Here is a 144,179-nt window from a genome sequence, read left to right as displayed (position 1 = left end):
CAAAAAGCCTCTTCAAGAGGCTGGTTTAACATATTCAGAGGGTTCAAAACCCTTACTTTATAGTTCTTTTCTTTTTTTTTTAAATTTTATTTTGTCCATATACATTGTGGCTGATTATTGCTCCCCATCACCAAAACCTCCCTCCCTCCCCCCTCCCCCCTCCCCCCCAACAATGTCCTTTCTGTTTGCTTGTCGTATCAACTTCAAGTAATTGTGGTTGTTATATCTTCTTCCCCCTCCCCCGGTTTTTTTGTGTGTGTGTGTGTGTGTGTGTGGGTGGGTGGGTGTGTGTGTGAATTTATATATTAATTTTTAGCTCCCACCAATAAGTGAGAACATGTGGTATTTCTCTTTCTGTGCCTGACTTGTTTCACTTAATATGATTCTCTCAAGGTCCATCCATGTTGTTGCAAATGGCAGTATTTCATTCGTTTTTATAGCTGAGTAGTATTCCATTGTGTAGATGTACCACATTTTCCATATCCACTCATCTGATGATGGACATTTGGGCTGGTTCCAACTCTTGGCTATTGTAAAGAGTGCTGCGATGAACATTGGGGAACAGGTATACCTTCGACTTGATGATTTCCATTCCTCTGGGTATATTCCCAACAGTGCGATAGCTGGGTCGTATGGTAGATCTATCTGCAATTGTTTGAGGAACCTCCATACCATTTTCCATAGAGGCTGCACCATTTTGCAGTCGCACCAACAATGTATGAGAGTTCATTTTAATCCGCAACCTCGCCAGCATTTATCGTTCAGGGTCTTTTGGATTTTAGCCATCCTAACTGGGGTTAGATGGTATCTCAGTGTGGTTTTGATTTGCGTTTCCTGGATGCTGAGTGATGTTGAGCATTTCTTCATATGTCTGTTGGCCATTTGTATATCTTCCTTAGAGAAATGCCTACTTAGCTCTTTTGCCCATTTTTTAATTAGGTTGCTTGTTTTCTTCTTGTAAAGTTGTTTGAGTTCCTTATATATTCTGGATATTAATCCTTTGTCAGATGTATATTTTGCAAATATTTTCTCCCACTCTGTTGGTTGTCTTTTAACTCTGTGAATTGTTTCTTTTGCTGTGCAGAAGCTTTTTAGTTTGATATAATCCCATTTGTTTATTTTTCCTTTGGTTGCCCGTGCTTTTGGGGTCGTATTCATGAAGTCTGTGTCCAGTCCTATTTCCTGAAGTGTTTCTCCTATGTTTTCTTTAAGAAGTTTTATTGTTTCAGGGTGTATATTTAAATCCTTAATCCATTTTGAGTTGATTTTAGTATACGGTGAGAGATATGGATCTAGTTTCATTCTCCTGCATATGGATATCCAGTTATCCCAGCACCATTTGCTGAAGAGACAGTCCCTTCCCCAGTGAATAGGCTTGGTGCCTTTGTCAAAGATCAGATGGCAGTAAGTGCGTGGGTTGATTTCGGGATTCTCTATTCTATTCCATTGGTCAGTGTGTCTGTTTTTATGCCACTACCATACTGTTTTGGTTATTATAGCTTTGTAGTATAACTTAAAGTCAGGTAGTGTTATGCCTCCAGCTTTATTTTTTTTGCTCAGCATTACTTTGGCTATGCGTGGTCTTTTATTGTTCCATATAAATGTCTGGATAGTTTTTTCCATTTCTGAGAAAAATGTCTTTGGAATTTTGATGGGGATTGCATTCAATTTGTTTATCACTTTGGGTAGTATGGACATTTTTACTCTGTTGATTCTTCCAATCCAAGAGCATGGGATACATTTCCATCTTCTTGTATCCTCTCTAATTTCTCTCAGCAGTGGTTTGTAGTTCTCATTATAGAGATTTTTCACCTCCTTGGTAGCATGGGATATCTTTCCATCTTCTTGTATCCTCTCTAATTTCTCTCAGCAGTGGTTTGTAGTTCTCATTATAGAGATTTTTCACCTCCTTGGTTAACTCAATTCCTAAGTATTTTATTTTTTTGGTGGCTATTGTAAATGGGCAGGCTTTCTTGATTTCTCCTTCTGCATGTTCACTATTGGAGAAAAGAAATGCTACTGATTTTTGTGTGTTGATTTTGTATCCTGCTACTGTGCTGAAATCATTTATCAATTCCAGCAGTTTTTTTGTAGAGGTTTTAGGCTGTTCGATATATAGGATCACGTCATCTGCAAACAGGGACAGTTTGACTTCATCTTTTCCAATCTGGATGCCCGTTATTTCCTTCTCTTCTCTGATTGCTCTGGCTAATACTTCCAACACTATGTTGAATAGGAGTGGTGAGAGTGGGCATCCTTGTCTAGTTCCTGTTCTTAAAGGAAAAGCTTTCAGCTTTTCCCCATTCAGGAGGATATTGGCTGTGGGTTTGGCATATATGGCTTTAATTATGTTGAGATACTTTCCCTCTATACCTAACTTATAGAGGGTCTTTGTCATGAATGAGTGCTGAACTTTATCAAATGCTTTTTCAGCATCTATAGAGATGATCATATGGTCCTTGTGTTTGAGTTTATTAATATGGTGTATCACATTTATTGATTTGCGTATGTTGAACCAACCTTGCATCCCTGGGATGAATCCCACTTGATCGTGGTGAATAATTTTACGTATGTGTTGCTGTATTCTGTTTGCTAGTATTTTAGTGAGGATTTTTGCATCTATATTCATCAAGGATATCGGCCTGTAGTTTTCTTTTTTGGTTATATCTTTACCTGGTTTTAGTATCAGGATGATGTTTGCTTCATAGAATGAGTTTGGGAGATTTGCATCCGTTTCAATCTTTTGGAATAGTTTATAAAGAATCGGTGTCAATTCCTCTTTGAATGTTTGGTAAAATTCTGCTGTGAATCCATCTGGTCCTGGGCTTTTCTTTGTTGGGAGCCTTCTGATAACAGCTTCAATCTCCTTTATTGTTATTGGTCTGTTCAAATTTTCTACGTCTTCATGGTTCAGTTTTGGGAGCTTGTGTGTGTCCAGAAATTTATCCATTTCCTCCACATTTTCAAATTTGTTGGCGTATAGTTGTTTCTAGTAGTCTCGAATGATTCCTTGTATTTCAGATGAATCAGTTGTAATATCGCCTTTTTCATTTCTTTTTTTTTTTTTCAATGTATTTATTTTATTTTATTTTTTTTTTTTTAAATTTTATTTTGTCGATATACATTGTAGCTGATTATTGCTCCCCATCACCAAAACCTCCCTCCCTTCTCCCTCCCCCCTCCCCCCCAACAATGTCCTTTCTGTTTGCTTGTTGTATCAACTTCAAATAATTGTGGTTGTTATATCTTCTTCCCCCCCCCCCCCGGTTTGTGTGTGTGTGTGTGTATGTGTGTGTGTGAATTTATATATTAATTTTTAGCTCCCACCAATAAGTGAGAACATGTGGTATATCTCTTTCTGTGCCTGACTTGTTTCACTTAATATAATTCTCTCATGGTCCATCCATGTTGTTGCAAATGGCAGTATTTCATTCGTTTTTATAGCTGAGTAGTATTCCATTGTGTAGATGTACCACATTTTCCGTATCCACTCATCTGATGATGGGCATTTGGGCTGGTTCCAACTCTTGGCTATTCTAAAGAGTGCTGCAATGAACATTGGGGAACAGGTATACCTTCGACTTGATGATTTCCATTCCTCTGGGTATATTCCCAACAGTGGGATGGCTGGGTCGTATGGTAGATCTATTTGCAATTGTTTAAGGAACCTCCATACCATTTTCCATAGAGGCTGCACCATTTTGCAGTCCCACCAACAATGTATGAGAGTTCCTTTTTCTCCGCAGCCTCGCCAGCATTTATCGTTCATAGTCTTTTGGATTTTAGCCATCCTAACTGGGGTTAGATGGTATCTCAATGTGGTTTTGATTTGCATTTCCCGGATGCTGAGTGATGTTGAGCATTTTTTCGTATGTCTGTTGGCCATTTGGATATCTTCCTTAGAGAAATGCCTACTTAGCTCTTTTGCCCATTTTTTAATTGGGTTGCTTGTTTTCTTCTTGTAAAGTTGTTTGAGTTCCTTATATATTCTGGATATTAATCCTTTGTCAGATGTATATTTTGCAAATATTTTCTCCCACTCTGTTGGTTGTCTTTTAACTCTTTTAATTGTTTCTTTTGCTGTGCAGAAGCTTTTTAGTTTGATATAATCCCATTTGTTTACTTTTCCTTTGGTTGCCCGTGCTTTTGGGGTCGTATTCATGAAGTCTGTGCCCAGTCCTATTTCCTGAAGTGTTTCTCCTATGTTTTCTTTAAGAAGTTTTATTGTCTCAGGGTGTATATTTAAATCCTTAATCCATTTTGAGTTGATTTTAGTATACGGTGAGAGATATGGATCTAGTTTCATTCTCCTGCATATCGATATCCAGTTATCCCAGCACCACTTGCTGAAGAGGCAGTCCCTTCCCCAGTGAATAGGCTTGGTGCCTTTGTCAAAGATCAGATGGCAGTAAGTGTGTGGGTTGATTTCTGGATTCTCTATTCTATTCCATTGGTCAGTGTGTCTGTTTTTATGCCAGTACCATACTGTTTTGGTTCTTATAGCTTTGTAGTATAGCTTAAAGTCAGGTAGTGTTATGCCTCCAGCTTTATTTTTTTTGCTGAGCATTGCTTTGGCTATTCGTGGTCTTTTATTGTTCCATATAAATGTCTGGATAGTTTTTTCCATTTCTGAGAAAAATGTCTTTGGAATTTTGATGGGGATTGCATTGAATTTGTATATCACTTTGGGTAGTATGGACATTTTCACTATGTTGATTCTTCCAATCCAAGAGCATGGAATATCTTTCCATCTTCTTGTATCCTCTCTAATTTCTCTCAGCAGTGGTTTGTAGTTCTCATTATAGAGATTTTTCACCTCCTTGGTTAACTCAATTCCTAAGTATTTTATTTTTTTGGTGGCTATTGTAAATGGGCAGGCTTTCTTGATTTCTCCTTCTGCATGTTCACTATTGAGGAAAAGAAATGCTACTGATTTTTGTGTGTTGATTTTGTATCCTGCTACTGTGCTGAAATCATTGATCAATTCCAAGAGTTTTTTTGTAGAGGTTTTAGGCTGTTCGATATATAGGATCATGTCATCTGCAAACAGGGACAGTTTGACTTCATCTTTTCCAATCTGGATGCCCTTTATTTCCTTCTCTTCTCTGATTGCTCTGGCTAGTACTTCCAACACTATGTTGAATAGGAGTGGTGAGAGTGGGCATCCTTGTCTAGTTCCTGTTCTTAAAGGAAAAGCTTTCAGCTTTTCCCCATTCAGGATGATATTGGCAGTGGGTTTGGCATATATGGCTTTAATTATGTTGAGATACTTTCCCTCTATACCTAACTTATAGAGGGTCTTTGTCATGAATGAGTGCTGAACTTTATCAAATGCTTTTTCAGCATCTATAGAGATGATCATATGGTCCTTGTGTTTGAGTTTATTAATATGGTGTATCACATTTATTGATTTGCGTATGTTGAACCAACCTTGCATCCCTGGGATGAATCCCACTTGATCGTGATGAATAATTTTTCGTATGTGTTGCTGTATTCTGTTTGCTAATATTTTAGTGAGGATTTTTGCATCTATATTCATCAAGGATATCGGCCTGTAGTTTTCTTTTTTGGTTATATCTTTACCTGGTTTTGGTATCAGGATGATGTTTGCTTCATAGAATGAGTTTGGGAGATTTGTGTCCGTTTCAATCTTTTGGAATAGTTTGTAAAGAATCGGTGTCAATTCCTCTCTGAATGTTTGGTAAAATTCTGCTGTGAATCCATCTGGTCCTGGGCTTTTCTTTGTTGGGAGCCTTCTGATAACAGCTTCAATCTCCTTTATTGTTATTGGTCTGTTCAAATTTTCTACGTCTTCACGGTTCAGTTTTGGGAGCTTGTGTGTGTCCAGAAATTTATCCATTTCCTCCAGATTTACAAATTTGTTGGCGTATAGTTGTTTCTAGTAGTCTCGAATGATTCCTTGTATTTCAGATGAATCAGTTGTAATATCGCCTTTTTCATTTCTAATTTTTGTTATTTGAGTCTTCTCTCTTCTTTTTTTTGTTAGCCATGCTAATGGTTTGTCAATTTTATTTATCTTTTCAAAAAACCAACTTTTTGATTCGTTGATCTTTTGAATTGTTTTTTGGTTTTCAATTTCATTCAGTTCTGCTCTGATCTTAATGATTTCTTTCCGTTTGCTAACTTTAGGTTTGGATTGTTCTTGTTTTTCTAGTTCTTTAAGGTGAAGTGTTAGGTTGTTCACTTGCCATCGTTCTATTCCTCTGAAGTGAGCATTTAATGCAATAAATTTTCCCCTCAATACTGCTTTTGCAGTATCCCACAGGTTTTGGTATGATGTATCATTGTTTTCATTAGTTTCAATAAACTTTTTGATTTCCTGCTTGATTTCTTCTTGGACCCATATGTCATTAAGTAGAATGCTGTTTAATTTCCATGTGTTTGTATAGTTTCCAGAGTTTTGTTTGTTATTAATTTCTAGTTTTAATCCATTGTGGTCTGAGAAGATACATGGGATAATTCCAATTTTTTTGAATTTATCGAGACTTGATTTGTGACCTAATATGTGATCTATCCTGGAGAATGATCCATGTGCTGATGAGAAGAATGAATATTCTGAGGTTGTTGGGTGGAATGTTCTGTAGATATCTGCCAATTCCAATTGGTCTAGAGTCTTGTTTAGATCTTGTGTTTCTCTACTGATTCTTTGCCTAGATGATCTGTCTAATATTGACAGTGGAGTGTTCAGGTCTCCTGCTATTATGGTATTAGTGTCTATTTCCTTCTTTAGGTCTAATAGAGTTTGTTTTATAAATCTGGCTGCTCCAACATTGGGTGCGTACATATTTATGATTGTTATGTCTTCTTGATGGATCAGTCCTTTTATCATTAAGTAGTGTCCCTCATTGTCTCTTTTTATGGTTTTTAGTTTAAAGTCTATTTTGTCAGATATAAGAATAGCCACTCCAGCTCGTTTTTCTTTTCTGTTTGCATGGTAAATCTTTTTCCATCCTTTCACTCTTAGTCTGTGTGAATCTTTATGGGTGAGGTGGGTCTCTTGTAGGCAGCATATAGTTGGGTCCTGCTTTTTGATCCAGTCAGCCAGTCTGTGTCTTTTAATTGGGGAATTTAAGCCTTTAACATTAAGAGTTGTTATTGAAAGGTGTTGATTTATTCCTAGCATTTTATTGGTTGTTTGGTTGTCTTAGCTGTCTTTTGTTCCTTGCTTTCTGATTTACTGTTTGGTTTCTGTGGTTGTTGGTTCCTTAGGTTGTAGATAGCCTTTTTGTTTGATTGTTTTCTCTTCATGAATGCCATTTTTATTATAGTAGTGGGTATTGATTTTTCTTGGGTTTTTATGGCAGTGGTAGTTATTTTTCAGGAACCAAACCCAGTACTCCCTTGAGGATTTCTTGTAAGGGTGGTCGTGTGGTAGTGAACTCCCGCAGTTTTTGTTTGTCTGAGAAATATACTATTTGCCCGTCATTTCGGAAGGATAGCCTTGCAGGGTAGAGTATTCTGGGCTGGCAATCTTTGTCTTTTAGTATTTTGAAAATATCATCCCATTCCTTTCTAGCTTTTAGGGTTTGTGATGAAAAGTCTGATGTTAACCTGATTGGGGCTCCCTTATAGGTGATTTGACGCTTCTCTCTTGCAGCTTTTAAGATTCTCTCTTTGTCTCTGAGTTTTGCCAGTTTGACTATGACATGTCTTGGAGAAGGCCTTTTTGGGTTGAATACGTTTGGAGATCGTTGAGCTTCCTGGATCTGAAGATCTGTGACTTTTCCTATACCTGGGAAGTTTTCTGCCACTATTTTTTTGAATATGTTTTCAATGGAATCTCCATTTTCCTCCCCTTCTGGAATACCCATGACTCGGATATTTGAGCGCTTAAGGTTATCTGATATCTCTCTCAGATTTTCTTCAATGTCCTTGATTCTTTTTTCTTTCTTTTTGTCTGCTTGTGTTATTTCAAACAGCCCACCTTCAAGTTCAGAGGTTCTCTCTTCAACTTCGACAAGCCTGCTGGTTAAACTCTCCGTTGTGATTTTTATTTCGCTGAATAACTTCTTCAGTTCAGCAAGTTCTGCTACATTTTTTTTCAGGACATTGATTTCTTTGTACATTTCCTCTTTCAGATCCTGTATACTTTTCCTCATTTCATCATGATGTCTAGCTGTGTTTTCTTGTATCTCATTCAGTTTCCTTAGAATTATCACTCAAAATTCCTTGTCAGGCATTTCAAGGGCTTCTTGTTCTATAGGATCTAGAGTTTGAGATTTATTAACTTTTGGTGGTGTACTTTCTTGATTTTTTGTATTTCTGGTATCTTTTTTTTGATGTTTATTCATTGTGGCAGGGGGTTTCACAGTCCACTGGTTTGAGACTAATGACTAACTAAGATGTTGCTGTGGTTGCCAATTTCGTATGGCTACCTCCGTGACTGCTCAGTTGTCCTCTAGTTCCTTGTGTGTATGGTTGCCTCGGGTCTTGGGCCTCTCCGGGGAGCCACCTTTCTGGTCAGCTTGTACTCTGCTGGGCCGGTGGATCATGTATCACAGGGTGTGTGATCTCTGTTGAGCTTTTACTTCCTGTGCAGGACTTCTCCCTGTTCCGTGTGCTCTGGCCCAGGCTGTTGGATCGTGCAGTGGCGACCCCTCAGGGTGTGTGGTTTCTGTCAAGTCTCCGCCTCCCTGGCCGCACCTCTCCCCACTCTGTGCACACTGGGCTGGGCTGGGGCGTGTCTTCTGCAACCCTCGTCTATCAGCTGGGCCTTCAAGACCCTGCTCAGCACCGCCTCGCCCAGGAAGTCTATCAGGTTTCTGCTAGGCACAGACGACCAGTCGCTCTGGGTGCCTTTGTAGCACTGTGTAGATCTTTCTCGGGACTTGTTCACTTTTGTATCCCCCCGGCGTGGACCGAGTCTAGCGCCCGCCTGCAGCCAGCTGTCCAGTAGGTTCAAGCGGACCTGGGAACCCTCCTACCACACTATTCCCAACTAGAATTTGGTTAGGCGTTTTTCCGAACTGGTAGCCGTAGAGATGGTATCTGCCTCCCAGTAACAGGAAGTTTACCAGAGGCCGGAGTCCAGGGTGTGGTGGAGTGACTGTCGGCCCTGCCCGTACTTCCTTGCCCTCCCGACACTGGCCGGGGACGCCCCACGCCACCAGCCCCGCCAGAGAACCGTGGAGGGAGTGGGAGGGGAGGCCAGCCCACAGGCCCCGGAAAGCCACGCGCGGGGGCAAGCAAGTGGGAAGGCTCAGTGAGGAGCCGAGCCGGGCCGGAGCTGCCAGCACCTGGGAAAATGGAGGCAGCCCCGGGGTGGTGAGTGACCCGGTGATGCAAGCGGAAGCCGGGTGGGCGTCAGCCCCCTGAGCAGGGCTGGGCCAGGGGACACTCACAGGGCTGTGCCAGGTCGGGTGCTCACTCTCTGCCTCTGGTTTGTCACCTTCCCCGTTCTCGGCCGCTGCCGCCTCGGGCTGTTCAGTCGGTCCCACGGCACGGCTCGGGCGTTCCCAGGAATCTTCTTTAATGCCGGCCTGAAACCTCGAATCCTGAATAGGGCAGCTGGCCGCCTTCAGCGCGGCCCCGGCCTCCGGGATCCTGTCTGCATCCACAGCAGCCCTGGCGCCATGTTCCCTGTTTAGAGACTCACTTTTGCAGCTAAGAAACAGTTCTTTTCCTGCTCCACACTTCAAAGCTGTTGCCTGTAAATGAGGCAGCCTCTCCTGCCGGGGGCAAAGTGGCGGTCAGCCCCCTTGACTGGCCAGCAGCAGTGGTCCTCCCTTAAGATATGGCGAGAGGAAGGTCCACATGTTTCCCGGCTGCCTGAGGCCCAGTGGCCGCCTTTTCCACCTCAGCTACTCTGCGCCAACTGCCGCAGCCACCACCATCTTCTAGTTCTTTTCTTAATAGACATCTGTGTCATCCTTCCTTGCCTGCTGCCTCTGGTAATACATACAATCACATCCTCCCTGGAGGCCACAATAGAACAAAAAACCCACAGCCAAAATGTTCTCACTATGACAGTACCAGCCTCTAAACCAAAAGCCAGGTAAAGGTGATACTATTTGACCAAGCCATCTAAGGCCTTGGTCATGTATCAAAGTGCAGAATGAGGCACTCACACTTACTCAGTGGTGTCCAGTCCGGCTGTGGCTGTTAGGCATCCACGCTGTGCCACGCTATGCTGTAACCAAGAACCCCACCCAGCTGCAGTGGCACCTTCAGTTTGTCTCACCTTGTAGTTACCACAGACTGCTGAAACAGAATTTTCCAGCATGGTTCTCACCCACTGTACTTTTCCACCCTGAGACAAAATCATAACCACGTAAGATCATAAGATCATTGCTCTTGCTCAGTTACAAAAACCCAGAAATGCTATGATATAAAAATAACTGCCCCACCTTGTTGGGTTGCTCAGCGTTTGCGACTTGAGTCTGCTGCGACAAATGGCGGCATTTCAATAAACTCTGTTTTCCTGTTTTAAGCCTCAGTGTTTCCTGCCTCTCCCTGTAAGTTCACAGTAACTCTCTGCAACAGTACCATTCTAAAAGTGTCTCCAGAGAGCTCTCTTACCTCTTCCACCATGTGAGGACACAGCAAAAATACAGCATCTATGAAGCAGGAAGTCCTCACCAGACACACCAAATCTACTGGCATCTTGATTTTGGACTTCCTAGCCTCCAGAATGGCGAGAAATAAATTTCTGTTGTTTACAAGCCACCCAGTCTATGGTATTCTGTTTTAGTAGCCTCAACAGACTAAGACAACAACCCAAATATAAGAGCTAAACTCATAAATTTCTTAGAGAAAACATGGGGGAAATCTTCATTACCTTGGGTTTGGCAATAGATTCTTAGATATGATATTGAAAACATGAGCAACAACAAAAATAGATAAATTGGACTTCATCCAAATTAAAAAATTCTGTGCATTAAAAGACATTATCAAGAAAGTGAAAATCAACCTACAGAATGAGAGAAAATATTTGCAAATCATATATCTGATAAGGGTCCAAAATGCAGAACATATAAAGAAGTCTTGCCACTCAACAATAAGAAGATAAACAATTAAATTTAAGAATGGGCAAAGGACTTGAATAGACATTTTTCAAAGAAGATATAGAAATGGCTAACAAGCACATGAAAAGATGATCAACATCATTTGTCATTCAGGAAATGCAAATCAAAACTGCAATGAGATACCACTTCACACCCACTAGGATAGCTATTATAATTTTTTTTTTAAAGGGAAAATAATTAGGTATCCTCATACATTGCTTATAGGAATGTAAAATGGTGTGGCTGCTGTGGAAAACAGTGTGACAATTTCTCAAAGAGTTAAACATAGAATTCCCATATGATCCACTAATTCTACTAGGAATATACCCCAAATAATTAAAAACAGGTACTCAAAGAAACACATGTACATGCATGTTCACAGCAGCACTATTAACAATACTTCAATAGTGGAAACAATCCAAACATCCATCAATGGGTGTATAAGTAAACAAATTGTAATATGTAAATATCAGCCATGAAAGCAATGAAGAACTGATACATGCTACAACACGGATGAACGTTGGAAACGTTATACTAAGTGAAAGAAGCCAGACACTAAAGTTCACATACTGTATGAATCATTTATATGAAATATCCAGTATAGGCAAATTCAGTAAGATAGAATACAGACTGGTGGTTGCTGAGGGCTGTGGGGAGGGGAGAATGGAAAGTAACTGCTTATTAAGTATGGGGTTCTCTTTTGGGTGGTAAAAATGTTTTGGAACTATATAGAGGTAGTGGTTGTACATCATTGTGAATTACTAAATGCCACAGGATTGTTCACTTTTACATGATTAATTTTACGTTATGTGAATTTCACCTCAGTTTAAAAAACTATTTGAAGATCTGAGAAAAAAATCTACATGTTCTTGAGAAAGTGTTGGTATACAGGGCATATAAAGAATATTTACAACTCAATAATATAAGAACAAGCCATTTTTTAAAAATTGGCCAGAGATTCGAATAAATACTTCACCAAAAAAGATATGGGAGTGGCCAATAAGCACATGAAAAAATACTTATCAGGAAAATGAAAATTAAAACCACGATAATACACCTTTTCATACCCACCATAATGACTAAAATTAAAAAGTCTACTCTTTCTCTTTCCACTCTTTTTTCTCTCTGTTTAATGTTTTAAACTCTATTTAATGTTTTATTTAAATGTTTTCTATGCTCCATCTTCCATTTACTAATCCTATACTGCTATTTCCAGTCTGTAGTTAAAGCCATCCAATGAGTTCTTAATTTTACTTATTTTGTGTTTTGATCTACATGCAATCTATATGCCAAGGAAAGAGGCCTCAGGAATAACCAACCCAAATGACACCTTGATCTCAGACTTCTAGCCTCCAGAATTGTGAGAACACAAATTTCTGTCTTTGAAGCTACCCAGTCTGTGGTACTTTGTTATGTCAGCACCAGCAAACTAATACACCATGTACATATACCTGAGGGAGAGACTAGTTGTGAATTTGTGAAAGACTACTTTCCCCTAGTAAGAACTTTTCCTTAAACACTATAAGACAATAGGAAATTTCAATCTGCCTTTCTGGCCCAGCTCCCAGCCTCACAGAAAACCCTGAAACTCAGGAATTTTCTCATGGGGAAAGCCAGCCTTGCATTTGGGCCCTTCATTTCTTACAGGTTACACTAGCCCTGTGTGACTGTCAAAAATTCTGCTGGCTTCTCTTTTTTCTAGTAGAATCTCTCTGCCTGGGTCAAACTCGCTGGAAAAGAAAACAAAGCCAATCATTAGCTCACTGAGGAAGGATCCTTACTGTTCTAGAATTTTGTTTCACCTATTCCTCCTTTTTCTACAACTATCTGATATTTTTCCAAATATAACTTTATAATTTATCCATTTTTTTTAGTTGTTGGAGCAAAAACACTGCACTACTGTAAATTAATATATACTACTTAGGAGTTATGGTCTTCATTAAACAAAATAATAGCAAACTGAATCCAACACAATATAAAAGGATACATCACAACCAAGTTGGGTTTATTTCAGGAATATATGATTGTTTTAACATACAAGAATCAATCAATGTAATTCACCACATTGACAGAAGAAAAGAGAAAAATCATGATTATCTTAATAGATGTAAAAAATGATAAAATTCTACCAATAGTTATGAAAAAAATGTTTAGCAAACTAGGAATAGAAGGAAGCCTCTTTAATTTGTTAAAGGTTATCTATTTTTAAAAAATACAGGCAACATTGTACTTAATGGTGAAATGCTGAAATTGTTTACTCTGCAATCAGGGATATACTAAAGTTCCTGGCCAATACAATAAGGCAAGAAAAATAAATGGAATTAAGGATAAAGGAAGTAATCAAATTGAATTCTTTGCATTTATAGTTGAGCATCAAATGATTAAAAATAAAATTTTAAAAAGTTTCCCTTTACAATAGTATCAAAACATATCAAATACCTAGAGCTAAATCTAAAGAAAGATGTATGATACCTCTACACAAAACCTAAAAATATTTTTAGAGAAATTAAAAATGACCTAAATAAATGGAGAAATGTACTACATTGATGTATTGGAAGACTGAAAATAGTAAAAATGTCATTTCTCCCTAAGTTTGTCATTAGAGTCAATGTAATCCCAATCAAAATTGCAATTAGTTAATTTTTGTGGAATTGACAAGTAGATTCTAAAATGTATATGTCAGGGTAAAGAATAGTCATTACACTCCTGAGAAACAGGAATGTGTGAGGACATTCTCTACTAGATATCGAGATATGTTATTCTACAGTAATTGAGACAGTGTGATACTGGTGAAAATACTGACAAATAGACCAATAGAGCTGAGTACAGAGTCCATATGTAGACATCTGATTTATGACAAAGGTGTTACTGTAAAGTTGGCACTTATGTGATGGATTAATTGAATTTTTTATGAAAAGGAAGGGGGGAAAGAGTTAGTTCCCATCTCACACCATAAATAAAAACCAATTCCTGGTGGATTGTAGCTCTAAATGAGAAAGGTAAGGACTGGAAAGACAGTCCAGAAACAGACTCAGAAAGGGGGTGAGAAGGAGATTTACTTTTCACTTTTGAACATTTTGAATTTTGCAACTGCAATGGAACTGTAAGTGACACTGAGACAAGGTGACTCAGAGTAATTCCTGGGTCTTTGAAGAGAGCTGGTTCCTTTCCTGAGATATAAACCCCGTCTAGGGAAAGACACTCAGAAATAATTTCAAATGAAGTTCCTTCCTTTGGAACCATGAGGACCATGAGGCCAAGAAGCTCCACTGAATAGTGATCCTCAGGCTTCTTGTCTTCAGTCATATCCTGATACAGTCCAATCCCAAATGGGGCACTTCCAGTTGCTTCTAACACCTCGAATATCTACTCCATTAAGGACATCTCTCTAATTTGCGGAGTAATTCATTTGTAGTCCTTCAATAGTGTGAACAATTCTGCTAAAAAATAATTCTATGCCAATTCCTCTCCCTCCTGATAAATCTATTGATTCTCCTTGAATCACCAACATATTTCTCAAAATCTCAAAGATGAGTACAAGTCCTAGGTATTAAAAACATTAACTATAGTAGGTTACCCCAAATGACATTGTTTATTACAATGACTGTCAGGAACTATGAACCTCTGAACTCGCCTAAATATTGAATTTCTCACTTAATAGAATTTTAGATTAACATCATGAAAATAGTTTGGTTTCATCAATCTGTATATAATTATAATATTCACTGACATGCAAATTTTACTTTCTAGCTGTACCTCCTTGCCTAACATACACTTCCAGCAGGTATCAATAGCTATTAAAATGCATCTTGTTTTATTCTTACATCATAAAAAGCACAATTAACAACGCTGTTCTTTGCACATAGAGCACCTTATAAGTTCAATGATAAAATCAATGATAAAATCAGTGAGACAGTGACTGGGGCCTGTTTCTGTAACCAATTCCTATTTCAAAGAAGGCTTCCAGCAATATTCCTCATAGCCCTCATGCTCACCCCTCTTGGAACGGTCCCCAGCCTCTTATTTGTGAATAAACCTGGAATCAAACTGCCACTTGTTTCCTTGATAATAGGAGGAGGAAGTAAGAATATAAAGTGTTAACATTAAATTCCATTCATTCCAAGGTTGTAGATTAAAATAATCAAAGTGAATGTAAGAGCTAACTGAAAACTCTTAGAAGAAAACATAGGAGTAAATGTAAATCTTCAGAAACTTAGATTGGGCAATGGTTTCTTAGATATAACACCAAAAGCACAAGCAACAAAAGAAAAAAATAAATCAAATTCCATCAAAAATAAAATCTTTTGTGCTTCAAAGGACACCATCAAGAAAACAGCACACAAAATGAGAGAAAATATTTGCAAATCACCTAAGGGACTTGTACCCGGAATATATATAGAACTTTTATAACTCAACAATCCTCTGTCGGTTGTTTTTTTCCCGTTATTTATATCACTTTCCTGTTTGACAATACAGATTGGTGTCAAAAATGGGATTGACACGAAGACCCCAGACCTTAATGGCTAGGTTGATTTCAGGGAAACATAAGTAAACTGCAGGAGAAAATATGATCCTGGAATACAGGGTAGCAACAGGGCCACCTTTGACACAGGGGACTGTAAATGGTTTGTAGACAAAAACGGAAAATTGTTTCAATGGATTATGATTCTGGGAAGTATGGCATACTAGAGTGAAAAGAAACTACAATGTGAAAATGGGCAGACTCACAATTTCCTTACTTCTATTAGCTCTAGCTAGGGTGACCATATCCCCTTTGCTCAGAAGAGGCTTGGTTTATGCCTGTTTTCCAGGCGTATTACTAATGTCTCCTTTCACTCTCAAGAATGTCTGAGTTTAGATAATAAATTATATAATCACTCCAGGTCTAGCCAAAGTGGCAGAGGCACTCAAGATTTTCCAGCAGAAATGGAAACAGGAAACACTGGATCAGAAGTCTAGCTGGTAGGGTAGACCAAGACAAACTCTAAGAATGAGACATTTGGGATATTATATTAGGTGTGGCAGCAGGCCCAAGGACACCTTCAAGTCCACATTAGACTGTCAGTCAGCATATCTTCAAGCAGATATTGTGTAACAGCAGAAGTTTTTGATGAGGTAAGGATTGGAGCAAGGAAACCCTTTAACTCTCATTGGCTTCGCTCTCTGTAGTAGAGTGGGAGGTAGATTACAGACAGGAAAATTGTTAGAATGTCTTTTAAACTGTGAGTAAGTCTTTTAACATGCTTTAACCAGTTATATTGCTCTGGCAGATAAAGCTTGAAAAGTTAGGCCTTTGGAGCTTGTGTTTTTCAAAGGAAAAAATGGTGTTCAGAATAGGTTTCAGAAATGATTGTCTACTTGAGCAGAAGCCATTCTAAGAAAAAATAAAAAACACTTACTTGAGCCATAAAACTTTTATTGCTAAAAGAATTGGTAAAGAATTTATTGGAGGCTAGTTAGCTCAGTTGGTTAGAGTATGGTACTGATAACAGAAAAGTCCAGGATTTGATCCATGTATCGGCCAGCTGCCAAAAAAAAAAAATATATTGGTATAGTTTTCTCTTAAAAATTTCATTTGAGAGATCAATTTACAGTAGCACACTACCTGGGTAGGTAGAGTATCCTGAATATGAATACTTTTACTGATTGTATCTTTATGAATTTAGTTAACTATTTACATTTCATCACTCCTATGGTGATCCAAGTCTTCAAAGTATATTGAAATAAAATGGGTTCAAGGCATTCACTGGCGTCATAGCAGGTATTAACTGGCTTTAGATATAATTCAGATATACTAATCTAAAGTATCTACTTCAGATATAATTTTTCTTAGTATATGAACTTTCTGGACTAAGATAAAACAGGGAGAGGCTGGCAACATGCCCAAAGCTTCTCCAAGGTTATAAGTCTTGGGAAGAAAATAGTTTGAGCCTGTTAAGATTCTTGCATTCTGGCCTTGGGTTGTGCAATTTTACCTGCCTCCTATCGAATGTGAAGAAGTGCTATGGAAGATAGAAATAGTGTTGGAAAAGGGGTGGAGATATAAAATGAAAACATGAACAGAAGTAAAATCTATTGTATTTGAAAAAAAAGTTATCAAAGTTAGTTAGCAAACTCTTAGAAGCTCAAGAACTAGGAACACAGGAAGGGAGTACAGAGCATGAAGCTGTATGCTGGGTGCTGATCAGCAGGTATGTGCACTGCTCAAACCTACCCAAGCTGGAAGAGGAAATTAGAAAGATGGAGAAGTCCAGGGAGATATGGTGAAACAGAAATTGTGCTGTCCAGATGCAGGTGTCAACTGGACATGAAAATATGAACACTTTGGTAATACCAACTCTAGAGAGTTCATCTGAAGCACTTAAATTACCTCAGGACTGCCTGCAATTTACAAGAACTAAGAATAGTCTGTTGATCCAGGTCCCACCAAGAAGCCCAGTCCTGGTTAGTTTTATGAGACACTGACAAAACAATGTGCTATACTTAAGAGATTTCACTGTTCAATTCCCCCATCCCCCATCCCCATTCATCTGCTTTCCCTAAAAAAACCGACTGTTTCTTCTATGAGGTAATCATGTAGGTCAGAACATAATGCAAAATTGAGGCAAATGTTTCAATCCATGCAAAAAATGTAGACGTTCACACTAAAACTTTTGTAACTAACTTGCTAAATTCTGTTTATATGAGAATAAAACCACTGGCAAAGGGACAAATATGTCTGAAAATTATTTGTAAAGGTAGAAAGTCATCTAAATGTAATAAACTTGGAACTATTAACATGCATCATAGTACAAATGTGATGGTAAATTTATAAATTCATTATTCTCAAAATGACACAATGTGGAAAAAGTGCAACTGCAGAAATTGTTCTTACTTTAAATATGGTTAGAAATCTAGAGGTCTCAGGTGGGTTTATCCCAAGAATTCATGGTTGGTTTAACTTCAAAAAATCAATGTAACTTATCATACTAACAGACTGAAACAGAGAAACTATACCGTCACCTTGATAGATGCAGAAAAAACATCTGACAAGCTCCAGCATCTATACTCAATGAGACCTAAGCAAACTGGAAATAGAAGGGAACTTCCTCAAAGTGATAAAGGGCATCTGTGAAAAAGCTACAACTACTATCATACTTAATGATGAAAGACCGTTCAGCCTCTGAACATCCCTATGCACTGGACATCCATATGCAAGAAAGAAACTTTGATCCATGTCTTGCACCATATAAAATATTAAAAATTGGATCATAAATCTAAATGTAAAACCTTAAACTATAAAGTTTCCAAGAGAGAACATAGGAGAAAGTCATTGTGATCTTGCATCGGACCAGAATATCTCAACCTTGGCACTAGTGCCATTTTGGGCTGGCTAATTAATTGTTGTGGGGGGCTATCCTGCTTCTTGTAGGATATTTTCCAGCATGGTTGGTCTCTACCTACTAGATATCAGTAGCATCACAGTTGTAACAACCAAAAGTATCCAAACATTGCCAAATGCCTCCTTAAGTGCAAAACACCTTCAGATGACATCTACTGCATTAGGCAAAAATATTTTAGATACAGTACCAAAAGTGTGATCCATAAAAATGATATATTGAACTTCATCAAAATTTAGAACTTTTTCTCTTCAAGACACTGTTAAGTGAATAAAAGACAAGTCACAGACTAGGAAGAAATATCTGCAAATCCAGATGAACTAAAGGATTTGTATCCAGAACATATAAAGAACTCTTATAACTCAGTAAAGAAAAAAACAAACCAAATTTTTTTAAGTGCAAAAGATTTTGCTATGTCACCAAAAATATATACACATGACAAATAAATACACAAAAATGTGCTAATCATTATTAGTCAATAGGGAAATAAAAATTAAAACTACATTGAGATACCACTACACACCTATTACAAAGTCTAAAATTAAAAGACTAACCATTCCAAGTGCTAGCAAGGATATAGAGAAACTGGAACTCTCATATATTGATGATGGGAATATAAAATGGTACAACTATTTTGGAAAAAGTTTGGAAGCTTCTTAAAAAGTTAAACATACACCTGGGCCGGCCCGTGGCTCACTCGGTAGAGTGCGGTGCTGATGGCGCCAAGGCCCCGGGTTCGGATCCCATATACGGATGGCCGGTTCGCTCAGTGGCTGAGCGTGGTGCTGACAACACCAAGTCAAGGGTTAAGATCCCCTTACTGGTCATCTTAAAAAAAAAAAAAAAAAAAAACATACACCTAACATAACCCAGCCATTCCCTCCTCAGTATTTACCCAACAGACATAGAGCACATGTCCATACAGAAAACTGTACACGAATGTTCACAGTAGCTTCACTTGTAGTAACCCAAACTGGAAACAATCCAAATGTCCACCAAATGGTGACTGTATAAACTAGTGTGGTTATATCCATACAATGCAGTACTACTCAGTAATAAAGAAATGAACTATCAATACAAATATATCCCAAAATAACTGTACTGAGTGAAAGTCAGAAAAAAAAGAGTACTTACTGTATGATTCTATTAATAGAAAATTTTAGAAAATGGTAACTAATCTAAAGTGACAGAAACAGATCAGAGGTTGCCTTGGAAAGAAGACGAGGAGCAGGAGGGAACAATTACAAAGGAGCACAAAGAAACATTTTGGGGTGATGGATATGTTCATTATCTTGATTGTTGTGATGGTTTCATGGGTGTATACATGGCAAAACTTATCATACTCTTTAAATATGTGCAGTTTATTGTATGTCAATTGTACCTCAATAATGTTAAGAAAATTTAAAGGTCTCTGATAATTCTAATAATTTGATTTGCTGACTTACTGGATTTATCACTTTTTCAAAGTTGGCTGTTTTAATTGTGAGAAAATACTTCGTATTTATCTGAAATTCTTTATGAAATACAATTTTGATGTTGCCTCTAATGACGAATGGCACTACTATCAGTAAAAATAGAGTTAAAGGAGAGAACCACACAAATCTCAAAGGCTTTTGCTGATCTGCATCCTCCCTTTCATTGCTATTGTCGATTTATCTCATGGGATTCTATCTGAGATTCTAGTGTCCTGTGAATGGTATTTTTTACTGTGCTTATACAAGATGCTGAGATTCCCCCCAACCCTCCACCTCTACTCTCAGAGATCAAGTGATAATAAGGAAAGGGATTGGACCTGCAGACTTGGGAACAAATTCTCAGACACCTGAATTGAAAATCAAAAAGAGCAAAATAAAAATAAAGGCTTCTAAAATTTTGAGCAGCTCCAAAACATGAATATATTATTTGGTATCATGACATATATAGTCCAGAACATTACAGTTAGTGGGAAAAAGAGAAAACTTATTTAATATGCTCTCATATTAGAAAAAATTCACCTGATTTAGAAATAACATGAACTCATAACCTTTAAAGAAAAATGCCATTTTCTGCTTTTATTACAATGACCTCTGTAACCTCTTCCCTAGTGCCGTTTTGTCTAACTCCAGGAGTCATGTGGAACAGTCTAACATGTGCTTTTAGAAGGTTTGGCCTCTAATGTTAGTCTCTATTAAAGGAATCAGAGTTCCTTGGAAAGCAATGTTCTCCATGTTTGAGAAAGAATAACTCAAGCTGAGTTTTGGGTTATCTCAACTATTATCACAAAGAATGTTTTCAAAAGTTCCAGTGAGGTAGGGTGTTAAAAAAGATAAAGCGGTTTACTTGAACAGAGGGTTACAAAGTGCAAGTAGAAACAATCTGAGTATCAACTAGAAATGATTACACACCCACCATAAATGCTAAGATAAAAAAGACAAACCACCACAAATGTTGGAGAAAATGTGGAGCAATTGGAAGTCTCATACATTGTTGCAGGCACAAAAAATGGTACAATCCTTTGGAAAAAAGGTCTGTCATTTTTTTATTAAGCTAAACATACACCTACCTGAGGAACCCAAAATCCCATCCCTAGATATTAACCCAAGAGAAATAAAAACATATGTTCAAAAAAATCTGAATAGAATGTTCACAGAAGCTTTATTCATAACAATAACAACAACAAAAACCAGAAACAGCCCAGGTGTCCATCAACAGAAAGATGAAAAACAAACTGTGACACATTCATACAAATGAATACTCAGCAATAAAAAGGAACAAACTACTGATACATTTAACAACATGAATAAATCTCAGAAACATGCTGAGTGAGAGCATTATGCTATGTATGATTTCACTTATAATGAAGTTTTGGAATAGGCAAATTTAATCTGTGATAAAAATCAGAATAGTAATTATACCTGAGGGCTGGGGTGGGATGGACTGGGAAGGGGCATTAGAAAACTCTCTGGGATGATGGCAATGTTATAAATTTTGAAAAGGGCTTAGGTTACACAGGAGTATACATTTGCAAAAACTCAGAAAATTTACACTTAAAATCTGTGCACTTCATTGCATGTAAATATAAAATCAAAACATTTAAAAACTAAATAAATATTAAACTCTAGCTAATGATATGCATGCCGAAGTATTAGGAGGTCTGCAATTTATGAAGTCTGCAATTTATTTGGGGTTTTTTTTTTTCAGCTTCTATTCTTTTAATTATTATTTTTTATTATGCATATATGTGGGGTACAACGTTGAATTTCAATAATTGTGTACAATGTGTGGTTGTTAGATCAGTGTAGTTTATTCATCATTACAATATGCAATCATTCTTTGTGTCTGTTGACCAATTCCTCATTAGCCCTCCTCCCTCTGCAATTTATTTTGAAATACATTGAAAAGCAAGCTGGATAGGTAAATAATAAAACAAGTAGAGTAAAATACAGAATCCATGTAGTCAGTATTTGGGTATTCACCATAAAGTTCTTTCTCTTTTACTGTATATTTGAAAATCTCCATAATAAAACGATGGGGAAAAGCCTTCAGTTGGTCTATCTTTCTATTATATATACTTTGCCTGAAATAAATTATTCTTTCTGTAAGACAGATTCTATAGCAACACAGAAACCAGAAATTAGCACCCGAATTTTTCCTGGGATTCTAAAAGGTAGATGATATTTGTAAACAAAGTGAGAAAGAGAAGAACATGTAAAAATTGTAGAAAAGGAAGCCAAGTTACATTGAGTAATCACTAATACTGGTGTTTATTATCACCACAAACAAAATGAGTGTATCATTCTTTTAATGACTTCTAACCACTGAATGAAGAACCTTTTCTGTCTTATCCAAACTTTGTCCAAAATTTGGATATTCAATCATCATTAAAAAAAACACTTGTTAAGCACTTTCCAATGTATCTGACATTATAATTGTCAGTAGGCTACATATGGGATAAAATAATATCCATTGCCTTTTGAGAGCTTTGTAAGAAATTTGGCTTAAGTTTGTGTCAAACAAATCTGGATGTGTTTCCCATCTCTGCACTTATTAGTTGTGGGACCTTGAGCAAATTAACTTCTGTAAGACTCACTTCCATCATCTGTAGAAAGGGGAAAGAGAATGGTACTTTGAACTTCATGTGCTTATTTTGAATATTAAATGAGACAACCCATTTTACACATATCACAATGACTGGTAGGTAGAAAGTACTCAAAAACATGTTATTTTTAAAAATAGAAGTGTGCATAAGACACAAAACATTCAATTGGTGGAAGAATGCAGAGTGCCTTAATTTGTTTAAATAGAACAATATCATCTCACTAGGTAGTTCAGATAGTAACTGTGATAGAATTTGGGGTTTTTTTCTCCCAGAGTTTTGAGAAATATTGTAGAACAATAATATCCAAGAACAATAAGCTTGCTGCACTGATACTGTGAGAACACAGAAATTTAGATCACGGAGTGAAATGCAGAAGTGCACTTCTTTTCAGTTTAATGTCTGTACTTGCTGAGAGAAGCTACTCTGCTTCACCCAGTCTTGCATTAAACACTCAGAAATGTTACCCATAATGTTTTGTACCTGTCACTAGCGCCTGTTAAGTAGATGGGCACATAGCTATAGTCTCTAAGCCAGTTAGGTGGAAAGGGGGGTTAAGTGGGGCAGGAGGATTTTAACCCCACTCCCCTCCACCCTCTGAGAATGGCAAAGTCCCACATCTGGCACGTGGTAGAATGAGCAGCTGCATGACAGTGTAGGGAGCTGGGAAGCACAAACATTTTTGGAAAGCATGCTGTATTGTCTCCTGCTATCAGTGGTATCTAAATTTCCCACATTCTTTACTATCTTCTGTATCTCTTGGCATCATTTTAAAATCATTCTTTTAACAACCATGTAACCAGCATTCCTGTATACTGTTAAAATTGGCTGAAACTAAGCTTATCCTTCTAGTTTTGGCATAGCTCTCCTTTTTGTTCCACTGCCCACAACTCTTTACTAACTTTCACATTAGGTGTATTTACTCCCTGGCCTATATGGCATTTGGACATTGGTCTAGTTAGATTTTGGCAGTGGTGACACATTAGGAGTTTCTTAGTGGTCAGTTCTTATCTAGACTAGAAATATTCCACCTCCTACCCCCACCAAAAAAGCAGACAGGAATCTCATATATTTCTCAAATGCCTTTCTGAGTAGATAAGTTCTTTTCTATCATTTCATCAAAAGAAGGCAATGACTTGAAGGAGAAACTCAATAACCACCTTTTAAAAAAAATCTCTGACAGGACTGAAGTCTAAAGACATCCTATTCTGAAATACTCTTGGAAATGGGCGAGTAAACATTCTGCTTTTACACAGCACTGTATCTGGTTTGAAACTCACACAACATTGGTTTCTTTCTTTTCTTTGGCATTTTCACTCTCCTCTTACCAGACTTGTTCTTTCAAGGTGTAAATTTATTGGGAGGGACTATCTAGATAAAGCTAGTGTGTAATTGAAAGTTTGAGGCAATATCTAACACATTGTAATCATAATCATATCTCTAAAATGCTCTGAAAGCTTCAGATATTATATTAAATAGTACTGTTAAATATATGTAAAATGAGAATGGATATTTCAATTAGTAGATATAAAAGTATTACATTTTAATATATGAACATAATTTTATCATCTTGCTTATGAGGTAATCACTTCTACTTTCCCAGATGGTTATTATACACAGGACAGATTTAGAAAGATGTGTTTTTAGCCCACATATAAATATTTTCCCGTATTCTAAAATATTATTAATCTTATTTTTTCTAGTACAAAAGAGAGTTTTAGGTTTGCTCCCTCTATTTCTTTTAAATTTACACATCCTGCCACTTGACTTTTGGAGTAGCTAACCTCTCTCTTCCCAGTCCTGTTGATCAAAATAAACTTGATATTTATTTGCAAACTTTCAGGGCGGAACTGGAAACATCATTCTTAACATAGGATCAAGTCAAAACTGAAAGAAAAATGAAAAGATTTTAACATAAATCATCCAAACTTAAATTCCATATTTTAACCTCAAATTTGAATCAGCAATGATTTTTACTGCTATTTCTTTTTTTTTTTACTTGTTATTCTTTTGAGACTGAAACAGAGAAATGTGCTGAACGTGTGGATTGCAATCAACTGGATTTATCAAACAGGAAGCATAAAAAACATTCTCTCCTTTTACTTAGGTTGCCTTTATTTAACATTCTGCACAATGATTATGGGTTCATATTTAGATCTAGTCTAACAAAGAAGGAAAAAAACCTCATTTCATAACTAAGTTAGCCAAAAACTTTCTCTGGCTAATCTGGCAATTCCCAAGCTGGTAAGAACTCTTCTCGGGGCTCTATCTACTCTTCTACAGGGAAGAGAACTGGTGCAGGCCAGGGTACCATTATCTTACTGAATAGGTATGAAGATACTGCCTAAACAAAATTGGAAGATTCACTAAATAAATAGAACGGTGAAATGAGAACAACGTACTTAGATGTATTAAAAGCTAAATAGGCTACTTATTAGAAAAAAATTTCACTTAACATTTGCTTGGGGTAATAAAAAACAACTTTAATCTGGGGCTAAGTGGTTAACTCGGTTAATTAGAGCGTAGTGCTGATAACACCAAGGTTCAGGGTTTGATCCCTGTACCGGCCAGCTATCAAAAAAAAGATCTTCTTGGACTCTTTTATATCAGTCTATAATAGAAATACAAGTATTCAATGGAAACATCAAGCCAAGAGAATAAGGGAATTAAAACCAATACTTTATACTATATACAAGTACAAAATATATATACATATATAAGGTTTTTTTTTTAATTGTGATGACGCATTTTTGGCTCAAAAGTATGCTTTCATATTATACATCTCATTTCTCATTCTTAAGCAAAGTTTGATACAGAGGATATAGAATTTTTTACGTGTTTCTTCTGTATTTTTATTTTTATGTCTCTCTCTTAGCTTTACCAATCAAAATTCCATACCATCCTTTAAGAACCACGTTAATCACCTCCCCATCAATGACCCTCTCCTCAACAGCTGGAATTAACCTGTCCTTCCCTGTTCTCCAGCATTTTATATTTGCATTACTGCCTAGCTAAAAGCTCCAAAATACCAGACTTCTTGGGACAGCATTCTAAAAAACCTCTACATATAAGTCTGGCCAGTTAGCTCAGCTGGTTGGAGCATGGTATTATAACACCAAGGTCAAAGGTTCAGATTCCTGTATGGCCAGCCGCAAAAAAACGAACAAAAAACCAAAAAACCTTTACACAGAATGAAGCCTTCAACACCTTCAATGGCAAGTTTAAAAAATAAGTCACGGTTATCTGAAGTCAACATAAGACTTTTTCTGGAAAATATGCCATGCAGATAATAAGAAGGAGGAATGGACACAGCTGTTGGGGTGTCTGGCTAAAAGTCTCTTAAGTTACAATTATCTTGCTCTTTTTAACAGCTTCTGTTTATGGTTTCTTCTTCTTCCCCAGTGTCACATATCATCTGGTAAACATAGCAGCTGAAGACCCTGTTGGGTTTCTGTTCTATGTGTAGCACCAAGTCTCTGTCAAAATAGACTTCATGGCTATATGTCTGTAACAAAAACACAATCATATGTAATCTCTTTTTCATGTAACCATATTCACCAACATATCACTAAAATAACACAATACCTTTAGGAATCTTCAAATATGCATTTGGAGGCAAAGCAGTAGTCAGAAACAGGTTTATTCTTTATTATTTGTAGATATGCAGATTACTAATGAAAAAAGCATTGTACAAAATATAGAGAATGAAAAGAAATTTAGACTCAGGAGTCTGAATACTCAGATTCTACTGCCAACACTGGTACTATCTATCTCACTGTGTGACAGTTTGCTAGCAGCTAAACCTCTCACGTTTTCCATTGATTAAAAACAAGGTGTAGATAAAAGTAATGTCTACTGTTCCTTATAATTTTATAATCTATAACAGTTGGAAGGGCATACAAACGTTCTCAAGAGTGTCTGGAAACCCTACATGCTTAGATATTGTGGGGATTCACTGCAGTATTCATTTTTTTTTAAGTGTTACCAAACCTAGAATTGGGAGAAAATCAAAGACTAAAACAGAAAGCATGTGTCAGGAAAACAGATAAAGTTTTATCTTTAAGGCCAATGGTAAGAAAGTATCCCCTAGTGCTGAGGGGAGGAAGGCTTAAGAAATATTCATTTTGTCCTGTGTATAGGACAATAACCTCTTTCATGTATGTCATCACTGGCATAGGAGAGTCCGGACATGAACACAGTAACATCTATTCTGATAAACCGTATCTATAAAGAAAACTCTTACAACTTTGTATTCTGTGTACTCTACTCACCACATCCCACGACTCCACTAGTGGAATGCTTTTAAGTAAAGTTCCATATTCATTACAGTGGAAATCCAAGTGAGCTTTTCCTTCAGCATCTATTTGAGTAACAGCTACCACGGAAAGCAAATCCAACTCATCTTCATAGTCCACAATTTTGAAAGTCTCAGGAATAGGTGGATAAGGGAGAGGAAAAGAAGTGCAAAATTCAGTTATTCAGGTTAGAATTATTACTACATTTATAACTTAACTATCCTATTACAAAATATGGGAGAAGAATGAATGAATGGGTAGGAGAATAGGTAGATATGCATCTCTACTTATATGCCTGGTAGAATATCAGTCCCACGATTTTCAAGAGTTAAGCAGTACCCTACAGATTTTGGCTAACAGAACCAAGTCTATGTAGATCTCAGCCAAAGTACAACTGATATTCTCTACAATGACAGCAAAACAGAGTTTCTCCGCATTCAAAAGAGGCATTCAACTGCTGCCTCTAAAATGCGTGTTCACTGATTCCTGAATAGGACTAAATATATGAAGCTCATTTTTGAAATCTGAAGACTGCTGAGTTCTGTAAGTTCTCACAGCAGAAAAACTGTCATTTCAAGAAGAAATCATGTACTAATTATGACTCTATTTGCCATTCCTTTTAGTTTTTTTTTTTTTTAAAGCTTTTCGGTTCCTTAAAGAAAGCAAAAATGGCTGCTTATACTTGAGGGAGAATACTAGGAACTGAAATCCAACCCGCAGAACAGAATGGGGACAAGAGAGGTTAGCTATGGTGAAGAGAAAAACCCCAGAACTCTATCTCAAGAAAGAAAACCTGGGACTCCGACAGCCTCACAGGGGAAGACAATGAGTGGCCAGCCATCCAGGGGTGACCCACAGGAAGGCACACCTTTGCTCAGTGCCTGGCATCAACCTTAAAGACAGGCACACCAAGCTTTTCTTAACCACCATGCACTAATTCTTCACTTACGTTTGGTCAAACTACTCCTTAATCCATTTATACTTTCTGCCATATTTACCACCTTATGACACAAAAAATTTACATAGGTTTACGAGGGTACTGCAAAAGTTTGTGGAAAAATAGAATTAAAAGATAATATAAATCTTTCCATGAACTTTCTGATGATCCCTGTAATACCTATGGTCTCTTTTTATTTACTTTTTTGCCTTAATTTTACCATGGCCAAACTTCAAAGAGTGATTTCTTGCCGGGATGTCAGTGATTTTCAACTTTTCCTTTACAGGCTAAAAGATTCTGTTTTCTAATCTCACAATATATGGCATCTCTCTTTTTGCTATCATCTCTTCCCCCTTAATTATTCATACTACCTTTCGGTAATTTTAGTACATCTTTCTTCATAGTTTTATATACAGTGTATATAAACAAAGCTTTCTGCTTTGTTCTCAATAGGTTTCTATGGTCCGAAAGAACATTTTTTTTTGAGAGCAGCCACATACTGGGCTACCTCCAACCTATTTCAAAAGATTTTCGAAAACTGTCCTTAGAAGACTACTGTAATATTTCTACCTAGAAATAGTCACACTAACAATAGTTATATGATCTAAATGGATTTAGTATTTATGCAATGGTTATATATTTGAAGCATGATCACTGCCAGTTGATTTCATAAGTATTTCCAATGCCTCTTTAAAGGAAAGAGAGAAAAATGTATTACGTCGGTGACTGGAAGTGCCAAGTTGAGAACAAAGGCTAAAATGATTTACCACAACCTCACTCCCTCCTCTGGCCCATGAACACTAGCAAACATATCCATGCCTAGTAAATAAAAAATAAGGCAAAAGCCATAAAGTCATTGGGATATAACTCAAGAATTTTCTATTAAGAGATTTCCTGAGAAAGCATATACATCAGCAAAACAAAACAAACAGTGTTTTCAAATTATTTTGGTCCTATGAACCTTTCTGCAAACAAAATCTTATGAATAATTCCAATATGAAAAGAGGATGGTGGTGCTGACAGGCTGAAGTAGCACACATAATCTTACCTACTCAGCCTGCATGGAACCCTTCACCCCCGATCTCTACCCCAGGGTCTGGGAAGCATTAATTTGAAATGCACCATTTAAGTACACATTGGTTTGGTTTGTTATCTCTGACTAAAGTAATACCTCTTGTTCTGGGTCATCATCCAGAAGGTTAAAAGTTTTTTTTACCACCCGTCCAGAAGCTGTGACAGTGAGGTTTTCATTCTATCATACAGAAAGAAAAAAAAAAGATGTGACAAGTTCGATTATAAGCCGTCAAAGGCAAAATTGTATTAACAAATTTGGTGAAACTAACCAACTCTTCTCCAACATCCACAATTCTTTCCTCAACTGAGAAAATTCTAAATCAGTTTCTGATCCTCTAGTTAGTAAAAATACTTTGTTATAGTAAAGTTTTTAATACCAGAATAGGCAGAAATAAAGAAAAGGTTATAGATTTGCTGATTCACTCGCCCTTTTGACTTTTACCTTAGTATGGTAAGCAAATAAAAAGTGAATCTGCTTTTAGAAACTTCTCTCCCCATCATTTTCTTCATGTTAATTTATACACTAAAGGAAAAGTATCATCTGGAGTTAAAGTATGGTATGTGATTTTTATTTTATTTTATTTTGTTTGGACAGCTAGCTAGTACGGGGATCTGAACCCTTGACCTTGGTGTTGTAAGGCCGACCACTAAACAACTGAGTAAAATGGCCAGCCCTGATATGTGATTTTTAAAGATTTATTTATACCCCAACTAACCCTAATTTTAATTATTTAGACCCAAACGTTGATAATTAGTCAATAAAAATTTAAAGAGAAATCCAAAAAAGAAAAATAACCAGAAGATAAACTCAATATGAACAACTCTCTTCAAATCTCATATGTACGTGGGCCTAAGGATGGCTACCCATGTAGACAAACTGAACAGACTATTATGACTATTATACAATTGTGCTGTTGTTTGCATCCACACTCAAAGGCAAACACATTTGCATATTATATTCTTATACAGAAAGACAATGATATACAAAGGATTTCAAAATACTCCTGACTTACTTTATTCTTTTCCCTGTTGGCCAAAATGACAAAATCTTCAGAGATCTGATGCCGAGAACTATTATTTTCTATTTCACTCAGCTTTAAAACTCTGAAAAGGGAAAAAAGGATTCTAAGAACCTAATACCTCAAAACACCATCAAAGTGCCGAAGTTGAACTACTGAAATGAAACTCAGCAAATGAAAATTATAGTAACAACACTGACTTAGTTCACCCTTTCTCCTGATTAGTCTGCAATACTAATGTCTGATCACTACATGCTCTTCTCCATGCTTTAAAGCCCCTGAGACTTCAAGAGTACTCTTTGTGGACCTCATTTTCTTAAACTCAAACTGAAATGGGTGATAGCAAACATTAAAAAGATCAGTGGCAGTAAACATTAAAAGTAAGTTTACTGAAGCTGAACCACAGTTTAAGATGTTTTGTAAAAGTTAATAAACTTATTTCATTAAATCCTTTCACCTTCCTTATAATAGATCCAAAAAGGTAGACTATCAAGAAGCATAAAGAATAAAGAAGGTAAACACTGTCTTTCTTATTCAACAAATACTTACTGAGCATCTACTCTGTACCAAGCACTGTCCTCAGTGCTGGGGTTACAGGTGTCAGCAAAACAGACTCTTTCCCTGTCGTTATGGAGCTTATGATAACAAAGCTAGATATTTAAACAATCACACAAGGAATTAATTAAAATTGATCTAAGTGCTACAGAGGAAGATTACAAAGTAGGTGCAATGAAAATATGATGAGTGAGCAAATCTAACAAGGGGTATCAGGGAACGTTTCTGTGAAAAAGTTACGGTTAAGCTGGGCCATAAAATACGAACAGAAATTAGGCAGGAGAACAGGCAGGGGAAACAGACTCCAAACAGAGGGAACAGGTCCTCAACTTTCCAAAAAGACAGTAAGACTGAAGCAAACTGAGTGGGGAAAGGATTTTTCAGACCATGCTAACTATGTTGGTCTTTATCCTAGCAACAGGAAGTCAATAAATGCTACCAAAAGCTTTATCTTTAAAGTGCAATTGAAGTCACTCACTTGACTTGATTTGGGCCAACATGTATTATTCTACCAGAAGCATCAGGATGGAAATAGATCCAGTCAGATTCTAGAGAACAACACTCCATTTCCTGGATTCCGTTTTTTGCCTGAAGTTGGAAAAACAATTAAAGACAAAGATAAAGGGAAAAATCAAATAATTTTTCATTTGGACACCAATGATAGATCAGTAAGTCAAAGGTACAGAGAAGAAAAACTGTTAGTTGAACAGGGATGTATATGAGGGCTGAATTAGGACACTCAAATTTGAAAAATTCATAATATTTAAATTCAGAAATTTCATAGATTTACTCTGTACCATACATCATGCCTCACAGATAATAATAACTGTTACCATATCTCAAGAATGCACTTTGTGTCAGGGACTTCATTAGATGCTTTACACTATTTCCTTTGATCTTAATAACATTCAAGGCAGGGATTGTTATCACCATTTTATGGATAAGGAAACTGATACACAAAGAGAATAAATAATTTGCCCAATGTTTTGAACCTACTAAACAGCAGACCTGATTTCAAAATCCAGAGACTTTCCATTATATAACTCTGCCATAATTCCCCACAACTTTTTCCTCCCTTCCCCATCTCCAACAACTTGTCCATCAGAAGAGCAGGTAACACAAAAACAAACATGTAACCAAACCTGAAGTCTCAGACACAGGTCATATAATCTCCTTGGATAAGTCAAATATCAAAGTGTAATGCTTGAGGAAACAGTCTAATGGCTGCTTAGCATTTAAGGTAGAGAGATTTATTTCACTGTAGTATATTTAGACATTAAAATAAAGAAGAAAACCCTCTATGATGTGTGATCATATGTACATACATGTTTTATCTTATGCATAGGAATACTGGCAACTAATACCAGCATGGATATAATTAACTTCACTGGCTTTATCCAAGTCATTAAATTTCTTTAATATCTCCAATGTAAAATGAAATGATCTTTCCTATTAGATACTCACAAAAGTTTTGAAATACTGAAGTTTATTAATTCCATTAGCATATATTGATAGGCTACTATGCTCTAGGTATCACATCAGGCATTCATACCTAACATGAATTAAACACAATCCTTGTGGATGAGGGGCAAGATGGCAGACTAGAGGTGCCCAGGGCAAGTTCCCCCAACAGAAAAGGATTAGAACAACTAACAGACAGCTAAATATTGACAGAAGCATCTGTGGAAGAGTGTAGGAGTGCAGCAGGAGACTGGTGAGATCCCTGGGGAGCTCAAAAGCCCAGAATGGTGGCAGAGGGAGAAGAGAGAGGCACATGGCCTTAGACACCATGTCTCTGAGACCAGGATCAGAGCAGGAAGAATTTTCCCTTGCAGTGAAAAGGTGCACAGAGGACCCACACCAGTCCCCATCCTCACCACAGAGGCCAGCAGATCCTCTGGCAGGACAAGCTCAGAATCAAGTGTGGAGATCGTCCTAGAATACACACATCCCTCCAGAATGCTAGTACAAACTGTGCTCTCCCCACTCCCACCTTTCTGACCCAAGTTGATGCAGGATTGTGCCATCTTGAAACCAGAGCCATTAAGGAAGCATGCACTGCCCTGGGGCTAGTAGCCAAGTGCCTCCCCAGCTTTAAGGCTTTGCCTTCATCCCAGCACACTCACATGAGAGACTACAATGCCCTGATCCCAGCAGCTTGAAGCCTGGGCTCACAGCAACTGCGACTCTAATTCTGCAGTCCGGGAAGCCAACTTTAGTCCTGCTGAACTGACACACCCCACCTCCCATACCCATGTCCCCACATCCCCACATCCTGGACCAGAGATCATAAAGACAGACCCTCCTCAGGCAATCTGACCCCCATTCCTCCCTGACCCTAATCCCTGCCAGCTGACTGGGCTGGGTGTGCCTGAACCTCCAGCCCTGCCTAATGGCCTTGCCCACTTCCTGAGAAGCAGCTCAGCAGCTCTGCCTTATCAGTCCAGCTCCTGAACTACAGAGGGAAGCACGACCTTGAATCGGGCCCCCAAAGCTGGCACAGTAGAAAGGCCACCAGGAAACCTGCATATGACTAGCCCACCCAAAGTACACCCATGCTCCTGGCTTAGAGAAACAGTTCAGCTGTCATGCCCACAGCTAAGAGACCCCCTCGAAGCCCTGAATCTTTGAACCATCACATGCACATGCATCCAAGTGAGAAACAGACTGGCTGATGTGTCACTGGCAGGCCCACCCCTGGTCAGAGAAGCAGCACGATGACCCTGCCACTGGTAAACCTGTCCCAGACACCCTGACACACCATATGCCCACACCCCCAGCCTGAGAATCAATTCAGCAACTGCATCTCCAGTGAGCCAGCTCCTGAGATGACTGACCAATAGGATGCATGTATACAACCCCAGCCTGTGAACCAACCCAGCGATACCTACCCCAGCAAAGTTGTGCCACTGCTGCCACAATCCTCCAAAACATAGGTCACTGAGTCACCTGCAGACACAGTGAAAGTGGATTACAGTTGAAGAAAATCTACACTACTGCATCCATTCAGAACAAAGCCACTGCACTCTACCCAACTGACGCCCTAGGACACATTTGCAGGTCTAGGGTGCCTACACTACTTCATCCATCTGGAACAAAGCCACTGCAGTCTACCCAAATGACACCCTAGGACGTGTTTGTAAGTGAGAGTCTTTTTCCACACAAGCCACTCTACAAAACTCAAAATGGTGACTCTTCCACCAGATGCACAGATACCTATGCAGGGAAACAAAAGACATGAAAAAATAAGGTGACATGACACCTCCAAAAACACAGAATAATGCTCCAGAAACTGATCTCAAAGAATCAGAAATTGCCAACTTGCTGGAAAAGGAATTCTAATTAATTATCTTAAGAAAACTGAGATACAAGAAAATATGGACAAACAGTTCAACAAAATCAGAAAAATAAAACAATCCTTGCCATCAAGAAGCTTATATATAGTCTGGGGGATGCAGAAACAAACAAAATAATAAGGTAGTGTAGAAAATGAAGTGATGAGCCATGCACACGATATCATTAAGCACCCAACCCAGGTGAGCAGAATTTCAGGCAGAAAAAGAGCTTGAATTGAGCCTTATAGGATAAGCAGAAAACAACTAGAAAGAAGAGACAGCAAAATCAAAATCATAGGAGTGTTAATCAAGATAGCATGTCTGTACATAAACATCAGTAGCAGCCAAAAGTAAGTACAGTGTCCATCTATGAGACTGGAAAGGCAGGCTGGGGTTGTATGTGCCTTGTGTGCCATGATTCAAAAGATTTCGGTACTTAACACATTTTATGCATAAAATGAGTTTCAATTTTTCAAGAATTTTTACAAGTATCCTAATTATTTCTAATAAAAATGGTGGTATTATTACATTTTACACATCAGAAAATTAATGCAATTGAACATCTTGGTTGTAACCATTGAAATTAATGTGTCCATAATGGTATTAGCTCCAGATGCTCATTTGTTTAATATAAAACCTGTACATACTATACATATCTTTCTTTAGAAGCTGTTCTCTTTATTATAAATATCTAAATATAATACATACACACAAAATTTTTTTCTCTGTGTTAATTACTAGGCATTATTATCAACTCCTGTAGTTATTATATAATCAAATGCTAGATTTTAATGGTCAGTTTAATACAGAAAGCTATGAAACATTTTCTGAAATCTGAAGTTTGGTTGCTTATACGTTTCAGGATTATCCACTCTGCTGATTGACAGGTGGGAAGGTAATGGGATTATGTATCATTAAGGCAATTTCATTGCAATAAAACTGTCTAGCAAAAAGACAGAAAATTTCCCTTGGATTTGGAATTATTTATGAATATTCTGAAACAGATTTGACTAAATGTTGTAATTGGTTGTAACAGAAGAGAACATGATAGGCATGCTTGATATAAATGTTGAAGGCTTTTATTTACATAGTTGTCCCTTGTTATCCTGGAGGATTGGCTCCAGAACCCCCTGCAGATATCAAAATCTATGGCTGCTCAAGTCCCTTGTATGAAATGGCATAATATATGCATATAACTATGCTTATCCTACTGTACACTTTAAATCATTTCTAGATTACTTATAATATCTAATACAGTGTTAAATGCTATGTAAGAGTTATTATACTGTATTTTTTAATTGTATTATTTTTTGTTGTATTATTATTCATTGTTTTGCTTTTTCTGAATACTTTCGATCCACAGTCGGTTCAATCTGTAGATGCAGAATCCATGGATATGGATATACGAGGGTACTTCAAAAAGTTCATGGAAAAACAGAATTAAAAGATAATATGAATCTTTCCATGAATTTTTGAAGACTCCTCGTGTGTGTGTGGCTGTATGTATATACATTTATATATATATATATATATACATATATATGTGAAAGAATATGTATTATCATATTCTTATGTGAGAAGAATATGTGCCAAATGTTCAGCATGTGAACTACACAGGGTTTGACTGGATGCAAAAGTTAAGTAAAAAAGAGATATGATAAGTGCTGGTGGGCTGAAGGATGTCCATTGGCTGGAAGGTGAACAATCAAACCAAGACTTGTAATGGTGAGAAACAACCCTAGAGAGTCCTTTGTAAAAGAGGATGTCATTGGGTTGGGCCAAACTGGAGTTGCCACATGTGATTAGTAAATAAGAAAATGGAAGGGAACAATGCTCCTACAAGAGAAAATTAGAAGACATTATACACACGATATCAAGAGAAGTAGATAAACGGAACAAAGACTGTGCTGATCTTCAAAGTGGTAAAAGGTGACCTGTAACTCTAAAAGCCACTGGAGTGAGGTCCTGGAAGAGATGGGTATAGAATAAGCTGCGGCTGTCTCAAAAAAAGCAAGTTGATCTGATATATCAAGAGGTTCCATAAATAAACTAAACTAAATCAGCAATACAAAACAAAAACGGAACCCCCTTCCTCTGTGGACTTTTTTGCACTTATCTCAATCACTGTACTTAATACACTGCATCTTATTTCTCTATATTTTCTTTCTTTTGAGGGTGTAAGCAACTTGAGAGAAGGAAATGTGTCCCCAGCCACATCTGGCACATGATAAGCACTCAGTAAATATTTATTTAAAGACAAATCAATGCCTAAATCACTTTAAAAAATGAAGAAAAATGAATTCAAGGGTAGAAATTTCTATTGTTTTACCATGTACCATTTCTTCCTACTCTGCCATAAAAAAATTAAGAGTATCTTTGAAAATTCAGTGTTTCATACCTACAGTGTGACCACCAGAGTTCTATCCATTTCTGCTCTGGAAAGCAAATAGCAACAAACAATGTAGAAGCAAAACCAACACCACATTCCACCAGCAATTTCAGAGGCAGACTGAACATATTCCATCAATGATTCCCACTGTGGAGCTTGAGAAATGTTTTATGTGGGATCTCTTGATGGGAGACTGGTAAGAAAAAAAGCTAAAATAAAGAGGCAATTCTTAGGAATGTGGACCTATTAAAGAGATCGAGAATAAAGAATTTCTGATACAAATTTACTACTAAAAAGTCTGATCACTCAGGATTTACCAAGGAATTGTCTTTTAAAGCACATATATGGAAAACTCCTTTCTGTTTCTTCTTATTAGGTGTTATGATGTAGTGCCAAGGATGGCCTCCAATCTGAAAAGCACTCTCCAGGGATGACACCTCAAAGAGCAGTGGTGGCGTGTCTGTAGAGATAGGCAAAAGGAATTTATTAGCTTCTCTGTTTGGACCATTCATTAACTGAATTCAAAACCTTTCTTTGCATGCATCATCTATGAATTTCTATTAATGAAAAATTACTATGTTCAACAAAATACAATATAATCAGGAAAAAGGCTTACTGCTAAAAAAAGAAAAAGCTAGTAGGAAACAAATATTAGGCTATAGGTCAATTTTGTTTTCAGGGTAAGTATGTGTGGCCTCCAGGTGAGCAGAGGTAAAAAGTGGGCTTATGATGACAAAAACTGTGCTTATGACAGTAAAAAATGACAAAGTACACTTAAAAGGAGCTGCCATTTATTGAGCATGTGCTACGTACAAGATTCGGGGTTACATACTACTTCCAATTCTCATTACAATCCTACAAGATAATTAGGTCTAATTCCTTCAAATGTGAGGAAGAGATATTCCATATCCTAGATTAACAGGTATACTCAGCAAACTCTATAAGTTCTATCTTGCTTAAGATTTCCAGTGTGGAAACGATATTAGTCATAATAAATTCAACCACTTTGGATAGGGCCTGTCACAATGGAAGCTTTATTATAGAGTAGCCACTACTACTAGTATCATCATCAAACAAGTTGACTTTAATTAAGGTGGTTCAAATATATCCAGTCAGTTTCCTTTGGAGATATATACAGTCATTCTCTTCTGGACACTGACATCATAAAAGAAATTTCTCTTGGTGCTTTTTTAGTCATCTTCTTTGATCACAATTCTAAGTACAGCATAACAGATCTACTCTTAGATATGTAAGTGGAAGGTACTGTAGCTTTAAAAGACCAGAATTCATGGTCTGTTTAGGCAGGTGGCTAATCTATGACTCCTTTATTTACCCCTTGAGCTTGAGAGTTTAATGTTTGGCTTATGAGGCCACTATTATTAGTAAAGGAGCTTGTTTTAAAGAGACCATTCATATAAGAATCACATGTTTTACATAGAAGCATGTGCTTTATCAGGCTTCTTCATAAGGACAGTTTACTACTTAGATATACACAGGAGAAAAACAAATAATGAAAAGTTGTTTACAAACTGACAATCTTGAGGAGAAACAGACAGGTATAAACATATCAAATATATTTAAAGTGCTTTTTTAAAAACTTTTAAGAAAAGGATAGTATCTTTAATATACTGAGGTCATTTTTAAATATTTAAAAAAAAAAAAAGGAAAACCCCAAATACAAAAATGGGCAAAGGGCATAAGTTCATAAATTATGATAGAAATACAAACATTATACATGACATGATATGGTGGCTACCAATGGATGAGAAAAAGAATTATAAAAAGAAAAAATCAGTTTGAATTTGGGGTTAAAATTTAATTAGGTATATTGTAGAGAATATAAAATAGGAATTCAAAATAGAAAAAAAATAAATGCAACAGATATATTTAAAAAGAAATACTGGGGGGCTGGCCAGTCAACTCAGTTGGTTAGAGTGCAGCCTTACAACACTAACCCTAAGGTCACAGGTTCAGATCCCCATACCAGCCAGCTGCCAAAAAAATAAAAAAATAAAAAGAAATACTTTTCCCAGCAGTTGCTTTTAAAAAGGCCCAAAAGTAGCAGCAAGACTTTGCCCACCTCTACTCTGATGGGCTCCATTAACCCTCCCAATAGCCCAAATTTTGATCTCATACTATTCTAAATTTAAAAGGCCTAGAAGTTCTTGGAGAGTAGCTGACTCTATGTCTCATGGTGAGAAAATTTTAGAATGGATCTGGATCATCCTGTTGTTGCTAGAAAGCAAGGATGTTTTTACAAGGATGTCAAGGGGGTAGTTTAAAAAAAATAGGAGAACCAGCAAAAGGGACTCCTACTGGCCAGATTGTGAAACAAGGGGCATTAAAAAGAAAATAACAATTATGATTAATTAGAATACTTTGAGTCTGTGAAAGGTCAAACAATAATACTTGAAAGGAGAGTTTTAACATAGAGTGTACAAAATGATTGTTGTATTGTTTATAAAAGAAGAAGGGCTAGAATAGGATATGATTTTTCTATAATTTTTAAATGTAGGGAATAATTAACCTTATATATTTTTTCTTCTAAATAAAAGTGTGTTTAAAAATTTAGACATGTGGTAAATAAAAACACAAGGTACAGAACAGAGCATATTATATACTATACTTGGTGTAAGAAAGAAGGCAATAATTAAAGTGTACATATGAACATTTGCTTATTTTTGCAAAAAGAAACAACAGAAGAATAAACCAGAAACTAAAAATAATGGTCACTTATGGAGGCCAATATGAAATGGGGGATGGAAGTAACAGGATGAAGGGCTAGGCTTGGAAGCAAAATTTCTCAGAGTATGTCTTTTTGTACAGTTTTCACCATTCAACTATATACATATTTCATAACTTCAAGAATAAAAACAAGGAGAAAGCAAACCCCCAATCTGAAAACAAACTGAAACAAAAAAACCTAATTATATCACACTGATAACTTAATCCTATAGAAAAATGATTTCAAGTTATCTTTGAACACATCACTCTGATATTACACTTACTGAGCTGTATACTCAAGAGAAAAGGAACTGCAGAGAAATCTTAACTTTCACTCCATACTTTAGTTTTTAGTAATAACACTGGTACTACAATTTTAAGACCATCATGTGTACTTATATATTATAGGATAAAGTTTTATTAGCAATCAAGAAGTTCAGTGTGCATTAAAAGAAATATAGTTCTTTTTATGCATAAATTTGGAAATATGAAAATGAACTAACAAATTTTTGATTTAATGTATTTCCTAGCTCTGGTCATTGAAAGGGCCTAAAAGTAAAAACACCCAATTACAATGAACACAACTAGACCTTAGTCTCTGTTGTGGGTTGAATTGTGTCCCCCCAAAAGGTATGTTAAAGTCTTCACCCGCAGTACCTGCGAATATGACTTTATTTGGAAATAGGGTCTTTGCAGATATAATCAAATTAAGATGAGGTCATACTGGATAAGGGTAGACCCTAAATTCAATGACTGGTGTCCTTATAAGGACAGAGAGATTTAAATACACAGAGGGAAAAATGCCATATAAAGAGACAGGCAGAGATTGAAGTTATGCTGCCACAAGCCAAGGAATGCCAAGGATTGCCAGCAACCACCAGAAGCTAGAAGAGGCAAGGAAGTATTCCTTTCTAGAGACTTCAGAGGGACACTAACTCTACCAACACCTTGATTGGACTTGTCTCCAGAACTGTGAGAGATTTCTGTTGCTTAAAGCTGCCCAGTTTGTGTTATTATAGCAACCCTAGGACACTGATAGTCTCTAATGATGTTCCCTACTAAAGTGGCTCCTTAGATATAAGACAAGGAAAGTAAAAGATAATCCTAGGACATATTATTGTTCTAGAAAGCAAGGAAATTCTCCAAGACTGCTTGTGAAAATGGAGTTCTTGTTGGCCAAATTTGGGACAATTTGAGCATCACTAAGAATAATGACTGTAACTATATAATATTGGATAAACAAAAATCCATGACTCTATTGTGTTTAATATCTGTGTTTATAAAATATTTTGCTACCACTGAAATGACTATTACACCAACTCCTTGCTCTGAATATTGACAATTAAAGAGAAGGAATAAGTATTTGCCTTGCCTTTTTAGGAGGAATTATAGTTCACCCGTAGCTGATGAGTTAAAGTCTTTATTTCTAGAAAAATGCCAACTATTAAATGTAGAGGCAATGACAGAATTTTTTTTTTTTCCCCCGATCAGTAAGGGGATCGCAACCCTCGGCACAGTGTGGTCTGCACCACATTCAGCCAGTGAGCGCACTGGCCATCCCTATATAGGATCTGAACCTGCAGCCTCGGCGCTACCAGCGCCGCACTCTCCAGAGTGAGCCACGGGGCCAGCCCAATGACAGAATTTTTTAAACTGCCATTCTACAACCCACAGTGATATAACTGATTTGGGCAAGAATCATTAACGGTTACAGGAATATTCTTGCATTATTTATAATCACAGAAAATTAGAAACAATCTAAACGTCCAAAGTAGGGAATTACTTAAATAATTTATAGTTCATCCTTATTTTATAATGGTGTGTGAGTCAAGTTCTTAACACCTCAAGGATATGCACATGCACACACACAGAGCCACTTTTGAACACAGGTAATACAAGCACTACATTTTAATTATCAGAAGATATATAAAGAACACTAAGTCTTCCTTTCATCTGTTATCTCCTCAGAGATAACTACTATTATCAGGTTTTCAAGTGTCCTTCCAGATATTCCAAGTAAATCTAAAAGCATATGATTGTGGATACCTGTAATATATGAGTATGTGTAGACTACTTAAATAAGGCTTTTTATATACACAGTTTTGAACCCATATTTTTCACATAATACATCTTGAAAATTGTTCTATACCAGTGCAAAAAGAATTCCTTTCTTTTTAACAATTTAACAATTAAATTTATGATACAGCCATAAAATGAGAAAATACTACTAGTGTCACTTACCAATGTACACATTGTTTCCAATCTTTTACTACTAGAAATGTTATAATTACACATTTATCTTTTTCTATACATTGAACATATCTGTGATAAATTCCTAAAATAGCTGGGCTCAGAAGTATATTTTTGATACATACTGATAAATTGTATTCCATAAAGGATCCCAACAATAAATGCAAGTGCCTCTTCTATACTTTCGCCAACCATGTTAAATCAAAAGTTCTAACACTTTTTAATATTTGAGAATCCGAAAAGATATATCCTATCATAATATAACTTTACATTTCTCCTAAGTGACGTTGAGCTTTGTGTTCCCTAATTAAAAGCCATTTATATTTCCTCTTCTTTTGAACAATATCCTTCGCTGTTTTTAATTACATTGTCACTTTTTCATATTTATCTGTAGAACTCTTTAAATATTGAGAAAAATGCCCGTTTATATATGTTTTATCATATTTCCCCTGTTTGTTATTTCAATTTTGGGTTGGTTTATGTTTTGTTTTATTTTTGTGTGTGTGATGCAGAACTTTGTTTTTATGTAATCAAATTTATCAAACTCTCTTTTAATGACTTTGGGTTTTACTTAGAAAGGTCTTCTCCGCTCTGAGATAAAAAGATTCTCCAAATTTTCTTCAGAACTTTTAAAGCTTTGATTCATCTATTATTTATTTTGATGTAAAAAGTGAGATAGGGCTCCAACTTTACTATTTTCAGAAAACCAACTATTAAGTAATCTAGATGGAATTTAGTATTTATAATATATGAGGGGGTCTTCAAAAAGTTCATGGAAATGTTCATATTATCTTTTATTTTTCCACAAACTTTTTCGAATAACCTTGCATTAACATCAAAAAGTGGGTTAGGCTACAGATACATGCAACGACATGAACTGAATCTCAAAAATAATATCCTGAGTGATAGAAGCCGGGCAAAAAGTACATACCATATGATTCCATTTATATCAAACTTTAGAAAATATAAATTTAATATACAGTGAAAGAAAAGAGATCATTGGTTTCCTACAGTTGGAGAGAGGAGGGAATTTACTGGGAGAGGAACAGGGAAACTTTCTGGGGATGATGAAAAAATTGTAAATCTTGACTGTAGTGGTGCTTTCATGGGTGTATACATTTGATGAAACTCAAACTATACAGTTAAAGTGCTGCATTTATTTATTTCTATTTTATATTTTTCGCGAATGGCTAGTACAGGGAAAATGATGCATTTAATTACGTAAATTATACCTCAATAGAGCTGATTTTTTAAAAAGTGAGCTATGAAAGAACATTTACGGTATGATTTCTTTTTGGTTTTAAATAGAATTAGACACATTATAAGATTAGAAAAAAAAACACACCAAGGTAATTAGAGTTAACTCTGTGTAAGAGATTATGAGTGTTTTAAATCTTCTTTCTTTTGCTTATTTTTATATCCCGATTTTTCTGAAATGAAAATGAACTACTTTTATGCTAAGAAAAAAGTTATTAAAATTTAAAACAAGTATTATTTTGTATAGACCTTAATAACACTGAAAAAAAAATAAGAGAAATGAATAGGATTTCAGTCTCTACAATGTAAAATAAACGCTCAAAGCTTCCAGTATAGCATGCTACTTTTCTTAGCCAAATGTCCAAAAATCACTGAATTATATTGTTTTATAATGAAAATCTGATAGATCATGTTTTCAAACATTATTATTTTAAAGTTAGAAAATGGAATGTGAGGCCCAAAGAGTTAAGTAATTTGCTCACTATCATACCACCAGTTAGTTAGCAAACTAAGATTCTGATCCCAAATTCAGTCTTTTTAAAAACAGGGTCAAAACCATGGCACAAACTTTATGCTCTTTGTGCTTTGTCTTTATCATCTTGTTCTTTTTTTACTCACTCATTCTCTGCATTTCAACAAGAATAATACTATTGTTTTGGGCAACTTTTCAAAATAACTTATTTTAGTTACCACTGGAGCCTATTGTTTTAAAATTCTTAAGATTCCTGCTAGTGTACTTGTATTAAATATAAGTATAGCTGGCTGGTTGCTCAGTTGGTTAGAGCAGGGCGTTATAACACCAAGGTCAAGGGTTCAGATCCCCAGCCAGCTGCCAAAAAAAAAAAAAAAAGTATATACAGGAGGTATAGCTGGGACTGAATTTTCATAAAACTTCTGATTCAGCTTGTCCAAGACATCTAAAAACTATTTTTTTTTTTTTTTAAAGATGACTGGTAAGGGGATCTCAACCCTTGGCTTGGTGTTGTCAGCACCATGCTCAGCCAGTGAGCGAACCAGCCATCCCTATATAGGATCCAAATCCGTGGCCTTGGTGTTATCAGCACTGCACTCTCCTGAGTGAGCCACGGGCTGGCCCTGAGGCATCTAAAAACTTGAGTAGTTTTTAAAATATTTATTTTGAATTTCATGGATAGTAATTTTTAAAATATTATTTTGAACTTCATGGATAGCTTAATTGGCTACACTGAACTCTGAGTAGTTTTTATCATTTGTTATTTACTACTAAAAAGAAAATTTTTCCTTTCTACAATTATATCTTTCATTTCTGTATCTTGATTTGTTGATGATACGATGTCAGACAATAATGACAGAAAAAAAGTCTTGTCTTAGTCTGCCTATATTAGAAAAACCTTTGGAGTTTCATCTAAAAATATAAAGCTTATTGGTTGGAAATAGAAGGAAATGTCCTCAATGTAAGAAATGACTCTTAATGAACTAAGAATAAAGATAAGCAGCTATTACAATAATAAAATATATTTTTCTTTTTTAATTAACTCATGTTATATCTATTTGCAAACATTAAGCCATCCTTGGATTCCTGAGATGAACTCTGGATAGTCATGGTTTATTTTACTACATACTGCAGAATTTGAGTAGTGGTTGATTTCTTTTTTAACAAACTAATGAATTTGATAAGTTAGTTAAATATAGAACATTTTTATTACATTTACAGAATTGTGTATAATTTCCTTTTTTTTGCTTTGTCAATCTTTAAGTACACTGGGAAGTTCTCTCTTTGTCTAAGCCCTGTCTATGATCAGATGGCATGGTAATAATACTTTCCTTGAAAAACACCTTTCTTAGATGATAGGTAAATTCACAGAATTGTAAAATATTAAATTTATAAGAGAGCTAAGATGGTATCATTAGCTGCAACTCGTCATTTTGCAGATAAGGAAATCAAAGATCAGAAAAATAAAGTGACTTGCCAAAGATCTCTGGCCAAGCAAGGCCCAGCATCCCTAGGCCTTCAGTTCAATGAATAACAGATAGATTTTTGTCAACACTTATTCAACAGCAAGGAATACGCTGTACGGGAGTAAAATGAATTGAATTTATCATTAAATGAGAAAAACATTTGGATGATTATAATTAAAAACTAATTATATGACCACTTATTTTTTAAGGTGAAAAAAATACTTTACTGTAGCCATACCTGTGATTTTAATATTACAAGGAATGCCAAAAGGAGCCTCTCCTACAGTTCCAGTAGTCCCACCCCATCTGCATGCACACCCTAAGTCAAGTTTCTGTTGCATGAACTAAAAACAAAACAAAACAAAAATGGTGGCTTTAGCACCTATTTATTTGCTGTCTGGAGAGAAAAATAAAATTCACATGTATACAACAGAGAAAATGTTTTTATATAAGAGCCTTTCTGTTTATCTTCCCCACCCCTCTTTTAAAGATTACTTTGTCTTTCTGCATTTCTATAGAATTGAAATCTATATAAGTGCCTTACTCTAAAAGCATCTCATTAAAAAAACCATACTTTAGTCCAAACCTCATGCTAATTATAATATGGCAAATTTCAGTTTTCTCTACCTGTTCAGTGATGGCTTGGAAGCTATAGAGTCTGACCAGTCCTGAGCTGTACATCACAATCAGTATTCCATGAGACAAGGTGGCATCTGTAATGTTCCCAAAAATCTGGGGAGAAAGGCAGATATCACCTGAGAAAAGACCAGAAAGCCAGTCCTCTGAGTGTTCACATTGGTTTATACTCTTGCTTAATATTCAGGTCACCACTACAAGACTACTGCCTAGCATTAAAACTTAATTATACTTTAGAAACTTTAGGCTAGGGTGTTATTAGGGGTGAGCAGTAAGCCACCGAACTCTCAGACTGGAGCACAAGTGGAATTACAGCACCTACCCCTCAAAATGATGCACTAGCATTCATTTGCTTCATAGCTTTGTTACTATCTTTTAAAATCTAATCCTATTCCTCATGGATACCAGTACACACTGAAGCCATGTCATTCTAAATAAATATTTAATTTACCATGCATATCCTGCCAGGGACCCATGCTTTATGCTAAAATGTTCTTTACAGAAAGACAAATTTTTATAGCTAATTAGAGGTAAAAAGAATGGATCTAGGAAAGTAACTGTAAGAGAAACAACCAATTCCAGAATTTTATCATTACTTTCTTTTTAAATCTCTAATACTGTTTTATTTTTTTGTCATATAAAAACCAAACATGTTAAAGACCAAACACCTGCAGAGACATTCTGTCTAGCTGACTTGAATAAGGTTTTGGTTCATTGTTTGTTCCCTTTTTGTTTCTGTTCCATGCATTGAATACTGTCACAATTCTCCAAATAGCTCTGATAAAGAACTTGATTCTGTGCCTATTTTAATATTTAACAAAAGCCAACATAGGCAAATATTAATAGTAATGAAAGACTAGAAATGAAGTAAAAATCTGTTTCTATTTCTACTCAAGACAGATTACTTAGTGAAGACCTACCACCTGAATGAACAGCTTAAAGTACATTCTGAGCCTGGCCCCTGGGTAGTCTTATTATTCATGGTAAGTGAAGGATGTCCTTCAATCCCAAGTAACCATAATCAAAACCAAATCACTCAAATGATTTACCTTGGACATATAAGAATAAATAGAAACAACTTAATACTTTGCTAAGTGTTCACTCCTATTGTAGACTGTAATAACATACACAATTACTTAATCCACAAGCACAAAGAGAACAATTAAATTTTGAATTGGGCTTTTTTGTCACCTTTTAGAAGGCTTTGATGTTGACTTTTGCTCATGACTTTTTAATTCACTGATCCTGGTTCCCCACTTTGAAAAGGAGGAAGTGTAATAGAAACATATTTGTAAATAATGAGTCTATAATAAAGAAGCCACCCTTTTTTAAAATTTGGTTTATACTTTGGAGTGAAATGTAAGTTCAAATTCTAGCTCCTTCACCTACTATTGTTAGAATTTGGGTAGATGCTTAAATCCTTAATTGAATACATTATACATTACAATGTCGTAAAATACTCAAAGTACCTGGCACAAAATAAACAATTAATGAGTGATAACTAATATTATTCTTTAGCCTTTATGCAGTTTAGTATATTGTGCTTACATAATATAAAATTTTAATACATTCACTTATTAGTGGACCCTCAAGATCTTGTCCTCTACAATACTTCAGATGCTTAAATAAAGACTAGTAGAAACTGAATAAATAACTATTCACCCAGAGTAAACAACAATTTTTAAAAGGATAGTAGAAGACTATTGATTCTTTTACTCTAAGGAAATTTATCCCTTCTTTCCTCCCACACAACTGCTGCACAAATCAAGAACAATGGCAACAACAATAAAATCCAAAACTGAATGAGTTGGAAAATTTACATATTTAATTATAAGGCTTGTTTATATACCATAAAGCAGCTTTGGATCTATACCTTGCAATTAAAAAGACATTTTGTTGCAGCTTTTCATCTTCCTTTAATGTTCATTTTAATAAGCTTTGGAATATTTCCTCTGAAAAAAATACCTTACTCATTTTGTAATTTTATAAAATAGTAGTTTGTTAATGACCACAGGTATTCAACACTATCCATCTGAGAGGCATAAAAGCACGCAGAAAGATCAAGGGATAATTAGGCTCCCTTCACAAGTCAAATGTTCTCATGTATTTTGATATGAAATAAACCAGGTCAGTGAACTTTTTATAATTAGGGGAACATTCCAATCAAAAAGCCTAATAAATAATTAAATGATGACACTACATCTTAATGTCGATAAAATTAATATTGCAATTAAATAAGCAGTGGGTTCTTACCTTTTTGTTGATCTCTAGAATCCCTACAAGTGAAAAAGGTAGAACTCGGAACACTGCAAGGTACAGCAAAACAGGTTGTTGAATGCCTGCCTAGAAATAAAGACTAAAATCATAGGCAGCTCTCAAAAGTACTTCAGAAGCACTCTGTTTTCATGAATTGACAACATCCATCTGTCCTAGCATGAAGTTATGGAGATGTTTTCATGAATTGAAAACAATGATCTATCTAGATTGCAAAGTTACTTAAACAGGAGGGCAAACATATTTAAAATATTTCTGCTAAACCTTCAGTCCTTCAAACACATGCATACACATACATACACACAAAAATCCACAAAAATAAACATAACAATAAACATTTCTTAGCAATGAAATACTATGCATTTATATTGTAAATTAAAGTTCTGGACTTCCGGTCAAGATGGCGGAATAGACGGTCCCTAGTGTCACTCTCTCCCACAAATCAACCGATTTAAACTATAAAAACATAACATCAAGTGCATATGGAACGGGGAGACGTCCTGCGGGGGAGACAGAAGCTCTGCGGAGACCACATGCCCTGCAGGGCTGCTGTTGCACTATCCGGCAGATAGGCTTCACCGCCACCACCCGGCTCCATTCCCAGCCCAGCCCAGTGCGCACAGAGTGGGGAGACGTCCGGCAAGGGAGGCAGAGGCTCCGCAGAAACCACACACACTGTGGGGCTGCCACTGCGTGATCCAGCAGGTAGGCTTTACTGCAGACACCCGGCTCCATTCCCAGCCCAGCCTAGTGCACTCGGAGAAGGGAGACGTCTGGAAGGGGAGGCGGGAATTCCACGAGGACCACATTGCTGCTGCGCGATCCAGCAGCCCAGCCCAATGCGTACGGAGCACAGAGACGTCCTGCAAGGGAGTTAGAAGCTCCGTAGAGTCCATACACCCTGTGGGGGGGCCGCCGCCGCCGCGTGATCCAGCAGCAGGTAGGCTTCACCGCCGCCACCTGGCTCCATCCCAAGCCCAGCCTAGCATGCACAGAGCAGGGAGACATCCTGCAGGGGAAGGGGAAGCTGAGCAGGGACCACACACCCTGCGCTACCACCCCGTGATCCAGCAGCCCAGCAGAGTCCAAGCTGACCAGAGAGGTGGCTCCCCAGAGAGGCCCAAGACCTGAGGCAACCACACACACAAGGCACTAGTGGCCAACTGAGCATTAACTGAGGTAGCCACACCAAATTGGCAACCACAGCAACATCTTAGTCAGTCAATAGTGTCAAACCTGTGGACTGTGAAACCCCCTGCCACAATGAATAAACATCAAAGAAAAGATACCAGAAATATGAAAAATCAAGAAAGTACACCACCAAAGGATAATAACTCTCAAGCTCTAGATCCTATAGAACAAGAAGCCCTTGAAATGACTGACAAGGAATTTCGAGTGATAATTCTAAGGAAACTGAATGAGATACAAGAAAACTCAGCTAGACATCATGATGAAATGAGGAAAAGTATACAGGACCTGAAAGAGGAAATGTACAAGGAAATCAATGCCCTGAAAAAAAATGTAGCAGAACTTGCTGAACTGAAGAAGTTATTCAGCGAAATAAAAAACACAACGGAGAGTTTAACCAGCAGGCTTGCGGAAGTTGAAGAGAGAACCTCTGAATTTGAAGATGGGCTGTTTGAAATAACACAAGCAGACAAAAAAAAAGAAAAAAGAATCAAAGGCTTGAAGAAAATCTGAGAGAGATATCAGACAATCTCAAGCGCTCAAATATCCGAGTCATGGGTATTCCAGAAGGGGAGGAAAAAGGAGATTGCATTGAAAACATATTCAACAAAATAGTGGCAGAAAACTTCCCAGGTATAGGAAAAATCACAGATCTTCAGATCCAGGAAGCTCAACGATCACCAAACATATTCAACCCATAAAGGTCTTCTCCAAGACATGTTATAGTCAAAATGGCAAAACTCAAAGACAATGAGAGAATCTTAAAAGCTGCAAGAGAGAAGCGTCAAATCACCTATAAGGGAGCCCCAATCACCTATAAGGGAGCCCACATCAGACTTTTCATCACAAACCCTAAAAGCCAGAAAGGAATGGGATGATATATTCAAAATACTAAAAGACAGAGATTGCCAGCCAAGAATACTCTACCCTGCAAGGCTATCCTTCTGAAATGAAGGGCAAATAGCATATTTCTCAGACAAACAAAAACTGTGGGAGTTCACCACCACACGACCACCCTTATAAGAAATCCTCAAGGGAGTACTGGGTTTGGTTCCTGAAAAATAACTACCACTGCCATAAAAACCCAAGAAAAATCTAAACCCACTAGTATAATAAAAATGGCATTCATAAAGAGAAAACAAACAAACAAAAAGGCTATCTACAACCTAAGGAACCAACAAACACAGAAAACAGTAAATCAGAAAGCAAGGAACAAGACACCTAAGACAACCAAACAACAATCAATAAAATGCTAGGAATAAATCAACACTTTTCAATAACAACTCTTAATGTAAAAGGCTTAAATTCCCCAATCAAAAGACACAGACTGGCTGACTGGATTAAAAAGGAGGACCCAACTATATGCTGCCTTCAAGAGACCCACCTCACCCATAAAGACTCACATAGACTAAGAGTGAAAGGATGGAAAAAGATTGACCATGCAAACAGAAAAGAAAAACGAGCTGGAGTAGCTATTCTTATATCTGACAAAATAGACTTTAAACTAAAAACCATAAAAAGAGACAATGAGGGACACTACATAATGACAAAAGAAACAATTAACAGAGTTAAAAAACAACCAACAGAGTGGGAGAAAATATTTGCAAAATATACATCTGACAAAGGATTAATATCCAGAATATACATGGAACTCAAACAACTTTACAAGAAAAAAACAAGCAACCCAATTAAAAAATGGGCAAAAGAGCTAAGCAGGCATTTCTCTAAGGAAGATATACAAATGGCCAACAGACACATGAAAAAATGCTCAACATCACTCAGCATCCGGGAAATGCAAATCAAAACTACACTGAGATACCATCTCACCCCAGTTAGAATGGCTAAAATCCAAAAGAGTATGAATGATAAATGCTGGCGAGGTTGCGGAGAAAAAGGAACTCTCATACATTGTTGGTGGGACTGCAAGATGGTGCAGCCTCTATGGAAAATGGTATGGAGGTTCCTCAAACAATTGCAGATAGATCTACCATACGACCCAGCTATCCCACTGCTGGGAATATACCCAGAGGAATGGAAATCATCAAGTCGAAGGTATACCTGTTCCCCAATGTTCATCGCAGCACTCTTTATAATAGCCAAGAGTTGGAACCAGCCCAAATGTCCATCATCAGATGAGTGGATACAGAAAATGTGGTACATCTACACAATGGAATACTACTCAGCTATAAAAACGAATGAAATACTGCCATTTGCAACAACATGGAGGGACCTTGAGACAATTATATTAAGTGAAACAAGTCAGGCACAGAAAGAGAAATACCACATGTTCTCACTTATTGGTGGGAGCTAAAAATAAATAAATGAACTCACACACACACACCCCCCAAAAAAAAACCGGGGTGGGGGGGAGAAGACATAACAACTACAGTTCCTTGAAGTTGATACTACGAGCAAACAGAAAGGACATTGTTGGGTGGGAGGGAGGGAGGTTTTGGTAATGGGCCACAATAATCAACCACATTGTATATCGACAAAATAAAATTTTTAAAAAATTAAAAATAAATAAATAAATAAATAAATAAAGTTCTAACAGTAAGGAGCCTAATCAAAAGACACATACTTATCATGGTCATATCATCTGAAAAGTAGTGCTACACTGACATGTCCATATGAAATGAAAAAAAAAAAATCAATGATGAAAGTTTGAGGGATTTCTCTGCTTGAATAGGATAGCTCCCTTACTTTGAAGTACAAGGTCCAGTCAATTTCTCTCCACTATGAAATATAAAATAATCTGTTGTACTTTCCTAATATAGGCTTGAAGGTAATTTCCTAAATTTGTGGTAGGCAAAGGTATCTGCCCCATCATAGCCAGACTCTGTTTCAACAGAACCTTAAAGGCTGCGGCTTCAAGACCACCAATCAAAACTGCCATAACTAAAAGTTAGAAAACAAATGAACAACAACAAAAATAGATTGTGATGTTTAAAGCCCCAAAGATTCTCCTTTTGAAAGGGATATATTTTTATTAAACTAAGATCTTCAAGGTGTAAATCAAATTCCCTCCATGTTCCTAAAACCCAAAGTAAAGGTATATATCTCAACCAAGAGCATTAGTTGTTGGCTGGAGATTGTGGGAAAACAGTCTGGAATGCAGAAATAACAAGACTTTTATTAATATTATCAGATTATGATAAATTAAAAACCTTGAAAGATGGTACTATATAAAATTAGACTTAGAGAGAATTATATTAAGTGAAACAAGTCAGGCACAGAAAGAGAAATACCACATGTTCTCACTTATTGGAGGGAGCTAAAAATTAATATATAAATTCACACACACACACATACACACACACACACACAAACCGGGGGGGGGGGGGGGAAGAAGATATAACAACAACAATTATTTGAAGTTGATACAACAAGCAAACAGAAAGGACATTGTTGGGGGGGAGGGGGGAGGGAGAAGGGAGGGAGGTTTTGGTGATGGGGAGCATTAATCAGCTACAATGTATATCGACAAAATAAAATTTAAAAAAAAAAAAAAAAAAAAAAAAAACATCACAGTTAATTTGAACTTCAAGACCAACGTAAAATACTAGTTAGTAAACAAAACACATTTCAAATCTATTTATTTATTTCTTTCACTAGCTAAAATTCATCTCTTAAGGTATAAGGCTTTAGTATATGACATCAGTAGTAACTGGGCACTAAAGTAGGTACAACCATTGTTGGGAATCTTTCATGCGTTATTCTGGACAACTGAGCAGTGTAAAAAAGTAATGTTTTAAATAAAATACTTCTAGTAATCTGAAAAAAAAAATAAATAAATAAAATAAAATAAAATAAAATAAAATAAAATTAGACTTAAGTTCTTGCTCTTTGGGAATTTAAATTCTTTAAAAGGGACATTAGACAAGACACTTTTAGAAGTCTCATAAAATGTTTTGCTACTTTGTTATACTATTTCACTTTTGTCACCTTTTCTTTATCAAAGTGGAGAGGGCAATACACTGAGAGTATGAGGAGAGAAGTATTAATAAGACAGACAACATCTCTTTTTCTTAGATTGTCACACTCAATACATTAGGAAAAGGGTGAGGAGATTCCACTAAAAGGCATGCAGTTATGTTATTAATATGACTGAACAGGATACAGGAGAAGGCTAGAAAAATATTTATAGATATCCATGGTAAAAAGTAAGTGGAAGTAGCCAACAAATAGTTTACTTGGCTTCAGTAGGGTACAGAAAGAGCAGGCAAGGGAATTAAGAGAGGAACGAAAAGCAGAGTTCACTGGCCCAGAGTGTGAAGGGAATACACGGAAGGGTTGACAAGGGAATGCTTGATACGGGTATCTAACTAAGATAAAGTCAGAGGAATTACTTAATTTTTTAAAAGGCGCCCTAGAATTCAATATAAATTTTACCTGCCAGTCAGTGTTACAGGAATTTCAAGGAGGTGCAGCATGTTATAGTGTATAAAACTGTGGAGCTAGGCTGAGTTTGACTCTAGGTTCTACCTTTTACCGGCATTATGACCTTGGGTAAGTTACTTAACCTCTATGGGTCTCTGTCTCCTCATCTGTAAAATGGGATAATAATACTATCTACTGTAAGGGGTATGCTGAGGATTAAATGCATTAATACAGGTAAAACACTCAGAATAGTGCTTGGCTGTTTTATAATCAAGGACACTAGAGAAAAAAAGCCAAAGTAGTTCTAATTAAAAATAAGAAAGAACTAGAACACAGAATCTACCAAAAGGAAAGAGAAAATAAGTATTTGTTTTTTTCTAGATGTCCTGGAGTATGAAGAAACAGAAAACCACTAAGAGCAGAGTCTTTACCTATTTAAAAAGAAGTGCTCAATAAATGCTTTTTATAGTATTTCCCCCAAAGCCACCAACAGAAACAAAATAAGTTTCTGATATAAATTTTTAGACTTCACTTTATAAAAATCTATGACATCTTGCATAATTCTTTAAAAAAAAAAGAAAATCTATTTTAATAGCATGCTTTGGGAAAAAAAATTCTACCTACCAACTTCTATAGCATACTTCAGAAATCAAGTTCCTTCATAACAAATTCACAAATTCCAATGGAAACGAATTCTTCGTTTTACTGAATGTTTAAAGATGTTTACCTGCCGGGCCACTGCTGAGCCTTTGTTCTGAGCTGACTTCACTGCAATGACTTCTTGAGGAGTATCCCAGCTCAAGTATCTTTTAAAAAAAATGAAGAGAAGTTTATTCATCTGGGTCAATTTCCCCGTACTTACTTAAAAACAAAATATAAATATAAGTAATCAGTTTTTTACTTACTTAAATAATAAAAGCAATCTATTTAAAAAAAAAAAAACTAAAGGAATTCTCTCCAGATCCCTATATGGATATATCCCTATTTAAAAAACAAAAAAACAAACAAATATACACATATATAAAATTCTAATCCTTCTAGTCTTGAAGAAAAAATATTTTTGATTTAAGAGTATGCAAAACTTAAGAAACAACCATTTCTACCTTAAAATGGAAGTTATAAAAAAAATTAAAAATGTGACTTTTACAACGTCCATGCACTTATTTACTCCTCAAGTTTATGTCTAATTTACAAAACTAATAGTTAAAATAACAGTTCTTGGATTGTACTAGGCAGATAATTTAACTGAAACAGACTAGCCTTCAGGAGAACCTACCATAAAGTGCATCCTACATAGAAAATACTATTTGTAGAAGAGATAAAACAGGGAATTAAAAAAAAAAAAAAGTTTATCTGCCAATTACTATTAGCTAGTTCCTCGTGAGATAAATGATAATGACAGAGGGTCTCTATCCTCGAATCTTCAGATGTAGTTATGAGGCAAGAAAAAGAAAATAGGTTTATAAATTGAGATCTGGGTATGTACTAGAAAACTGAGGGAGAGGGAGAGCTTGAAATTTCCTGGGGCACAAGTCTCAAAATTTTATAATAAAATCTTGAATAATAAACTCAAAGTAAATACCTGAATTTGCAGTAAGAAGAAAGATATATTTTCTCAAGGATTTTTCCTGTAGTTGCTGATATACGAAGTAGCCAATTATGAGCAGTCAGTGCTATGAGTGAGGACTTATAATCAGATGTATTGGAAAATATTTCCCCCTAAAAAAGTAAATGATGTGTAAAAATGAAACTGCTTAGTTATGAACAATTTGCAGTAATCAATGTCCAAAGAAAATAGCTAAATACTTAAAGAAATAGCCAAATAACTAACCAAAGAAGAAATATTAACTGCAGAAACAGAGAATTAAGACAAGGAAAGATATGACTATGGGTAATTATTTTCATCATTAACTTATTAAGGGAGTTTATTCATATAAAAGTACTTAAACAGTACCTGAAATAATTTATTATTACTTATTATTACTTATCATTAAGTATTCAACAAATGTTAGCCAATCATAATAGCAGTAGGAGTATTAATAATGATGCCATTGCTGTAGTAACAGTAACAGCTCTTAAAGTCATGTACAATAGCATAGCAATTGCGAGTCATCTGCTACAAAAGACATTCATATTGTACCTTTTTTCTTTACTACAGGACTTGTTTTCCTTTAGATGAATGTCAAATTTGCAAAGTACAAATTACCCCATTATTCACTGTGGTTCTACTCTAACCTCAAATGAAAAGCTAGAATCCAGAATCAAGGTAGCCAAAGAACAGAAGACAGACCTGGTTTTAAAGATGTCACCAATGAATTATCCCAGAAAAGGGATAGGTTAGCTGCTAAGGCACTCCTGTCACTGAAGAGCTATCACAAGACAGAAGTCTAATGCATGAAGAGAAAGAGAAGCAAAAGGCTCTATTTTGACTTGTGGAGTAAAAAGGCAGTTAGAAGAGGAAAGTTAAGAATAGAGAAGTTGAAATTAATCTAGTATTTGCTTAGGCCAATAAGTGAATAGAAAAGAATGAAGGCATAGTTATTTTATATATGCTCCTATAGATCTGTCTTCTCTTTCAAATGTTAGGAAAAGAAATAAGTTTTGTTTTTTAGGGGGGGAGGTTCGTTGTGTTTTTTTTTTTTTAAGCTTATTAACTACTGAAAGTCTTACACTGAATTCACAGGCAATGATGTAAATACTTTTTTACTCTTTTTTTTTGGCAGCTGGCCAATAGGGGATGCGAACCCTACTTTTTTATTCTATGTCTTACATAAGTATCATTTCATGGAGATTTAAAATTTTTTTCTGTTTGATTTTTTTGGTGGCTGGCCAGTATGGGGATCTCAACCCTTGACCTTGGGATCATAATACCACACTCTAACCAACCGTACTGTCAGCCCCTTTAAGTTTTTAAAATGTTCTATTTATACCTTGCTTATTTAAAAAAAAAACCCTGAAGCAGCATATATGAATATAATGTTTGAACTATTTTCCTAAAACACAAAGATGTATTTCACACACTGTCTTGGAAAGGGTACTAATTCAAGAGCAGTTTCACATCAGTATATTAACAACAACATAATAAGCTTCTTCATTTTTCTTATCTCACTTCAAAACTTATTTCACTTCAAATAAGAACAAAATGTTTAAAGAGAAGTGAGAATAGGAGTTAGCTTACTAGAAATTATTTCTGCAAGATAACTCTAAATTTTTGGTGTTCTGTACTGGTGTATTCAAAACTTCCTGAATTAAGAGTATGTTATATTCCCTCTCACCCCAGTGAAAATGGATTAAAAGGCTTTAAACATTATTTTTGGTCACAAATTGTGATTTCTATATTTCCTGAAGAACAACCAACCAGATTCAAAGACCTGATTAATTTGTTGCAGTATTTCCTAAGTGCATTTCTTAGAACACTGATCCCATAGACAACTAATATTTAGAAATATTCCTCAAAAAAAGAAATTCTATGATCAAAAGAGTTTGGGAAAATGGTATGACAATCATCATGCACATTGGTATTATTATAAGTATTGTTAGTATTAAGGTCTCTGAGAAGTAATTCTATAAATACACCTGTTTAACCTTTTAAACTCAGAATATCCCAAACTTAATTTTTCCACAGCCCAATTCTTCCCAACCCCTCTGGCACCTATATACTTGTTAACATCCTTGAGAACAGTGTTCTGAAAAATCTACACTAGGGCAGTGCTGGTCTGATGGAATAAGCTTATCTTTTATGTATTTTTTATGTTTTATTTTTTATTTTTATCTTATTATTTTCCTAACAACATTCATGGAGGAAATATATGAGAATCCATTTTCAAAGAGCCATATAACTTAAATGTTGCTCTAAATAAAGACTTTTTTTATTGTTTCAGTAAATTAAGTGGAATGATCTCTTAAACTCTAAGGATAATTATAAACTAGCTTATATTGCTTATAAAACTTTTAATCAGTTTATAACTTTATCTAGTTCTCAAGATTTAAAAAATTATATCTAATTTTAAAAACATATTCATAATAATTTTTTAAAAATTATTTCATTAGGAAAAATGATAATGAAAAGAAACTCTCTTCTTGATTGCTTTAAAGATTCAAGAATCACTATGACATTTAAATTTTATTCCTTTATATAATATCTCAACAATAAATAGCTCTTTTAGGCTAAAGATGCTTTAGAAACAAATGTTCTAAAAACAAATCTTACCACTGGGCATTCCCATAATAAAGCATCCTCTATTTTTTCTGATTTGGAACATTTTGGCATTTCATAAAGTTTTCTTGGCTTTGATGCAATGCTGGGAAAAAAGAAAAATAAATGATAATTTCTTTTCAAAACTGATACAGTATTGGCATAGGTTTAAGGTTTTTTTATTCAGAGATTTGGAAAACAAAAATAGAACTTGCTATTTGCTTTCCTCTTCTTAACTAAATGTTAACATTTTTTTCTTATCATAATTCATAATACACATTCACAGAAAAAAAATGCGAAAAATATAACAAGATTAAAATAGTTTATAATACTATAAATCTACTAAAAATAACCATTACTAATATTTGGCTCATTTCCTCCTAATTTTTTTTATATACATTTACCTCCCTGGATACTGTTTTCCAAAACTGGATAATATTGAATTCTTTCTTTACCTCTGAACATTTACTATGAATATCTTTGTTGAATTCCTTCAAGTTCATAAACTATTGTTCTGATATTTAAAATGAAAACTAGTAGATAAAAAGGATTGCATTACTTCAGAATAAAAATTAGTGGATGAAAAAGGAAATTTCCTTTATGGTTTTTTCACTCCCAAATTACCTTTCAGAAATGTTGAATAAGTTTACACTTCTGCCAATACTGAACACTATATCTTTGATGTAAAAAACAGTCTCTAAGTTAAATAAACAAATTTTTAAAAAAATTTTTTTAATTAAAAAATAAATAATAAAAAAGTCTCTTACTTTTAATTTATACTTCTCTGTTTACTACTGAGATGTGATCATAGATGTTTTCATTTTTTTACTGATGAGTTTAAAAATTAGACTACTGTTAAAAGAGAAATGATTTTCAGGGTGACAATTTTATTCACCTTTGATGTTCTCTCGCTGATTCAAAGGTTTAATCCAAACAGAATTTCACAGGAATGAAAGCAACCTCATATGTGATTCTAACATGTGGTTAAAACACCCCTGGATGGCCTGTTGAAGAACTCCAATACTATTAACCATTAGAACACTAATCAATGACACTTACTCTAATTTTAAAACATTTTTAATTAAAGCAGGAACCCCCAAATTGGGGAAGTTATGAACTATGCATTAAATGATACTAAAGAACTATTTTGTTAGGTGTGATAATGACATTATGACCATATAAGAAAACGTCCAGATTTCCACTTCCAGCATGACAGCATGAGGAGCTCTAGGGACATATTCTTCAGCAAAACTGGTGGAAATTATAAAAGGACAACCATTTAAAGTCTCTGGAAATGGATCTGGGGAAATACAGCATACAAAGAAACATTATTCAAGAAAACCCATTAGAACTCAGTAAAAATAGTGAGAGTCTGTGGTGTTTGAACCAGGGCATGCTCCCTCCCTTCTCACTCCCAGCTCAGCAAGGTGGAAACTCTACTCCAGACTGGTATATCCAAGACCACAGGGCTCCCTCTCCTCCCAGCTTCCACTCAGAGGGCTATATTCCCAGGAGGGGCAGGATGACAGCATTTCTCATGCAGCCCCTAGCTGCCAGTTGCTTTTTATTACTGAGTTCTTTATATAGGCAAAAGATACAGGTCACAAACTCAGATCTACATAAAGAATGGAACAGCATTTAAGAAGGAATAAATAAAAGTAAAACAAAACCCCTTTTTCTTATTCTTTATTGATTTAAGAGGTAATTTATTTAAAATAATAATAGCAACAAGGTATTCAAAGATTATAGTACATGGATAAGTAAAATGAATGATAGCAATGTTATAAAAGACAACAGGGAGGAATTATAAATACTCTGTTATAAAGTACCTGTACTACCCACAAAGAGGTATAATGTTATTTGGATGTGAACTTAGATTAGTCCACTCTTAGGGGCAAATCTTAATGACCTCAGATTTTGCAATAGATTTTTAGATATGACACCAAAAGCAGGAGCAGCAAAAGGAAAATTAGATAACTCGACTTCATCAAAATTAACCTTTTGTGTTTCAAATTATACCATCAAGAAAGTAAAAAGACAACCTACACAATGGGAGACAATATTTGCAGATAATATAACTGATGAGACTTGTATCTAAACTATTTAAAGAACTCAATAATAAAATGACAAACTCAATTTTAAACGAGCAAAGGATCTAACCAGACATTTGTCCAAAGAAAATATACAAATTATCAATATGCACAAGAAAAGATGCCTGACATCATTAGTCATCAGGGAAATGCAAATCAAAACCACAATGAGACACCATAAGTCAGATGATGAATGTTGACAAGGACGTGGAAAAATTGGAACTTTCATACACTGCTGGAGGGAATGTAAAGTGGTATAATTACTTTGCAAAACAGTATGACAGTTCCTCAAACAGTTAAACATAAGAGTTACAATATGACCTACCAGTTCCATTCATAGGTATATATCCAGAGAACCACAAATATACATCCACCGAAAAATTTATACACGAATGTTTACAGCAGCATCATGTGTAACAGCCAAAAGTTAGACACAACCCTAATGTCTACCAACTGATAAATGGGTAAAGAAAACATGGTATATTCATACAAAGAAACATTATTCAGTTATATAAAGTAATACCAGTACATGCTACAACACGGATGAACCTTGAAAACATTATGCTAAGTGAAAAAGCCTGTCACAAAAGACCATATATTATATGATTTCATTTATGTAAAATGTCCAGAATAGGTGAATCTATAGGGACAGAAAGTAGACCAGTGGTTGCTTAGGACAAGGGGTAATGGTGGTATTAAAGTGACAGCTAAAGGGTACAGGATTTCAAAGAAAAGCAAAATATTTCAGCACAAAATATACATCTCTGACATATTTCAAAGTGGCTAATAAGAAGGGCTAGAAAAACAAGAATAGCTGGAAGGCTACCTTTTGTGGAGAAATAAATCTGCATTGGTGAGACAAACCATCAGGATTTCTCTGAGATTCCCCTCCTTTGTCTACCATCTATTCTCAGGGAAGCTGCCAGATTACCTGAAATATTTTCATCTGCATAACAAGACAGCCTTTGCTTGACTGCTTTCTTTCCTTCACCTATGATGCCACCACCCCCAGAGCTCTGAGAAACTTGGTGCCAGGCCATTGTTCTTTGTGCTCATTCATTTTCCCTGCAAATCATTTACTCCTATCTGCACACGATTGGGTTATTGGGCAATCACTCTCCTGCAATTTCCCTGTTCTATGCGCATTAAAATTGTGAAAATTCCCTGTGCATAACTCCCCCCATAGCATGTTAAAATAAAATTTATTACGCCTTTTCTTACATTAATTTGCTTTTTTGTCATTTGATTTTAAGTAAACCTTCAGGCGGGTGAAGGGGAAGTTTTCCCTTGGCCCCTACTGTTTCTTTCTAAGGTGATGAAAATGTTCTAAAATGAACTGTGGTGATGTCTATGAGTACTAAAAATTATTGAACTGTACACATTAAATGCATAAACAGTATGGTATGTGAATTGCATTTTAATAAAGCTCTTAAAAAGTAAATGCCCATATTTTTAGAGATGCAAACTGAAGTATGTATAATGTTTAGCAAAGAGATAAAGAAAAAGGGCAAAGTAATAGGATAAAGCAAATGTGGCAAATCTCTATAGTTTTTGAATCTAGGTAGTGGGATCCAGTGCAGTTTTCCCTTCAGCCTCATACTGGATGGTTGTGGATGAAGCTGACTGTTAAACATTTTGGATCTACTAATACCATGATTTTGTTTCAAAGTTTTTCTCTTTAAAAAAAAAAAAAAAAAAAAAAAAAAGCAAGTACTTTCAAAACGAAATACAGAGATTCTTCTCCAAAGTACCACCTAATTATTTGGTAACCGGTTTTCTTGACTCTGATATCTTTAAGTAGAATAAAATACTAAACAGTACTCTGAACAGTCTATCATTTTGCCTGCACTATAAAGTAATCTTGCTTTAAGTTGGTATTTACAAAAATGAAACCTGCAACTTTAGATTTAACAAGATTTTTAAATTACACGCATTTTACCACCTAGTCTTATTTTGGACCTATTTTTCCATCCCCCTGTTTTACAAAGCACTAAAGTACGTATAAGGGTACTTCAAAAAGTTAGTGGGAAAAATAGAATTAAAAGATAATACGAATCTTTCCATGAATTTTCTATAAAAATTAGTTAAGATCGACAGTGAGGTGAATTACAGCAAAAATTATCACTAAAAATTTACCTGCTGACACAGCACCGATAATTGTCAAAATATATTCTTCCTCTCTCATAGGCTATAGGTGACTTGGAATGAGTTGTCCAAACATTCTTAAATTTAGTACTTTCCTGAAAGACACAAGGAATTTCGGTTTAGGAAAGAACCCATAAGCCTATACTGCACACCCATTTTAAGTTGGTTAGTTAAATTTAGTTTTCAAAGTAATTTCACGTACGTTACTTAAATACAGATTTTCAATTCTGTCCTCACGTTTTGGTTTAATGGGTGACCTCCTTTTAGAAAGACTGTTTACAGGAAGACATAAGAAGCTTAAAACTAAAAGCATCTGGGGGCCCTATTAATACCTATTTACTTAATTCCCCCAGTTCAGGGCATGTATCCACCTTCCCATCACACATGTGACTCTCTTAAAACCGGGCGCTAACGCGTAAAAACTGCACCCCAGCAGGAGGCTCGACCGCCAGGTGCCCCGCTGCCCTTAGTCCCGGCCGGCGGGCGGTCACCTGGCACACCAGCTCCCGCAGGATGCCCAGGTTCGTCCTCTGCACCACGCCTGCGTCGCGCGAGAAGCAGCCCAGCGCCCGGTGACTCAGCCGGCGACACACATTGGGCTTCCGGGTTGGGCCCATGGAGGCGCCGGCCGGGCTGGACTGAAGAGGGGCCCGCCCCTCACTCCGGTGCGGGGCAGCAGCTGCTACCTTCGAACCTGAAGGCCCCAACTTTGGTGAGACTCAGTTAAAGCTGACACGGGTAGCCAGGCAGGGGGCGAGGGAAATCAAAGCCGGAGCCGCCTCAACTCCGAGGGGAGGGAAGGAAAAAACAGCCCCTTGCCGCCGTGCCCATCACACGCTCTCCAGCAGACGACACTGCGAAGCCGGCCGCAGCCAGCCTACCGGAGCCGCTCCCTCACTGGGAAATGTAGTTCCTAGAGCCCTCTGAAGGAGGCTGGTTTCTTCCCAGAACTACAATTCCCATCAGGCGGTGGGGAGCGAGTAATTGCTCTGGCCCCGCCTCTATCCCCGCCTCCTCCCTGTCCCAGACTTGCGGCCTCGCCTCCAACCCGCCTCCTCCGGTCCAGCGGAGGCTGCGCGGTTGGGCTGTCGCGCTCTTCCGGGTCTGCTTGCTGTGGTGTGAGGAGAACCCTGGAGGTGGTGTGTTGCCACCTCCTGGTCTCTGTTTTTTATGCGCATCCTGCACTCGGACCCGTCCTTCACCTCCCTAGTACCCCCACGCGTCTCAGCCCCTGACCTTCGCTCTGGAAGTCCCCGGCCAGGCGCCGGAAGGGGCACCGTGCCGAGTGCGACACCCCCAAAGCAGCGTCCTGTCCTGAAGGTACGCCACGCGGCTTTCCCTTCAGCCCAACGTTGGACGTTGTGGATGAGGTTGAGGGTTAAGCATTTGGGGTGTAAGGCTACTTCAAAACATTTGTGGAAAAATAGGATTAAAAGATAATAGGAATCTTTCCGAGAATTTTTTGAAGTACCCTCGTATAAACTGTATGCTTTTTTATTATGAGTTAGTGGTGGAAGATGCTGGCTTTCCCACCAAACTAGAATTGAATTACTCTTCCCGAGGCCGGCCCTCGTGTGGCCTGCGGGGACACTGGCTGGTTTTGCGATAATTGGTGCATTTTCCTTTCTCCCGCCTCTTTTTTTTCCTTACAGGGAATAAAGTATGAAATACATTCTTATTGGACGACGTAAGACAGTCCACTCTAAGTAAACCATAATTTATACTTTTGTTAACTAGACCTGACTGTATGTTCAAAGTTCTCAGCACACCAAAATTTCAATAACCGTGCCCTTTGCTTTACTGTAAGTCCTTTGAGGTAGTGTCTTTGCATCTCCCACGTGGACTTGGCATGGTGCTTGTTGCTGTTAGGTGCTCAAAGGAAGTGAGTGATCGCATCTGACTGGCAGAGCAAAAAGTGCAGTACTGAGTGAGTGCTTTGGATTCAGTAAGAATTTGCCGTATCCCTTTTTAACACCAATTAATTTCCTTCAGGGCCGGGGCTTTTGCTGATTTTTCATGACTTATTTACAGCATTCCGTGGAGTGCTTTGTGTATTTTTAGAGAGTGCTCCAATAGTTAATGTGGTAATTCGTGAATGCAGCTGTCACTGAGAAAACTGAAACCCCCCCAAAATAACTGCGTTTTCTTTGGCTGGAATGGAATTAAAATTATTGCTGAGTTGGAATTCATCATCTCTTTTCTCCTTCCTCTTTGCGACCCCTCCCCCCCCAAAACCACACGTACTTATTTGTCTTCCTGTGGTCTTTATCTCACCACCAAGTCAACCAAGGGAGAGTCACTCTACATGGACTGTTTTGCCTCCTCACCCATAACCAAATCCTTTTGATTCTGATTCTTGTCCATCTCATCTTCATTTCATCTGAGTAATTTAGGGCCTTGTCATTTTTATCACATTGTTATATTAAGTAGCCTCCTTCTACTCTTTCTACCTTACTTGGGTACTTTCAATTCCAACCCTCCACACTGCTGCCAGAGTGATTTTTCTGAAGCATAGAGCTGTTACTTGCCTGTTACAGTCTTTTCAGTGGCTCCCAATCACACATAGCAGGATTTCTCAAACTCAGGATCGTCCATTGTTAACTTAAAATATTTTCAGTATGTTACATATATGCAAATATAAAACTAGGTATAAACTCCTTATGTTGTATCTTTTGTACAACTGTAACACCCATTTATAAGGTAGATGAAGTAAAACTATAAAACCAATAAATTCAAATGAATACCTATTCTTTTTCTTTTTTTTTTTTTTTTTTTGCTGGACCTAAAGAGCTCTAAAGTGAATGTATCCTGTCCTCTGTGACACACCTTCCTTACAGAAAGGCCTGTCCATATTGCACTTGTGTTGAGAGATTACTCAATGCCCTCACCTCTTTTCTTTACTTAAACCACTGCAAAACCTTCTTTTGCAAACTTATTTAAATTTTTTTGTTTAAACCACATCAATACCTTACTTTGTTGAATGTGTCATGACTTCACTTGACCTTCATTTGACAAACATCATCTACATACAGTAGTCTCCATTTCTTTTTCATTAACCTCCCATTGACAAATGGTATCATTTGTTTATCAAAGCACTCCTAAACACAAATGTCTGAACTGGAATCTTGTGACAACACTCAATTAAAAGATTGTCATCCAGATGATTCAGAGAATCCTTTTGTTAAAATTCTTTTTTAAATAGCTTTTATCAAATTAAAAATACAAGATTTCCCTTAGAGAAATCTCAAAGCCTTGAGGATAGATGTAAGAATCCCTTAGGGTCCATAAATAGGACAAAGTCTGAATCCCTTTGGGTAGTGTATAGGGCACACCACTATCATTGTCTTGCCCACATTTTCAGCCTCACCTCCTTAGTCATTCCTCACATTTGCTCTTGAGGTTCTGACATGTTTGCACACTTTCTCAAACCAATGTGCTTGAGATTTTCTTTATCTAAACTCCCTTTCTCCCCTCTGTTACTTATCTCATGACTCATCCCAGGTATCACAGTTCCACTCAGACCCTTTTCCTGACCCCTCCACATTACTTAGTAGCCTTGTCTGTGCTTCCATGTTACTTTGTGTACAGTGTGTCACTATATTAGAATTGTCATTTGTCTCTTCCCAAGTGGCCTGGGAAGAAATTGAGCAGTAATATCATTTTGCCTCCTTAGTACACTGCCTAAAATGTGATTAAGGAATTTGTATGTTGAATGAATGAATAGACTATAAAAAACAATGTTTGTTTAGAATCTATATCAGCAGCTAAGTACTTTTAGCATAGATGCAGATTTAATCTCCCCTTATTTTTTAAATCAACAGGAAACCACAATATTATTAAGAAGTAACTTTCAAAAAACTTAAATCCTCCAGAGTTCTTCCTATAAAGTAGATATTTTCCATTTGTTGAATGTAAAATGGCATGAACAGGTACAGTTTTATGATTGGGAAATGACTTCTCTTAGTTTGGAGCATAGAACAAATATTAGTTGTTGTTGTTTTTTTTCCCATTCTTTGTCTGTGTTACATTTACAGAATACTTAAACATCCTAGCCATAATATTTTAAAGACAAGGAAGAAGTATGAATTCAGAAGTTAATAAAATGCTTTCTGTTCATATGCTTTGCTTAAGGAAGCATAGTATAACTGAATAAATACAGGAAACACTCAGGTTATTAAACGCGAACATTTGTTCAGAGACAAAGAAATTTGAACCAAGGTCACAGGAGGTCATTCATTTAACACGTAATTATTATTTTTCTCCTACAGCTTACTAGGAACTGTTTTGGCATAGCACATAGTGATGAACAGGATAGACAAGGTCCCCTACATGTGGGGGAAGGTAAACAATAAAAAAATAAATAGATGAAAGAATAAGATTTTTAGGTAGTGATAGGTGCTGTGAAGAAAATAAAAGGGTGATGTGCTTGTGAGTGCTTCAGAGCCCTGCTTTAGCCAGAGTGGTCAGGGAGGGCCTCTCTGAAGAGGGGTCTTTTGAGCTGAGCCCTGAATGATGAAGAGGAGCCAGTCTGTAAAGATCTAAAATAGGAGTAGTAGTCCAAGTAAAAGGATGCTTAAGTGAAAGGTCCCCAAGGATTATAATAACAAGCTTGGCTTAGTCTAAAACTGTCAGAAGGCCAGTGTGGCTCTTTAGCATGCAGGAGGGAGAAACTTGGAGCTGTAGGCTGTGGTAAGGAATTTTGGATTTTATTCTGTTGTGATAGAAAGCTGTAGGAGGCTTTGAAGAGTGGAATGACATGATTTAATTGTGTTTAAGTAAGGTCATTATGGCTATAGTTATGAATGTATTATAGGGGGGCAAGAATGATTGCAAGGAGACAGGTGCTGTTTCATTGGTCCAGTAAAGACCACTGAACTCAGTAGTAAAGACCACTGCCCCCCGCCCCACTCCTGGCAACCTCAGTTCTATTCTCTTAAAAAAGTTCAACCTGTCAGAGAACCAGGTGATTGAGACTAACATCACCATTGATAAGTTATGTTGATAGCAGTTACCCTTGATATGATGTGATAAGAATAGCACTCTACCTCTGTGGTTTTCCTCCATAAAACTCATAACCTTAATCTAATTATGAGAAAAACAACTAAGTATTAATTGAGGGACAATCTACAAGATACCTGACTAGTACTCCTCAAAACTGTCTAGATCCTCAAAAACAAGCCTGGTACAAAGCAAATGCTACACAATTCTTGGATTCTGTTTATTATTACTATTTTGCTCTTTAGTTTTGGGGATTTCTGTGATTATAGCTGAATTTCACTGCATCTCTCTTCTCCTTCAGCATACTGATTTTTAGCTTGGCACTCCAACAAAACAGTATCCATAATACTTTATTGATAAGAAGGAAATCATCAAGATTGTAAAGATTCGGGCCGAGCCCATGGTGCACTCGGTAGAGTGCAGCGCTGGGAGCGCGGCGACGCTGCCGCCGCGAGTTCGGATCCTATATAGGAATGGCTGGTGCACTCACTGGCTGAGTGCCGGTCACGAAAAAGACACACACACACACACACACACACACACAAAAAAAAAAAAGATTGTAAAGATTCAAGAGAAAGTAAGATCAAAAATTGAGAATTCTCATCCCAGTTTTATGCTTCATATATAGTATTGACTGGGTGAATGCAAAAGCTACAAAGCCTGACAGAATCTACTTTTTATGGGCATAAACAAGCCACACATAGGAGTTCTGAACTTTATTTGATCTTTAGTAGATTCCTTATTAAGGTGTCCACTTCCCTTGATAAACTGATGTTCTTTTTGAGCAAAGCGCTGCCCATAATGCAAACTCCTCACATATAGAGTTCAGCATCTAAAATTTCGGTGTTATTTGAAACAAAAGTGGGACATATTATAGAAACACATATTTTAGGTCTTTTACCTCTCTGCCTAAAACACATGCCAAATCTTTAGAAAACTCCTTATGGATCAGCAGCTCAGATAGAATAGTGAGCTGAGCAGATCATAGAATTTGGAATCAGGAGATCTGCTTGGAGAATAGACTCTTGTAAGTATGTGACCAAGGTGACTCATGTAACCTGTTTGAGCCTCAGCTCCCACATCTGTACAGTGTGATAAGGGAAATGTTTGTCCTGCTTCCCTCCCTGGCTTACAGGATTGTTGTGAGGACTAGGTGTGAAGGAGAACATGAGAGCTTTTTGTAAATTGTAAAACCTGTACAAATATTACCTGTTATAATTCTCAGATTTTCAACCAGAGTAAACTCTAATGGAGGTTTATAGCCAGATTGTGTTGCAGTCAGCTGGGCACCTTTTTGTTAAGGAATAAGGTGAAATCATTTGAACTTAAAATGCTTTTCATGGATTATTTTCTCATAGCACTTTAGTTTTTATGATTTTTTTTGTGTGTGTAACAAAGGAAGGCATTGTTTTAGTCTGGAATTGTCTCTCTCAGGTGGCAGTTTGAGGAAATGGTTCCCAAACTGTTCACTGAAATTAGCTGCACACGAAGGTGAACGAACCCTTGTGATTTGGTAAGTTGTCTCCTTTGGACAGAGACCCTCTTGTCCTTTGTAGAGTTGGCCAGCAGAGGGCGCACGAGCTTTCCTGCGAGCTATCTTCAGCATCAATCAGCATCAGCGGCAAGGCTGGGCAGATCTGACTGGTGCCATCTGTGTTTGCTGTGTGATGATTAACAAGTACTATAAATGAAAAGATCCTGGCGCATCAGAAACACAGTTACCAAATGGAAAGGGAGAGCAGCCATAATGTCAAACGGCAATGTAGCAAGTGCTTGCCATAGTTGGTGAACAGGAAGTTTCTAGATGACTGGAATTTGGCATTCTAGCATGGGTTATTTGTCTGTTTCCCACCTCTCGCTCTTATGTTTTCCTTTTTCAATAATTTCTTTCTACAACAGGGTTCTTTGTCCCATCTGCATCAGCATTTGCTGTCGTCTGCTTTACCTGGTCTAACCAATCGGGGTCTTTTACGTAACCATTTTCCGGGTTTCTTTGACCCTAGGGTATTTGGGTCCTGAATCCAGCATTCTGTATGGGTCCTGTTAACCAGGTTCTTACAGATTCAACAACATCTTTTCCTCTGTGTAACGGGGTGACCACTAGAAAAGCTTTAAAACCTTTCTAGTGTTACCGTCACTTACTGCCTGTACCATCTCCTCCCCCACCCCCCAGCATGGATCCTCTATCATGAATATTCTTACTAGTTTTTAAAATATTTTTATATTTTCTGATTATAAATTATTTATATATTTTCTATCATAAATATTCTTACTAGTTTTTGAAATATTTTTATATTTTCTGATTATAAAGGTAATTTGAGCTGACTTAAAAAGAAAGTGAAAAGAATATTTTGAGATGTATTAAGAAGAAAACATAAGGTTCACCTGTGAGCCTTTTAATCAGAGATAACTACTATAAATTCTTCCAGAGTTTTTTCTGTGCATATGTGTATCTCTTGGTATGTTCATTTTTTAAAATGAGACCATACTGTAGATACTATTTTATACCTATTTTTTCCCCCATGATAAATCATGGATGTCTTTCCATAGCAATAAATTTAGGTTTTTAAGCAACATTTTAAGTGGCTACGTAATTCCTTTCTATGGATGTACGGTAATTTAGTCAATCCTCTGAGGATGAATATTTATATTGTTTGCAGTTTTTCAGTATAATGTACCAGAAAATTCTGTGACAAATCCTTAATATATTCTTCTGATTATATTCTTAGGATATATTTCTAGAAATGGAATTTTCCATCACATTTTTTCTTTAAAAGTTTTCATATGTATCGCCAGAGTCCCCTCAGTTAAGACTCCCCTCGCAGTGTGTGATGGTGCCTCTTCCTGCATATCACTGCTCAGTGTCTCACCTTTGCCAGAACGGTAGTGAGAAAATTACTGTACTGTTTTTTTTGTGTTGAACTTTCCACTATCCATGTCATTCTAGAAAATTAATCTAAGGCAGTGGTTCTCAAGCTTTTTGGTCTCAGGACCCCTTGACACTCTGAAAAATTATAAATTTCCTGTCTTAGTCCATTTTCTGTTGCTATAACTGAATACCACAGACTGGGAAATTTCTAAAGAAAAGAAATTTATTTCTTACAGTTCTGGAGTTTGAGAAATCTAAGGTCAAGTAAAGCCCTTCTTGCTGGTGGGGGCTCTCTACAGAGTCCCTAGGTGGCACAGGGCATCACATGGTGAGGGGGCTCAGGAGACTCAGCCAAACTTGTTTTTTAACAGACCTGCTCTCGTGATAATTAACCTACTCCCTCAATAGTTCATTAATCCATGAATGGTTTAACACATTAATGAGGGCAGAGCCCTCATGACCCAGGTACCTCCCAAAGGTCCCACCTCTCAACACTGCTGCATTAGGGACCAAGTTTCTAACACATGAGCTTTTGGGGGAAACATTCAAACCATAGCAGGCCCCAAAGAGCTTTTTATTTATTTTTTTTGGAGGCTAGGCAATACAGGGATTGAACCCTGGATCTGGGTGTTATCAGCACTATACTCTGTTGAGTGAGTTAAATGACCAGCCCCCAAAGAGCTTTTGTTAGAATCATAGCTATAGATATTTATTGCATTAAAAACTAAACCTAAGAAAAAAAGTATTTATAAAGTCATTTAAAAATAACAATAATAAATGCATTGCATATTAGTACGAGTAACATTTTTATAAAAAGTATTTTCCAAAAGAAAAAAGTTAATGAGAAGAGTGGCATTGTTTTACATTTTTGCAAATCTACTTAATGTCTAGCCTAAGAGATGACTGGATTTTTATATCTGCCTTTGCGTTAAGTCTGTTATGAAATGTTCTGGTGGACATATATGATCTCAAACAGATATATAAGTAGTTACAAAGGGGAAGGGGAAGAATGCTTTAATCATCTCTTTAGATGAGTATGGATATTCTTTTATACTACACCAATCCCAATAAGTGGTAGTTTCTTAAAGGTTAATTGCAATGTAAAATTTGAAACCATATCAGTGAGCTTTTCATATTCTGCTACATTAAAATCCATTGGTCCATCTTGCAGTTTGAATGGATTTTTCACCCATGCATGATTTTGTAACATCGTGTGTTGGTCATCTGGAAAATATTGGTTCACTGAGTTGTGCAAGTCTTCCAAATGTTTACACATTTCATTATATAATATCAAAAGTATCTTATTCTAATCAGAGCAGTGTTTAAGTATTAGAAAGCCATTAAGTTTGTAGTGGTGAACATAGGTTTTCCAGAATTCTAATTTTTGCTTAAAAGCTTGAATTTTATTAAAGGCAACAAATGGTGTCAGTTGTTTTCCTGACAGGCTTATTTTGCTCATTTTTGAGAAAATGCCAAAATAAAAATGGTGCTCCATGAAAACAATTTTTATTGCTTCATTTAGGAAATGCTTAAGTAAAACTGGCATTTTCTTGTTTTTCTGCAAGTGTTGTGGTTGGTGAAGAAGATAGTGACTTTCCATACAGTTTGGTGCCACTGCTTTGACTCAGGTGAAGATGCTGGCTTTTTTATCCACATTGCCTGTGTACCATCAGTGCAAACGTCACACAGAAGAAGTCAGTAAAAAAGAAGGCAAATAACTTGTTGATATTATTATGAAAATAATTCTGACCTTTGAAGACCCCCTGAAAGAGTCTTGGAGGTCCTCAGGGATCCATGGACCACACCTTGAGAACCTCCAGTCTAAGGTTCTAGCAACCCATTCTCTCACCAGGGATTGGTCTGGGAATAGTTTGTGACTCAATTCTGGCCAGTGAAATCTGAGAGCAAGTCTGCTAGAGAGCTTGTGAGAAAGTTTCCCCATTCCTAAAAAGAGACACAAGAAAGAGATGGTTCTTTTCTTCCTCTGGATGTTGCCATGTTAGTGTGATGCCTGGAACTGCTGCAGCCATTTTGTAACTGGCAAAGGAACCCAGCCTTAGGATAAAGGTGATTCTGTGAAGAGCAAAATAGAAAAATGGCAGGAACCTGGATCCTTGATGACATACAGAACTGTTGATGAAAACCAAGCCTGAAACTTGTCTGACCTCTGGACTTCCAGTTATAACAGATATTTCTCTTATTATTTAAGCCAGTTTGAGAAGTGGCAGTCAAAAGAATTCAAAAGAGACATTTATTATTAGTGTGATGAACATTTTCAAGTGTCTAGTGGCCTTTTGCATTTCTTTTCTGAATGTTTGTTTGTGGCATTAGCATATTTTCTACTGAGGTCATTTCTGCTTAGTATTTTCTAAGCATTCCTTATATTTTAATAATATTAACACATTGTAATATTTTGCAGCTATTTCCATCAGTGTCTTGTATAGTGTATTTTCCCATATATTTTTATGTAAGCAGTCTCTTTGTGTTTTTCTTTTTTTATGTAGTATCATGTTTTTAAAAGGCTTTTCTATCCCACTTTTTAGTAAATATTCACCTATATTTTTTCTAGGCCAATTAAGATACAATTTGTTACATGTAAAAGTTTAATTTATCTGGAATTTATTTTGATGTTAGATATGGAATAGGGACATAACTTTTTATTTTTGTCAACTGGGTAGCTAATTTTCTTAGTATACTTTGAATAGGCCAGATGTAACCCACCAATTTGAAATACTGGTTTTATTACAAATGTAATTGTTATATATATTTTGACTAGTTTCTGGACTTTCTATTCTGTTCCATTTGCTTTGACTATATAACCAGACATTAGAGGCATGGTCAGGATTTACTTGTTTTATAGTGTATTGTAATGTCTGGAAGGGCAAGCGTGCTCTCCCCACCCCCCCACCCCCACCCCGGCCAAAATCACTCTTTTCTCCTCTAGTATTTTCCTGGGACTTCCTGCATGTTTATTCTTCCAGATGAACTTTTAAATTATTTGTTCAACTTCCCAACAAACATTTTTGGAATTTTAATTGGCCTTGCTTTAATTTCATAGAAGATTTTGGCAAGATTTTATATTTTTACAATATTGAATTTTCAGCTCTAGAAACCCATGAACTGTCTTCCTGTTTGTTAAAATTGTCTTCCATGTCCCCCTGTAGAAATGTATAGCTTTTTTTGTGTCAGTCCTGTACATTTCCAGCAAAGTTTATTCCTAGATATTTCGTATTATTTTTTGTTTCATTTGTAGAGGGATCTTTTCCCCTCTGTATATTTTCTATTCAAAACAAAACAAAACACTTTCAAAATATTCAGTTTATCTTTCCAGATAGTTTTGGCTTCTTGAAAAAGCATATGCAAAAAGGATACTATCATTTGTGATACTACAGTATGTACTGTGTGAACTTGATTTACAGGGTATGACTGTTTAAGGAAAGAGTACATACCAGAAGCTATATCTCAATGAATATGATCCTTCCAAGCTGGTTATACATTTATGTCAATGAGAATAACAATTTACATTAAAAACAAAGGGTACTATCTTAAAACAAAGAATTTGCCACCATTGAGGATATGAAAAAGAACAATAACTTGGTATGAGAACATTATCTGAAAATGGAATTTCAAAAATATTTTGCTATTATTGGAATAAATAGCAATCTCTTAATGTGACTTATCTGGAAAGACAACACTTAATTTAAGGTACAAGTCTAGTTTTTAGTTAAACAGCATTACCTTCTAGACACACCTTATGTTGTCAGGTAGCAAAGAGATGACTGACAGATTTTGTTTGTTGTTGTTTTAAAAGAATCATCATTTAATCAGATTGTTTTTGTATTAAATAGGATTCAGGTTGCCCCAGGCAGTATGGATTGGCAGTGTTTCAGCTATTTGGGAAAATGGAATTTGCCAGTTTTCTAAGACTATTTAAAATAAACACATTTCTTTTCATCCATTCTGGATTTAAAAAGCATGTATGGACTAACCTGGTATTTTAATCACCATTTAAAGTGTTCCTATAGAAAATGTGGTTCTGAGCTCTTAACAAGTGTCTTACAAATGATTTTAGGAATAAGGCCTTTCATAGGTTGAAGATTACTACGATTTCTCTGCATAATTTGTTCCTTGGAGACTAATAAAATAATATTCTCAATTATTCTTAAGCAGCTTGCTATGACATTATTATTCATGGGCTTTTATAACTATTCTTAAATTACTGATTTTTAAAAAATTTAGATAGTTTCTTGGGATAAAGTTTATTATGTGTTGGGTAAAGAATGAACTATTTTTTTATTTGGTGGATGAGGAGTCTGGCTGCAGGTTGAAATCCTTTGTGTGATCTTTCAGGCCTGCCAGTAGGCAATTACAAGGCTTTGCTTGGAAGGCCTTGTGTGCAGAAGCACCTCTCCCCACGCCAGAGTTGTTGCACAGCCAGTGCATGGCAGTTTTCTGGAGGGATTGCAGTGAAGGACTCAGCCCCCAGCCAGGCAGCCTTCCTCATGTGCATAACTGCCCAGTTGCCTCCATTCAGAGGACTCCTTACTGAAGGCCTCTGCTGAGACATTTTCTCTACTTTGAGTCAGTACCATTGCACTCCAAGCCCTTTCTCTTCTCCTTGTCCCCCCTTCCTCCAACCCAGGACAGTGAAACAGTTTCCCCATTGATGCTGTATACACTTGATTCTCACCCATTGCCTTTCAGTAGGAGGAAAATGGAACATTGAGGGGCTAGCACCTCTTTTTGACTCCTGCTTGCACTGTTGCAGTAAGACTTGATTATTACTTTCAGCTTGACATGTCCTAATTGACTACCTCAACACCTCAGTACTAGATAGTGGGAGATGGGGATGGTATTCCTAGTTATTTGTGTGTGTGTGTGTGTGTGTGTGTGTGTGTGTGTGTGTGTGTGTGTGTGTGTGTGTGTGTGTGTGTGTGTGTGTGTGTTCCTTTTCAAGCTTTAAGAGGTTCCCTTTAAAAATGTTTTTGGAATTAATTCACTGAATAATAATTTGACTTTACATTTGTGAAGCACTGGCTCATTCCATTCTTGGCTCAGCACTCTTTCTACTGTGCCACCCCACTGGATTGGTAGTCTTTCACCTCCTTGGGAAGTTGGGACTATTTAGAGCTCTTTAAACTAAGCAGCATCTTAGTGGAAGACTTGATCCTGTGCTATTCATGAAGCCCTATGGAAATTGTAAGGAAAGCAATTGTAATGATAACAACAATAGTATCAGCTAATGTTTATTGAACACTTACCAGCACTGTATTACCTATATTACCTCCTGGAAGCTTCCAATATTTTGAAATAATCTTATTAGCCATGTTTTGTTGAGGAAATTGAGATTAGCAAAGTTAAATATCATGCCAGAAGTTGTCAAACTAAGACAACAGTGGTTGTAAGTGGCAGAGCCTGGATTCAACCTGGTCCAAACCTTTCACCTGTACATGAAATTGCTTTACAAGGAGAATTGAGGTGATTCTGCCCTACTTTGGGTATTTCTGCCATTAAGGAGAAGTAAGAGTAGCATTCTGTGGTACAGAATCTTCTAATGCTGTATTTCTCAGTGTTGAGAAATAAGCCTTCATTTAAAGGAAAAAAATTCTCAGACCCTTGGGTTGATTTAAAATATTTTTACTTTTTTTTATAAACACAAATGTAGGTAAAAGCTCCTTGTGCATAGAGCTCCTATTCAGCTATAAAACCCAAATAAGTACAAATGCAACCACAAAACCAATAAAACTCAAATTAAAAGCATTATAGTATGACTGCTGATGTTTTAATGAAACTAAATTGCATCTCTCATTATAAACAAGGCACTGACCATCACCATACAGGTTCTTTTGACTTCAGGCCATCTGTGCTGTTGTTGCTATTTGTCTTCTCAATTCCCTCACCACTTCTCTCTATTCAAAGTACTGCAGAATCCCTTTACAGTGTGATGTATACTCAGATGCATCATTTACATATTACATCTGTGCTGCTTGTTACCAGTGAGATCATAAATGCAAACACAGGAACTGAAATCAAGTAGCAGTTATGTGTATGCTCCTATTGATTCTATTTTTAGATTATTATCATAGTAAAAACACAGTTTAAAAAAAGCATCTTAGGACCGTAGATTGACAAACCCTGTTTTAGTAGCTTTATCCAAGAGAGAGACTATTCCCAAAGAGCAAGGGATGGAGATCTATTATAATGACTTTCAGATTAAAATGAGGTGGTGGATGGGAATCCATGTTTTAGCTTTTGTCAATGCTAAAATATTTCTCTTTCATAGGTGTTTGTTGCATTGTGGTTTTAGCCACACTGTAAGAGCCTGCCGTTCAAAGCAGTACGTCCTTCTCATTGTTATGGTGTTACATTTTTTTGTTACTAGGTGATGTCGATTAATAGATAAACTAAGAAGGCCTAATTACTAACCAGTACCTCCTGTCTTCCCTTCCCCTTGTTTCTGTTAAAACCAGACTTCAGCCACATCATGTCTATCAGCCCTGCACCCCATCCCTCCTACTGTCCTCTCCCCTCTTTATTTATTTTTTTTTTCCAGTCATCGTGGGCTTACTTCATGGTCATCAGTTATCACCATTACTTTCTGTACTACAAGCCTTAATCCTAATCCTAAAGCCTAATCCAGATCAAACCAAATATTTTGTCCCCAAACTGCCAGGTAGTAGAGGAAATCAGTAACTGCTATATCAGGTTACTTTTGATTTCAGATAACAGAAAACTCAGACTGGCTTAAACAATTAAGGGAATGTTTTGGCTCAATAACAGAAAAAAACAGAGGTGGGACTGGCCTCAAATGAAACTTAACTATGATACTTAACAATGAGAACTCACTTCTTTTTATCTTCCCGGTTTTCTTTCCTCATAATTGGCTTTATTCTAAGTTGTACCATGGCATCCTAAGGCCAGACCCACTCATGGTTCCAAAGATGGCTTTTGTTATGGACTGCATTGTGTCCCCCCAACATTCATATGTTGAAGCCCCAACTCTGGTGTGACTGTATTTGGAGATAGGGCCTTTATGGAGGTAATAAAGATTAAGTGAGGTATAAGGGTGAGGCCCTAATTCAATAGAACTGGTGCCCTCATAAAAAGAGGAGGAGGTATCAGAGATATCTCTCTGCAAATGTACAGAAGGTAGGCATGTGAGGATACAGTGAGAAGGCCAGGAAATTTACAAACCGGGAAGAGAGCCCCCACCAGGAACCAAATTGGCCAGCACCTTGATCTTGGACTTCGAGCCTCCAGACCTGTGAGAAAATCAATTTCTGTTGTTTAAGCCACCCAGTCTATGATATTTTGTTATGGCAGCCCAGGCTGACTAAGCTTTCAACAGCTTCAGAGCTTCATGCTTCCTCTTTCATATGTAACAGGTATGAGAAATCATCTTTTTTTTTTTTTATGGAACACTTCACAAATTTGCATGCTATCCTTACACAGAGGGGCATGCTAATCTTATCTGCATCATTCCAATTTTAGTATATGTGCTGCTGAAGCAAGAACACGAAATCATCTTTGTCCCAAAATCTCTAGCAGTAGATCTAAGATGCACTCTGTTGGACAGGTTTGGTCACATGCTCACCTCTGAACCAATAGCTATGCCCAGAAGTTTGGAATGTGCTGACTGGTCTAGCATAGGTTATACAGTCCACCCCTGGCTTAGTCAGGTCCGCTCTGGCTTCTCTGCAAACTTATAGATCCCAAGTCTATGAGCTATTGGAAGTAGGTAGGGAGTGAATGCTTAGGAGGCATCTAATAAATGATCACTAATTTGAGCTGCAACTTCAGATGGGCCATTTATGTTTGACATTCCTTTGTTCAGATGTTAGTTGCTGAATAATGTCCTTTCCCATTTTTTTCCTATTCTTCATTGTTCCTTTGTGTTGCTTCGCCCCCCATGGATTTGTCACCCCACTTCCGCTGGGTGACGGAGATGCAAAGGATTACTCAAAGCCCATCTCTTCTGAGCAGTGAGAGATCCTGAAGTGGTTAACTTCCCTTGGGAATGCTCAAGCGAGAGGCAACCCTTCCTCAGGAAATTAACCCCAAATTGGGGTTCTCTTCCTGCATTTATTTTCTAGACCAGGAAGTTACAGGAAGAGACATAGGTGGAGTTATAGTTTAACAATATAGGCTGGTAACTTTCAGTGAAACAAGCCAGATGACATTCCAGTAAGGCTAGCAACAAAAGCTTGATCTTAGCAAACATTCCTTCGTACAGCAATTTCTCAGTATCTTTACATAACAATCAGTAACCAGTCTGTCCTTGAGACAGCAACCTTGCTGTGCCACAAATCTTTATCTTACACCAGAGACTTATAGCCTGAGGAAAATTTCCAGTCCTCCGCAAGGTCAATATTTGAAACTGCAAGGCTTTGGAAAACCAGGCCCTGTGAAATACATATGTTTTATAGTATATTCTACACTTCATTTCCTCAAGTCCCCTACCTTATTGCCTCTTACTTCATGAAGAAGAGAGAATCAGGAAAACACTCTCTTAACCATCTTCCCTTCTACTACAAACACATGTTCTTACCCATCAGAGGATGAGATTTTTCTCGATGCCTTACATGTCTACTGTTTTCTGTGTACGTATTCTCCCTCTCTTCTGCCCATTTCTTCTTGAAACTTGTTTTGTCAGCAATTCCATCTGTTTTCAGTTTCTTTAGTTTTTTTGTTTGTTTATTTTTTAACAACATTGGGTTTTCTCTTATCCTACAAATATACTCAGGATTTTTTGCAACTTAATAAATACCCTTCTTTGACTTAGGTGACCCCTCAAAATATAGCCCAACTTCTCTCCTATCCTCTCCTCTGCTTATTGGAGTCATCCACATTCATAACCTCCTTTATGCCATTGATGTACTTATTTCTCAAACTGCGCACTCTGCTGGAAGAGCCAGGATTCAAATCATTTTGATAAAGGTCATCATTGATCTCCTATAATTCCAAAACCAATTATTTATTTTTAGCTTCTTGTCATTTAATATTCTTTAGTATTCAATCCCATAAACTGGCTCCTCTTTGTCTGTCTGTCTCCTAAATGCCAGTATTACCATGAATTCTGTCTGTCCCATTTTTTTTCTTGATCAATTTCTCTTGACTTTAGCCATCACCAGTAAACCAGTGACTTGACTCCCTCATTTACATTTCTAGCACTTACCACTCACATGAACTATTTCCAACTACCTAATGGTGATATCCATTTGACTATATTGTGGGATCCTTAAAATTTCTCAAGTGCAAAATGAACTCATTATATGCCCTTCCCTACTTCCATCCCACTACTATTTATCTCTTTTTGTGAACTCTGTCTTGAATACTGTCATCATCTACCCAGCTCCCAAGCTAGAAACCTTGTCTCATACTTGGCTTCATCCTACTTGCACATCTAGTCATTGCAAAAAATCCATTGATTCTGCCTATGAAGTGTCTTGAATTGTCCCCTCCTTGATTCCCATGGCTACTGCTTTCTTTGGCTCTCATGATCTCTGACAGACTTTTAATATGTGTAGCCTGGGCCTCTTCCTCTTCTAATTAATTCTGTAAATGACTGGTTTTCAATCCTCAATGTGCACCAAGATCATGAGTGAAGATTTTAAAAGCTACTGATGCCCCAGTCCCAGAGCTTTGGTTTTCACTGGTCTGGCATAGGGTCCAGTGATTGATAGTGTAAGACCATCATAACAATCTTTATAAAATAAAGATCTCATCATATTACTCACTTGATTCAAACTCTTTGGTTTATGGCATTGCCTATAAGAAAATATTCACACTGCTTAATTTGGTATACATAAAGATTCCCTGCTATCTCTCCCCTGCCTAATTTTCTAGCCTTATAGCTCCCTCCCCACCCCCACCTGTCTGCCCCTCACATCATAGGCTCTAGACATCAAAATTACTTTTTTTTAAACAAACTTTTAGTTTTAGAACACTTTTAGATTTACAGAAAAATTGTGAAGATAGTATAGAGAGTTCCCATATATTCCACACTCGGTTTCACCTATTATTAACATCTTACATTAGTATGGTACATTTGTCATAATTAATGAACCAATAGTGATACAGTGTTGTTAACTAAAGTCCTCAGTTTATTCAGATTCCTTTAGTTTTTACCTAATGCCCTTTTTCTGTTCTAGGATCCCATCCACGACACCACATTACATTTAATCATCACGTCTCCTTAGGTTTCTCTTGGCTCTGACAGTTTCTCAGACTTTCCTTGTTTTTATGACCTTGACAGTTTTGAGGAGTACAAGTCAGGTATTTTACAGAATGTTACACTACTGGGGTTTGTCTGATATTCTTCTCATGATAAGACAAGTTGTGGGGCTTGGGGAGGAAGAACACAGAGGTAAAATGCTATTCTTATCACATCATATGAAGAATATTTATTATCAACATGGCTTATCACTGTTGTTGTTAACCTTGATCACCTGAGGAGGTGTTTGTCAAGTTTCTCCACTGCAGAGTATTCTTTTTTCTCTTCTTTCAATACTGTATTCTTTAGAAGGAAGTCAGCGTGCATAGCCCTCACTTAAGAAGTGAGGAGTTATGTTCCACCTCCTTGAGGACAGAGTACGTAAATTATTTGGAATTCTTTTGCATGGAAGATTTATCTTTTCTCCCTCATTTGTTTGTTTATTCGATCACTTACAAGTATGGATGTATGGATATTTGTTTTGTTTTTGGATTATAATCCAAACTGCTTTTTATTTTGTTGCTTAAAGTGTTCTAGCTTTGCTATTGGGAACTCTTTCAGGTGGCTCCTGTATCCTTTTGACATACCCTCATCATTGTAGGATTTTTGTTTTTGTTTTGTTTGTTTTAGCACCTCCTTACTTTCTGGCACTGTAAGATGCTCCAGGCTCATCTTGTATCCTCTACCCCAGTCCTAGAATCAGCCATTTCTCCAAGGAGCCCTGGTTCCTTTTTATTAGATGATGATATTAGAAACCAGTATCTCGGTACTGGGTGTGCTTGTTGCTATTGGGGTGTAGTTGCTTCTAGGCCCTCTCAGCTGATGCAGTAAGGAAATATATGTGTGTATACTAACCAATGTATATGTACATATCTACAAATATTACTGCATGTAACTTCAGTATTTATATTATGGCAAATATGAGCTCATACTGATGACTCTAATTCTAAACCATTAACATATGGATAATCTAGCCTCCCCTTGTTTATCTGTCCCACTCCAACAATGAGTAACCTGGCTTCTGCCATCCACCATCTATTTACTAATTGTTCAATTCCAGTTTACATGTATGTGGTTTCAGAATCGTTAACCCTTTATCAATTACAGCACAGTGCTTATTACAGTTCTTATTGCCTTTAGTCTATAAACTTTACTCATATTTAGAGTTACTTAGGTCAGCATCTTTTTCCAAATTACTTTTTATTCTCTGAATGTCCCATATGCTGCCACCCTTTTTTGTCCTTATTTGTGCTAATATCTCTGCTGAGATGCTCTGGCTTTCACCCCTACCTCCTTGAAATATTCCTTCTCATTCTTCTATACCCAGTACAGATATCACCTTGACCAGGAAGTTTCTCTGAGCCACCACCAGTACACTTAATCATTCATTCCTCCTTGCTCTAATAGCACCTTATACTTACCTCTACTATACATTGTGTCAGGACTTTTTGTTTGCATCTCATTCTTCTTCACAGGATGTTAAGGTTCTTGAGAGCAGAAACCAAATGGATTTGTCGCTGAATTCACAGGATTTAATAGTGATGGGTACTATGTGTTAGAATCCTCTTAGATGAAAATAACAGAAAACCTAATGGTGGCTAAAATACATAAGGATTTATTTTTCTTACCTAGCAAGAAGTTCACAGGTAGATGGTAACTTTTACTCATTTACCAGTTCAATGATGCCATCAAGAATCCAGGTTCTTTTCCTCCACTGTACCCATTATCACACCTAAATTCAAGAAAGAGGCAGGATAAGTTAGTGCCAACAAGCTATCCTCTGGCCCCTTTCCCTTCTATAAGGAAACATAGACTTTAGCCCTTTAGCAGGTTTCTATCAGCCAGAGCATGGTCACATGTCTCCTCCAGCTACAAGAGAAGCTGGGAAGGTAAACTTTTAGGAAGACTAACCTTTTGAATAAGAACAAGATTTGGAGTTGGTCTCCAAATAGTCACAAGGTCACTGCTCTACTAAAAAGCCACTAGGAAATTGGGGATCTGTTTTCTATTTTCTACAGAAGACCAGTCCAAGGAGACTGTTCAAGACAAGAGTGACCCCAGTGGGTGCAGCATCTGACTGTTATATATAGAAAGCACAGATGTGTCTCATGAGGAATCTAACATACTTTGGCCATCCTGTCCATAATTCTATAGAATTCTATATTACTCCCTTAGACACTTTCAACTTGTCTGTTCTCATGTGGAAATCATACCCTTCCCATGAATTCTACTTTTTCCTTCTCTGATTATGTTGTGCCTCCTGTGCTGTGGCAGACAAAACTTTACATGCTATTCCATGGTGCAGTTTGCCTTGCTTTATTTTTTTTCAAGTTATAAATAATTCTGATTCTTTAAAGTAGAAAGTACACAGTGCTATAACCTCTGCCTGTCTGAGTCTCGTGTTTTTTTTAAATTATGGGAATACATTCATTTGGACATTCTTATTCACTGACATTGTACAATTTTTTATATCTAACACCCATATATGACTTGAAGTTTTTATAATATTTCATTCTTAGTGAGGGCAACCTTATTAATACATTAATACATTAATTAATACAGTAATATATTAATGCAAACATGACTGCATAAATCGTGCATACAGGTACAAACATATCCTGCCGTCTAGTATACCTAGAGATTGAGATCTCTGCAATGCATAGGAAAGCAGAAGTCTCAATAAGGATAAAACTCCATTAATCTCATCCATGTGGGGTTTTTTTACACTTGTAAAGACTTATAAAACATAAAGTATGTATGTAACTTAATTCCCTTTATCAGTCCACCATATTTGGTTAATCACTCCAAAAGTTACCATAGCACATACAAATGCGAGATGTCAGGTGAATGGGTTAAAACCAACTTCATTCTGGTCCAGCATAATGTGTTTGGAGACAACTTCAGAATAATTAGAATACTATAGCCTTCAGCTATTTTGGATTAACGTGGCTTTGGGATGGGCTTACACAAAATCCCTTAAAGAAATAACCTCTGAGTCCCTCTTTGAGTCCCTCTTTCTGTGTGAGTGCATCATGTGGCCATCTTTCAAAGGCCATCACAGAGAGCAGACACTAAGCATGAGATTCCCATTTGGAGATTACAGAGTAACTTACGTCACAGTCTGATCAAAGTGCTCTGCAAATACTTACTGTAATTATTGTTGTTGTTCTGTTCCTGCTAATGACCTTATTTGTACCCTGAAATTATAATCATCCAAAGAAAGATTAAAACAAGATGTGTGAGTTGCCTAAGCTGTTTGCCTCACAGATGGTCACCCTCAGAGTTCCCTAAAATTGCCAGGGTTAATTGAAGCTTCAGTTTTCACTACAGTGTAGTTGATACTTAAGTGTTTCCTACCTGTCGGCTTTCACTCTCCGAAACAGTACAATAGCACTCTAATTTGTTCTCATTAATGCTAGCCTCTCAGGTAATGTTTAGTGCAGCTTTATCTAGTTGATGTTTGCTACTCTGAATGAAACCTTTGTACCAGCTTCCCAGCTGAGAGGAAAAGCTAAACAGTTTCAAAGGTAAATACATGAATGTCTCACTAATTAATTTATTTAAAGGATGCTCAGAACCCAGGAAACATTGAAGGGGAGTTAACTTTTAAATGGTGGGCAGGCATTTAGTGTATGATTAACAGTGGTTTCCCTCCCAGGGGTTTCAAGAAGTTGAGACAACTGGGAATCATTCTTGGGGAGTCTTACAAATAGTTTTTACGCAGAGCCAGCCAAATGCTCCAGGGATAATCGTTATGGATTCACACAAACAGCAGTACTGTTCACAAAGACAGCAAATAGCTCTAGTACTTTGGGGCTTCTCTAGTAGTAGTGAAATGTATGAAGCCCTTCTTTGCCTCTACTCCTCAGCTGTGCAAAAACAGAAGACCAGTGAAAAGAACTGGGTGTTAAAATGTTACACTGTTTAGGTGATGGAAGAGCCCTTTACCTGTATCTTGAGATTTGAGCACTGGAAAGAGAATGACTGTTCTCTCCTAAATCTGGGGACTGGTGCCTCCCAGTGGCATTGGTGGCTATTTGACTAAGGCCCAAGAGAAGAAACAGTTGAGAGATGAAGGGAGAGAAAGAATTCTAGGCCTCCTTAGATCAGTTGCAACAAATTAACAACTTCGGTAAAGACTGGAGAATCAGTACTGGGATCCTTCTTGTATACATGGTGTACAAAAGTAGAAGGCAAATGTGAATTATATGTATGTGAACAATTATATGTATATGAATAACAAGGATGTTAATATATATAGGTGGAGTGTGTGCTCTCCAGTTAGACTGCTTGGATTTGAATCAAAATCCCTTCAATTTTTAGTTGGGTGACCTTAAGCATGTTAGTTTACTTCATCCTTTATAGACTTTTCCTAAAATAGTACCTCTTGATAGGGAAATGGAGGTTAAATAAGGTAATACATATAAAGTGCTTAGAACAAGACCTCACATGTGGTGAATACTGAACTCTTATTTAAATTGAGATTTACATGAAAGATAAATTAGAATTGGTGCTTCCTAAAATATTTTTTCAACTTGCAAATATGGAGTATTTCTTTTGACTAAAATCTTGCTTTTTATTTAAAAAAATACTTCATTGCTCACAAAATAAAATTGGCAATTATTTAAGAACTTTTTCATGTGTATAACATATATTTTACCTATTCCAGTAGAATATGTTATGGTTTATTGGTATGATCAGGCAGATGTGTGAATCATTGTGAAAAAGGTTTCATTTTAGTGGAAGGCAAAGCATCTAGCCAAAATTTGGAGCTGAGGCAGAGGTCTGTTCCCCATAAATTGTCCTCTGTATTAAGGCTTCTTCTTTTGCTACTAAGCTTAACGTGGTGGCAGTGGTGGTGGCTGGCTTAGAAAACTGGTTAGAATTAAAACCATCTTCTCCTTGGTTTGTCATACTATATGTTGAACCCAAGTCGTTTTATACATTTGTTCTTTTCCTTGCATTCTAAAATATGCACATATCTATCTTTACCTAAAGTTGGCAAGAAGTCTATCAGCTCTTCATAGCATATATATATGGTATAACTTGATACCATAATAAATGCTACTGATCATGACACTCTGTCAACCTGATACTTCTATGTATGAGCTTCAGTTCCTTCCTGGGTCTGTTTTGTAGTGATTGCTTTAGCCAATGGACTATTCATGACTGTGTCATGGCATTGAGATCTCAGATGGCCATGGCCCTAAAGCCATGCTTGTTCTCTTTCATTTTGGCTTTTCCAGCATTCAAGAGGAAGAAACACCACAGGCTAGTGACCTGAAGTGAGAACCTGTAGGAAAAGTAGATAAAAGAAATATCACTTAATTATTTGGACTAGAATTTGATATGGCAGAATTAGTTTGAGCTAATTGAAAGGTCAGGACCACATTTTCAGATGCTTCCAGCAGTAAATAAAAAAAAGTCTCACCAGGATTTGTGCAGATATTTGTTGGCTTCTTCATATTTCTCTGCTCTGAACTGGGGTAACACAAGCCAAAAATCAGCTTTAGTAATTAAAGCACACCGTGACATGCCTAGAAAATTGTTACTCAGGATTCTCCCTTTTAGATATCCCCATGTTTTATTCCTGATAAACACTTAATAACTTGAAACTGTAGTGGAAGCACTAAGTCTATTGGAAAACTGCAATGAAACAATGTGGACAATATTCAAACACTTCTTGCACACAAATGTACTACTTCTATCCCAGTTAGGCTGGCCTCATAAACAAGTTGAACAGTGTTCTCTCTATTTTCTGACAGTCTGTGTAAGATTGTTGTTGTTTTTTCCTTAAATGTTTGATATTCACTAGTGAAGACATCTGTGCCTGCGGTTTCCTTTGTGGGGAGATTGTTAGTTTTTTATTGTGGTAAAATATACATAACATAAAATTTACTATTTTAATTCTTTTTAAGTATGCAGTATACATTCAGTATATTCACATTGTTGTGCAAACATCACCACTATCCACCTCCAGAATTTTTCATCTTCCCCGACTGAAACTATAACCAGTTTTTAAAATTTTTATTTGTCCAGCTTCTTTTTTGTTATTAAATATTTTTAAGGTATACAACAAGATGTTCTGATATACAAATACATAATGAAATGATTACTGTAGTCAAACAAATTAACATACCCATCATCTCACTTAGTTACCTTTTTTGTGTCTGTGGGGCAAGAGCACCTAAAATTTACTGTTTTAGCAAAAATCCCAAATACAATAAAATAGTGTTGACTATAGTCCTCATGTTGTGTACAAATCTCTAGATTATAAATCTCGAGAGTACAAATCTCTAGACTTGTTCATCCTACATATCAGCAACTTTGTGTTCTTTGACCAATATCTCCCCGTTCCTCTCTCCCCTCCCCCCATACCCATTAAACACTTAAATCCCCATTTTCCCCTCTTCCCTGGCAACCACCATTTTACTTTCTGTCTCCATGAATTTGACTACTCTAGCAACCTCATATAAGAGGAATCATACAAAATGTGTCCTTTTGTGACTGGCTTATTTCACTTAGCATAATGTCTTTAAGATTCATCCATGTTGTAGCATGTGTCAAAATTTCCTTCTTTTTTAAGGGTGAATAATGTTCCATTGTATGTATAGATCACATTTTGTTTATCTATTCATCTTTTTTTTTTAATCCATTCGTCTTTTGATGGACACTTGGTTTACTCCTACCTTTGTCTGTTAACAATGCTACAGTGAATATGGGTGTACAAAAATCTCTTTGAATCCCTGCTTTTACTTCTTTTGGATATATACCCAGAAGTGGAATTACTGGATCATATGGTAATTATGTGTTTAATTTTTTGAGGATTCACCATACTGTTTTCCACAGCAGCTGCATCGTCTTAGGTTCCACCAACAATGTATATGTAGAGAGTTTCAGTTTCACCATATCCTTGCCAAACTTGTTTTCTTATCTTTTCTTTTCTTTTCTTTTTTTTATAATAGTCATCCTAATGGGTGTGATTATTTTGATTTTAATTACAAATTAACTTATTTAATAAATTCAGGGCTATTTAGATTTTCCCTTTTGTTGTTTTGTTATTACTGGTAAATTGTAGTTTTGAAGGAATTTCATCTAATGGATGAAATGAAATTGTCCATAATATTCTCTTATTAGCTTTCCAATGTCTATAGGGTCTGTGGTGATGTCTCTTCTTTCACTGCTGTTATTGGAATTTTGTATTTTCTGGAACACAAATGTTTGAGATCAGTCTTGAGAGAAGTTTATTTTATTAGTCTTTTCAAAGAACTAGCTTTTGGCTTTGATTTTCCCTGTTTTGTCCATTTTCTATTTCATTGCTTTCTGCTTTTATTTTTTATTATTTCCTTCTTTCTACTTACTTTGAGTCTAACTTACTCTTATTTTTTTTCTTATTTTTCTATCTTGTTAAGATAGAAGCTGAGGTTATTGATTTGAGATCTTTCTCCTTTCTGATAGAAAAAGGCATTTTAAACAATAAATTTCCCTCTAATCACTCCTTTAGTTGATCCCACAATTCTTGATATTTTGAGGTTTCATTATCACTCAGTTCAACATATTTTCTAATTTCCCTTAAGATTTAGTCTTTGACTCATAGTTTATTTAGAAGTGTGTTGCTTAATTTCTAAATGTTTGGGATTTTTTCTAGTATGTTATATTGTATGTTTAGATTTTAAAAAAGAGCAAGGATCAATAATATGCTACTTATAAGAGAAGCACTTTAAATGTAAACACTGAAATAGATTAAAAACTTAAAAAACATATATCACATACAATATTATATTAGATAGCTGGTAGGGTTATATTCATATGGACAAAGTAGACTTCCAGAAAATGAGTATTACTAGAGATAAGGAAGGACATTTATTAATAAGATACAATTCATCAAAAACATCAACATTTAGGGCCAGCCCCATGGCTCACTCGGGAGAGTGCGGCACTGGTAGCACTGAGGCCACAGGTTTGGATCCTATTTAGGGATGGCCGGTGCACTCACTGGCTGAGTGTGGTGTGCACCACACCGTGCCAAGGGTTACGATCCCCTTACTAGTCAAAAAAAAAAAAAAAAAAATCAACATTTAATATTGTTATGGTTAAAGAGCATACTCTGTATGTTTTCAGTACTTTGGAGTTTATTGAGATTGTTGCCCATCACATATGGTCTACCTTAGTGAATGTTCCATATTCACTTAAGAATATGTTTTCTGCTGTTATTAGGTACAGTGTTCTTTCTATAAATGTCAGTTAGGTCAAGTTGATAACGTTTCTTACATTTGTTTATTGATATTTTGATAGCTTGTTGCTGATTGTTGTTCTATTTATGATTGAGAGAGTGTACTTAAAAATCTCCAAGTATCACTGTGAATTTGTTAATTTCTCCCTTTAAAAAGTTCTGTTCATTTCTGCATCATGTATTTTGAAGCTTTGTTATTAGGTACATGCACATTTAGATTGCTGGGTTGTCCCGAGGAATTGGCTATTATCATTATTAAATGTCCCTCTTTATCCCTGTAATAGTCTTTTTCTTGAAGTCTACTTTGTCTACCAGTTTTCTCAAGCAGTATTTGCATGATGTATCTTTTTAAAATTTTTAATTGTGTCTTTATATTTAAAGTGCTTTTCTTATTCAGTGTATTGTTGGGTCTTGCTTTTTTTTAATCCAAATTAATAATCTATGCCTTTTAATTGGAGTTCATTTATACTTAAGATAGTTGGGTTTAAATATGCCATCTTGGTATTTGTTTTCTCTCTGTCCCATCTGTTTTTAATTCCTCTGTTCTTCCTTTCCTGCCTTCTTTTGGGTGAATGTAATATTTTATACTATACCTCTTTGTGTTATTTCAAATAAAAATACTAATTATCCACACAGTTTCAAATAAAAATACTAATTATCCACACATTATTATTATGCAAATAGTATCTTAGTTAAACTTGTACTCAAATTACAGTATGCAAAAGGGAGTTAAGAGGGACTATATAAAAGGAATTGATCACTCTGGTGGCAGAAAACCAACTTTCTCTATTAGAATTCTATTTGGGGCTGGCCCTGCCCTTCTCTCCTTTTCTCATTATAAAATGGACATGTGACCTAGTAAACCTTAAGCTAATGTAGTCATAACATAAAGCACATATTTGTTAATTATTGTAGTCAATATAACTGGAAAGCTGCCTGTATATAGTCATACTCTTCTGTCACTTACTTCTTCCTCACTGCTAGGCTCTTAGGAGTCACCCTGGAAAATATGAAGTAATTTTCTTCCAGTTAAATATGTCAGACAAAAATCATTTTTATGTAATCAGTCAAACAATTCATGAGCAGCTTGTTGCTGCCTCTAAAAGCTTGTAATTTAGTTGAGAAGGCATTTATACAATTATGTATTTGTCTATATTATTATATTCTGTTATAAATTTATTATATATTTATATAATAAAGAAGATAAATAACAACACAAGGTTGTATATGACTGTTACAGATAATAAGTAAATGAAATAGATAGAAATGCTTGTGTGGTTAGAGAACAGCTACCTAAGCAGGAAAATTGCCACATGTTTAGGCCCTGGCCACACAGTGCTGTCTACAGGCTAGCAGCCTGCAAGACACATACTTCTCTGACATTTTCCTGAATTGCCTAATATTTAGTATGGTTTTGTCTTTTTGTCTCTGACTGTCTACAGAGATTCTTGGTCATTTGTAGTGATAGAAACTCTTGCCTTTTTTCTTGTTCTCTTCCTCTTCTATATATAGATAGATATAAATATGTATCACATGATTATTTGAAGGACTGAAATTTCATTGTGATTTGGCTTTCCTGGATAGGAAACATTTACATCATTTTACACTTTTTAGCAGAAATTGCCTCTCTTTCTAGGTGTAATCAGTTTCTACTCCTCAGCATATAGAAGATTTTATGGATAATATTCAATGCAGAAAGAGCTCTAAAAATAATTTTGCAAGTAGGGCTTTGTTAGTCTTATGTGGAACACTGACAGGTGAAAAGAACAAAGGCACATCAGGGTAAAGGTAGTGGTAGGCGGAGCATTTCCTTTCATTTGCGTCCACCAAAGAGCTTGCACTTAGTGGAGAAGGGAAAACAAACAAGAAACAGGAGCATCCGCAGTAGCTAACGAATGCTTCATTTCTGATCACTGTTAGTCACATTTGAGTGTAACCATTACAATCTTTTACGTGTGTATAATTAAGTCCCCCTTTTGTTTTTCCAAAAGGAAAATTATGAATTTTATGTTTAAGAGCACAATGAGATGTTTTTAATATTCTGCATGTTGTTTTGGAATTCACAGTCTTTATACACATTCGTTTTCAGTAAGGTGGGTAAAGGGTGAACAGTAAATAACATTTCTGTGCCTAATAGTCCCTCCAGTAGTCCCAACTGCATATTATGTACACACACCTTTTAGCATCTTCTACCTGACAGCTTACAGCATTTGGCTGAATATTGTGATGAACAACTGAAAAGCCAAGCAGTATTATAATGGATTCTTATCAGAAAAAGTAAGCTCTTTATAGTTTCTTTTTAATTCTTTTACATAAAGATTTTAAAGTGACATATTTACCAGTACATAATTAATATGACATATTCTTTAAATGTTTAAGTTATTCTTCCAGAAATGGGGATGGATTTGGACTAATCAACTGGTGATTTGCCTCTTGAGCTAGGATTTAAGCATGCTTTTTGTACAGGGAAATCTATTTTGCAATCGTATTGCTGACTGTTCTTAAAAATATGTGTATACAGGATTTTTAGAATTAAGAATTGCTGGTACCCTGTGTTAATACAGAATTGATTTATTTTTGTGTCTTTCATATTATTCAGTTTAGCATGAGGAATGAGATTTAATAGGTTTATTTTCTTATTCTGCTCCTACAGTTGGGCTTTTGGTCTAGTGATCATGAAATATTCCCTAGAAATATGTTTGTCTAGAATTCCCAAAACAAAATAATAAAATTATTATTATTTTTTTAAATTTGTATTGAGTCATAATTGATTATACATATTTTGGGGGTTCAATTTTGAGATATGTTAATATTAATATACTAGCATATATATGGGTTACAAATCGCACTTATTCTTTATACCCCTTGTCCAATCTCTCCACATCCCTCTCTACTTCCCCCTCCCACCTCTAATTACCCTAGATTTCTTCTCTCCTTCTGAAAGAGTAATGGTCACTCTGTTGATTTGTTGCCTAGATGATCTGTCCGATGCTGAGAGGTGTGTTCAGGTGTCCCAATATTATTGTAGAGCAGATGCTTCTTCTGTCACTCTGGAATGGGCTTTGTGGAGAGAGACATCCTCTTCTTTTCTTTGGTCTCTGCTGGTGACTCTCCTTGTGTCAATGCACTCCAGTGGCTGGTGGACCATCTGCGTGGTGGTTGTGGCATCTAGCCACTTTCATGGCAGCCATGGTTATTGTGGTGGCTGTGGTGGGCCACCCCCATGGAGGTGATGTTTTTGGCATGCTCGTTGGTCTGGCAGTGTGTCAAGTTGTGGGATGGGGGGGGTCCAGTCCCCGGATCCATATCTCGGGTCCCTAGGCAGACCCCAAGGCACTGGTGCGATGCCTGGTTGTGGGAAAGGAGTCCCATCCTTGGATCCATGCCTCAGGTCCCCGGGCGGGCCCCGAGGCCCTGATGGTGTGCCTGGGCAGGAATTAATTTTTTGTCCTTTGCTTGCTTACTTCTAAAGTGGGGGAGTTTCCTCTTGGAACCAGTACTTGAGCTCTGGTTGAGCCAAATTGCTACTTTGCTGCTGCTTCCCTAGGGAAGGCTTTTTGTTCAGCTCAGGTTATAATGGTTGACTTTATAGGTACTTCCGGCTCTCCAGAGACCCAGTTTACCTGGGTTGTGTAGAAACTCTGATCTGGGACTAAATCTTTTCATCAAACTGCACCCCATACCATTCTATATTCCTGACCAGTCTCCTCTGAGTGGTCCTATGCTGATCAGGGGGCAGACCAGCTGTCCTTTCTGTGCCTAAGCGTTCCCCAGTGGGCCCATTACCCCCACTGCCCATGCTCCAAACACTTCCCATGGGATGGGCCATGTGCCAGTCCCTTGCGATGACTCACTGGCCTCTGAGTGGCCCCTTTTTTTCAGTTGTTGTGGCTCCTTGCTCCTGTGTGGGTCCACAGGAACCCTGTTAGTGGTCTTGCTGGCCTGGGGGCCTCCAAGGCCCTCTTCTCCCCTGCCGCCTCCAAGCAACTTCATCTGAAGGGCACAGCTGCGGCTTTTGCCAGCTCCTGTTCTGTGCACTCAGCAGCTCCTTCCTTAAAGCAGCCATGGCACAAGATGGTTGGGGCAGTTTTTTCTTTCTCTCATCGTGGCTTCTCCCACCTTTCTGCACTCCATAGGTCTCTCCTCCTCTTCCCCTGAGCTCTAGCAGCCCCAGCTTGGCTGTTGTTGCTTTTTTATCATTGTAAATTGGTTGATTTGTGGGAGAGAGTGATGCTGGGGACCGTCTATTCCACCATCGTAACTGGAAGCCCTAGAATCACTTTTTAAAAACTGTCTTTAATATATAAAATTCAGATTCTATGATTACGTCCTTCAGCCATTTGCTAAAAATTAAATAAGCAAATACCAAACAAAACAAAGTTAGCCAAAGCTGTGGCTTATGAAGAATACCAGCCAGTGTTGCCCACCCTAAGTATAACTTTTCCCTCTCTTGGCCTGAAAATACTTTAGAAGAGAAGCTATTTGCCCATCTTTCATTTATTTTTCATGTCCTTTTTCAGGTTGTAAACCTTTTGGACCAGATTTTGGTTATTAGATAAACAATACGCTCTTTAATCCATATTGACTAAAATTAATCATTTATAACTTTCCAGGTACTGCTTAGGATGAATGTGATTTGGAGAAATTCTGTTTCCTGTCTAAGGCTAGGAAAAATGCCTCACAGATACCAAAGTGGTTACCACCCAGTGACCCCTCTGGGATCAAGGATTTTAACTGATCCAGCCAAAGTTTTTGAACACAATATGTGGTGAGTTTTCTCTTTAGGTCTGATATTAAGTATGTATCTTAAATATCACCAGTGGTATTATTTTCATTTAGTACCAAGCAAGGATTTTTAAAGCTGATAACCTAACTTATATTGTAGAGGTCCAAAAGCCAGGATAACCAATCCTGATTTGTGTTGCCAATTCTGAATTTCTTTGCAACTGGAATTGGAAAAGTGGAACTTCCTAAGAGCTTTTAGCAGCTTTGGAGTTCTTACAGACCCTGCCTGCTTATTTCTGATCCTGATTTGCCAGCATATCACTGGGTGGGGGTAAGGGGTTCTTTTCTGGGTGAGGCCCTCTTCTTGCCTCACCGACCCTTCCCTCTTTTACAAATACTTGTCAATCAGCAAATGCGTTCAGTATCTGCTGCTTACTGAGCACTAGGGAGAATATAGTTGTATGAACCCTAGTTCACACATTCAGAAAATCCACACTATTTGAGAAGATATGTATATATTTACAGGAAAAGTTGATAATTAGCAATACAAGTCAGCAAATTTTAAGGGCCTAATGAGTGTTACAGACTATATGCTGTATAAGAACAGCTCAATACTGTAAAACCACTTCTGTTTGGACATAGGAAGATTTCTTAAAGAGGAGGAAACTAAGATTAAGATTATTTATTCTGCCCGCAGTGCCTTAGCGTAGTACCTGACACATAAATATGTGTTGAATAATGATCTGGATAAGTAAGGCTGGAGTAAGGGCATTCTAGGTCAGAAGAAAGTCAAACACTGAGATGAGGAAGTATAAGCTGTCTTCAGGAGACAATACAAAGGATAGTTTGCCTAAAAAAGGGCTCTTCTAGGAGATTGCTGAAAGATAAGGTTGCAATGATATAAACCAGATGTGGGGGTGGGATTAAGATTGCACATGGTCCTTTATAGCTCAAGTATAAGGCATTACAGAGCCACTAAAGAAAAATGACATTACATATAGTGTATTAAGTATACGTATTTGGTAACAATATACTGAACAGATCAGCAGGGAGAATTAGAAGCAGGAAATGGCCAATGAAAGAGAGATTGTGAAGTAGGAATAAATAGAATTTGGTGCTTGTGCAGAAGAAAGGAAAAGGAAGAATTTGACTGTGAAGTTTTGCTCTGAGGTGACTGATAGAAACAGGAAAATCAAGAGGTAAATTGATTTTTCATTTTGGAAGAAAAATAGTTAATTTAGTTTTAGACATTTTGAATAGACTTTGAAAACAGGGCATTCAGGTAAAAATGTCCAGAACACAGATACTGCTGTGGGAAGAGGGAGAGGCGTCAGGGGATGGCTCAGGTCTGACAATCTAAAGTTGGGTATGATATCTGCAGACAAAATTGTTATCAGACTAGCAGGGTCTCTAGCTCTGGGAAAGTGACTGATGGACTTTTTAATGTTTTTATTACAACAGAATATCAATTTTAAAAGGAAATACTTTGATCCTTTATTAATTAGTTCTCTACTGCATAGTATGGTAGCCACTAGCTATATGTGGTTATTGAACACTTGAAATGTGGTTAGTCTGAATTGAGATGACCTGTAAGATTTTGAAGACTTGCTATAGAAAAATAAGGTAAAATATCTCATTAATAATTTTTATATTGAATCACATATTGAAATAAATGGAATTATGGATATATAGAGTTAAATAAACTGCTTAGGTCAGTTGATTAGAGCACGGCCTTGTAACACCAAGGTCAAAGGTGAAATTAAAATTAATTTCATCTCTTTATTTTCATTCTTTTTTTTTTTTTTTTTTTTTTTTCGTTTTTTCGTGACCAGCACTCAGCCAGTGAGTACACCGGTCAGTCCTATATAGGATCCGAACCCGTGGCGGGAGCGTTGCCGCGCTGCCAGTGTAGCACTCTACCAAGTGCGCCACAGGCTCGGCCCTATTTTCATTCTTTTTTTTAAGTGTGGCTACTAGAAATTTTTATTTGTCTTTTTTGGCAGCTGGCCAGTTTGGGGATCCAAACTCATGACCTTGGTGTTATAAGGCTGTGCACTAACCAACTGATAGAAATTTTTAAATTACACATGTGGCTCACATTTTATTTCTTTGGACAGCTGCTGTATTAAACCATTTTGACTACCATCATCAATATGTACAGTTATTGTAGGCTGTGAGATAAAATGGGCCCTTTGCCAGGCAATTAAATCTCCAGAGGAACTTCTGGTTCTAGCCAATTTTTTTTCATTAGACCCTAGTGATTTAGCTGTCTACATTTTTTTTCCATCTGCTACCAGCTCCTCTTTTGCCTGAGATTCTTGCCTACTAATTTAAATTCTGATTTGTCATAGACTCTCAGGAAAGCAAAGTCCTTCTGGTCCAGCGCTTCTCAAACCCTGTGGGCTAGCTCTGGCTGGCTGCATGAGAATCCCTCCAGGAGGTACTATTTCTTTAGGTCTAGAGGTGGGCCCAGGGATTTTTAACTTGAAAGCACTTTCAGTAATTCTGTTGAGCCATCAGGTTTGGGAATCTTTGATCCAGTCCGGTGGTTTTCAAACTTTTCTTTAGCAGCAGAACTTTTTCAAGTAAAGTTTTAACATGGAATCCCAATAATGAAAAGGTAAAGGCAAATCTGCCCTTAATGAAGCAGGTGTAGAGGCCTGGGGTATCAGCAGCTTCATTTCCTTGTCCTCTCCCACTTCTCCTCTTTACTCAAGTAGCCTAGAGGACCTTTAGGGCTCTACTGGTCGCAGTTTGGAAAACCATGATCTAGTCTACACAGTCATCCTCCTCCATAGCACACCCCCCAAAGGGGTTAGCAATCCAGCCCACACCTGGATACCTCCAGTGAATTTTCTTCAAGGGAAGAGGAAGGCATTTGCTTCAGATCATCTCCCCACACACCCTTTTCTTTCTTTCTTTCTTTTTTCTTAAAGAGATTTGTAAGTTAAACTAAAAACTTTTAGTATGTTCTCAAACTTTTGGTTTGTTCTCCCCTTCCTTCAAGTGCAAAGATTCTCACTTCCTTCCTTATATTCTCTTTTATATTTAAGAATAACATTTCCTCTTTTGCTGAATTTTATTTTTTAAAGATGTTCTAGAAAAGTACTTGTCAGTTTTCTCTCAGATGTTGCTCAGAATGGTCTACAGTTCATTTTTCCCTTTAGCCTCTAGTTAGTACAGACGATTTACTCTACATAGGACCCTCTTTAAAAAATTCTAATATCCTGAAAACGATTTGCCTTCTGGATTCTGGATATTTGTATTACTAGTACTTACATCTGCATATAGTCTTTTATTTTTTATTTATTTTTTGTCTGTTTTTGCAGCTGGCCGGTACAGGGAACTGAACCTTTGACCTTGGTGTTACAAGGCTGTGCTCTAATCAGCTGAGCTAATCAGCCAGCCCTAGTCTATCTTGACAATTTAGTAAAGTGAAATTCACATTACATTACATAAAATTAACCATTTTAATGTAAACAATTCACTGGTATTAATTACATTCATAATTTTGTACAACCAGCACCTTTATCTAGTTCCAAAACATTTCCATCATTCCAAAATAAAACCCCTTATCCATGAAGCAGTTTATTCCCACCGCTTAGTCCCCCAGCATCTAGCAATCACTAATTTGTGTTCTGTCTCTATGGATTTACCTATTTTGGGTATTTCATATAAATGGAATCATATAATATGATATATGTGTCTGGCTTTCACTTAGCAAAATGTCTTGGAGGTTCATTTACCTTGTAGCATGTATTGGTACTTCATTCCTTTTTTATGGCTGAATAATATTCCATTGTTTGCTGCAGTTGGTTTATCCATTCATCCACTGATGGACATGTGGGCTGTTCACCTTTTGGCTCTTGTGAATAGTGCTGCTATGAACATGTGTCTACATGTACTTGTTTGAGTCTCTGTTTTTAGTTCTTTGGGGTATAAACCTACAAGTGGAATTGTGGGCTATCTGGAAATTCTATTTTTAGCTTTTTGAGAAACTGTCACATTGTTTTCTATGGTGGCTGAACCATTTTACATGCCTGTAGTTATTTAATTATACTTAGTGCATTTATCAGTTCTGGGGAGTACTGACAGGAAATGATACTCAAAATGCTCTTGGGACATGGCCCAGTGATCTGACTATATTGAGCAACTTACGCGGTTACCTGGAAAAATCATTCCTCTTTCCACACTGTTGCTGGTTTAAGTGTGTAAAAACTTTTCAAGGAATCCCTGAATTTTATAAGGAAGCAGTAAGCACTTGTAGTATCACATGACTACATCAGCTAGGTCGGTGGCATGATCTACAGTAAGGAGTGCAGTTTACATCATGGATCAGTGCATGTATACATAACATATACACATATATCAAACAGGAACAAAAGTTTCCAGTATTTTTACCATGTGAGATATGCACTGGTATTTTCCATTTGTTCTTTTCTACTGTTTCTATTTCTTTCTAAGTGTTGATTAGCCTAAATTGATTTCTTGACTCACTAAAGTATTATGATCTTTAGGTTAAAAAATCACTGAGCTAAGCCATTCTGTGTAGATCCAAGTAAGATGTGTACTTGTATATTACAACGTAACATCCATTATATTACCCATTTAAATAATAGACTGTTTCCAGAATCCCAGTAGGGTTCAGATATCAAGAATTCTTTCCTATTATATCATTTTCCTCATATAATCATTGTATTTATCATCTTATTACTTTTGCCTTGTTTCATACATAGTTTTTTAATAGAGTTAATCAATAAGTATTTTCTTTGGCTATCTCCATTGTGACATTTGTCATGAGAGGCAGTATATTCTAGATGTTGAGAGCACAGTCTTAATGGTTGTCTAACCTTGGAAAGTTACTTAATCTCTCTGTGCCTCAGTTTACTCATCTGTAAGATGAGGTAATAGTAATACTACTTCATAGGATGTTATAAGGATTCAGTGAGTATATATGAAGGTTTGTGAAGGAAAAATAAAATTAAAAGATAATACGAATCTTTCCATGAACTTTCTGAAGTACTGTCATATAAAGTGTCTACATATAGTAAATAAGCAACTTATAAGAATTTTCTATCTTATTATTATTACCGTTTTGTTTTTCTTTTCTTTTTCTCTCTCTTTTTTTTTTTTTTTTTTTTTTTGATGGCTGGCTGGTACAGGGATCCAAAACTTTGACCTTGGTGTTATCAGTACCATGATCTAACCAAGTAAGCAGCTGGCCAGCCCATTATTACTATTTTCTAACATGTATCTTAGTTATTTATATATTTGTTTTCTCTTTATTATTAGACTGTATGTTCTTCAGAGGAGAGCTTAATATGTCTGTTTCAAAGCTATATTCTATATAAAATGAGCACCTAATAAATATGTCAATCAGTAGAGAGAAATATAAGATCCAGTTCCTGTCTACTAGAAATTACAGCTAGGAAGTTAATTTAGTGGCTAAACATAGGCTTTAGAATCCAAAAATAAAAATCTGGATTTCAATCCTGAAATCCTGTCTATTCTTTTACAGCTGTGTGAACTTTAGCAAGTTCCTTCATGGAGTCTTTGTGAGTATTAAAGGAGATAATACATGCAAAGCTCTTAATAGTAGTAAGTGCTCACTAAATAGCATCATTTTTATTTTATCATTATCATATGGAGAATTGAGATATATACCCAAGAATAAACAAACAATATGGAGAACAATGCAAGGTCACAGTAAGTGAAAAAAGACAGTAAAAACCATAGGAATTCAGAATAGGAAGAGATTTCCAAGGTGGGGGTGGAAGAGCAGATAGAATGTAACCTGAACTTTGAAAGATGTGGAGTATTTGAAGAGTAAAGATAATTTGCTTTACACAAGTGGTAGCATGAACAAAGATCTGGATTTGGACATAAGTACATGAGATATATGAGGGTACTTCAAAAAGTTCTTGGAAAGGGGACGGCGACGATGCAGAGGCAGAGAGGGAGCCGCCTGACCTGGCATAGCCCCGTGAGTGACCCCCGGCTGGGCCCTCCTCGGGGGGCGGACACCCGCCCGGCTTCCGCCTGCCCCACCGGGCCACTCACCAGCCCCGGGGCTGCCTCCATTTTCTCAGGTGGTGGTGGCTCCGGCCCGGCTTGGCCAGGCCTGTACTCCTTGCCCGGCTCGACTCCTCACTGAGCCTTCCCACTTGCTTGCCCAGGCATGGGGCTTCACGGGGCCTGCGGGCCAGCCTCCCCTCCCACTCCCTCGGCGGTTCTCTGGCGGGGCTAGTAGCGTGGGGCGTCCCCGGCCAGCGTTGGAAGGGCAAGGAAGTACGGGCTGGGCCGACGGTCACTGCACCGCACCCTGGGCTCCGGCCCCCGGTAAACTTCCTGTTACTGGGAGGCAGATACCATCTCTGCGGCCACCAGTTCGGAAAAATGCCTGACCGATTTCTGGATAGGAATAATGTGGTCGGAGAGTTCCCGAGTTTGCTTGAACCTGCCGGAGAGCTGACCGCAGGTGGGCACCGGACTCGGTCCACACCGGAGGGATTCAAAGGTGAACCATGTGCTGTTGCGGGCTCCTCCCCCGAGGAGCTCACGCTCTGGTGTGGGAGATAAGACAAGTACACAAATAACCGTGATACAGGGAGGAAGGTGATAAGTCCCGAGAAATATCTACACAGTGCTACAAAGGCACCCAGAGCGACTGGTCGTCTGCGCATAGCAGAAACCTAATAGACTTCTTGGGTGAGGCGGTGCCGAGCAGGGTCTTGAAGGCCCAGCTGATAGACGAGGGTTGCAGAAGACACGTTCCAGCCCAGCCCAGTGTGCACAGAGCAGGGAGACATCCGGCTAGGGAGACAGAGACTCAACAGAAACCACACACCCTGTGGGGTCGCCTCTGCGTGATCCAACAGCCCAGGCCAGAGCGCACGGAACAGGGAGAAATCATGCATGGGAAGTGGAAGCTCAGCAGAGACCACATACCCTGCGGTACCACCCCGTGATCCAGCAACCCAGCAGAGTCCAAGCTGACCAGAGAGGTGGCTCCCCGGAGAGGCCCAAGACCTGAGGCAACCACACACACAAGACACTAGAGGCCAACTGAGCAGTCACGGAGGTAGCCATACCAAATTGGCAACCACAGCAACATCTTAGTTAGTCAATAGTCTCAAACCGGTGGACTGTGAAACCCTCTGCCACAATGAATAAACATCAAAAAAAAGATACCAGAAATACAAACAATCAAGAAAGTACACCACCAAAAGTTAATAAATCTCAAACTCTAGATCCTATAGAACAAGAAGCCCTTGAAATGACTGACAAGGAATTTCAAGTGATAATTCTAAGGAAACTGAATGAGATACAAGAAAACACAGCTAGACATCATGATGAAATGAGAAAAAGTATACAGGACCTGAAAGAGGAAATGTACAAAGAAATCAATGTCCTGAAAAAAAAATGTAGCAGAACTTGCCGAACTGAAGAAGTTATTCAGCGAAATAAAAAACACAACGGAGAGTTTAACCAGCAGGCTTGCGGAAGTTGAAGAGAGAACCTCTGAACTTGAAGATGAGCTGTTTGAAATAACACAAACAGACAAAAAAAGAAAAAGAAAAAAGAAAGACATTGAAGAAAATCTGAGAGAGATATCAGACAACCTTAAGCGCTCAAATATCCGAGTCATGGGTATTCCAGAAGGGGAGGAAAACGGAGATTGCATTGAAAACATACTCAACAAAATAGTGGCAGGAAACGTCCCGGGTATAGGAAAAATCACAGATCTTCAGATCCAGGAAGCTCAACGATCTCCAAACATATTCAACCCAAAAAGGTCTTCTCCAAGACATGTTATAGCCAAATTGGCAAAACTCAGAGACAAAGAGAGAATCTTAAAAGCTGCAAGAGAGAAGTGTCAAATCACCTATAAGGAAGCCCCAATCAGGCTAACATCAGACTTTTCATCACAAACCCTAAAAGCCAGAAAGGAATGGGATGATATATTCAAAATATTAAAAGACAAAGATTGCCAGCCAAGAATACTCTACCCTGCAAGGCTATCCTTCCGAAATGAAGGGCAAATAGTATATTTCTCAGACAAACAAAAATTGCAGGAGTTCACTACCACACGACCACCCTTACAAGAAATCCTCAAGGGAGTACTGGGTTTGGTTCCTGAAAAATAACTACCACTGCCATAAAAACCCAAGAAAAATCAAAACCCACTAGTATAATAAAAATGGCATTCATGAAGAGAAAACAAACAAACAAAAACACTACCTACAACCTGGGGAACCAACAAACACAGAAACCAAACAGTAAATCAGAAAGCAAGGAACAAAAGACACCTAAGACAACCAAACAACCAATAAAATGCTAGGAATAAATCAACACCTTTCAATAACAACTCTTAATGTAAAAGGCTTAAATTCCCCAATCAAAAGACACAGACTGGCTAACTGGATCCAAAAGGAGGACCCAACTATATGCTGCCTACAAGAGACCCACCTCACCCATAAAGATTCACATAGACTAAGAGTGAAAGGATGGAAAAAGATTGACCATGCAAACAGAAAAGAAAAACGAGCTGGAGTAGCTATTCTTATATCTGACAAAATAGACTTTAAACTAAAAACCATAAAAAGAGACAATGAGGGACACTACTTAATGATAAAAGGACTGATCCATCAAGAAGACATAACAGTCATAAATATGTACGCACCCAATGTTGGAGCAGCCAGATTTATAAAACAAACTCTATTAGACCTAAAGAAGGAAATAGACACTAATACCATAATAGCAGGGGACCTAAACACCCCACTGTCAATATTAGACAGATCATCTAGGCAAAGAATCAGTAGAGAAACACAAGATCTAAACAAGACTCTAGACCAACTGGAATTGGCAGATATCTATAGAACATTCCGTCCAAGAACCTCAGAATATTTATTCTTCTCATCAGCACATGGATCATTCTCCAGGATAGATCACATATTAGGTCACAAATCAAGTCTCAATAAATTCAAAAAAATTGGAATTATCCCATGTATTTTCTCAGACCACAATGAATTAAAACTAGAAATTAATAACAAACGAAACTCTGGAAACTATACAAACACATGGAAATTAAACAGCATTCTATTTAATGACATATGGGTCCAAGAAGAAATCAAGCAGGAAATCAAAAAATTTATTGAAACTAATGAAAACAATGATACATCATACCAAAACCTGTGGGATACTGCAAAAGCAGTTTTAAGGGGGAAATTTATTGCATTAAATGCTCACTTCAGAAGAATGGAAAGATGGCAAGTGAACAACCTAACACTTCACCTTAAAGAACCAGAAAAACAAGAACAATGCAAACCTAAAGTTAGCAGACGGAAAGAAATCATTAAGATCAGAACAGAACTGAATGAAATTGAAACCCAAAAAACAATAGAAAAGATCAATGAATCAAAAAGTTGGTTTTTTGAAAAGATAAATAAAATTGACAAACCATTAGCATGGCTAACAAAAAAAAGAAGAGAGAAGACTCAAATAACAAAAATTAGAAATGAAAAAGGCGATATTACAACTGATTCATCTGAAATACAAGGAATCACTCGATACTACTATAAAAAACTATACGCCAATATATTTGAAAATCTGGAGGAAATGGATAAATTTCTGGACACACACAAGCTCCCAAAATGAACCATGAAGACGTAGAAAATTTGAACAGACCAATAACAATAAAGGAGATTGAAGCTGTTATCAGAAGGCTCCCAACAAAGAAAAGCCCAGGACCAGATGGATTCACAGCAGAATTTTACCAAACATTCAAAGAGGAATTGACACCAATTCTTTACAAACTATTCCAAAAGATTGAAACAGACGCAAATCTCCCAAACTCATTCTATGAAGCAAACATCATCCTGATTCCAAAACCAGGTAAAGATATAACCAAAAAAGAAAACTACAGGCCGATATCCTTGATGAATATAGATGCAAAAATCCTCACTAAAATACTAGCAAACAGAATACAGCAGCACATACGTAAAATTATTCACCACGATCAAGTGGGATTCATCCCAGGGATGCAAGCTTGGTTCAACATACGCAAATCAATAAATGTGAAACACCATATTAATAAAGTCAAACACAAGGACCATATGATCATCTCTATAGATGCTGAAAAAGCATTTGATAAAATTCAACACTCATTCATGACAAAGACCCTCTATAAGTTAGGTATAGATGTAAAGTATCTCAACATAATTAAAGCCATATATGACAAACCCACTGCCAATATCATCCTGAATGGGGAAAAGCTGAAAGCTTTTCCTTTAAGAGCAGGAACTAGACAAGGATGCCCACTCTCACCACTCCTATTCAACATAGTGTTGGAAGTACTAGCCAGAGCAATCAAAGAAGAGAAGGAAATAAAGGGCATCCAGATTGGAAAAGATGAAGTCAAACTGTCCCTGTTTGCAGATGACATGATCCTATATATCGAACAGCCTAAAGCCGCTACAAAAAAACTCTTGGAGGTGATAAATGATTTCAGCACAGTAGCAGGATACAAAATCAACACACAAAAATCAGTAGCATTTCTTTTCTCCAATAGTGAACATGCAGAAAGAGAAATCAAGAAAGCCTGCCCATTTACAATAGCCACCAAAAAAATAAAATACTTAGGAATTGAGTTAACCAAGGATGTGAAAAATCTCTATAATGAGAACTGCAAACCACTGCTGAGAGAAATTAGAGAGGATACAAGAAGATGGAAAGATATCCCATGCTCTTGGATTGGAAGAATCAACATAGTGAAAATGTCCATACTACCCAAAGTGATATACAAATTTAATGCAATCCCTATCAAAATTCCAATGACATTTTTCTCAGAAATGGAAACAACTATTCTGACATTTATATGGAATAACAAAAGACCATGCATAGCCAAAACAACGCTGAGCAAAAAAAATAAAGCTGGAGGAATAACACTACCTGGCTTGAAACTATACTACAAAGCTATAATAACCAAAACAGTATGGTACTGGCATAAAAACAGACACACTGATCAATGGAATAGAATAGAGAATCCAGAAATCAACCCACACACTTACTGCCATCTGATCTTTGACAGAGGCACCAAGCCTATTCACTGGGGAAGGGACTGCCTCTTCAGCAAATGGTGCTGGGATAACTGGATATCCATATGCAGGAGAATGAAAGTGGACCTATACCTCTCACCGTATACTAAAATCAACTCAAAATGGATTAAGGATTTAAATATACTCCCTGAAACAATAAAACTTCTTAAAGAAAACAGGAGAAACACTTCAAGAAATAGGACTGGACACAGACTTCAGGAATATGACCCCAAAAGCATGGGCAACCAAAGGAAAAATAAACAAATGGGATTATATCAAACTTAAAAGCTTCTGTACAGCAAAAGAAACAATTAACAGAGTTAAAAGACAACCAACAGAGTGGGAGAAAATATTTGCAAAATATACATCTGACAAAGGATTAATATCCAGAATATATAAGGAACTCAAACAACTTTACAAGAAAAAAACAAGCAACCCAATTAAAAAATGGGCAAAAGAGCTAAGTAGGCATTTCTCTAAGGAAGATATACAAATGGCCAACAGACATATGAAAAAATGCTCAACATCACTCAGCATCCGGGAAATGCAAATCAAAACCACACTGAGATACCATCTCACCCCAGTTAGGATGGCTAAAATCCAAAAGACTCTGAACGATAAATGCTGGCGAGGTTGCGGAGAAAAAGGAACTCTCATACACTGTTGGTGGGACTGCAAAATGGTGCAGCCTCTATGGAAAATGGTATGGAGTTTCCTCAAACAATTGCAGATAGATCTACCATATGACCCAGCTATCCCACTGTTGGGAATATACCCAGAGGAATGGAAATCATCAAGTCGAAGGTATACCTGTTCCCAAATATTCATCGCAGCATTCTTTACAATAGCCAAGAGTTGGAACCAGCCCAAATGTCCATCATCAGATGAGTGGATATGGAAAATGTGGTACATCTACACAATGGAATACTACTCAGCTATAAAAACGAATGAAATACTGCCATTTGCAACAACATGGATGGACCTTGAGAGAATTATGTTAAGTGAAACGAGTCAGGCACAGAAAGAGAAATACCACATGTTCTCACTTATTGGTGGGAGCTAAAAATTAATATATAAATTCACACACACACACACACACAGACAGATAAAACCGGGGGGGGGGGGAGAAGATATAACAACCACAATTACTTGAAGTTGATACGACAAGCAAACAGAAAGTACATTGTTGAGGGAGAGGGTGGAGAGGGGGGAGGGAGGGAGGTTTTGGTAAGGGGCAACAATAATCAGCCACAATGTATATCGACAAAATAAAATTTTTAAAAAAAAAGTTCTTGGAAAGATTCAAATTATCTTTTCATTCTATTTTTCCATGAACTTTTTGAAGTAAGCTTACATTCCAAAGCAAGTAAATAGACCAGCCCAGTTGGAAGAGAGGTTTTACATTTTGAACTGAATGAGTAATGTGATCAAAGAAGTATTTTGGAAAATTAATTTGATTCTGTTGTTTCAGATATTTAGAAATAATCGTTATAGAATATGGAATGGTATCCTTTATCCCCAGTATTTGTTATATATTGATACATGTTCATCACTTGGCTAGGTTCTGTGGAGTACCCAAGAGAGGACTAGGAGATGATCACTGCTCTAAAGGAGCTGTAGTCTATTTCAACAATAAGCTGGAGTTTTCCAGATAAATAAGATGGGATGAATCTGAAAAACAGAGTATTCTTTCTCCAACAAAATGAATAAGAAATAGTAAGAGAAAGCAAAATTATACCAACAGCAACCCCCAAAAGCCATAAATATATAAAATTAGTGACCAAGGAAAGCAGTTGTAGATTCTTGTGTAGCTCAGGGTGGCTCCTAATCCCACCTATGTCCCTCAGAAAAAGTACTAGGGGAAGACAGTCAGCCAGCCTATCGTAAGACTTCTTACTAATACCAATTATGCAGCCCTGGCAAAGGTTGAAAATGAACCCTTGAAGATAAATGTTCTCACCTATTGCAGCAATATTTGAGGTCTCAGAAGATCAGGGAAAACCAGAGGGCTCACCATTTTCCAGGGTTCTGTGCTGAATTGAGGGAACTATCCGAAGCCCAAGAAAAACTCCCCTTAGGAATAGGACACATCCTAACTAGGTTAGTGAAACCTAGCACAGGACTTAATGAATTTCAAAAACAGCAACATAAAAGGCAGACTCAATTTTTCAGCTTTCAACTTGGAGAAAGCCAAGGTAAGCTTTTTTTAGCTTTCCCACATCCACATTCAGTTGACACCAGCCACCTCTGCTGTTCAATCCCAGTGATGGCAAAGTAGAGGTGCACCAGTGGGGAAGTCAGTGCCGTGTCTGCCCTGGCTTCCCAGATTGTCTCCGTAGGTCTGTCCCCCCAAAAATTGGATGCTGACACCACAAGGCTACTGGTGACTAGAAGGGTCTAAGTATTACAGTGAAACTGACCATTCAGGACAGGAGGCCAAGATTGAAGTGGTTCTTTCTGCCTCTGTCCTGATCATCAAAGCCCTCAAGGAAACACCCAGGGACAGTAAGAAACGGAAAAACATTAAGCACAGTAAAACATCACTTTTAATGAGATTGTCAACACTGGCTGTCAGGTTTGTCACTGCTTTTTAGCCAGAGAGCTCCCTGGAACTATTAAAGAGATCCTGGGGACTGTCCAATCTGTGAGCTGCAATGTTGATAGCTGCTACTGTCATGACATCATAGATGGCATCGACAGTGGTACAGTGGAATGCCTACTACCCAGTGGAGCCCATCAGTGCTCCCTCCCTGCCACCCTCAGACTACAGAAAAAGGGAGAAATACGTAATGCCTAGCCTTTGAAAAGGGGCTTACAGAGAAAGATAAACAGGTCTCTGAAAAAGGGGGGTGTCAAGGAAAATTTACCTGCAAAACAACAGAAAGGAAAAAAAGGAGGGAGAAAGAACATAGAATTCACTGTGGATTCGTTTTCATGTTTTAATATTTTATATAAAAGGAATCATTGTATTCTCTTTTTGTCTAGCCTCTTTCACTCAGCCTAACTATTTTGAAATTTATCCATGTTACATGTATCAGTAGTTTGGGGTTTTTTATTGTTGCTGCTTATGAAAGATCCAGAATATATAAGGCTGGCCAGTAAGCTCCTTTGGTTAGAGCATTGTTCTGATAACATTAAGGTCCAGGGTCCCTGTACCATCCAGCCACCAAAACCAAAACAAAACGAAAAAACTAAAAAGAATACATAAAAGCTCTCAAAATTTAATAATAGGAAAACAAATAACCCAGTAAAAATGAACAAACTATTTTAACAGATACTTCACCAAAAAAGATATATAGATGGTAAATAAGCACATGAAAAGATGCTCAACATCATAGTCTTAGGGAAGTGCAAATTAAAGTCACAATGAAATAGCACTACACACCTATTAGAATAGTCACATTCAAAATACTGAGCATACCAAATGTTGGTGGGGGTGTAGAGGAACTGGAACTTTCTTACACTGCTGGTGTGATTATAAAATGTTATAGTCACTTTGGACTGCAACTTGGCAGTTTCTTAAAAGGTTAAACACATACCTACTATTGACACATACAACAACATGGATGAAATTCAGATTAATTATCCTGAGTAAACAAAGCTAGAAAAAAAGTACATACTATACTTTCTTGTAGTGCACTAGAAAATGTGAACTAATCTATATAGAGAGAAGGCAGATCATTGGTTGTTGGTGGGGTGGGGGTGGGGGTGGAGTGGCAAGAAGAAGAGGATTAGGAAAAATTACAAAGAGGCACAAGGAAACTTTTGATGGTGATGAATATGTTCATTATCTTGATTGTGGTGATGGTAGACTTTAAATATGTGCAGTTTACTGTATTCAGCTACACCTCAATAAAGGTTTTAAAAAATGTGGTTATATCTATACATTGGAAAATAATGTAGCAGTTAATAAAAATGAGAGATCTATGTATACCGCTATCAAGATATGGGTATGATATGTCGTTAAATGAAAAAAGCAAGTTGCAGAAAAATATCTCTAATATGACCTCATTTTTATTAAGGAATTATTGTACCTGTGCTACATGTATTCGTATATACGTATCTTTGTTTTTATATACATAGAGATAAAAGTCTGGAAAGATCCACATCCTGATAACGGTGTTTATCTCAGGGATGGGAATCGGGAGAGAGGTAGAGTGAAACTTTATATTTTATATGCATTGGTATTGTTTAAATTTTAATTAAAAAATAATAATACCTCCCCTTAAGTACCCATTCCCATCTTGCCTTGTTATCTACCTGATGATAAATTCTGTATTTTTAATACCAATTACAACTTCTCAAAATTTTGAATACTACCAAATCTTCATTTTTGTGTCCCCAATTCACAGCTCATTGCCTGACCAATATAGCTTCCCAATAAGTGTTTAGTGAGAGAAATAGATATCTGTTTCTTCAAGCTTCTGTGACTTCCATTCCATTGTATACAGAAGTGGGGATGCATTGGTTCTTTCTGTTTGTGTCTTTTGTTAGTCACTCATTCCTAAATAAGGAACTGATTTACTAATAACAATAATCAACTGAAACATTTATTACAGCCAAAAAGAGAAGTGGACAGACAGTAGTCAGAAATGTAAATTAGCGTCAATAATAGAAAAGAAGACTTAATTGAAGTTAGTTCAATTATTAGATGATAAGCCTATAAAAGCTATATTTTGCCCATTCTGAGACTCACTTTGTTTTTTTTACTAATTAACATCTCTGAAATCATGATACTTCTTACAATTGATGGTATCTTAAAATTGTAATTGGAAATGTTTTTCCTTTCTTATTAGTACAGAAAATAATGTTATCTTAGATTTGATGGAATAGAATAATTTTAATTTCAGAGTACTTAATCTTAGTTTCTACACTGCTTTGATAATATTATACAAAAACTGAGAGACACAGAAAATTGAAATGATTTTCCACTGCCATACATCAAGGTTAACATATAAAGTATTCGTTATACTATTAGAAAAGCATTAAAACCTTTTGTCATATGGATAAATGGGTGATGGACATAAGAAGTTGACCCAAGAAGAAGTACATGTGAGCATATGGAAAAATATTCAACAGTAAAAGATTTAAAAATTAAAGCTATAAGTTACCATTTTAGATCTATTAAATTAGCACCAAAAACAAAAAAAAAAGAGGAAGAAAAAAACAATAGAAACTTAAGATAGCACCTAGTTCTGGTAGCATTGTAACTTACTACAATTTTGTTTGATTATCTTTTTTTTTTTTTTTTTATCTCATCTGTTCTTTTCTCCTCTATTCCTTTTTTCTTGCATTCTTTGTATAAATCAAATACTTTTTTTGTATTCTCTTACTGGCTTTTTAGCTGTGCATCTTTGCATTATTTTTAGGGGTTATTCTAGGGCAATAGTTTCAAACATTTTGATCTCAGTATCCCTTTATACTCTTTAATCATTGAGGATCTCAAAGACGTTTGATTTATGTAGATTATATCGATTGATATTTTCCATATTAGAAATTAAAACATTTAAAATATTTCTTAATTTATTTTAAAACAATAATAAACCCATTACATGTTAACATACATTACATTTTTTTTTTTTTTTTTTTTTTTTTGTCTTTTTCGTGACCTGCACTCAGCCAGTGAGTGCACCAGCCATTCCTATATAGGATCCGAACCCGCAGTGGGAGCGTCACTGCGCTCCCAGCGCTGCACTCTCCCGAGTGCACCACGGGCTCGGCCCATACATTACATATTTTAATGAAAATAACTTTATGTTCCCAAAAATGTAGTGCAAAGAGTGGCATTGTTTTAAGTGTTCGCAAATCTCTTTAGTGTCTGGCTTATTGGAAAAAGCTGTATTCTCATATCTGCTTCTGCATTCAATTTTTGTGATATGTTGTGCAGGCTGAATTATGTGAAGAAAATTTGGCTTTACACAGATATGTGCTTGTAAAAGAGAGGAGTTTTTAATAGCCTTTTCAGATTATTGTAGATAATTTTCTTGATATTATACTAAAACTCAAAAGTAGCAATTTCTTAGTTTCAATATGGAATGTGAAACCATATCAATTAACTTTTCATATTCTGCTATATTATAATCTACTGGTACACCTTGTACTCTGGGTGGATCCTTTACCCATGCATCATTTTATAATACCATGAATGGATAATTTGGGAAAGATTGCTTTCCTGTTTTATGTAGATCTTCCAAATGTTGAAACATTTCATTATACAATATTTAAAAATCACATTTGTTTATATTACCATTAGTCTCATTAGGATAATCTGTAAGTATTAAGAAGCTATCAAACTCATGGTGGTGGACACAAGTTTTCCAAAATTCTAATATTTTTTCAAAAGCACAAAATTATCTTTGGCAACAACTACTGTCATTTGTTTTTCTTGAAATGTTAGGCTCATTATGTTTATTTTGGAGAAAATAGATGCCAAATACCCAAGTCTTAATAACTATAGTTTTATCTACAGTAGCTCTTACAAGTAAAAATAGCATTCCATGAAAAAAGCAGCTAGTTTAGTTTACAATTCATCTCATATGAGTGCTTTTCCTCAAGTCAGTCACTGTACTTCATATGCGGCAGAAGTGCTTTGGCATGCTTTCCATTTTGTCACAAAGAATATTAAAAAGAGTCAATGTTTTATAAATTTATAAATATTCAAATGTAAATATTCAAGGGTCAGTATTGTATAAAATTAATAATTTTTACTGCTTTATCAATCAGTGATATTAAAAACAATTCTTATTTTATTTTACAAAAATTGGTGTATTCTTTACTACCCACTGGATGGTGGCAGCGAATACATTTTGATGCCACTGACTTGTTTTATGCTAAGGCAGTTGCAGTTTTACCCATCGTTGTTTTATACCCTTAGTGCAAATATCAACATGGTGAAAGAGGCAAAATACATTATTATGATGATAATAGTTTTGACTTAGTGGACCACCTAAAAGAAGTGACCCCACTTTGAGAACCACAGTTATAGAGATTACAATATGCTTCCTCAATTTAATACAGTCTACTGAGAGTTAATATTGTTCCACCTAACATAAAATATAAGAACATTACAGCAATACGATTCCACTTATCATCCTCCAACATTTGTGCTATTGTTGTCATATCGTTTACCTCTCTATGTAAGTGCTACAATCATTGTTACTATTTTTGCTGTATATAGTTAGCAATTTGGCTTTTTTTTAAAAGAAATTAAAAAAATAATTATACTGCCTTTTGTAGTTACCTGCATATTTATAACTTCTGGTCTCTTCTACCTTAGAGATCTGAGTCTCTATCGGGTACCATTTTTCTTTATCCTGAAGAGCTTTAACATTTTATAGAACAGGTTCTGCTGGTGACAAATTCCTTCAAATTTTGTTTATCTGAAAATGTCTTTATTTTAAAATTCTGAAAGACTTTATGCTGTATACAGAATTCTAGGTTGACAGATTTTTTTTTTCCCAGCACTTTAAAGATGTCATTGCTTTGTCTTCTGGCCTCCATTATCATTGTTTCTGATCTTTCAAAATTTTAAAATAAAGGAAGAAATCAGCTGTAGTTTGTATTTCTTTTCCCCTGTATGTAATAAGTACTTATAAGATTTCTCTCTATCTTTAGTTTTTAGCAGTTTTCTTTGTATTTATATCCCATGGGGTTTGCTGTGCTTCCTGGATTTGTTGGTTGCTGATGCTGCTATTGCTTTTTTTTTTTTTTTTTTTAAATCAAATTTGGGAAATTTTTCAGCTAGTATTTTTTCAGTTTTTTTCTTACCCACTGTCTCTCTCTCTCTCCTCTATCTCTGGGACTTCAACTTAGGTTTATTAGAACAATTGGAATTATCCCACAGGTTACTGAGACTCATACATTTTTTTTTCAATCTTTTTTTCTCTGTATTCTTCAGTTTGGATAATTTCTACACCTGTCTTAAATATTGAACCTTTCTTCTGTGGTGTACATCAATTGTTAAGCCTACCCAATAAATTTCATATTTCAGATATTATATATGGGTGTGTTCTAGACTTTCCTTTTTAAAAAAAATAGTTTCCATTTCTTTGCTAAGAATTTCCCCATCCATTCATTCTGTCCATATTTTCCTTTAAATCTTTGAACTTATTTTTAAAGCTATTTTAAAGTCTTTGTGAACTAATTCCAATATTTGGTTCTCTCAAAGTCTACATTTACTGACTACGTTTTCTCTTGCTTCACATGTCTAATATTTTTGATTGTATGGTCATCATTATGAATGATATCATGTATGGAGTCTGGATTATGTTGTCTTCTTTTGAAGATGTTGACTTAATTATTGCTGGCTCTTGCATGGGTCATGTTTGATTTTAGGTGTTGTCGGGGTGGGACTATTTTGGTATTGTCCTGAATCTAATGTGGCTCTTAGTCCAATGGCATGGCATTTCTGGAGTCTTAACTGAATACGCAAGGTGTTCAGAGAGATCTCTCCACTCTGACTTAGCCAGAACTTCAAGCACTGCACTCTCTATATCCAGTCAGTTCTTGTTCCTCCACCCTCGTCTGCAGAATCCTCTCTATTATGCCCTGTGGAGTCTTGCCCTGTGGATAAGCAGCCAGCACTGGATAAAAATGCTAAGGGAACTCTCTTGCAGACTCAAGGGCCCTTCCTTCTGTGCAGCTCCCTCTTCTTTGGTATTCTGATGCACAAACCCTCACCACCTCAGCAACTATGAACCTGATCTCTGCCTTCTTAACTTCCAAAACTATCATTCAGTGAGACAACCACTCTCTGCTTGAGCTCCACCTCTCTCACCACAGTCTAGAATGTGTCCCCAGACAGAATGATTGGGTAAATGTTGGAACTTACCTTTTGTGTTTCTCTTCTTTTATTAAGGATCACAGTCCTACACTGTCTGAAGTGTAGCCAAATGCCTGAAAACAGTTACTTCATATATTTTATTCAGTTGTATAATTGTTTGTAGCTGGAGGAGAGGTCCATTACCATATACTCTGTCATGGCCCAAATCACAAGTCTTATACAGTAGCTCCCCCACCCCCACACCCTTTCACAGTTTTTGTGCTTTTAGCAATTTCAGTTATCCATGGTCAACAGCAGTTCAAAAATATTAAATGGAAATTTTCAGAAATAATCTAAGTTTTAAATTGCTGTCTGTTCTGAGTAGCATATTTCAAACAGTTGTAATTATAATACATATACAATTTGAGATCTGCTTTTTTAACCTCATGTTATTTCATAAACACTTTTCCATATTGTCACATAATAGTCATTTATTATTTTAAATGTCTGCATAATATTCCATTGAGTTACCATAATTTTTTCATTCCCCTATCACTGAGGTTTCTAATTTTTTGCTATTATATTTAGTGTTCCAATGAATATCTTTGTACAGATATTTCTTTGTATAGAACTTCTTTTGAGTTACTTTGTTACAATAAATTCCCAGAAGACCGAGCAGTATGAACCATTTTTTCCTTTGTTTTTTATTGTTGTTGTTAAATACCTGATTATTTTCAGTTTGTTTATTAGTTATTTGTCTCTGTGCTTAAATTCTATAGTAGTTGTATTTATTACTTATAAAATCTTGAATAATTCTTATTGCTGGCTCTTGGGTTTTGGTATACATGAATCAGACTCTTCTAACATAAAGAACTGCCATAAAGCAGCAGGTCTGGAGGAAGTCCCCATAAATACAGTAGGAACATTTTATAGGTTCCTCTGGGGATTCCGTAACTGTACACTGGAAAAATCTGTTCTACAGGAGCTTAGGGTATAATATTCCCCTCACTTAGCAATTAAGAAAATGAAGCAACATAAAGAACAGTGTAAGGAAGTTAGAGCAATTTAAGAAATAGCTAAATCTATTAAATACTTAAGTAGCAAGTTAAATTAACAGTTTGAAACAAATGCTTAAAGCTGAAGACCACGTATACTCATTGTCTTACAGATTGATTCTTTACAAGGAAATGGATTGTTCTATTTTCTTTTTTATGTGTTGTAGAAATTTGTAGATGAGAAACTCATTCCCAGCCTTAGTAATACTATTTTTTCAGTAAATGACATGTTGCCTTTAATGTCATAACTGTCGTATAATAGTATTCTATATGTATTTATATATACAGAATATAAAGTATAGTTGCTAGCCCGATTTATATGTGATTACCCACATATATTAAAATAAGTCAAAACAAAAATCTATTTTAATCTCATTCATTAAAGCAAACAATAAAGCTGCTTATTTGTGTTGTAAATGATTGGGTTTTATTCAAATACTAATGGTTAAATTTTCATCTGTGGAACTCTCATTTTTACATTATCATTTGCTTTCCCTGGAGACTCCAGTATACCAATTTTGATCCCTTTAAAAAGAAAACAGTTTCTCACCTTTCAGTGGTGATAGCCAGATCATTGGAATATACCCTCTCATATCTGACTGCATAAACATGACTTAAAATAGTACCAAGTTTATCACCATTCTACTCAAAGAAACTCCTTATTTTGTCATTATTACACCCAATTTTCTAGATACTCAGTTTTAAGACCTTGGAATCATTCCTATTATTCTTTTTCTCCAGTTTCTAGTTAATCTCCAGGTCATGACTACAATTTTTTCAGTGTCCACCTCTATTCTTCCTTTCTGTTTTCCATTGCCACCATGTTAGTCCTGGGACCCATTACTCCTAAACCACTGAAACAGTCTAATTGGTTTCCCTTCCTCCAGTCCTTCCCCCACTTCATTGTGTTTTGCATACTACTTAACAGGTCAGCCCCATATTTAAGATCTGAAATCTGACCATTACCCAGCTCCCACCTTCATCTGCAGTTACCCAAGAGCACCAGTCAAAATGGATTTTTTTCATTGTATCCTGTATATGCGATCCATCCTGCCAGCTTCTTTACAACACAAGTAATTTCCCACAAGTAATTTCCTTTTCCCCAAACCTGAGCCCAAATCCACCTTCCTCTTTTTTTTTTTTTCCTTTTATTTTAAGATCTCAATTGGCTTTATTGCTATTCTAGAGTCGGGCAACACGTTATTCCATAAAATAGAGTAAGTGTTCCTCACACCTTCCTCATAAGCCTTCCTGTTTGTCCCAGGTGGCATTAATTGGCTACACTTCCACTCATCAGGTGCTAACCATGTATTCTCCATTCTGTTATTTACTTTTTGTTTATTAGCCTGCATTAGGAGAATATAAACCCATGACAGGCAAGGATTAAGTTGTAACTCTCTCAATATCCCCCACTGCCTTGGTAGACAATAATAGACTAATGGTGGAGAAGATGGGCTTTGAAGTGACACAAACCTGGATTTGAATTCTGGTTCTGCCACTTCCTGGCTATATGACCTTATGTAAATTACTAAATTTCTGTTTCCTCATATGCAGAATGAGCATGATTATAACCCCCCACACATAGGGTTTTTGAAAGGATTAAATAAGACATATATGTATGTATTTAATGTGCTTAGCACAATACCTGACACATAATAAATAATAAATGGTAGTAATTATTATTATAGTAATTATGATCATGCTAACTGCTCAGTTAACGTTTGTCAGTCACCATAATAATGCACCTCCAGGAGTTTTATAATATACCCCTTCTCATCAGTCAGATGACTCCAAATATCATATGATAATAGTGTTAAGGGTTTTTCTCATAGCTGTCAGTAGGCTATATGAAACGTGAATGTGGGGTATATAATTTTTTTATTGTTTAGAAAAGTGGTTTATTCCATGAAATTGTTGCACTCACTTGTCTAACCTATTGCAAAAAAAAAAAAAAAAAAAAAAAAAGATGCAAATTTTGTAAAAACAAACCCATCCCCGCAAAATTACCTTTTTTGTATGCAGGTATTGCTTCTATTCCAAAAAAGACATTTTTGCAGCAGAAAATATCTTCTCATATAGAGAATAAATTCTGAAACTAATATATATATAAATAAATATATAAATATGTATTTAATATAATTATATATAATATATTTATAATATGTAAAGAAAGTGCCAGATGTTAGGAAGGTGATTCTTTTATATGCTATATCAAGTACTCTATCATTTAGGGGGTTTTGGGGGGGTTGTGGCATAGGGAACCGAACCCTTGACCTTGGTGTTACAAGGCTGTGCTCTAACCAACTATGCTATCTAGTCAATTCTATCATTTAAATATAAATGAATTCATTTATAGAAATGAAGGTAGCTAGTAAGAAAAACAAATCCAAAGTTACTTGGAAAATTGCAGGGTAAGTACAAAATAATTTAAAACTTGCATCTCCTTGACAGCAGAGTATCAGAATATAAGTGTTGTAAAAGGAGCATTAAAAAACTATTAGGAGACAGAAACTGTTGGGGTCCTAGACGATGGTCCCCAATACCCTCCCCCCAAGTCCTTGGGACCACTTTGGTCACCAGAGCTGGGGAGATGGTTTGTGATGACTTTGCCTGCTCCAAGAATGTGCTGTGCGCTCTCAACATGGTCTACATGCTGGTGGGCTTGTTGCTCATTGGAGTGGCTGCCTGGGGTAAGGGCCTGGGTCTGATGTCCAGTATCCACATCATAGGAGGAGTCATTGCTGGGGGAATCTTCCTTCTCCTTATTGTAGTGGCTGAATTGGTGGGTGCTGTCGAACACCACCAAGTCCTGCTATTTTACGTGATCATCCTTGGTTTGGTCTTCATATTCCAGTTTGGAATCTCTTGCTCATGTCTGGCTATTAATCGAAACACACAGACAGATGTCATCAGTGCTTCTTGGTGAGTCATGAGCAACAAGACCCGAGATGAACTGGGAAGAAGTTTTGATTGTTGTGGATTGTTCAGTCTCACAACTGTATATCAACAAGATTACACTTTCTGCACTGCAATCTGTAAGAGCTGGAGCCCCACTTGCCAGATATGTGAGAAAAGTTTCTTGGGCATTCAGTTGAAGCCCTGAAAATCCTGGGGGGTGTTGGACTCTTCTTTAACTTTACAGAGATCCTTGGTGTCAGGCTAGCAATGAAATTTTGAAATCAAAAGGATCCTCGAGCCAAACCCAGTGCCTTTCTGTGAGTCTCTGGATCCTTCCAACTTCTCTCCTTAACCCTTTTCTTCCTCCCTTAGGGAGAACCTAGGGTCTACAGTCCTTTTTTTTTTTTCCGTGACCGGCACTCAGCCAGTGAGTGCACTGGTCAGTCCTATGTAGGATCCGAACCCGTGGCGGGAGCGTCGCCGCGCTCCCAGCGCAGCACTCTACCAAGGGCGCCACAGGCTCGGCCCCTCCTTTTTGTTTGAAAAGAAGGAAAAGCCCTTCCCCACATCCCCTAAAACTGATTGAACAGCTAGGTTTTATGGCTTTTAATATATTTTGGTGTGAGCAAGACTACAGGGAATAGAAAGAAAAACTTCTTCCCCCTCCCCCCAAGTGGATATGAGAAGCCCCTGGGAGTACAAGGGATAGGGGTTGGAGTCATTCCTAGCTATTTCCCCTCTCCCCACTTCCACATGCTGGACCACCTCAACATACCCTGGCCTGGCTCCAAGGGTAAATCAGGAACACAGCCAAGGAGAAAACCAACAAGAACTCTTTCTTGGACCCAGCTTGAGAAAGTTCAATGAATATAAAAATAAAAGCCTTGTTAACTCCACATTCAAAGAAGCAACGCATGTTCCTTTCTAATCTTTGCTGGTCAAGGGGCTCCACTGATAGCCTAAGCCCTTTTAAAGAACCTTAAAGAGGTTCTGCATGGAATTTCCCTCTTCCAAATGGTTTTTCCAGATCTTCCAATGGCAAAGCCAGTCAGAGGAAGAAACATTTAAAAAAAGAAAAGAAGAAAAAAAAACCTATTAAAGAATAAGAATGCCCTGTTCATAAACTAACAAAAAGGCAAATAAATTTAGCCCTAGAGTAAAAAACAGCAAACCATACCAGCACCCAAATAATCATGTACCAAAGTGCTCTGGGGACTTTACTTCAGCAGCCATTTGCCAAAGGGGCTGGGGCTTCCAGCACAACGAAATTTAAACAGAAGAACCGTAGGAGTTCCAGGGTTGTACCAGCACCATCTGTAGGAACATCTGACACAAAATGTATTCATTTGACATGGAATTAGTTTGTATCATTTGTATTTGACTAATCTAGAATGAAAGATATAGTCCCTGTTGCCTTTTTTCTTCCTTCTTCAATTATCCAGCATGTTTTACAATCTTTTTCTTTTTAAATAGGGATCATATGCAATGGTCTAATGAAGAAGAAGCAGCAGCCAGAAAAAAAGTAGAGGAAAATTCAGCTGTGCGAGTCCTTCTGGAAGAACAAGGTAGCCAACTACATGCTGTAGCTCCTGGAGTTGGGCTTTGTTTGACGTTCCACTGGTTCAGTTCACACCTTAGTACTTACCCTCCTGCTTGTGTCATTACTTTTGAGAGTTTTAGCTTCTACCTGTGCCAATCCACTTGTTCTATTTGGCAGAATTCCCAGTTCTTCCAGTGTAGTGGGACCAAAGTTAATGAAGTAAATTATGTATTCACCTATAATTGATCTTTTGGTAGTCACATTACTGCTTTTTCTGGGAGATACATATTTGAATAGCACTTCAAACAAACTATGAAAATGTAATTTGAAAATGTTCCTCTTGCTATGCTGCTTTTAGTATGCTATCATACATTTCACTTGCTAGGAACTTTGAACAAATTCTTAAACTTTGAGTGAAGAAGGTAAAGTCATATCAAATGTTTCTGGTCTTTAGGATAAACATAAAGTTTCAACAAGGATTAAAGGCAGTTTTCTTGGAGGCCTTTATATTTAGAGTTTAAGGCCTGCTAACCTTCATAAATGGCTTTTTAAAAATTGGCCTATGCTATTTAAGAAAAAACCCCAAAAAAACCAAAAAACAGAAAATGACAGGTGTTGACAAGGATGTGGAGAAATTGGAGCTCTGGTGCACTGTTGGTAAAAGGGCACAGCTGCCACAGAATACAGTGTAGAAGGTCCTCAAAAAATTAAAAATAGAACTGCCATATGATCCAGCCATCCCACTTCTGGGTTATATCCAAAAGAATTGAAAGCAGGATTTCAAAGAGATATTTGCACACCCATATTCATAGCAGCACCATTCACAACAGACAAAAAGTGAAAGCAGCCCCCATGTTCATAGTCAGGTGAATGGATGAACAAAATGTGTTATATACATACAGTGGAATATTAATCAGCCTTAAAAAGGAAAGAAATCCTGGCACATGCTACAGCATGGATGAAATTTGAGCACATTATGCTAAGTGAAATAAGCCAATCTCAAAAAGAAATACTGTATGCTTTCACTTATATGAGATATCTAAAGTAGTCAAACTCATAGAAATAGAAAGTAGAATGGTATTGCCAAGGGCTGGGAGGAGGGGGAGTGAAGGAGTTATAGTTTGGCAAGATGAAAACATTCTGGAGATCTGTTTTACAACAATGTGAATATACGAGGGCACTTCAAAAAGTTCATGAAAAAATGGAACTAAATGATAATAAAAAATCTTTCCATGAACTTTTTTGAAGATCCCTCATATTTAACACTACTGAACTATATACTTAAAAATGGTTAAGATCTTAAATTTTATATTATGTGTTTTAAAAAAAATTTTTTAAGTGCACTTGAAAAAAAAAGAAATTGTCCCATGTCTTTCTTCACTGCATAGCTGGGAACCCACAGACACCTTGCCCAACATCTACACTCTTTATATAGGATTTTCCACCTTATTTTTCTTAAAGTGATTTCTTCTTTAGAACATTTGGTTCTTTTTTTAATATATATAGTTCATCAAAGTACCAAATAAACACAGACATCTATATAACTCATAAATGAATTCTCACAAAGTTCAATGAACACAAAGTGAATACATGTATGTAAACAGCACCCACATCAAGAAACAATATTACCAGTAACTCAGAAACATCCTCATGCTCCTTCTCAATTACAATACTCCCCCTCAACCCCTCAGAACCAATGAAAAGTAACCACTGTTCTGGTTTCTAATATCATAGATTCGTTTTGCCAGAAAAACTTGCTTCCGGTCATCATCATTTCTTGGTCACTCTTGTAGCACTATCGGTGTAACCATTAGATAGAGCAAGGGTCAGCAAACCATAGCCTATGGGCCAAATCCAGCCCATTGCTTGTTTTTATAAGTAAAGTTTTATTGGGACATAGACACACTCATTTGTTGACATTGTCTGTGGTTGCTTTTGAGCTATAACTAGAGTTGAGTAGTTGCAACAGAGACTATATGTGGCCCACAAAGACTAAAATACTTACTATCTCGCCCTTTACAGAAAAGGTTTTTCAACCCAGGATAGAATTTTTTCCAGATTGATCAGCTATCCTGAAACTTCCCAGGGAAAGATGTTTGCATTCCTCTGTGTAAGCCAAGCATAGTGAAAATCACTAATCCCGCTGGTAGTTAACTATTGTTCAAGAACTTTAGTCTACAGTTGAGGCTGAAGTTTGAAGCAAAGTTAGCTGAGAAAACTGAGCTAATGAGACAGCCACTAACTAGTGAAGGAGGCAGTGCTGACCTATCTTGTCCTCTGGTATCATTGATAACCTATCATATCCTGTGGCATCGTTTGCTATTCCTTAAAGCTAGTTCTCCTTCCTCATCCTAGGCATTAATGTGTCCTGGAGGGCAGACAGGAGAGAAGAGCACCTAATCTGCAGTGGAATCATTTTATTTTTATAAGCTTCAGCCATGCAGTCCGAGAGTGGAATATGGCCAGGGAGTGTTGGGGTTGGATTTGAGGGTGCATACCAGTGGCAATACTGCTTACAAATCAGCCAACATTGCATTCCTTTGCAAGAACTCTATCACACTGTTTCTGAGGAAATAAAACTGTGCTTCTTTGCCAGCAGCTGCACAGACATATTTTCCACATTACTCAAGCTTCTGCTAGTAGCCACCTGGATGTGACAGAGAGACTCAAGCCTAAACCGAATTAAAAGTTATCAGTCATCTTAATTCATTTCCAGGAAGTTAAAAATTATTCACAGTGTATTTCCTGATAATATGAAAAAACAAGGATTTTTTTCTCACCCTCTTTTGAATATTTGTTTAGAACATAAATAGATGGGCAGTGCTGATAATGTTCCCTTAGAGTGCTCTGTATGTGGCTGCTATTTTGTCCTATTTATATTAACAGTGAACTTGAGTGAAGCTAATGAGAAGGTTATTTTAGGGCCTTGGAAACCGCAGTAAAGGAAAATGACAGTTTCCACAGAACCATAGTGTGACTGAAATAGAAAGGTGGTGACTGGCCTCTCTCTAGAGAAGCAGGAAAAGCAGACAGGAAAGGGCTGATGATACCACTTTGAAGTGTTTGATTTGCCTATTAGGATGTCCAGTCTCTTTCCGAGCAAATTTTCTGGCTGCTATGGAGACACAGAACAAAAGATTCCATTTCAAAATGACTCAAAGAGGTAGAGGCTTCTGCTGGGTCCCCTCTGCATTCCCCCTGTAACACTACGCAGTGTGGTGGGCTTCATATGTGTCAGGGGACCACTGCAGGGAGAGAAACACGTTATGAGGGTGACTGTCTTATCACACTTAAGCAAGGTTACACAGAACAATTACTAAGGCTGCCAGGAGAGTGGCAAAGAAAGGAAACTTTTGTTCTGAGGAACTATGTTGATTGACATATGACAGGACATTACACTGAGAGCCACCCAGTGCAGTTTCTGCTCAGGGTCATAGACCTACCAGTCTGCAAAAGCCCTGGGTGATGAGGCTTCTGATTTGATGTTTAGTGTCTGTATGAATGTAGGTCAAGGTGAATGAGTTGTTTAAAAGCTCTACTCTCAAATTTTGCAAGAACCTGAAGGAAGGAAACCTTGACCTGGCTCTTCTATCAGTGCTTCTGTTAACTACCATCTTTTCTTATCTAGGATAGTCCTAAGTCTTTGAAAGAGCCAGTTTTCTCCCATCAGTTTTGCATATAAGTATGCCATATGTATATTATTATAGACAGGAGCACTGTTTATTGATCTTATCTCACCTTATTTTAATGCCACTGGGAGGAAACACTGGTTGTTCTCCAATGCTGGCCAACTCTCTGGCACATTACTTTTGGTCTCTGTGTTTGTTGGGCTCTCCTGTCACTCCCATTTTCCATTTCTCGCCTATTGTCTCAGCTGTTGGTGAGAACTGAAGTCAGGAAACACCCTCACAATCTGAAAATTAGGAGGTATGCATCAAAAATAGTAGCCTTTTACTGCAGGATGGTTGATATTTCACTTCTGTGATTAAAATGTGTAGCATCCATGTTCTCATTAATAGTATTTCTTTCAATTAGATTTCCCAGATTAATAATTTTGAATTCCACATTTCTTTTTAGTAGTTTCTTTTCAATTTTATTATAGTTCATGTTTCTTTTAAAAGCAGGTTAATTCAGAGAAATGAGAAAGTTACATTGGCAGTTTTTGAGTTAACATGATTATATTTTATAATTTCCTTATAACATCTCCAGTGTGTTGTATTTCAGCTGGTTATTTAGCAAATGTAATGGGTTTTTTAAACTTAATAACAGAAGCAGCTGCTACTTTTACTTTAAAATATCTATGTAAATAACTACTTACCTAGACTAAGTGATCTATGTCAAGCAAAATAATGAGAGTCCCACTGTACCTTACCACTTAAGAGAATGTTCTGTATGGAAAAAATTGAGTACCTAAAAGTTTTGTGCTGGTGAATTTAGGGTACTTGTTTATAAGTTGGCTTTTGTTGTTAAAATTTCATGCAGTGCTCTTAGGAGTATATTTTTAATTTCATAACTTTGAGTTTTATTAAACAATGAACTTTATCAGTGACGTGGAAATTTCTAACTTTGAGAGCTCAATTCACATAATTGATGTGCAAAAATAACTTTAAATTGCTTTTTGTTACATGGCAACTTAGAATAAATTTTCATAATTCATATTAATCATATCATATGTCAGATACACAAATAGTTTGATTCAGTTTTGTAGTTGTGATGTTTGGTGTGATTCAGAGTGAATTCTGAATATTTAAGTATGGTTAGTGTGCCATATTCCTTCTTCCCCTCAGCGGTATTGAATTTAATAAGTGAATAATTGAGAAGTTGCTTCATTTGGTTGTGGTTAAACAGATCACTACATTCCTTTTACTGCCACTGGCATAGAGCAATTAACTGAATTGGCAACCTAGGAAAGCAAAAAGAAAATAATGTTCCTTCAAGAAAAATTTATCATTAATACACCTATTTAGAAGGTTAGTTTGACAAGACAAAGACAGAGCAGACTTCTCCACACGTTATTCTTTTATTATTATTGGCCTGAACTTGTGGAAATAGGAGGCTGAGACTAAATTTTTCACTCATGGTCAGAGAAGTAACTCCTCCAATTCCCCTGTTATTCCAGATACTCTTGCAGTTTAGGGATTTAAATCATATACTGAAGGTGTTTGTTATCTCAATCATTGTTACGATGAGTTTGATTGAGCTTTTGTGGGGTCTCAGAAGCTGTCACACATTACTGGGAGCTATGAAGTTTCCAGCATTGATTGGAGATACTGCTGAAAGCACAACTTTAAAAAGCTAAACACGTTCCAACCCATTGGTGCGGCTTCTGTTTCTGTCCCATAAACCCATCTATTCTCATAGAGCATGTTTTGTTTTCTATTGCTCATCATAACTTTATCATATAACCTGGCATGGTTTATATTTTATATAATTCAAAGAATGGGGCTTAATTAATTCTGTATTTCTGATCTGTTTTAATGAAGGTTAACTCCAGCATTTACTTCCAATGATTATAAGTCGCATTGAGGTTTTAATTTCAACTTTATGCTTCATAATTGAGAGGAAAGTAAGAATCAGAAAAACAAAGACTATTTTCAGAGACATTTTGGAGAGAGTTCATACTGACCTTGTGTCAGAAAGGCAGTGTAGTATAATGGTTAAGAGCATGGGCTTTAGAGTTTGACAGACTTGGTCCAGGTTCTAACTCTGCTCTTTTTAGCTGGGTGACCTTGGGGAATTTTATTCCCTCTTGACTTTGAATTTCTTTATCTGTAGACTAGAATACACTGTCAGGCTGAGAGATACCATTAGGATTAAATGGGTAAAAAAATCCAAGTAAGGCATTTAGGATAGTGCCTGGCACACAATAGACACACAGTATGTGTTATTGTTGTTATTTTTAATGTTGCTATTATTGGTATTATGATTTCTATAATTTTTTTTTATTTTTTTCTCCTAATTCCTGAGTGGGAAATACTTGAAAAAGGCTTGAAAATGTATATATTAGCAAATCTTGATTATGGCCTTCTAATAGTAATAAAGTTATTTTTAAAGATTGCATAGGCTAGGGTTGAATTTAGATGCTTGATATGTTTGGTATCCGAACCAGATTGCAGTCATGTCAGTGCAAATTCATTTTCTTATATACGCTGTAAAAATTAAAACAGCAGTACAGGCTAATGTTTAAAACAGCAATCGGGTTTCTGTTTTTGTTTTTTTGGTGGCTGGCTGGTACATGGATCAAATCCTGGACCGTAAAATTATCAGCACCATGTTCTAACCGACTGAACTAACTGGCCAAACCCCTAAAACAGCAATCTGATCCAAGATTTGTAGTTTGTAGAACTGACAATGTTTAATGTTCTCAGTAAATTTGTGGGTCTAATAGGAAAGTACATAGAATTTCGAGAGCTTAAGCAGACTTTAGATATACTCTAATTTAACCCCCTCATCTAATGAGGATACCCGGGAGGCAAGTAGAATGAAGAATTCAGCCAAGATTCTTTATCTTTGTGTAAGATGTAGATACAACTTTGTAAAAGAAAGAACTACCTAATAATCATTAAATTGTTACCATTGCTCCAAACTTTCATCTGATTGTTATGAATAAATATAGATAAATTTTAGAGTTGCCAGCAGTATATTTACTGTTCTTTGTGAATGTTTTCTCTAAATATTATTATCCTTTATTTCTTTAAATTGCACATTACTGTTACTGTTTTGACCTGCATAATTTGTTTGCTCATCCCCACATTGTTGGGCATTTGGGTTATTTCCCACTTTTTCCTATTATAAATAGAACTGCTATGCACATCTTTTTATCAGGTTACTCCCCTGCACCCCCGAACCCCCAATTAATTCCTAAGGGAATATACCCACAGATTATTCGAGGTATAGTATAACCTAGTAGTTACTAGTAGTTAGGCTCAAACTTCAAAGTAGCTCAGTATTGGAAACTTAAATACTGGAGATTTGACTAAATGTAGGTCTTCTTAGCTGGCTGCTCTTTATTAGGCAGAAAATCTTTTTCCTGCACAGTGTGAGTCACAAAGAGAGTTTTTAAGGTAAAGAAAGAAGTTTGGAGGAGACCATGGGGAAATTTGACAGTTTTCTAGTTTCTTCTGAGTCTAATTTTCAGATTATTGTTTTTTTTTCTACACAGTACGTCAGGTACATTCCAATTTTTAAAAGTAGAGATAGAACTGTTTTAAAGATAATGTACATTTTTAGATTGACCATAAGTAACCTTCCTTCCATTAGTGTAGATGTGAGCATATTTTGGACTTAACATCACATAATTCTTTTGTTACAAAGATACACTTTCATTTCTCAGATCCTAAATACAGATGGGAGTTCTGTCTTTATAGCAGTCCTGCTGCCAGATACAATTCAGCCTTGATGGGAAGGAAGTCTTGTGGCCACGTGGGTGGAGATCCATGGTACAAGGCCATAAAGATAAAAATGGAAAGAAAAGGAAAACTACAAGGGCTTCAGGAGAGGGCTCTGTAACAAAGATGAACCTGATTGCAGGCAACTGCTTGCTGTGGGGGTAGAGGCTTCATTAAAATTATGAAGGAAATGAGTCTTTGATTTTTATTTTTAGTTTAATTTACTTTTGGAATTCACATGGGTCAAAATTCAAGTGATAGGCTGTCCAGTTAGCTCACTCAGTAGAGTGTGGTGCTCATAATACCAAAGTCAAGGGGTCAGATCCCTGCACTGGCCAGCCACCAAAAACAAAAAAAAATCCAAATGAAAATTCTCCCACAAATTGTGGTCCCCAGCCACTCTATTCCCCTTCTTAGAAGCAATTAGTATTACTAATCATATGATTATCCTTCCAGAAGTATTTTGTACTTGTACAAGTAAACATATGTCTACATATACATTTATGTTTCTATGCAGGTACACACGTCTATTTCTTTTTTAAAAAAACAAATGGTTGCATAATATACACACTGAACACCTTGCTTTTTCACCTAACACTAAATCTTGGAAATTATTCTATATCCGTAGAAAGCTTCTGCATTCTTTGAAAGCACTTTAAAAATGTCATATGTCTACGAGTGAAAGTAATTCTTAATCCAGGGGTTAGGCCTAAGGATTAGGCCTATTACATAACAGTATTCAAGAAATGTTTGTTGAATAAATGAGGATGGATTCAAATTAATTATTTTATTAATTTAAGGTTCAGATGGGAAGAGGCAGAGAGCTAAAAATTGCCCAAAGCTCTGAGACTATTGATCTAACCCTGACCCTGGGACCCAGGGATGATACCACAAAATGCATATCTGTTTTAAGAAGGCATCAGAAATTCTCTTTGGGATGTCAATAGGAAGAGATATCTGTGGAGATTGGGGAGGAATGGAGTTTTGGGATGGCCTCTGGACTCCAGGAGTCAGGAGACATGGTCCTGGTTCCACTGTGACAAGGCTCTAGGACTTGGAAAAAGTGGGTTTGGGTGCTTTCTTCAAATACAAAACAAGGGGGTTAGAGTAGACTATTTCAGTGGACTCTTCTAGCTCTAAAATTGTATGTTTATAATTCGACAATTTCCTGTCTGATCACCAGTTTGCACAATTGTGTTGAAACTGCATTTGTAGAGACATCAAAAATGAGATGTCCTTTCTCTAACATAATAAAGAGGCACACCGGTCATTGGTAAAAATGTGATTAAGATTCCAAGATTGGACTGTAGAAAGTAGTTTGCAATGGTTATATTGCAAAAATTTATTGGCCAAACTGTTAATAAAAGCAGATTTATTAAGGTAAGACTAAATATCTCATTCACTGACACGTTTTGAAAGAATTAAATCTCTGTGGTTTTTTTTTTTTTTTTTTTTTGTCTTTTTCGTGACTGGCACTCAGCCAGTGAGTGCACCGGCCATTCCTATATAGGCTCCGAACCCGCGGCGGGAGCGCAATCGCTGCGCTCCGAGCGCCGCACTCTCCCGAGTGCGCCACGGGCTCAGCCCAATCTCTGTGGTTTTAATTATCTGATAAGTAAAAAGTTATTATAATATTAAAGTTATTCAATAGTAAATATGATTATTATAAATGATGAATAATATATATTTGATAATATTTCATTGTTAAATACATTTAATTATTAAAATAGTAGCTACTAGTAAGCATAATTCATAGCAAAATAAGTCTTTTTTTCTCTCTTTATTTTAGATAAGTATGAGAGTGAAGCTAGTAAATACTGGGACAAATTTTACAAGATTCATAAGAATAAGTTTTTCAAGGATCGTAATTGGTTGTTGAGGGAATTTCCTGAAATTCTTCCAGTTGATCAAAAAACTAAAGAGAAGGAGGGAGAATCATCATGGGATCACTTAAAGACTAATGCTGCAAATTGTTTCTCAAGAATGCACTGCCCTACTATGCCTGCAGAAACAAATCATTGTAAGAAAAATCTGAGCTTGTCAGATGGTCAAAGCAAAGCAGAATCTAATTTTTCCAATATATACTCTGAAGAACACAGAAAAGGACCTCTGAAGACTGAATTGTTTCCTGGTAGCAGTGCCATTTTCAGAATACTAGAGGTACTGTACTCAGGGGACAAAGACAGGAGGTGACAATTCTAAAATGTACATTCCATGTTATTTTATTAACAGTCCAGAGTTTTGAAAATGATCAAATCTAACCAAATTAGTGTTCAGTATACTTTTGTGCATAAATAATATTTAAGGGATTGACGTCTTTAATCAGTCAAATTTTAAGTTTGTGGTTTTAATTTTGTTTTTGTTGGGGTTTTAAAATTTGTCTGCTTTCATTTCTAACTTGAGGGCAGTTTTAAGTATTAATAAAGTTTTGACCTTAATTTTTACTTTCTGTTATTACTCCTTTTTAGGTGAACTAGAAATAAGTGAGATATATAATTTGCTATAATCTGATGTAGACCTTGGTTTTCTGTTTTTAAACTAAACCCTGTCTTTCCAATTTTAAAAGTAATATATGAGTGTATTGATTACAGAGAATTTGCTAAAGAATGGATAAGAGAAATGAAATTATCCACAATTCCACAAAAGATTTAACCACTGTTAACATTTTACTGATTGTTTTTTCCCTTTGTTTTACTGTACATGTATTTGGGGGGGGGGTTATTTCTATTTAACATTATATCAAAAGCAGTTTTCCCTATATTCGAAATTTCTCTAGAAACATTTTCATGGCTGCAAATATTTTACTGTGAGGAGTACTATAATTTTACTTATCTATTTTCACAGTACCGGGCATTTGAATTGTTTTTAGGTTCTCCACAGCAAACATCTTTGGTTGTAGATTTTAGCTGCATTTTCTTTTATTACCTTGGGTTAGATTTACTAGTTCATAATTTATAAAAATCTTTAATACTCCTGAAACATATTACCAAAGTGCTTTCTAAGAAATTGCACTAATACCAATACCAATATACACGGCAGTGTATATCTGTTTGATCATACTTTCATTGGTTGAAATATTCTTATTTTATTGTTTTCCACTTTGTTAGACAAAAATTATACCTTGTTTTAATATGCATTTCTTTGATTACTAAATAGGTCACATAGTTCTTCAAATGTTTAAAAGCCATTTATACTTCTTTGTGTTCTATGCATTTATTTCCTTTGCTCATTTATTTGTTTGGTTTTTTTTTTTAATGAGCTCTGCCCTTTATTATATTTATTGTAAATTTCTTTTCACAGTATGTTAGTCACCTTTTATTTGGGGTTTGGTTTAAATTTAGATTTTAAAAAGTTAAATGGTCAAACTTCTCAGTGTTATTCTTACGTTTTATTTCATTGCTTCAGGATAAATTTCATTTTTTAGAAAACTCTATTATACCCAGAGATCCAGTAAATTTCTTCTTTTTTTTTTTTTTTGTAGAAAATCTGACATGAATAAGGAAAATTTAACCTTGCTTTCATGATGTTTATCCTTTTGATTTTAGGTTGGCTGTGGTGCTGGAAATAGTGTCTTTCCAATTCTGAACAACTTGCAGTGAGTTTTAGAGTTTTCTCCTACAGAATTTTACGTGTTTATGGGATGTTGAGAAATTATGAAAAAATATTGTCATATATATGCCAGTAGTGTTCTTAATTTTCATATAAACAATGACTAAAGCAAATTTCAAAAGAAGTGCCTTAATCTTAGTGTCTAATTTCATGTGAACTGGGAATTACTCTGAAAATAGTGTTTTGCAGCCAAGGGTTGTCCATCATGGGTTTTAAATAATTTTTTTAGCTTGTGTTTATGTGGATGAGAGAATAAGAAAAGAGCAAGAGAGTTCATTCTTCTGCTGCGCTGTGAATTGCAAAACTTCAGAGATTGTTTGCTCCTCCTGGATACTTTACACCCAGAGAATTGAGTTTAAAGCTTACAGCTTAATCTTCATTTTATCTTGTCATCACTTCTGGAATAACACCCAGTATAAGACCCTCACTTGTCAAATCATTGTGTCTAGGCTTGAATGTATTTGGAGGTAGCAGCAACTAACCCTAAGACTCGAAAAAGCAGAAGTAGATGATAGGGTCAGAGGTATTCCCTTGACCCGCCTTCCTGTTTACCATCTCACCAAATGTTTAGTATTTCCAGGATAAAGACAACACACCTTACAAAACTCTTCAAATACCTTTTAACTATGGCTGGTCTGTTAAGTTCCGTTCGTATTTTTTAAAGTTAATTCAATGGCTTTCACATTTTTCCATTATAAAATCAGTATAAGCACACGGCAGAACATTTCCATCAGAAAAAGGCGGGGGGGGGGGCAATTACACATCATCCCCCATCATCCTACACAGCCACTGAGAGAATTTTTGTTTTAATTCCTTTCAGTCATTTCTCTATGCTTATTTTTTAATTTACCCTGCGATCATTTAAACTTTTCATTATGAAAACATAAAAGCATTCAGAAAAGCAAAGAGTAGTACAATGAATTTCCATATTCCCACTACCTCAATGCAATAATTATTAACATAATGCCAACATCATGACACTTTATCTTTGATTATTCAGGATGTAGCTCCAAAAAATCGGGACATTCTCCAATACTATTATAAATCCAACATAATGAATAGTAAGTAATTCTCTAATATCATCTAATGACCAGTGAAAATGGCCAGGTGCACATGATGCTGGTAAATTTATAGTTCTGAATGGCCTTTCTCTTTTTGTATTTACTGTCTTTGTTTTCTGTTTTCCAGTTTCTGGGCTGAAATTTCCTGTTTCCTTATACCACATAGCCCAGTTCCTTCTCCCCAGTGATCTTCAAATTTATAATACACATAAATATACTACATTGGCAGTTGATTATGTGTTACTTTATGACTGATCTCAAAGTATTAATTAGCTTGTCATTTCTTTATGCCTTGTGTCTGCAAAAACTTTTTTTTTTTTTTTTTTTGTCCTTTTTTGTGACCGGTAAGGGGATTGCAACCCTTGGCTTGGTGTCGCCCACACCGCGCTCAGCCAGTGAGCGCACCGGCCATCCCTATGTAGGATCCGAACCTGAGTGCGCCACGCGGTCGGCCCTACAAAAACTTTTTATATTCCTTCAGGTGGAGAGCATATTCTACCCTAATCTGATTTCCCAGTTACCTAACAGTGCAATATAGAAAGTTAGAGCTCAATACATATTGACTGATTAATGTTTTTGATTCCTTACTTGTTAGTTCTATTTTTCCCTCTCTATTTATCTGTCCAGCTAGTAATTGCAAGCTATTAGCTCCTCACTCCCTGACTCTTTCTTCTTGGCTGTGTCTTTCTTTGCCTCATGCCCATGTTTTAGAAATCATTGTAGCTCAATAACCTGAGATAACTAATTCATCTTTAAAAGGCAACCAGTGATTAGCCTTCCAAAGGGAGACTTAGACTTTTTTTTTCCTGCCTAAGAAATTATGTTTTATTACTTTTGGAGAGTACAGGATTAATGTTTTACATTTTCAGAATATTTTACCATAATTAAACCTCTGGAATTGAGAGGTCAAATCATTCTGCAAGGATCATTTAATTCTTAAACCCCCTGCCAAGAGGGTACTTGGTGGTGTGGTGACAGTAGTGATATTTACACCTGCTTGCTGGGAGAAGGGCCAAGGCAGTCAGCTGATTTTATGGAAAGGCCCTAGAAAGTCATTGGGTGGTCACAAGACTTCAACTTGGACTGCTGATGCAGTGGGAATTTAGTCTCAGAGGTCATGCTGCCACCCTAGTAGGACACATGGCAAATGGCACATGCTTTCCTTTAGCTCCTAGACTGTTCTGTATCTTGTGGGTATTCAGTAACAACTGCCCAAAGGTAGATTGCAGACCTTTCGTAATGAACTAGATGTACCAGTGTCCAGAAAGGCATTTTGAATTATTTAGAAGTTGTTAGAGGACCATGTTAGTTTTTAAGCTCCTGGAAGACAGAGGCAGATCTCTTTTAATGTTAATAATAGCAACAATAATTATAGTAATGACTAACACTTGTTGAGTGCTTACTCTAAGTCAGACACCTTTCTAGGAACTTTATATGAGTCCATTCAGTCCTCACAACCACTTTAGATGCCGTATTTTTCTCTGTCTTAAAGATCAGGAAAAAGAGTTGTAGAGACATTAAATAACTATCCTAAGGTCACACAACTAAGTGGTAGAGCCAGGAATCAAAACTCAGCCAGTCTGGTTCCAGAGCCCTCCTCCTTAGCCATTATACCACACAATGCTGCATGCATCTGAGTGTTAACTGAGAACATTTCAAACACATATGACCACCCAGCAAATTACAAGTCACAATTATATGATTTCATAGGAAACAACAGGGGTATATGCTGAAATAAAGTACTGTTTATGTATAAGTCAGATGAGAAAAGACCAAGCAGTGCAAGTTTTAACTTTAATTCAGTACTGGCTAACTTTTCCTAACCTTGTCCTATCCATCATACTTTAATTTATTTGGACAGATCTAAAATTGAATGCAAATCCCTAGTAACACAGAATGAATGAATTATATGTGAATATAGTATTTGTCAAAGAGTAGCCTTTAAGAATATAATCTGAGCCTGAGTAAGATTTTGCTAAATATATGTTTGTGCTTGTATTCTGTATTTATTGAGTTCACATTGCTTGAAATTCCTCTTGAATCAAATTAGAGTATTAGAATATAATCAAATTAGACGTCCTAATTGTGTGCTTCAATGCCCACCTTTATATCATGCCACATACCAGTTTGGGCTCTCAGGATCAGCTCTGCTTCTCATCCCCGGCATGTGACTCCCACCTCTAAACCTCTATGCCATTTCCCCTTCTCCCTTAGCAATGCCATCCTCCTTCTTCAAAACTTTTAAGACTTATACTTCTGGGTGCCAGCTTTTCTATACCTCTATAGAAATTGTATAAACCAGCCATGTCCCCAACTAAACTATAAAACCTGCAAGAGCCAGGACCATCCTTACAGTTACTGTTTAGGGACATACCTCTTTCTGTGGTTCAGACAGGGTAATAAGCAACATAGTACAAGGATTACTTAGAACTAGCATACAGAGGATGATCAGGAAGGTTACTGACCAACAGAATTTAGAGTATATGCCTGCCTGCCCATGAATAACTGTGGTCCAGCCATCATCACTGAATTCCAAATAAAGGCCAAACAGGTGTAGGGGGAGGAAAAGTGGTGGACTAATGGATATGAAGCTATGCTATCTACCCTAAGTGACTCATTGTGCAGTATATGCATGTATTGAAACAACACACTGTACCCCACAAATATATACAAGTAAATGTTGAAATAAATAAATTAATGAAAAATTCAAAAAAATATTTTTAAAGTATTTAATCCTTCCAATTTAAAAAAAAAAAAAAAAAACCAGCTGAACAGAATATGTTTAAGTTCAGAGGCTAGTTAAAATTAGTCAAGATTTTCATATGGGTAAATACTATCCCCCCCAAGAAACTGAATTTACTTATTTATGTATTGTGAATAAAGCAACTGAGTCTTAAAGAAGTTAAGTCAAATTCACAGAGTCAATAGGTGGCAAATCCAGGATTCAAACACAGTCTTTTTGGATCCAAAATTCATACCCTTACTATTTTATAAGACTATTTTATTTAGTACTTTGTATTCTAATGCTTGGTACATACATGAGGCTCATGTACATACATAAAGCGTTGACAATAACTTGAAAAGATAACTGAGAATTAACGTATTAGTGTTTTATTCATTTTTGGAAGTTGTATTCACATGCTGTTAAAAAAAAAAGTATATGTGTTTCTGCCCGTTCAGGGCATCAGAGCCTCTGTGAGAGACCCAAGAGCCAAATGAGTTGTATCAAAGGGAAGAGGAACGAAGCCCCAAGGACCCAGGGGTCTGAGAGTTCTTGGAGAAGGGCAGAACTTGGCTAAGTTCAGAGGAGCTGTAGGACATTCTGGAGGGAGGCAGAGAAGAAAGCAGGATGGAGCGGTGCTGATAGATGACTTTTGAGGTTTCCGGTGTGGAAGTACAGTGGGATATAAGGCAGATAGGCCCAAGTAATGGAGGGCCTTCAAACCAGGACAGGAGTTTGAACATTGCCCTGTAATTAATGATAAGTATTTGAGACAGTGCTGGTTCAGAAGCAACACAAAGATGCCCGGACACCAGTTGGGAAAACAATATTTAAAAAGAAGAAATGACAAGCAAAGCGTCATCTGAACTTCTATGAAAGAAATACTTATGAAGTCAAACCTACAGTTTCCATTGTTCTCTAGTTCAAGTGTCTCTGGACTCTGGATTTAAATATTTCTTCTGTTTTCATAGGAATGCTCCAGAGTCCTTCCTTTATTGTTGTGATTTTGCTTCTGGAGCTGTGGAACTAGTAAAGGTATGCCTTCTATTTTCTTTAAAAAGAGCCCATATAAAAAGCTAATTTATTTGTTTTTGAAGTGATTCTTTTGAAATGTGTCTAGATCAAATGTTATCTGTGACCATTTTTGACTGAGCTTTTATTATTTCTGGGAATCGTATATCAACTGATGCCTAAGATATTAAACTAAGACAATAGAAGTTATTTTGAATTTAAAATACGTCTCAAGGGACTGGTACACCCAGAAAGGCCAACAGCACACAGGCGAGGACCAGGAAGGGTACTGACCTATAAAATTCAGAGTATACGCCTGTCCATGAAAAACCATGGTCCAAACAACTTGTTTAAGTTCCAAAGAGACCAATTAAAATTAGTCAAGATTTTCAAGTGGGCAAACAGCACCCCTGCCATTGAATTTTTCAGTTGTCTCCTACAAGGTCAACTTATTCATATTTGTGTCCCTAGAGCCTTGCTTGCATACAGTCTGGCACATAGTAGACACTCATTAAATTTTTTTTAAAAGGCAGGGGGGCTTGGCTGCTGGCCAGTATAGGGATCCAAACCCTTGACCTGTGCTTTAACCAGCCAGCCCCTAAATTAAAATTTTTGAAATGAAAAAAATCTGAGAAGCTATATGATGCAAACCTAAAATGGCCTAGACTGTAAGGAAAACAGTGCGGAACCTGGTTTTATTTGACAAATCCCTGAATGCTAGTAAGCATTACCATAGAATGAAGAGGTAATTTTAGACAATGGAACAGGAAAGGAAATTCTGTTAACAAAAATGTATGATAAACACATAAATTAAGTAAAACTTTCTAAAAAGCAAGTAAAAACTTAATTTCTGATAATAAGAGTAAGAATTATCCTGAGTAACATTTTCTAAAATACCAAAAAAGTCTAAAAGAGAACATAAACTTCATCTGAAATTACACTTCCTAGGGTGAATCAGTGTTAATATTTTGATATGTATTCTTCTAGTGTTGTTTCTGTAAGTTGTATGTGTGTGTTACTCTAATGCAATTTTTAAAAAATAACAGCTTTATTGAAATATACTTCGCATACCATAAAATTCACCATTTTAAAGGATACAGTTCAGTGGTTTTTAGTATATTACAGAGTTTTACAACTATCACCATTATCTAATTTTGATTATGTAGTGCAGGATATTTGTATTTTAAGACAAAGGAGGCATGGAAAAAGCAGTGGGAGGGAGAGTGGAGAGCTATCTCAGTTCCTCCTGAAACAACACAGGGTAGACCTCTACCAGTGCTGCCTCCTGATTCATAAAGCCTGCTCTCCTCACTTTTCAACTTAAAGAGGGATTGTAGAGAATATTTGTTATCAAGTCCAAGTGCTAGACTTGAAATAAAGTGCATTCAGATTTATAGAGGAAAGGGTTTTGTAAGAAAAAATTTTTTAAATTGATCTTTTCATTAAAAAAAACAAAAAACGGAAGTCTACTAACTTCTTTTTTTGCTTTTTATTCCTTTATAATGTCAGTCGCACTCATCCTACAGAGCAGCCCAGTGTTCTGCTTTTGTTCACGATGTATGTGATGATGGTTTACCCTACCCTTTTCCAGATGGGACCCTGGATGTCATTCTGCTTGTCTTCGTGCTCTCTTCTATTCATCCTGACAGGTAAATGAAGACGAAGGGCAAAGCAAGTGTGTAAAGCTCCTTCCTCCTCAGTAGTTTTCAGAACTATCAAAGCAAAAATGACAATTCTTGAATTTATTATTTAGTGAACCACATTATGTATAATATTCAGCCTTTTAAATGCAGTTTTTCCTTTCTTCAGACTTTTAGAAAGAAACTGGTCAAACTACTTCATTAGTGAGCTTTCTGTCACTGTCAGAATGAAGTGAGAATATTCTGGCAAGACACATACCTATTAAAAGTGACAGTGCTTCAAGGAAATTACAAATTCAGAACAACCTAATAGACTCCCAAGAGGGAAATTGTACTTAGCAATCAGAAACAAACATCTTTGATTTAGCATCTTCCTGAATGTTCATGAAGAGATGGGCTGTGGATCAGTTTGGCTTCACATAAATCTGTTGATGGGCTTTAAAAATTTTGTTTATAAGGCGCACACTAGGGGATTAGGAGTTACAGAGATTTGTGAGATTACCCTTGGACCTTTATGATCTAAGGTTGGCGTGGTGCCATCATTTAAATATTTATGACTTAAGTTTTTATGTTTGTACAATTTTTTAAAAGTATAAACGTAGCTTTTTTACAGAGAGGAAACGTAAAGAGAGATTACCGGCAATTAAAATGATCACCTTTCTGATCATTTTAATGATGGTGGTACTGGTGTATTAAAGTACATGTGTGGTAAGTGTCAGGGCTTGTGCTTTCATAAGATTTCTTAAAACAGGATTTTCACAATCCCTGTTAGGAGATACGGACGTGGCATCCACCACTTTTTTGTTTGATGAGCGCAACGCTTTCCCACTGAAACTGAGTTACCATGTGCTTCTTTCTTTGTAATAAAAGGCCCTGAGGACCCTTTACAGTCCTTTTAACATTAAGAGATGAGTACTTTGGTAACTTATGAAAGAACAAATTACATTTCCAAATATATCTAAAAGAGGGATACATTTGCACCTGGTGAGCTATATCAGTTTCCATGAAGCTACTTTTTCCCCCTACTTTCAATAACCTATTTCTTTCTGCTAATCTATTTAGGCTTTTGACACTGTTCAAGTTCTAGTAGAAAGAGGTCATCTATGTATTTTGTTTCCTTACATGAATAGTTACAAGGATGGGGTAGGTGGATAGAGAATAAGATTTCCTATTTGAAACCAAAAACAGGAGACATTTGAATTCTAAATACGACCACAAAAAGACTATTTGAAATTAGTTTAGATAATGTATTTTCTCATGATTTGAATTGACTGTTAAAGAGAAAGGGAAGCAGATGTCTTGCAAAAATTGCTTTTGTGGTACAGAATTTCATTCTATTTATTATAAAACAAATTCAGATGTATCATGTCAGTAGCCACTTTCTTACCTGCACGGAAATGATCTAAAAATAAGATGAATGTGTGGGAAGCAGTAGTAAGTGAGAAGGCAGGGCAGTGTCTTTTGTGTCATTTAGGGCTGTATCCCAGGAAAGTTCTAGAAACGTGTCCTCTTGGCAGCTTGGAAAATCCAGGCACAGATGAACAGCAATTCAGCTAGACTCTGAGTCTGGGGGTTCCCACTTATATGAGAATAAATCATAGGAGGCTACAAAAGAAGAGCTAATGGTCCTTCTTGTCATTAAAATAAAAGAAAGTATAAAATACTTACAGCAGATCCAAGCACAGAGTAGACAATCAATATAAATACCAATTTTTTTATCTCTTTTTTTCCTTCTCCTCTCCCTCCATTAAGAAATAGGTGAGGATAGCAGAGCTAGCCCAAGTAGGATAAAGAAAGAAAAGGGGCTTTCTCCCATTCTTGTCTTGTCCTTCTCCTCCCCAGTCCACTCCCACCTGCAGTTCTCAGGAGCTGGCCCTGGAACTACATTGTGGACCCAGATGGAATGATCAAGAAAAGCAGCTCCCACTCCTTGCCTTTACCCACAACCCCAGACATTAAAGGATTGTTTGGGAGGAAAGGATTTGCAGAAGGATGTTGCTACATTTTGAAGTATTTTATTTTTTGTTTTTATGCAAGTTAGTTTCATCCCTGTTTTACTACTAATTACAGAAAGAGATTTCTCTCTGTACATAAAACATTTATACCGAGAGTGAATATTTTAAAGTTTAGATATGGTTTTCTTTCATTGCCGAAACCTAAGGATATAAGCACAGTGTGCAAATAATCTGTAATAAAACGAACAAGGAAAAAATACTTTTCTTTTTCCCTTTCATGTATTTATGTTCTAGTTTTTAAAAGAGCTTTTCATCTAGCCATGCCACCTCTTTCTGTCATATGTCTCTCATGTTTTTGTAGTTGCTTTCATTTTCTCACTATCTACTTCCTTCATAACATGACATAATCTGGCTTTCATCCTGCTATTCCACTGAACAGTGTTTTAATTGGATGGAATTTACAGATTACCTGATCTAAACTCCTCATTTTCAAAATAAGAAAACCTCTACAGCTTTAAGTAGCTTAGCTAAGGTAGAGATGGCAAGGCACACAGGCTGCCATTTACCATTCTCAATGGCAGACATTGATCACCAATTTTGTACTTTGATTGTCATTCCCAGTGAGCTCCATGAGTCCTTCTTAATAGAGCTCTGTAGGCAGCTAATACTAGTCACTCAGCATTGATATATGATCTGAAACCTTTGTCTTTCCTGGCCTATAATCACACATAAGGTCATGAATTCTTAACCAAAAACCTAAATCAAGAGTAATTACAAGGGGTCGTATTTGATTGGAAGCCACATAAGTAGAAGAAATAGTAAAAGGAAGAAAGCAAAGGCTTCCCAGAATTGAGCTGGGGCTTGGAGTATGAACACAATTTAAATAGGTGGGGGTTAAGGAGGAGGTTCTTTGAGGGGAAACCATGTGAGCAAAGACATGGGCTGCTCAGAGCCAAGCATATAACATATTGGCTAGAGGAGATGCTTCAGACTGAGAAGTAGTGGGAAAGATGCTGGAAAGATGAATTGGGATCAGTAGTAGGAGATCTTAAGAGCTCAACTAAGAATTAAAATTTTATCCTGTGGATTAAAATCTTGAAAGTTTTTGAGCAGGGGGTTGATTTGACAAAAACCATCATTTTCAGCAGAATTACTCATCGATAATATTCAGGAAGAATTGACAGGGAGAATAATAAAGCATGTTAGGAAGCAATTCTGATTCCAGGCCTAAGGAGATAGGGGTTTATACTAGGAGAGTACCAGTGGGAAACAAGGTAGAAAATATCAAATGTGTCATAAAAAAGAAGACATAAAAAATATAAAAATAAGAAAGAATACACAGAATTTGATGACCACAAAGAGAGGATAGTGGAAGAAGAGGAAAATAGTTTCTCTTTCATGAGGTGAATGATGGTACCTCTGAATTAAATAAAGTTCATCTGACAGAGGGTTAATATCCAGAATATACAAGGAATTCAAACTTAACAACAGAAAAACAAATAACCCAATTAAAAAATGGGCAAAGGAGCTGAATAGGCATTTCTCAAAGGAAGATATACGAATGGCCAACAGAAACAGACACATGAAAAAATGCTCAACATCACTCAGCATTTGGGAAATACAAATCAAAACCACTTTGAAATCTCATCTCACTCCAGTTAGGATGGCTAATATCCAAAAGACTGAGAATGACAAATGCTGGCGAGGATGTGGAGAAAAAGGAACCCTCCTACACTGTTGGTAGGACTGCAAAATGGTGCAGCCATTATGGAAAATATTATGGAGGTTCCTCAAACAATTACAGATAGATCGACCATATGACCCAGCTATCCCACTGCTGGGAATATACCCAGAGGAATGGAAATCGTCATCCCAAAGGGATACCTGTACTCCAGTGTTTATTGCAGCACTATTTACAATAGCCAAGAGTTGGAACCAGCCTAAATGCCCATCATTGGATGAGTGGATAGGGAAAGTGTGGTATATCTACACAATGGAATACTACTCTGCTATAAAAAAAAAAAAAAAAAGAAATACTACCATTTGCAGCAACATGGATGTTCTTAGAGAAAATTAAGTGAAAGAAGCCAGGCACAGAAAGAGAAATACTGCATGTTCTCTCTTATTTGTGAGAGTTAATAAAAATAAATAAATATACAAATTGCAAAGGGGGAAGAAGACACAACAATCACAATTCCTTGAACCTGTTACAAGTAAACAGATATGATGTTGATGGGGGAGGAGTGGGGAGAGGGAGGGTGGAAAAGGAGAGATTGGTAAAGGGACATGAAAATCAACTACATTGTATATTGATAAATTAAAATAAATAAAATAAAAAAGAAGTCACAAGGAGAATGAACTAGTTTTGGAGGAAAGATGATCCCTATTTAGATTTGTATAAGTTGGGATGGCTCTGGCATATTTTTTATCTTGCAAGATAAAAAAATGAAACGGAAAAAAATACAAGAAAATGAAATGCCTTCAGTTTTTGTCTACCTCAGAACTACCTTACTTTGCTGTAAATAGCAGGAAACGTCTGTGGTTTTGCAGTTCAGCTTTGACTTGATGCTTCAAGCTCTGTGAAGATACCACTCTGGTCATTTGGGTGATTTCTTGATATTCTGTACGTTTTGAATCAGGTCTTTTAGCAAGCTGGTATTCCTTTTTTTCCTTATTTACAAAATATTTTTGGTTTTGTTGCCCTTACATTTGTGGTTTAGATTTCTTCTTTGGCCTTATGAAGCTTTTCTTATTTTGTCTTCAAGATGATTAAGTCTGGCATATAAAACAAGATTTTCACAGAGTATCTTGCTTTGTTTTTAAAGGATGCAAGGTGTTGTAAACCGATTGTCCAAGTTACTGAAACCTGGAGGAATGCTGTTATTTCGGGACTATGGAAGATATGATAAGACTCAGCTTCGTTTTAAAAAGGGTAATAGTATATTCAGTTTGGAGTTATTTTATTTAAAAGAATGCCTTGTTTATAATTCATGTCAAGTTGCCTTTTTTTCTCTGTTTTTTTATGAAATACTAAGTTTCTCTTTTCACAATTATTTCTTTTAGGGCATTGTTTATCTGAAAATTTTTATGTTCGAGGAGATGGTACCAGAGCATATTTCTTTACAAAAGGTATACTAATTTACAAGAGGAAATAATTATCTGTAAAACTCTCTTTGGTTATTATTTGCAGGGAGAAACTCAAAAGATATAGAAACAAGGCTCTAATTATTGATTAAACATTGGATATCTTCATACTTTGGTGCCTGTAACTATTCTACATAAAAGCTTGAAAATGGCCTTTTTGCTTTTTAAGCTTTTTCCAGTTAAAACTGTTTTAAATAGTCACTTGTTTCACCCTCATACTCAAATGAAAGTGCAGTCTGTTCCATTTTTTATAAGTCAATAGAAAATTACTTATCTCTTGTCAGTTTCTTATTTTAAAAAAGCATTTCTGATGGTATCAAATGAATCCTTCATACAAGAATTTCTCCACACTTCTGTGAGTACTTTTATAGTCTACCATTTCAGGTTGCTGTAACAAACCAACAAAAACTCAGAAAGCGGGCACCTTTCAAAATATTGAAAGCAGCAACCAATAATTTTGTATATCTGCTTATGCCTGCTGTGTTAGCCTGTTTATACTTGGTGTATTTTTCTGAAGTAGAAGAAACCCCTTTGATTTCACAGGTTTCCTTCACCAAGTTGTACTAGAGTGTTTCTTAGTATAAATGAAATTTAAATGGCCAGTCATTCCATCAATGTTCCATTGTTCCTGACCTCCCTAGTCACATGTCATTTTTTGCTTGCCATTTTTGTCTGACAGGGGAAGTCCACAGTATGTTCTGCAAGGCTGGTTTAGAAGAAAAGCAAAATCTGGTTGATCGTCGTTTACAAGTTAATAGGAAAAAACAAGTGAAAATGCACCGAGTATGGGTTCAAGGCAAATTCCAGAAGCCATTGTACTGGACTCAAAAGAGCTCCAAATTGGTATTTTCACTCCTTTCTCATGACTGAACTATGTACCATGCAAAGGTACAAAACCAGAGGACTGTACCATTCAAAGACTCCTATAAATCTTTCACTTCTCAAAAGACAATGAGAAGAAAAGAAGGGAATATGTATTTCCTGCAGTTTTATCATGGGCGAGCTCTTTTGTGCATCTTCTGTGATTTGGAAGAGTGCACCATTTTCTGTATTTTCAAAACTTGAAATGCCCAAGCTTGTTTGGGTTTATTACATCTAACTATTTTGTTTGTTCCTTGAATTTTATAAGCATTCAATTAAATTACTGATATGTCAGATAATTTTGAGAAACGATAACCCATCATTTGTTAGAAGTGGGAAAAATCATTTACTTTGTTTACACATTAGGCCTAGTAAACCAGTTCCCAAACACAGTCAAACTCTCCTCCATTATCATCTGATAACAGAGAGGCAGCATGCCTTGTTTCCGGGGAAAGCTATAAGCCTAAGATCAAGGTATATTGTTGTTTTGTTTTGTTGTTGTCCGTTTTCCCAAAGCTTTTTTTTTTTTTTTTAATTCAGAGACTAATGTCTGAAATACAACTTTAGTTTCTCTTTTTTTAAAAAAAAATGAAGTATAGCCCATGCTACCATTATTTTCAGGCTACTTTGAGAGGTACAAGTTGTTGTAAGCCCTCATAAGTGTCATACCCAAGAAAATTCTTAAATTATAGCAATTAAAAATTTATTTACCACTTGACTTAAAAGTATATAAGTTGGCTTGCCAATTGCACTTTGTAAAAATGGAGTTTCTAAGATTGGTCTTTCATTCATTTTATGATATTTATTGAGTACTTACATTGTGCAGAATTATATGGAATAATACAATCAATAAAGACCCAGCCCTGTCTTCAGAGAGTATAAATAGGGTCTAGCTGACAAAGCAAAATGTGCACATCCCAAACCTCTAAATCATTATCTAAAATAATACACAAACAAGTACTCAAATAGGGAACTTACCAGCTAGTGGACTTTGATTATGAGCCACAGAAATCTGGAAGAAATGGACAATCTCTTGAAAGGACAAACATTAGAATAATTCATCTCCAACAGTTCTTCCTTTTTGAATTCACTTAGAATTCAATTTCCTGGAAGAATGTAATCAGTCCACCTTGAGTCATGGATTCATCTCTAAAAAGCTGGGGGCAGGGCAGCTTAATTGATGATGCCACTAGAAAGTATGGAATGGAAAAAAGTTGCTCAAAGGAAAATCAACAAGACGCTGTTATGAAAAAAGAAGGGGGAGGGATACTGCTCAGTCAGTCACAAACAACACATCATATAGTGGTGGTAGCAGTAGTAATAGTAGTTCCAAAGAAAGAGATCAGCTATGAAAAAGAATGTGGAAGAATCAGGCTTCTGGGAGGAGGTGGGTCTCAGGCTAGTCCTTGAATGTACATTCTCAGAAGATGGTGAGAAGAGAAGGCTATTTGGTGGGGGCCCTTAATAATGGGGAATAGTGGAGAAAACATGGGGTCAGCTTGCAGACCACCTAGAATAACAGATATGTTGACTTCTAGTCTCTGGACAGGAGCCATCTGCGGTTGGTAGATTTGTTTGTTTTACCTAGCCGTGGTGTATAATAAGTGTATAGAGAGAGACTGAGGAGTTGTCTGTAGTATAGAATGGAGTGAGGTCAGAGATCAGTGGCAAGGCAGACCACATAAAGGTTTTTGCACAAACTTGCTTTGATGGCAAGTCCTCAGAAGTACAATTATCAAGGTTTCTGTTTAAACACATATAAGTCAGTAAATGGAAAAGTTAAAATTTGCTGAGACTCTTAACTCAGTTGTATTTCAAAATCAAAATGTACATTTAAAAGCCAAACTAGTAATAAAAGTATTACATACAGCAAGGGCAGTTTAGATAAGTTAATGTTGCTATGGGAACCCCAGCAGATCTTCTTGTGTCTCAATTTAAAAATCATGGCCCAAGGTGGTTTTAAAAACAACAGAAGGTAAAATTATTCTCACATTCTCACACATGTAAATTGTACTGTCTCTCTCAGTTCTAAATAGCAGATTCAAGCCAGCCTCTTGACTGGCACAGTAAAATTCAGCTTCGTGTCTTTCTATAATGTATTACAGCATATGAGTTAACCTTTAGAAGCTTCAAAAATACATCAACCAAATTTGGACTGTGAGGCACAAACTAGGCTCTTTTGGGCTCTGTCCAGCATAGACCTCCTATTCCTCATGGCTGTGCAGCAGGGCCATTTCCACCAGTGTTTTTTGCTTGTGTGGTCAGTCTCTCTCTTTCTCTTAGCCTACCTGAATCAATCACCTCCTTAGGGTTTGCTGCTAGACAAAAGTGTAGATTTGGGCAGAGGAAGAAAAGGGAAAGACCTATTTGGAATTTTGCCTATAGATATTAAGAAATCATTTAAATGTATCTGCTTGGGTATTAGTTTAGAATACTTGATAACTACATGGAATTCTAATTTCCCCCTCACATCCATAAATCTAAAACCAGTTGGTTAAGCAGAGTTTGATATTTAAAAATTCATCTTCTAAGTGAGCTGAATTTTAACAGGACTATTTTCTATCTAGCAGAAAAAGGTATATTCCTTCATTCTTGCAATATGGAAACAATGAAATATATTAAATGCACCCTCCATTTTTCTCCACTTCTAAAGATTCACTTTTGAGTTTTGTCCAAATGTAAAAATTCTCACACACGAAGAACTGTTTCAGAAGGTTGTGAGAAAGTCAAGGTAACAGTTTTTATTATTAAAAGTTTTGCATTCAGTATGACACATTAGTCCATGTTGAAACATTCAGTTAACATTGACTTCTGAGAACTTATTTGTTTTGCTTGTCTCAGTTTCATATGCTTTGTCTCCAAATTGTGAACACATCCCAGTTTCTACCATTATGTAATTTTAAGTCATTGCTGTACTCTAGTTTGCATGTGAACTTTGACCCATGTGCAAACAGCTGCCCTCCAGGGGCAAAACTTAAAGCCAACTGGATCGTTAAACTTCAGGTAAGTTAAATTCTTGCCCTGTAATTCCTATGCTATATTGCTATGGTTTTCCAACTCATCAAAGTTCTGAAGCCTGGATAATGAATGCATTGTTACTTCTAACTGGTTTTAATGTTTATTATGCTCCTCACAAGTGCAGATAACTTCACATTTGCATCGCTAATAGACCTTTTTCAAAGCCTCTGCTCCTCCTGTTTCCTGCCTCTTAGTCATCAGCAGACTGCATGTTGCCATGGGT

General features: G+C 36.6%; 2 protein-coding genes, 1 non-coding gene and 1 pseudogene across 9 annotated transcripts; 2 read left to right on the top strand and 2 right to left on the bottom strand.

The window, feature by feature from the left end:
• Positions 1-24,482: 24,482 nt before the first annotated feature.
• DCAF17 (DDB1 and CUL4 associated factor 17) lies at positions 24,483-62,022 on the bottom strand. Of its 4 annotated transcripts, none has more exons than XM_063105700.1 (14): positions 61,651-62,022; positions 61,151-61,254; positions 56,940-57,030; positions 54,312-54,448; positions 53,457-53,535; positions 47,141-47,230; positions 44,879-44,983; positions 44,490-44,595; positions 36,400-36,542; positions 30,837-30,946; positions 29,798-29,888; positions 28,882-28,962; positions 26,750-26,905; positions 24,483-25,983 (listed from the first exon to the last, which is right to left on the bottom strand). In XM_063105700.1, exons 1-14 carry the CDS (start codon positions 61,774-61,776, stop codon positions 25,843-25,845), a joined length of 1,560 nt encoding a protein of 519 aa, XP_062961770.1. In that variant the 5' UTR covers positions 61,777-62,022; the 3' UTR covers positions 24,483-25,842. The 4 variants fall into 4 exon arrangements, with proteins under 4 accessions (XP_062961770.1, XP_062961785.1, XP_062961790.1 ...); XM_063105715.1 differs by having other exon boundaries at positions 61,846-62,022; XM_063105720.1 differs by lacking the exon at positions 61,651-62,022 and adding an exon at positions 61,492-61,627.
• Positions 61,755-141,665, top strand: METTL8 (methyltransferase 8, tRNA N3-cytidine). Of its 4 annotated transcripts, none has more exons than XM_063105739.1 (10): positions 61,755-61,871; positions 92,086-92,240; positions 117,481-117,572; positions 126,725-127,095; positions 128,481-128,530; positions 133,299-133,362; positions 134,848-134,987; positions 139,759-139,865; positions 139,997-140,062; positions 140,757-141,665. In XM_063105739.1, the coding sequence occupies exons 2-10, from the start codon at positions 92,098-92,100 to the stop codon at positions 140,945-140,947; spliced, it is 1,224 nt and encodes a 407-aa protein (XP_062961809.1). In that variant the 5' UTR covers positions 61,755-61,871; positions 92,086-92,097; the 3' UTR covers positions 140,948-141,665. The 4 variants fall into 4 exon arrangements, with proteins under 4 accessions (XP_062961809.1, XP_062961805.1, XP_062961798.1 ...); XM_063105728.1 differs by lacking the exon at positions 61,755-61,871 and adding an exon at positions 62,273-62,479; XM_063105735.1 differs by lacking the exon at positions 92,086-92,240 and having other exon boundaries at positions 61,800-61,871.
• LOC134365489 (U6 spliceosomal RNA) lies at positions 76,434-76,543 on the bottom strand. The gene has a single exon (XR_010022112.1). It is a non-coding gene; the product is annotated as a U6 spliceosomal RNA (small nuclear RNA).
• Positions 115,700-116,328, top strand: LOC134369137 (tetraspanin-31-like; annotated as a pseudogene).
• Positions 141,666-144,179: the final 2,514 nt, after the last annotated feature.

Source organism: Cynocephalus volans, chromosome 1 (assembly GCF_027409185.1).
Source record: "Cynocephalus volans isolate mCynVol1 chromosome 1, mCynVol1.pri, whole genome shotgun sequence".
NCBI classification, from domain to species: Eukaryota; Metazoa; Chordata; class Mammalia; order Dermoptera; family Cynocephalidae; genus Cynocephalus; species Cynocephalus volans.
Note: the sequence above shows the minus strand (reverse complement) of the source record. Positions and strands in the feature narration are given on the sequence as shown.

What these genes read in the sequence shown, in the direction of transcription:
- DCAF17 (XM_063105700.1), bottom strand. Translation starts at nt 61,776, where the DNA reads ATGGGCCCAACCCGGAAGCCCAATGTGTGTCGCCGGCTGAGTCACCGG. An exon ending in TATCGGTGCTGTGTCAGCAG is followed by an intron (nt 57,031 to 61,150) that starts GTAAATTTTTAG and finishes CTTTTTTCCCAG; the next exon opens with CATTGCATCAAAGCCAAGAA. An exon ending in TAGTGGAGTCGTGGGATGTG is followed by an intron (nt 25,984 to 26,749) that starts GTGAGTAGAGTA and finishes TTTTTGTTACAG; the next exon opens with ACATATAGCCATGAAGTCTA.
- METTL8 (XM_063105728.1), top strand. Translation starts at nt 62,330, where the DNA reads ATGCGCATCCTGCACTCGGACCCGTCCTTCACCTCCCTAGTACCCCCA. An exon ending in AGCAGCGTCCTGTCCTGAAG is followed by an intron (nt 62,480 to 92,085) that starts GTACGCCACGCG and finishes ATAACTTTCCAG; the next exon opens with GTACTGCTTAGGATGAATGT. An exon ending in AGCATATTTCTTTACAAAAG is followed by an intron (nt 140,063 to 140,756) that starts GTATACTAATTT and finishes TTTGTCTGACAG; the next exon opens with GGGAAGTCCACAGTATGTTC.